Source organism: Schistocerca cancellata, chromosome 8, assembly GCF_023864275.1.
Source record: "Schistocerca cancellata isolate TAMUIC-IGC-003103 chromosome 8, iqSchCanc2.1, whole genome shotgun sequence".
NCBI lineage: Eukaryota > Metazoa > Arthropoda > Insecta > Orthoptera > Acrididae > Schistocerca > Schistocerca cancellata.
The window spans coordinates 17,104,736-17,206,778 of record NC_064633.1 but is presented as its reverse complement, the minus strand read 5'-3'; the positions used below and the strand labels follow the sequence as shown (position 1 = coordinate 17,206,778).

General features: G+C 45.0%; 1 protein-coding gene and 1 non-coding gene across 2 annotated transcripts; both read left to right on the top strand.

The window, feature by feature from the left end:
• The first annotated feature begins 43,282 nt into the window (after positions 1 to 43,282).
• LOC126094976 (uncharacterized) lies at positions 43,283 to 93,766 on the top strand. The gene is made up of 5 exons (XM_049909630.1): positions 43,283 to 43,353; positions 58,144 to 58,276; positions 73,187 to 73,350; positions 91,368 to 91,472; positions 93,619 to 93,766. Exons 1-5 carry the CDS (start codon positions 43,283 to 43,285, stop codon positions 93,749 to 93,751), a joined length of 606 nt encoding a protein of 201 aa, XP_049765587.1. The 3' UTR covers positions 93,752 to 93,766.
• Positions 88,718 to 88,792, top strand: Trnat-ugu (transfer RNA threonine (anticodon UGU)). Its single transcript has one exon. It is a non-coding gene; the product is annotated as a tRNA-Thr (tRNA).
• Positions 93,767 to 102,043: the final 8,277 nt, after the last annotated feature.

Below are 102,043 nucleotides of genomic sequence, written 5' to 3'. Positions count from 1 at the left end.
CTTGTCTTGAGTGTAGCATTGTACGGATATGAAATGTAAGTGATAAACAGTTCGGACAAGAAACTTCCTGGCAGATTAAAACGGTGTGGCGGACCGAGATTCGAACTCGGGGCCTTTGACTTTGCCCGCGAAAGGCAAAGGTCACGAGTTCGACTCTCGGTCCAGCACACAGTTTTAATCCGACAGGAAGTTTCGTATCAGCGCACGCTCCGCTGCAGAGTGAAATTCTCATTCTGGAAACATCCCCCAGGCTGTGGCTAAGCCATGTCTCCCCAGTATCCTTTCCTCCAGGAGTGCTAGTTCTGCAGGATTCGCAGAAGAGCTTCCGTGAATTTTGGAAGGTAGGGGACGAGGTACTGGCAGAACTGAAGCTGTGGGGAAGGGTCGTGAGTCGTGCTTGGGCAGCTCAGTTGGTAGAGCACTTGCCCGCGAACGGCAAAGGTCCAGAGTTCGAATCTCGGTCCGGCACACAGTTTTAATCTGCCAGGAAGTTTCATATCAGCGCACACTCCGCTGCAGAGTGAAAGTCTCATTCTGTTCAGACAAGAATAGAAAAGAATTTTTTGTAGTATTGCGCAAGAGAGCTTGAAATTAGATGAGTAGATCATTTAACTAATAAGAGGGTGCTGAAGTGAACTGGAGAGAAAATAAATTTGTGGAACAACTTGATCCATTTATAGGACACAGCCTGAGGCATCAAGGAATCGTCAGTTTGATAATGAAGCGAAGTATGGTGAGAGAAAAACTGACCAAGGCTTCACTAAAGCAAGCGGGTTCAAATTGGTGTAGGGTTCAGCAGTCCTGGAGGAATTATGATGTCTGCAGAGTACAGACTAACGTACAGACCTGCACCAGATCGGTCTACATACTGAACACAGCAACATCAACAATAACAACGCAATAAGAGAAGTTTTCAAGTGGTGCGAGTGTCACTCTCCTAGTCATATCGACAAAAATTGGACAAAGACCGTACGAATATACGTTGAAGCCCAACGGTACCGACCGGCCTTCGTGTCGTCCTGATCCCTTTGGCGCAGGAAATACCCTGTTCCCTGTCTCATGCAAAGCCTCTACTAACTGTTTTCTGGTTTCACTGTTCATATATTGATTTACTGCGATAAAAAAGGCTGGTCACCTCAGTACACATCTTGACTTTTCTGGGAAACCGCTCAAAAGCCACCCTCACAATAATCTCACCCACGTGCCAGAAAAATTATCGTTGCGCCGATTCTGCGACAACCCGTCCCATGAGCTAGTGTATTCTGTATTATGCGATTGATAAAATTATGAAAACATAACAATGCAGCAAGAAAATTTCAAACTTTATTTGAATCAAAACCATCCAAGATGGCAAGGGGTCAAGACCACGAGACAGACTTGTATCCTTGGAAACGACATCGGCGACTCATGTGAAATCTATAGGAATGGTGGAAGGAATTTACATTTTGAATTGGGTTTATAAGGAGCGAGAAGAATTTAACCTATTTTGTTTGAGCTCCATCAATTAAACTGGATGATCATTAACGCTAATACTAGTAAATTTACAGCAATACACGCATAGTAAAAATATGAAAGAACTGTGGCACTTAAGAAAATTTCACATAAACTACTAGCGGCCTATACGTGTATAATATAAGTAATAACAATAATAATAATAATAAAGGCCACGCGGGATTAGCCGAGAGGTCTCAGGCGCTGCAATCATGGACTGTGCGGCTGGTCCCGGCGGAGGTTCGAGTCCTCCCTCGGGCATGGGTGTGTGTGTTTGTCCTTAGGTCCAAACGGCTCTGAGCACTATGGAACTTAACATCTGAGGTCATCAGTCCCCTAGAACTTAGAACTACTTAAACCTAGCTAACCTAAGAACGAAACTTTCTGGAAGATTAAAACTGTGTGCCCGACCGAGACTCGAACTCGGCAGAAGTAAAGCTGTGAATACCGGGCGTGAGTCGTGCTTCAGTAGCTCTGTTGGTCACAGTTGGCCTTTGGCTGTGCTGCGGTGAGGACGCGCTGTTTGTGTTCCTGCCGCGGAGCGAGCGCTCGTGTTGTTTACATAGTACTCGGCCGTTTCGCGCGTGCCGTACTCAGCATATAGATCACTATGGCGCACCAATACAGAAAGTCGACGCTCAAATTTACGTTCCGCAACGAATTTGCACGGCCCAAAGCACTCGAAGTCGAACGATTTCTACGAGAAGAAGTTAAAATCCCGGCGAAAGACATTCTCGGCATTCACTTGTCCATTGTGAGTAGTATCGTATATGTCAAGATCATCAACGACGCAACATGTGAACGGATCCTTCGGGACACGAAACAGGGCCTCCGTTTCTGCCATGCTGATGACTGTGCACGTCGATTATTCTGGCATGGGACTTCGCACGATCAGAATTTTCGAACTTCCTTTCGAACTACCGGCGGAGGACGTCGTGACAGCGCTGCGCCCCTACGGCACGGTCCATGATCATATTGCGGAAAAATTGACGCAATTCCAGACATATCCTGTGCTGAACGGCGTCCGCCAGGTCCGAATAGAACTTAAAAGACATGTACCTTCATATCTAAATATCGGTGCCGTGCCATCGTCATCTACGATGGGCAACCGAAGACCTGCTCTGGTTGTGGGAAGGAGGGACACCTCAGATCAGAATGTATGCAACGTCGAATCACTCAACTGCCGCCGGCTGAAGCCGACCCGCCATCGCAGCCGACGCTGCTTCCTGTGACTTATGCAGCAGCCCTCACGACAGCTACCGCTTCACCACGACAGCCGACATCCACTGTTGGGTCGCGGCTCCATGCTCCAATACAGGGCGATGATGGCACTACCGTTCCACAAGCTACGGATTCAACTCCGATGCCGCCGCCCCCGTGGACGGATAACAACATACATGACGATAGCCTGGCCGTAGACTCGCTTATTGTGCCTACGGCTGCCTTTGTGCCGGAACGTCGTGAATCTTTGCCATCGTCTGACACAGAAAGACACACCAGGAAGCAACGCTCTCCGAAGCGACGGAAGCGGAGGCGTAGAGCAACTTCCGAACGGGATGCGACACAGCCTCCAAAGGATGACGATTCCACCTTCAATGACGACGCTACCACAGAGGCAGCCGCCATTTGCTGCAGTGTGGCACGATCGAACGAAACTGAGGACAAACCACATATATCTACAGTGGCAAAATCGGATGCTGAGATGCAGGACAGATGCTGCCCACCACCTTCTGGAGTGCAAGCACCCATGCCGTGTCCTGAGGAAGCTAGGGAGGCCGATCTTGCTTTCAGTTCCCCGACGTGGGCGGATGACCACGACGACAACGGAACCATGCAAGTTACGCCAACAGGGCCCACGGCACTGGCGCCGGCTCTCTAGAAAGGAGGTTTGGGGGGATGCGGAGGTGTCAATACAGTCAGAAGCGTCATGGGTAATTCCAGTCTTAATGGATAACTTAACATCTGCGGTTCGGCAACAAGCTTATCGTATCGCCACGCTTAACCTCAACACGATACGAACGGCAGTGAAAATCCAGTTGCTGCGTGAGATGCTTCGTTCTTCGGATGCCGACATTGCCCTGTTGCAAGAAGTATATATAGCGGCCCTCCCCGTTTTCTACGGTTATGTGACATATGTGTCACCGGCGGACCGGAATGGCAGCGGTACGGCAATACTAGTGCGCGACGGAATCGCCATCGAAGTAGTGACTTACCTTCCGTCAGGAAGGGGGCTGGCGATCACAGCACTGGGCACGCGCGTCATTAACATTTACGCTCCATCAGGAACTGACCAACGCCGCAAACGATCGCTGTTCTACTCGGAGGATATCGCCCCCCTCTTTATCAGCCGCTTCGAGCAACATATCTTCGGCGGCGATTTTAACTGTGTGCTCCACCCCAAAGACCAAGTCCCACATTTCTCTACTTGTCAAGAACTTCGGCTCCTGGTTCGAGATCTGCTTCTCACCGACTCGTGGGAGACGGTGACCGTCCGGGGCCGACATACCTTACCAGTCACTCCGCCAGTCGTCTAGACCGCATTTATGTCTCACGAGCTCTAGCACCGGGAGTATTGGACGCCGAACGTTGGCCGCTTGCCTTCTCCGATCATAGCGCTTTCATACGCACACTCACTCTACAACAGCAGCGGATATGGCGCAGCCGAGGACCCTGGAAGCTGAATGTGGCACATCTTCAAGCCCCGGAATGCCGTCAGATTATCGCCAACACATGGCTGGATTGCGAACGTCGTCTTCCCCGATACCCATCGACTCTAGCATGGTGGGTGGACTGTGCAAAACCAGCTTTTCGGCGTGTGCTAACACAATTCGGAAAAGATATCGCAGCTTGGCATCGTCACACATTGCACTTTTATTACACGATGCTTCGCGAACTCGACAGCCAACTACCATCTCCAAACCGACAAATGGAAAGCCGCCGAATTAAAGGTAAAATATTGTCTCTTACGAGGGAACGTTTGGAGGGGGTCGTAGTGCGATCGCGACGTCAAGACCGAGTGGAAGGAGAAAACCCGTCTATGCATCACATCTTGCTCGACAGCCGCCGAAGCCGACAGCAGCTGACCACGGACCTCGTATTGCCAGGTGGTAGGGTCGTAATGACTCAGGCGGCGGTTACAGAAGCCTTCGGAGATAACTATCGCCGGTTTTACGACGAAGTGAATACAGAGGACGAGGAAGCGGACGATCACGACATACTGCAGCATATGTCGTACACCCTTGACAATGCAGCAGCGGCGACGCTGTTAGGTGGGACTACACGAGACGACATCGAGGACGCGCTTAACAAGGGAGCACTCAACAAATCTCCCGGGCCAGACTGACAGCCGCTCGAGTTTTATCGTACTTTCCGCGATCTCATGATGCCCCGATGGATCATCATGTACCAAGAACTGATGACCCCCGGTTCCCACGTGCCACCTGCATTCGTGTAACGTCTCCTTATACCGATACACAAGCCTTCCAGAGGTCGGACGGTCGAGGACTACAGGCCAATTACAATGATCAACTCGGACTATAAAATCTTCGCCCGACTACTCGCCAGCCGCATAAAGAAGGTTCTGCCCCTACTCCTCTCAATGGAGCAAACGACACAGGGCGGAGTGACCAAAATGCAAACGGCAACCAGTGAATGCAGGGATTTAATAGCCATCGCCACATCCTGTCGCCTTCGAGCTGCTCTGATCTCCATTGATTTCGACCACGGCTTCGACAGAGTTCACCACAAGTTCCTTCTGTCCGTTATGGCCCGCATGGGCTTCCCGCCTGACTTTCTCGACATCTTTCAGCGCCGGCCAGTGTGGCCACGCGGTTAAAGGCGCTTCAGTCTGGAACCGCGCGACCGCTAAGGTCGCAGGTTCGAATCCTGCCTCGGGCATGGATGTGTGTGATGTCCTTAGGTTAGTTAGGTTTAAGTAGTTCTAAGTTCTAGGGGACAGATGACCTCAGATGTTAAGTCCCATAGTGCTCAGAGCCATTTGAACCATTTGAACATCTTTCAGCGCCTTTTCCGTGGAGCTGCATCCCGTGTACTGGTGAATGGACGGATTGCGGGTCCCTTTCCGATCCGACGGTCAGTTCGCCAAGGATGCCCACTCTCCATGATCCTATACGCGATCGCACTCGAACCACTTGTCGGAGGGTTGAAAAACAGGCTCTCGGGCATGTCATTGAGGGATCACACCTTTCACTGCAGGATATATGCTGATGACCTTCTATTACTTGTCCGATCTGGTGACGAGGTACGCTCGGTGATACAATGGATCAATCGCTATGGTTTGGCAGCGGGCAGCCTCATGAATGTGGCCAAGTCGGCAGCGATGCCCATTGGGAGAGGTCTACAGGAGGACGCTTTAGCCCCACTCCCACTAGTTAGCAAGATCCGGTTCTTGGGCATAACATTTACACAGAATGTGCGCCGCACGGCTGCCATGAACTATGCACGATTACTACAGGCAATACGCACAGAAGTTCGCCGGAACTTACTTCGACGGATGGACCTCTTACAGCATGTGGAATACCTCAACCTTCACGTGGCAACTAAGATGATCCACATGGCCCAGGTCCTAGCGATATCGACAGCGATGGCACACAGACTGCAAGCAGCGTTTGGATATTGCCTTACCGCCGGACACCTATTCAAAGTCCGCTACGAAACACTCACGCTCCCTCCGCTTGATGGCGGACTGGGACTTATAAATGTACGAGCGAGGGCTACAGCATTATACTTGTGCACAATGATGAAATTGTGGACCCACAAAGATGCTTCCCTTACGGGTCGTCTGTTAGAGGAATTGTTGCCGGCGTCTCTTCTGCCACCTGTCACGGTTGCGCACATTACACCCTCACTCTCGCACCTCTCGGCATTTATTCTTGAGTATAGTTACGTGCAGCCAGACCTTCCCAACACTCGCACTCCCAAGGCGAGAGACTTTTACAGACTGCTGCTAAGGTCCATCCCTCGCAATGTGATTGAGAGGAAGAGCCCTACGACCCTATGGCCTGCAGTGTGGAGAGCGGTCCAAAAGTCGTTCCTCCCCACGCGGGTACGAGCCGCGTGGTACCAGGTGGTGAACGGGAAGGTTGTAACACGACAAAGGCTGCACGCTATTGGGATGGCGGATTCCCCCCTTTGCCCACATTGCCACCTCGACGCTCATGTGTATCTATACTTCATCTATACACATTTTACAGTAGAACTGGAGCGATGCTGAGTCAATACAAAAAACAAAACGAATAGGGAAACCAGAAGAGGACAAGCCGAAGCAAATCAAGTAGTAACATACATAACAAAGAAAAACACTTATCAGAAAAATTAAATTAACCAACACCTTGCCGACGGAAAACAACATTCAACATGTTGGCGAAGAGGTCTCGATATCGAGGCATTCGCAAGCATGTCCAATTGCCAGTGATCATGTACTGCATGGAGTTTATGTGATCTTCCCCCTATCTTCTATAACATAATGAATCAAGTGTCCCAGCAACCACATAACGGTGTGGGTTTTCGATCATGGAAAGAAACTAGAATCTGGGTGCAATATGGTATCCGCAGTGTATGCAGTCTCAGAAGATCGAGTAAGGAAGGCCAGTTGTGTCCTGATCCAAGACCAGTTTGCCATATGACCTCCACAAATAAAGCGAAGTCGTATCGTATCTGTAGACGTAAAACGACTACATAAATCCGTGTCGCTAAACACAACAAGGAAAAGTAGCTCGTTCGTTGGAATCAAGTTATTTACCACCTTATACCACGAGGACCCGACGCGCATCGGCAAAATATTGAACCAAATTCTCGTCCAGGTTGTATGCGGCGATTCTCCTTCAACGGGGTTCGGGCAAGGGACTACTTCCATCGAGTCTTTAGGAGTTTCATTGTGAGGACAGGTCTCCAATAAGATGTCAGCCCCTAAATAGCTCACCGCAAGTTACAAGTCACGAGTGTGTTTTAACTTATAATTTATGCGACCATCGTCACATGAGGGTTCAAGACTAGCTGGACGGACACAGAGAAATAAATGAGACGGGAATGTGTGAGTTTCTTGAGTCAGCGTCAAAACAGTACGTTGCACATATAGCATCTGCGACTTCCTCCGTGTATCTGTCAGACACGCCCCCCCCCGCCCCCCGCCCCCCCCGCCCCCCCCCCCGCCCTCCCCCCCCCGAAAGGAACAAGGCTTCGTTATCACGTCATACCGTAAGTGAAATATATGTCACATCCATAAGAAACGACCAAACAATTGTAGTTTCTTCGCCATGATCGAGGGAAGCGGATAAACTTGGGCCACGTAATAAGCTTTGCATAAGACGTATGTATCCTGTATTCGGACTTTCTGGAGCATAGTAGAGAACGCCTTTCATGCTCTGGTATCGCTCCCTGAATTTCGCACTTCCAGTTGAGCCTCACCATTTTGAGTGGACAACGATCAATGATGATACCAAAAGACGTATGCCGATGCATCGCAGTAGCCCATGGACCAACCGCGGCACCAAAACCTCGCAAGGGAACAAGCTTGCATTTACCTTCATTAAGTTTTGCACCTGAACTCTAACAAAAATCATCGATTACAACCTTCAGTCGGGGTATTTCAGCAGGATCCCGAAGTAGAACCATCACGTCATCCGCGTATGCACGAACAGCTGTAGTCCTGCCGGAAAGCGTCCAACCCGTCAGCTGGGATTCTAGCATCCGAAGCAGGGGCTCAAGAGAAAACGCAAACAATGTCATGATCAGTGGGCTTCCTTGAGGCACTCCCCTTCGAATATTTATTGAGGAGCGTCAGTTGGCCATTAACAACCACCGAAGTCGAAATACCCGTAAACAGTTTTGAGAGCACTCGCCGTGTGTCAATAGTGAAACCAACTGCCTCCGGAATCCGAAGCAGAAAGTCGTGATTAACACAATCAAATGCCTTATCGAAGTCTAGAAAAGCAGGGGCACAAGGAACAGACGTTACAGCAGCAACGGAAACCACGTCAAGACACTCTACTATAGGGGTAAGAATGGTACGACCAGGTACGCAGCTTTGATGTTTTGCAACAATCGTCTCCATCAGAGCTGACATCCTACTGTTAACTGCCCTCACCACAGTCTTATAATCAACGTCTAACAAAGTAAGTGGGCGAAAGCTATCAGGGGCAGCCGGTCCAGTGCGTTTCGGGATTAAAACAATTTTTCCCACCTTGAATGAGGTCGGCACTACTCTAACCTGTAACACTTCATTCAAATGGGAGGCAAAGGCAGCACTCAACAACGGCCAAAAGTGCACGTAAAATTACTTGGGAAGTCCATCTAGACCCGGAGACTTTTGAGAAGGCGCTCCCACAATAAATTTGTAAACTTCCTCACGCTGAAAGGCAGCTAAGGGCGTTGCATTATGTTCAGGTGTAATCGTCGTATCCAAGATGCTGACAAGTGGGTCGTAAAAGTTTTCATTAGACTCATCGACGTCATAGATGTCTACATGGTACTGGTGTAAGATAAGCACTATATCAGCATGTGCCATTACAGTAAGTCCATCATTTGTCGTGAGAGAATGAATACAAGCGCGTCTGCGACGGGTCTGATGCTGAAGCAAATGATATAAGGATATCAGTTCTTTCGTCACCAATGAACGCGGCTTCGATCGGATTTTCAAACCTTCCATCTATAGTCTTTTCAAGGTCAACAATTTTGCCTTTACACGCCTAACATCCGTTATTCGTAGAGGGGAGTGTTCCGCAGCATCATAAAGTTCACGCAGGATTGAACAGTAATATTCGTAAGTTCTCCGAAAGTCTCGCTCTTCGCAGCATCATAAAGTTCACGCAGGATTGAACAGTAATATTCGTAAGTTCTCCGAAAGTCTCGCTCTTCGGTAGCACAAAAAAGCCTCAAAGTTTACCTGAGCCTCGGTTTTGCCAGCTGTGTCCACCAGTCAAGGATCACAGAGTACGCACCCACACGGCACGCATCACCTCATCGAGAGAGGGATCAGCTAGGTGAGCGACGTTTAACATCCACGGAGGGCGAAACAATTTGGCTGCCGTTAAAGATTGAGAGTGATCCGTAAAAGATCCTGCTACTAGAAGTCGCAGTAAAGTGGGTGAATTTAACTAACGTCGGGTATTTACATATCCAGACGTCTTTTAGGCGTAAGGAGTGGACCAATTCGTGTAATTCACGAGAGAAATTAAAATTAGGAGATTGATCTGCAGGACGCAATACACAGTTAAAGCCAGTCGCGGTGGCCGAGCGGTTTTAGGCGCTTCAGTCCGGAACCGCGCGACTGCTACTGTCGCAGGTTCGAATCCTGCCTCGGACATGGATGTGTGTGATGTCCTTAGGTCAGTTAGGTTTAAGTAGTCCTAAGTCCTAGGGGACTGATGACCTCAGATTTTAAGTCCCACAGTGCTCAGAGCCATTTACACTGTTAAAATCACCACCCAACAGAATAGCCGGAGGTCTCTTACGCAACAGGTAAACAATACCCTCTTTATAAAAACGCGAACGATTCACTGCGCGACCAGTGGCAGAAGGGGCATATAAAAGAACCAAGGTAAGATCAAAAAGTTGACAACCTATGCCTCTGACAGAATCCAACATTTTCACCTCAGCAACAGGAATGCCTTTGCGAAAGAATAATGCGGTCCCCGTAAAGATCATACGAAAACCAGGTAAGGAGAAATCACAAAATAACACCTCCTGTAAGAAGACTATGTTCGCACTTGAATCATATATTAACTGACGTAGCGAAGAAACTCGCAATTCAGATGCCACACGATTAACGAAGGAAACGAACGCATAGGCTTGGGTCATTGATCACAGTTGGACAGGGATCTACGCAACCTCCGAGTAGAATTAGGTAGACAGCTGAGAGTCAAGGTCCATTGTGGAATCCACAGAGGAATCATACATCGGAGGACCAGAAGCCCAGTCATCGCAAAATTATTTCTTAGATTTCTTATGTGCCACAGCACAGTCAGGTTGTATACGCTGTTTCTGTCGGGTGCGTGGAATGGCGACCTCTGCAGACGGAGGTGTGGGAGGCGTCATAGGCACAGCTTCCTGCCCATCAGAACCAGGATCATGTAATGCATTTCCAGTCACTAAGGCGGGAGCATTCTATGAAACTGCCAATGAAACATGTGATACTTGATCGGCAATTTTATTCTCCTCGGGAGTTGCTGTAGTAGGCAAATGCAGGGAACCGTCGGCGGTTGAAGACGAAGGAGCAGGAGGACATTGCATCGTCTCAGACTGTAACGGAGGACACAAAGACAAAGGGGGGGGGGGGGGAGACTCCGCTCCCTCTCCACACATAGGCAGATAGGCAGCTCAGAAGAAGCCACTTCGCTAGCAGGAGGAATGCTGGAGATAACTTCTTCGCCATTTACCGTACCACGGACGGGATGTACCGCAGCATCGAGAGGAGCAGAAGGCACAATCGATGCGGAGGAGTTTGACGCAGGATGCACACTAAATCCTCACCGTCACCATCCTGAGAGCGATGTCGCTTGTTGATCGCCATTATACACTACTGGCCATTAAAATTGCTACACCACTAAGATGACGTGCTACAGACGCAAAATTTAACCGACAGGAAGAAAATGCTGTGATACGCAAATGGTTAGCTTTTCAGAGCATTCACACAAGATTGGCGCCGGTGGCGACACTTACAACATGCAGACATGACGAAAGTTTCCAACCGATTTCTCATAAACAAACAGCAGTTGACCGGCGTTGCCTGGTGAAACGTTGTTGTGATGCCTTGTGTAAGGAGGAGAAATGCGTACCATCTCGTTTCCGACTTAAAAGTCGGATTGAGGCCTATCGCGATTGCGGTTTATCGTATCACGACATTGCTGCTCGCGTTGGTCGAGATCCAACGACTGTTAGCAGAATATGGACTAGGTGGGTTCAGCAGGGTAATACGGAACGCCGTGCTAAGTCCCAACGGCCTCGTATCAGTAAGCAGCCGCGATGACAGGCATCTTATCAGCATGGCTGTAACGGATCGTCTCGATCCCTGAGTCAACAGATGGGGACGTTTGCAAGACAACAACCATCTGCACGAACAGTTCTACGACGTCCGCAGCAGCATGGACTATCAGCTCGGAGACCGTGGCTGCGGTTACCCTTGACGCTACATCACAGACAGGAGCACCTGCGACCGTGTACTCGACGACGAACCTGGGTGCACGAATGGCAAAACGTCATTTTTTCGGATGAATCCAGATTCTGTTTACAGCATCATGATGATCGCATCCGTGTTTGGCGACATCGCGGTGAACGCACGTTGGAAGCGTGTATTCGTCATCGCCATACTGGCGTATCACCCGGCGTGGTGGTATGGGGTGCCATTGGTTACACGTCTCGGTCACCTCTTGTTCGCATTGACGGCACTTTGAACAGTGGACGTTACATTTCAGATGTGTTACGACCCGTGGCTCTACCCTTCATTCGATCATTGCGAAACCTTACATTTCAGCAGGATAATGCACGACCGCGTGTTGCAGGTCCTGAACAGGCCTTTCTGGATACAGAAAATGTTCGACTGCTGCCCTGGCTAGCACATTCTCCAGATTTCTCACCAACTGAAAACGTCTGCTCAATGGTGGACGAGCAACTGGCTCGTCACAATACACCCGTCACTTCTCTGTGGTATCATTTTGAAGCTTCATGCGCAGCTGTACCTGTACACGCCATCCAAGCTCTGTTTGACTCAATGCCCAGGCGTATCAAGGCCGTTATTACGGCCAGAGGTGGTTGTTCTGGGTACTGATTTCTCAGGATCTGTGCATCCAAATTGCGTGAAAACGTAATCACATATCAGTTCTAGTATAGTAGATTATCAGAACTGACTGTTTGTTCATTATAATAAGCAGAAATAGGCCCGACGGCGAGAGTGGAAGGAACAAGATGATCAAACCGTCAATTTGCGACGTGCACTAATGACGGTTTTAATACAAAAACCCTCCGCGGACAATTAGACCGAACGTGTCCACTTTCTTTAAAGCAGGTTCCCTCTTGACCAGTATACATGAAACAGACGCGGTAACCACTCACTTGTAAATGTGATGGAATATTGCGTTTTACATGAATTTCCACGGAACGAATTCCACTATAACACTGGAATCTGTCTTGAGTAGAACATCGTTCACGAAGGACGTTTTTCACGTTACCATATGGAACCAATATGTCCTTCAGAAAGTTGTCATCTACTTCCGGCTGGATTTGAACAGTCGAACATTGGTATATTCGATTTGAGCATCTGCGAGGGCCACCATACTAACGGAATTATCACGATACTTGAACGGGACTTGAGAACGATGTCGCGACAGTAATCTTTCACCCTGAAGGGGATCCATAAATTTCACGTAAAACACGTACTCGTCTGCATCAAAATAATTGGTGTGGACCTGATCAGAGTTCACGTGACATGTATCGACAAGCCACTCGTGGATTTCTAGAGTCCCGGGCTGCACGTGTCGCGGTGTTTTATCGAAAGTAAAGCTGGCAGTACCTTTTCGTGGAACACACGAGGAAACCATGATAGCCATAGCTGAGCGGCCGACGCCGCTGCAAGTAGACAGACACAGACAGATAGTAAGGCGGAGCGGAGGCGCAGGCGCTACGACTCACTTGGCAGTCAGAACAACACTAACGAGGAGAACTCCACACAAGCGATGCTGCGGCAAGTGAAATAAGCAAGAACCTCCCCACTCGGCGCTCGAAGCAGAACTGTGTCACGCCAATTTCATCCGTAAAAATGAAGTCGGGGCCGAATGTGCACCCAAAAAGACCCACATGGGGATGGAGAACAGTGTCTCATTAGCGTTGACCGATGAGAGTACGGAGCTGAAAGATGTGGAGGTCAGTACGCCCCTGCAACATTATACCTTCCAACAACATAATACGAGGGCAGTTCAATAAGTAATGCAACACATTTTTTTCTGAAACAGGGGTTGTTTTATTCAGCATTGAAATACACCAGGTTATTCCCCAATCTTTTAGCTACACAACACTATTTTTCAACGTAATCTCCATTCAATGCTACGGCCTTACGCCACCTTGAAATGAGGGCCTGTATGCCAGCACGGTACCATTCCACTGGTCGATGTCGGAGCCAACGTCGTACTGCATCAATAACTTCTTCATCATCCGCGTAGTGCCTCCCACGGATTGCGTCCTTCATTGGGCCAAACATATGGAAATCCGACGGTGCGAAATCGGGGCTGTAGGGTGCATGAGGAAGAATAGTCCACTGATCTTTTGTGAGCTCCTCTCGGGTGCGAAGACTTGTGTGAGGTCTTGCGTTGTCATGAAGAAGGAGAAGTTCGTTCAGATTTTTGTGCCTACGAACACGGTGAAGTCGTTTCTTCAATTTCTGAAGAGTAGCGCAATGCACTTGAGAGTTGATCGTTTGACCATGGGGAAGGACATCGAACAGAATAACCCCTTCAGCGTCCCAGAAGACTGTAACCATGACTTTAGCGGCTGAGGGTATGGCTTTAAACTTTTTCTTGGTAGGGGAGTGGGTGTGGCGCCACTCCATTGACTGCCGTTTTGTTTCAGGTTGGAAGTGATGAACCCATGTTTCATCGCCTGTAACAATCTTTGACAAGAAATTGTCACCCTCAGCCACATGACGAGCAAGCAATTCCGCACAGATAGTTCTCCTTTGCTCTTTATGGTGTTCGGTTAGACAACGAGGGACCCAGCGGGAACAAACCTTTGAATATCCCAACTGGTGAACAATTGTGACAGCACTACCAACAGAGATGTCAAGTTGAGCACTGAGTTGTTTGATAGTGATCCGTCGATCATCTCGAACGAGTGTGTTTGCACGCTCCGCAATTGCAGGAGTCACAGCTGTGCACGGCCGGCCCGCACGCGGGAGATCAGACAGTCTTGCTTGACCTTGCGGCGATGGTGACACACGCTTTGCCCAACGACTCACCGTGCTTTTGTCCACTGCCAGATCACCGTAGACATTCTGCAAGCGCCTATGAATATCTGATATGCCCTGATTTTCCGCCAAAAGAAACTCGATCACTGCCCGTTGTTTGCAACGCACATCCGTTACAGACGCCATTTTAACAGCTCCGTACAGCGCTGCCACCTGTCGGAAGTCAATGAAACTATACGAGACGAAGCGGGAATGTTTGAAAATATTCCCCAAGAAATTTCCGGTTTTTCAACCAAAATTGGCCGAGAAAAAAAATGTGTTGCATTACTTATTGAACTGCCCTCGTACTTGGACCAACAAAACGATTATGCATTTCAATGTTCCTGGATGCCTTCCGTGTTCTCATCTCTCGCCATATCATGGTTCGTGTAAGACTGTTAAGTAACGCATGGTATAGGATACTGTGATCCTCGCTTGTCGTGGTCAGACGTGGTCGGCCGGAATCAACGACAAGCATGCCTGCCTTTACGGTGCCATGCGGTCCAACGTGGGTCACTTCCGAATGCGCAATACAGGTGGTCATTGCACGATTCGACCAGCTGGCCAAATGAAACCCGCAATGAGGCCCCTCTGAAACTCTTTCAGGTGCTGATAACACCACCTCACACAAGTACGTGGAGACTCCGTGTCCTTCACAGCTATCACTCAAAATCTAATACTGTTTACGCCGCTTATATACGCTACCACGCTTGATAGTAGCGCTGGACATGAACAAGACTAATACACCATGCTTCAGAGAGAACATTGTCAACTGACAACAGTGTTATCTCTGACGCATGCGCACTAACTCCACAGCGAAAAGTCCTTTAGAAATCTTGAGGAAAGCTGAAAGGTTGTGAGTAAAAATATCGTAAAAATGTTTAGTGATATCCCCGATGCACTCGCGGATGATGATGGAATATTCAATCCGCCGGGAAAATGTCCGTCGGTGGTGTCTGTGTGTGTACGTGTGTGTGTGTGTGTGTGTGTGTGTGTGTGTGTGTGTGTACGAAATTACATTGATATCTGACCATATATTCTGGTTGTTTCACTTTTTTTCTCAGCCAGTGCAGTTTTACCCACTTTCTAAACATATTGTTACTGATAACAGTCTGTCTGGAATTAATATACTACAAACCATATAAGCTGTTAATTTCTGTTACAAATACCACAGTAGTATTAACAAAAAAGTTTAATCTTGATTTTCCACTGGCATTTTTAATGATCCAATATTTAGAAAGAAACCATTTGTACAATAACATACCGTCTGATGATGCGGAGGTCATGAAACATCTGGATAATGAAATTAAAAAAAATGAGGTTTTCAATAGCAGTCTGAACTCATTCTCATAATTATTTGTGGAAAGACGACTATTTTAAACCACTGGAAATCAAACTTTGATCAGAACTGACTTCATTAATGATGCTACTATTTCTAATTACAATGTAGAACGTAGAATCCGTAACGAGGTCAACCATCAAGTTTAGCAAACTTCATTTTTGTCTTAAGCGTAATTATTTTGCGTTCTAAGTTTCTTTACGGCGCGTTTCAGTATCGCCATCATCAGATAAATAACGAAGAGACACAAAAAATATACAATACCGTATCTACCTTGTAGAAACATACACATCCATGCCGTGTCTCAGCGTGCATTTAACCGCAAGGGAGTAAGAAACTGGAGACATTTACCACAAAGGATTTATCTGACATGAACAGTTACAGTATTACGTGAATAAGGTAAATTCTTCCGCCGTGGTCCTTTCTGCACCATTTCATTATTTTGGAATTAAGTTCTGTTTAAGCTCCACATAGTCGGCTGTAATTTTACCGACGGACACACGGATACACATGCAGATTTATTGATGAGGCTTCTGTGCTGAATGATTGTGCAGGCTCGGTGTTTTGTTCCGTGTGTGAATGGGTCGGAAATGTTTGTGCACCCAAAAGGAAACATTCATTTGTTTGTGACCGGCGAGCACTCAATGGTCACCTGTTTGTTTTTTCTGGAACAGTGAGCACTCGGAAAGCCTACGCTGTTTGCTTTACCGGTGCTGTGCTACGGTTTTGGCGTGTGTGTGTGTGTCCCAAACTTTCTGGTTACTGCCAATACGGGAGGGTGTGAATCTGGTTGTTTCCGGCTTAACTTTAAACGGCAGTATTTACAAAATCCACGATGACACGGAGTATAATTGTTATTCGCTTTGCGTTGTAAAGCTGTTTACAAAGATGGCCTTGAGTTTACTGGTGCCTAATGAAAAAAAAATGTGTGTGAAATCTTATGGAACTTAACTGCCAAGGTCATCAGTCCTTAAGCTTACACACTACTTAACCGGCCGGCCGAAGTGGCCGAGCGGTTCTAGGCGCTGCAGTCTGGAACCGCGTGATCGCTACGGTCGCAGGTTCGAATCCTGCCCCGGGCATGGATGTGCGTGATGTCCTTAGGTTAGTTAGGTTTAATTTGTTCTAAGTTCTATGGGACTGATGACCTCAGCAGTTAAGTCCCATAGTGCTCAGAGCCATTTTTTTGAACTACTTAACCTAAATTATCCTAAGGACAAGCACACACACCCATGCCCGAGGGAGGACTCGAACCTCCGCCTAATGAAAGCATCCTCCGCCACACACTGTAAGTTGGTTTGTGGATCACAGATATAGATGCCGATGGAGGTCGTTTTCGACTTGTTTAATGGTTCCAGTCAGGATAAAACAGTTAAATGTTTTTATCACATCAATGGTTCGTTTCAGTGTCTGTATCCTGATATGGATGTCGATGCACTTGATTTTTACAAGTGCGTTTCAGATAGATGGAATTAACTAGTGGTCTGTGCTTTGGGCAGACAGACTGAACAAGTGGTCTGCTTTGGGTTTCATTTTGTTACGAAGGAGGTATTGTGTGTCCATGTTATCCAAATGCGACAGTGAAGCGAAAATTGTAAGTACCTATACTGTTACTTAGAGATGATGCCAGTAAGTTGCACACAGGTTGTAATTATCTTTCTTTCTCTCTTTCTAATATACGGACAAGCGCAGCGCACACACACACACACACACACACACACACACACACACACACACACACAGAGAGAGAGAGAGAGAGAGAGAGAGAGAGAGAGAGAGAGAGAGAGAGATCAATAACGCTAAATGTATACTATAAAAAATGACACTGCATAAATCGTATGAGTAGGGATGGATAGTACCTTGAGAGTCAAAGAGCGCTATGTAATTTTTTCAGGATTCAGATACAAAGCTGCTGCCCATTACCAGCCTTACATGGGCAATAGATATACAGATTTAGTGTAAATGGGTTTTACTTCTTTAGATCGTCCTCACACTCCCATAGTATTTGTAATTATCAGTAATACATCTGTCCCATAGTGAAACGGCTTGGAGAGTGGGAGGTAAATTATTCAGTTATTACTACTTACTGTTATAGAAATGAAAGATCGTGTGGCATTGTCGGTCGGGAGGCCCATCCGGGGAAGTTTGGCCGCCGGGCTGCAAGTTGTAAGGAAGCAGATTTTGCACCTTACATGATGCTAAATCAGTACTAATACACCGAATAATAATTGATAATTTGCCCACCAGCAGGAGATAATGAACACAGAAAAGGAAGTTCTGTGTGTCACGTCAAACTAACGAGATATCCGCAGAGGCTGGAACACAGCCGGAACCCCTAAGGAAGGTGTTTATGTAATGTCAAACTAACAGGATGGCCGCGCCCGGACCCCTTTGTCGGCTGGCACTTCAGACCACCAAAGACGTTGGGAGAGGCTGGGCCATCACAACAAGAAGTCAGAAGGAGCTATACGCGAAAGAGAGAAAGACGAATTCGCGCCACAGTGGAAAATTTGCGGAAGACTGTGACGTAGACTTGGCCACTGTTTCAATGTTTCGATACAGTGTATCGATACGTGGAACTGTTTCAGTGTTTCGGAACGGCTGTGGTTCACTGTTTCGAAACAGCGGTGTTTCATTCCGCCCTTGTCTCGATCTCGAGCCAGACACAGAAACTGTATCGTTGTTTCAAAATAAGGCTGTTTCAGTCCACCTGTGCTTGGAACGGACTGATTGTATCGAAACAGTGATGTTTTATTCCGCTCTGTGTCGGACGAGATTCGGGCTCGGCACAGGTACTGAAACACGACATACCACTTCGTGAAACACTTTCAAGAGTGTCGAAATCTTTTTGACAAGCAATAGCATGAAGCTTAAGATGTCCGAAAATAAAGCTTCGTTTCTAGCTGACTGTCCTATTCCGAAATGGAGAAACATCTGCTTTGTAAACACTAACCAAACAATAAAACAACGCATACTATTCACATTCAAAATAATAAATATGTGAAAATCATTCAGTTAAATTACACTTTTTTATAACATATTCTTCTCTGTTCATGTACTGTAATCATATTAAGAAACGCAAGTAAGCCTACAACATTTTGAATAAAAAAGGCGTAGAGTGACAGTTATTAGACATATACATAAATTTGATGTAGGTATAATTGCAAGCATCTGTTTGACATATCACTGATAGTGTAATGGTGAACGGGAAGGACTAGGAAGCATGGTGAATGTATAGTAACGGTTCGAAACACCTTGAAAGACAAAATTTTTGTTATATTTTGTTATTTATTCGAATTATATGGCGTTATTTGTGAGTCTATAGTGACTGTGCCTATTATCCTCAATGATTCCCTTTGTGTGCATGGAAATTAGCAGGATGGGTATATTACCCATACTAATGGAATGTGGGAACCCCAGTAGCATTCCGTTGTTTCTGCAGTTTGCTCCCACCTCCAGTTCCGTTCGTGGTGGTTCCTCTGTCTTCAGCTATGGCTGTCCTCAGCCAATTGAAAAGTATGAAAGTCACACGACACGAAAGCAGTGCATTTGCTGCAGGAAATACGAAACTGTCAAGACGCCTAAGTGATAGTTTCATACTTTCTGCGACATGATTAGTGCTCTCGCACCTCATTTGTGTTTATATGGACATACTTATACAGTAGACATTCAAGGTGATAAAATGTGTAGGTTTATTAGATTACAAAACACAAATTGCTTCACTGTTTCGAAGCAGCGTATCGAAACATTACATTGTACTGTTTCATTTGTTTCGAAACAGTTACGTGTTTCAGTTTGCCCATCTCTACTGTGACGGGATTGGCGCAGAGCGCATAGAGACACATATTAAAAGTTTGGCGGCAACGGTAACCGCGGGAGAATTCTGCGTCGTGGTTGGGTACAAACGCGCACGGATACATGGTAGTCTGTGTCGCGATTGGCTGCTAACGCGCACGGATCCATGCGGCGAAGAACGGCCAGATTTGCAAAAACTCTGAAGGAGGACTCTGGGGACGGCTGTGGAGGAGAGAGCAGTCGCGGTGTCTGGCTGCCCTGCTTGGAGAGCGTGGAGAGAGGTAGGTTGGAGAAGTTACCGGCATTGAGTCCAGTGGTTACTCTCCAAGTATGAATAGTGTAGACTATACGACTCCACACACGTAGCATTATCTGTTCCTCTGAGGAGAGAAACAGATTTGTACTAACTTGTGGTGTTCATATGCAATCTGAAGTGTACCTTTGCTGCCGCGCACTTGAGTCGACCAACTACTCTTGGCATTAGTGCAAGAAGTAGCTTGAGTATTGACTAGTGACGGACTCCGTAATTGAACACTTACGTACAGGAGTTTACGGACACAAACCAAGTCCACGTTGGAAGTTAAAGCCAAGCTCGCTCACTGGAAAGACGGCATCACGATGTTGGCTGGGCCGATCGCCGTAATCATCACGGAGAATTACGGTGATATTAGCAATCGTCTGGCAAAGTAGGGCACTGTAATTCTAAATGAGTTCGTATTCCGCTAGCTCTTCGGCTGGCGCTCTCTGAGTCTGTGTCCGTTCAGGCAGAACTTCAATAGAGTCACTTGCGGGTTCAGTGTTGACTTAAGTAGTTAGGAAAAGCGGATGCATTGTGGCAATGATAGGCTAGTTAGGTTAGCGAGTGTACTGGATTGTCATGTTTGGCTAGAAATGTATTGGATTGTCATGTTAGGCTAGAAATATTGCTCATCCTGTTTTCTGAATAAATTTTAATTTGGTATCATATGCTAAGCATCGCATTATTGATTTCGTTGCTAGCAGTTACCATATTTTTGTTTAATAATTAGAGTGTAATGGTAATTTCGTTTTAAATGATACTGGGGGCATAACCGCGCGTTTATACAGAACCAACTTAAGTCAGATAGCAACTCATGGTCGACTAAGACTAGCAATAGATACTTTTCACTACATCGATAATTTTACAATAAACTCCCCGTACGTTGCCAAGTCTTATTTCAGGTGACGCCATCTTGGGCGACTTGCACGTCGGTGATGATGAGGACAACACAACGTCCAGTCCGCGAGCGGAGTAAATCCCCAACCCGCCGGGAATCGAACCCGAGCCCGCTGCATAGTAAGTGAACAAGTTACCACTCAGCTAAGCAGAAAGATGTCAGTAACACGTTATTAACTGTCAACCGGTCAATGACGATTTCAAAATATATACTGCCACTGTCACAACTTTATCATTTTCGTACTACTGCGTCCATATTTTTTGTTGCTTGCTGGAGTTTCTAATTCATCAATTAACGACATTTTCCCTGGATATTCGGGAATCCAGCCGGATGTTCGCGTCGTTCTCGCACGATATTTCAACAGCATGCCTCGCTGTCTTCTTCAGGTGCTACCTGAGACTGATCCTTGGGTCGATCGAGTCCAGTATTTATGCCTGGGAGGAGCTGGGCGTTCCCTAATCGGTCCGCGCCGGGTCGAGTGTTCCATCTGTGGTCCGCGCCCGCCAGACTCGGCTTCAATGGACCCCTCCAGTCGCAGATGTTCCGACTGCCGTCGGCGCCCGTTCTGGCCGTCCTCAACGGATGTGGTTATCATCTGAGGTGTGTCAGACCTGGTCTGAGATGTTGGGTACTCTATCTTCCGACTGTTACTATGATTTCCACTTCTGTTTCGTGCTGGGCGCTCCCTAATCGGTCCGCGCCGCGTCGTGTGTTCCGTCTGAGGTCCGCGCCCGCCAGACACGGCTACATTGTCTCTCTCTGGTCGCTGGTGTTCCCTCCGCCGTCCGCGCCCGGCCTGGCCGTCTTCTGAAGTCGAGTTCATGAACCGCGGACCGATTAGGGAGCGCCCAGCACGAAACAGAAGTGGAAATCATAGTAACAGTCAGGAGATAGAGTACCCAACCTCTCAGACCAGGTCTGACACACCTCAGATGATAACCACATCTGTTGAGGACGGCCAGAACGGGAGCCGACGGCAGTCGGAACATCTGCGACTGGAGGGGTCCATTGAAGCCGAGTCTGGCGGGCGCGGACCACAGATGGAACACTCGACCCGGCGCGGACCGATTAGGGAACGCCCAGCTCCTCCCAGGCATAAATACTGGACTCGATCGACCCAAGGATCAGTCTCAGGTAGCACCTGAAGAAGACAGCGAGGCACGCTGTTGAAATATCGTGCGAGAACGACGCGAACATCCGGCTGGATTCCCGAATATCCAAGATGTCAACAGATCGCCGGGAAAGCATGAAGAATTACGACATTTTCCCTGTTTCCTTTTACGAAGTTCTACTAGGTTATTGTCTATGTTGACAAAAGCACATCCAGTTTTATTTATTTGGGTGACGTATTTCGAACGTTGTATCGCAATGCGTTTGTATATTCATTGTCCGGCTACTTGGCTGAGTATCCTCTGTAACAAAAAACAGAGTGAATGGGTCAACGAAGAACCTAAATGGGTGTCATCGGACGTCCACCCCGAACAAATTCAACGGACAATATAGAACATAATGAGATAAAAAAAGTGGTAACGTACGCGCCTCCCATGCAGCGGGCCCAGGTTCAATTAACGGCCGGGTGGACTGGACTGGGTGTTGTGTTATCCTCATCATCATTTCGTCCTCATCACCGGCACGCATGTCGCCCAATGTGGCGTCGACTGAAATAAGACTTACTTGGCGGCAGAACTTCCCCGGATGGCGGGGTCTCTCGGCCGACAATGCCATACCATCATTTCATATTTTATTTATTTATTTATTTATTTATTTTTGTATCTCGAGGTGAAAGATCCAAGCCATCGTAACACTTCCCACAGGTGAGCCAAAACATTATGATATGTTACAGTTAATGACAGCTAGTGAAGCTGGGAGCACGTGCAGCAGTAAGGAACCTTTATAATTATTCTAACAACGGTGGAGAAATGCCGCTATAAGAGCGGCTTGACAAAGGGCAGTTTATTGCTGTTCGGCGCCTGGAAAAGAAACTAGGAAACGGAAAGCTGGTCGGCTGTTCGGAACCTCCTGTCGTGAACATTTTTGCCATATGGTTAAAGGTACGGCTGTTGATGATTTTAAAAATACCGGAAATCCTATATAGCGAGCAAAAGTATTGATATAAGGACGGAAAAAGTATCGCCGTACCGGCCCATAAAAATATCGGCTCCACACTGTAAATATACGGCCGGTTTTACAGCTGTGTATTTAAGTATTGATTTATTATTAGATATTCTGTACGTCACAAACTGGCAGGTTGCCTAGTCTCCTTAGAGCATTGTGAGAGAGCAGAATTGGCAGCTCTGCAGAAGACACGGACGTCGAACGTGGTCAGGTGATTGGGTGTCACTTGGGTCGAACGTCTGTACGTGAGATTTCCACACTCCCAGGCATCCTTAGGTCCACTGTTTCAGATGTGATAGTGAAGTGGAAACGTGAAGGGACACATACAGCACAAAAGCGTACATGCCGACCTCGTCTGTTGACTGACAGAGACCGCAGACAGTTGAAGAGGGTCGTAATGTGTAATAGGCAGAGATATATTCAGACCATCACACAGGAATTCCAAACTGCATCAGTATCTACTGCAAGTACTATGACAGTTAGGCGGGAGGTGAGAAAACTTGGATTTCATGGTCGAGCGGCTGCTCATAAGCTACACATCACGCCGGTAAATGCCAAACGACGCTACGCTTGGTGTAAGGAGCGTAAACATTGGACAATTGAACAGTGGAAAAACGTTGTGTGGAGTGACAAATCACGGTACACAATGTGCCAATCCGATGGCAGGCTGTGGGTATGGTGAATGGCCGGTGAACGTCATCTGCCAGCGTGTGTAGTGCCAACAGTAAAATTTGGAGGCGGTGGTGTTGTGGTGTGGTCGTGTTTTCCATGAAGGGGGCTTTCACCACTTGTTCTTTTGCGTGGTACCATCACGTCACAGGCCTACATTGATGTTTTAAGCACGTTCTTGCTTCCCACTTTTGAAGAGCAATTCGGTGATGGCGACTGCATCTTTCATCAAGATAGAGCATCTGTTCATAATACGCGGCCAGTGGCGGAGTGGGTACACGACAATAACATCCCTGTAATGGACTGGTCTGCCCAGAGTCCTGACCAGAATCCTATAGAACATCTTTGGAATATTTTGGAGCGCTGAATTCGTGCCAGGCCTCACCGACCGACATCGAAGAATGCGCTGCCACTCCCCAAGAAAACTTTGAGCACCTGACTGACAGTATGCCTGATAGAGAGGAAGCTGTCATCAAGACTAACGGTGTGCGAACACCATACTGAATTCCAGGATTACCGATGGAGGACGCCACGAACTTGTAAGTCATTTTCAGCCAGGTGTCCGGATACTTTTGATCACATAGTGTATACTTGCTTCACACAGATATAGACGAAGATTGGATGTTTTGAAAGCTCAGAAAGCTGAAAGACTCCTTCACACAGTGAAAGTGTAAATATGTTCCATTACAATTTTAAAAGAACAACTTCAAATACACTTCTGGAAATGGAAAAAAGAACACATTGACACCGGTGTGTCAGACCCACCATACTTGCTCCGGACACTGCGAGAGGGCTGTACAAGCAATGATCACACGCACGGCACAGCGGACACACCAGGAACCGCGGTGTTGGCCGTCGAATGGCGCTAGCTGCGCAGCATTTGTGCACCGCCGCCGTCAGTGTCAGCCAGTTTGCCGTGGCATACGGAGCTCCATCGCAGTCTTTAACACTGGTAGCATGCCGCGACAGCGTGGACGTGAACCGTATGTGCAGTTGACGGACTTTGAGCGAGGGCGTATAGTGGGCATGCGGGAGGCCGGGTGGACGTACCGCCGAATTGCTCAACACGTGGGGCGTGAGGTCTCCACAGTACATCGATGTTGTCGCCAGTGGTCGGCGGAAGGTGCACGTGCCCGTCGACCTGGGACCGGACCGCAGCGACGCACGGATGCACGCCAAGACCGTAGGATCCTACGCAGTGCCGTAGGGGACCGCACCGCCACTTCCCAGCAAATTAGGGACACTGTTGCTCCTGGGGTATCGGCGAGGACCATTCGCAACCGTCTCCATGAAGCTGGGCTACGGTCCCGCACACCGTTAGGGCGTCTTCCGCTCACGCCCCAACATCGTGCAGCCCGCCTCCAGTGGTGTCGCGACAGGCGTGAATGGAGGGACGAATGGAGACGTGTCGTCTTCAGCGATGAGAGTCGCTTCTGCCTTGGTGCCAATGATGGTCGTATGCGTGTTTGGCGCCGTGCAGGTGAGCGCCACAATCAGGACTGCATACGACCGAGGCACACAGGGCCAACACCCGGCATCATGGTGTGGGGAGCGATCTCCTACACTGGCCGTACACCACTGGTGATCGTCGAGGGGACACTGAATAGTGCACGGTACATCCAAACCGTCATCGAACCCATCGTTCTTCCATTCCTAGACCGGCAAGGGAACTTGCTGTTCCAACAGGACAATGCACGTCCGCATGTATCCCGTGCCACCCAACGTGCTCTAGAAGGTGTAAGTCAACTACCCTGGCCAGCAAGATCTCCGGATCTGTCCCCCATTGAGCATGTTTGGGACTGGATGAAGCGTCGTCTCACGCGGTCTGCACGTCCAGCACGAACGCTGGTCCAACTGAGGCGCCAGGTGGAAATGGCATGGCAAGCCGTTCCACAGGACTACATCCAGCATCTCTACGATCGTCTCCATGGGAGAATAGCAGCCTGCATTGCTGCGAAAGGTGGATATACACTGTACTAGTGCCGACATTGTGCATGCTCTGTTGCCTGTGTCTATGTGCCTGTGGTTCTGTCAGTGTGATCATGTAATGTATCTGACCCCAGGAATGTGTCAATAAAGTTTCCCCTTCCTGGGACAATGAATTCACGGTGTTCTTATTTCAATTTCCAGGAGTGTATGTACGGCAAATTGTGAAAAAATTTAATATAAATAAAAATATCGGCACCCGACATTGCCATTTTGATGTCGATATATCTGCGGAAAAAATATTGACGAGATATGTCGATATTTTTGGAAATATATATATATATATATACTTTTCTGGCTTTAAGTTGGCATCACTGGGATGAGCCCTGATCGGCTGATGTATCAACATTGTCTTGTTTACAACCTCAAAAATATATTTCAAGATGGCGAGGCCGCTTGAAACGTCCACATTAATTGAACAACGTTCTGTTATTCGTTTATTACTTGCCTGAAAGCGAGAAACCAGTGAAGACAGTAGAATGTCTGAAGTTCATGGTGGAGGTCTATGAATTGTGCAAATTTTTACAAGTGGGCAGAGCTGTTCAAAAATGGTAGCGACTCAGTGACTGACAAACACCGTTCTGGATGACCAGTTGCAGTTTCAGCTCCCTCACTTGAAAGTCGAATTGATGACATTATCCGTGCCGATTGCCGCATGACTGTGGAAATGATCGTTGATAAGGTTCAAGTTAGTACTGGTACAGTGCATAACATTGTATGTAACAAGCTGAAGTGTCTCAAAACATGTGCTAGATGGGTCTCAAAGGAGTTGACGCGGCTACACAAGAAAACAGGGACGTGAGTGTGCACAGAGCTAACGGAATGTTATGAAAGAGAAGGTCAGCAATTCCTCAATAAAATTTTAACATGTGATGGAACTTGAGTTCACTATTATGAACCAAAATCATAAAGACAAAGCATGGATTGAAAGCACACCAGTTCACCTGTCAACAAAAAATTCAAAACCCAAGCATCAGCAGGAAAAGTTATGATGACGGTATTTTGGGATGCTGAAGGTCCACTTTTTTGTGATTATCTCGAAGGTCAGCGTAAAATGAGCAGCCAACACTAGTCGGATTTGCTTTTAAACAAGGTGAAGCCAACCATGAGAGAGAGAGAGACGTCGTGGATCTCAGAGGAGAGGTGTCAAAATGTTCAAATGTGTGTGAGCTCCTAAGGGACCAAACTGCTGAAGTCATCGGTCCCTAGACTTACACACTACTTAAACTAACTTATGCTAAGAACGACACACATACCCATGCCCGAGGGAGATCTCGAACTTCCGGCGGGAGGAACCGCGCAGTCTGTCACATGACGCCTCGAACCTCGCGGCCACTCCGCGCGGCGGAGAGGTGTCATTCTCCAGCAAGACACCGCATTCCTCATGTTGCTCAACTAACCCGTGACAGAGACAAAATGGGCTGGGAAGTACTGCCTCATCTCCTTACAGTCCTGATTTAGCACCGAGTGATTTATTTCCTTTTGTTGCTGCACTGAAGAAGGCATTACGTGGGAAGAGGTTCCAGAACAACGAGTACGTGAAAAAGTTTGCAGGAAATTGGTTCAAACATCAAGATAAAGAGTTCTTTGCAGCCGGAATAAAAAAAAGCTTGTAGCCCTTTGGAACAAGTGCATAAATGTTCGATTATGTTGAAAACAGAAAAAGTATTGTTTTGTATAAATAATCGCGTTTTTCTTCAGGCCAATTTGTATTTTTTCATCTCTGACAACATCAAAATTTCGAGGAATATAAAATGGCGAATAAAGTATCAAACCTGAAGAATTTTCCAGTATGGGCCTAAATACTTGTATGTAAACAATGTAAACAAAGGATGACGAAAGTTCACAAACTGTCTTGGCCCAATATACGATGACGCGGAGGAACTTAAATATTTTGTAGTGTCTTGGGCCGACACAAATAGAAGGTAAGTAGGAATGTTTGAGTTTTGCTGCACTCGAGCAGGTATGTTCCACAAACTGAAACGAAATGCCCATATTGCAACAGCTATTGGCTAGGGCGTCAGGACATTTCGTGGTACTGATGAGCCACCACACCGAGTCCGGCTGTAATTAGCTGTATTCCTCGCACCGACTAGCCGCAGGGAACACCCAGCTTAATTGGGACCCTGCTGCGTGAGCACGACGGCTGAGTAGAGCGGACTGCATGATCACTGGGCTAATTCGCACACACCTACGGTCGAATGCTGTACGAGGCACGACAAGTGTAATGCGTGAAAATACAAGTACCTCGGACCTCTCGTGATTTGAAAATCGCACTGGTAGACGAATGTAGCAACGTGTCTACACATGCACTCAGTCCAACGATGAATGCCTCAAGCAGATTTAGCTTATGCATTGCTGGCCATGTTTGGCATATTAGTTCATGTTATCATGACATGGCTGCAGCAACAGACCTACCACTACAAGTGAGACACTTTTATTTTGTTCTTTTGTTTCGAATCTATTCACGATTGGGAATTACTGCTTTGAATTGTAAATAGGACAGGTATATTCTGAAAGCGATAAGAAGAGTGAGAAAATTCCTATTAGATTTAGCACTGAATAACTGCAGTATTAGCCGCTTACCTATCTCAAGTTTGTCGAGGATCTCTCGTGCGGCAAAGATCTCCTGTGATTGGAAAAGAACGTAGGAATCGAATTTCAATAAATTGCATACATCAAATGTGTACTCCTGCCTGCCTAGTAAGCAGGAAATCCGGGGTTCGAATCCAGGTCGGGCACAAATTTTCAACTCTTCCCGTTGATTTCTATCAACGTCCCGTATACAGCTGATATTTGTAATCCATTGAAATTCCATTCTTCACGGCTGTCACGATCCACCATGGTGTCTGTTCTTTTGGACATGTCCGAAAAAACAGACACCATACACATACGTAGAAATCGGATATGTAGAATTACAGACCAGTATTATCAATCTCTATCGGTTGGAGGATACTATAGCACACTGTAGCCGGTATCGTAAATCATCGCTCTAATGTGAGTAACATACAGCGTTATTGCTTAGTACCGCCAGGATTTCCAAAGTCAACTATATAAAAACTACGAGACTTACACACAATAGCAACTTATAGGACATATCTCCGAGTTTCTATTAATAATACGCACCATGATATAGTTGCAGAGCGCACCACCAAGGGTCTTGCGTGTCAGAACATGTAGATCAGGGGCGGGCAAACGTTGCACGCGGCTCATGAGCACACAGCGCTGCACGTGTGCTGCTCGCGTGCAATCGTCGAACGGGACAGTGCCGACAGCCTGCAGGTTGCGGCAGTGTAGTGCCAGGCTAAGCTGCGGACGTTGAAGCGAAGCGACCACTACGTAGTGAACGTTGTATTTCAATAACCGGAAAATGCAGAGTGAATCGAGGAAACGGAGAATTGGAGATTTGCTATCTTTTAAAAAGGGATGGGAGAATCATTTGTTCTCTGTGGAAAAACGTGAAAATTGGAAATGTATAATATGTGACAGTATTCTCGCTGGTGAGCGGAAGTTTAATATTGAACGCCATTATAATAAATTTCAGTATGTTGCCGTTCTTAGTGCAATAAAAGAGGAATTTCTCAAGCGATTTGGGGATATATCTTACTTATCCCAAGGTTTTGAATAGTTCTCGAGAGAATCTGGTTTCTGTAGATGATATTCATCTCAGTTTGTAAATGGAATTAATATATCTACAGTGTAATTCTCGTCTGAGAGACAAGTTCCTTTTGGCAAGGCGTGTAATAGATCTTTATCACGACTTTCCACAACAAGAGTTTCCTCGTCTCCATCGTGAAGTCATGAAAATAGTCAGTGTTGGGCTCGACATACTTTTGTGAGAGATTTTTTTCTGTTATGAAAATTAATAAGTCTTGGTTAAGAGCAAACATCAGTAATGAAAATTTACGTTTGTCTCTATGTAGAAATTTTGTTCCAGACATTAAACGTATTGTAAACTCCACCTGTGATAATTAAACAAAACGTATCGTAGGTAATAGGTACTCTTTCAAACCATGATTACTTTCAAACACTCCTACTAGCCTTATTCCTTCATTTAATAAAGCAGGCCAGGAAACAAAACGCATTACAGGGGAAGAAGCGGAGAGACGGTATGGTGGGGAGGGGTGAGAAGCGGGTGGCCAGCTTGCCCCTGTGTGCACGCAGAACACCTGTTAACTGCACACGTGCATGTGCACCGCACTAGAGATGGGGGATCCGCTCCTGAACTGATTCATAGAGTTGAATCTTTCAAAGGAGTGAACAATGAGTGATTCAGAAAAAAAGAAAGGTAGCTCCAAACGTTTCCCACGGCAGAGAGAGAGAGAGAGACGGAGCATATCAGCGGCGCCTCTGCTGGTCAGAGCACAGTGCACGCCACACAACACAGCCGGCGCAGGCCTCTGCCCTGCTTCTACCTTGGCTGCCTGCATTGTGCAGTGCCCCATTGGATTTTGTGTTTCACATATGCCGTGCCGTCTCTGTGCGTCCTCTGCCATGTGCAGTGTCTGGCGCAGCTTAACTTAGCATCGCACTCTGTCGGCGATCGTTTCAGTCGCACGTCCTGCCCTCTGGGCACTTGATGCGAGCAACAGGACAGAGAGCCACCTAACGGATAACATAGGAACTACTTGCAACAACCTGCTCGCAAAGGAACCGATTTGTTTCGGAGTGGGTGACTGGTGGCCGTTCACCGCTCCCCCCCCCCCCCCTCTCGGAACTCGCCCGCTCAACGCTCACCCCACCGTTCTCGACTCTAGCCAGAGTGTTGAGCAAAGCAACTCAGGTGTCACTCTGGTCTCTGCGGTCTTAGCTCACGCAGTAATACAGCTCGCGGCTCGACCTGCTTGATTCAGCGCTTCTGCATCGGAGTTCGTCTCTACTGGATATTATTCTTCGTAGTAATACCGCTATGTATATTACATTATTATGTTATGTATACGTCATTTTTTATTTTATTTTTATTTGTTTAAACTGATCAGATTAGGTTCCTGACGACTCCTCTTACTATAGGATTTTTATTATGGACACTCGAATTTACGCTTTAATTACGAGCGAACCGATAAACGTATCGCAAAATGTGATACACCAATATTTTACTTGTTTTATTCTGCGTAAGGCTATATGCAGCACTTTAGTCTTACAGTCAAATTTATATTTTTTTTCTTATTCTGGTACGGATTTTGCGATTTTAGGCGTCTTCAGAAGGAAACGTTCACTTTAAAAATATATGGCTTGCGATGTATTTGTACGAGATTAATGAAATTTTAATACATTATAGCCAAATATATTGTTAATGTAAATCTCAAGTTACAACATTTTCCGATCACCCAAAAAACCACGATAGTGCAAAATAATTCAATAATCAAAAACTGTCATATCGTGGAAATTTCAATAAACAATACAAAATTCTTACTCATTATCTGTGTTACTTCAAAATAGGATCAAATAGGATCAAAATACAGGTATAGTACTGGAATAAACCAAGTTTATAGGGCAATGTGCCTTCCATTTATTTTATATTGTGAATGAGTGGTGAGTCATGAAAAACAGATATTTCATTTCAGGGAGTGAACAGTTCTGATCCGATCTCTGAAAAGAACAGTTTTGCCCATCTCTACACTGCACACGTGCAGAATTCCTGCCCGCCCCTGATGTAGACAAATCATCTGCTCCGAATTATCACATAGAACTTTTTGTATACGACTTTGTACATAGTGGTAAGGAGAGGCGGGCTACTGAGTTGTGTAGCAGCCGTTGTCGTAGGGAATCTAAACAGGAGCAGAAATGACTAGCGGACATTTAACTTCAGTAAACAGAGGTTTACTTAACTTGTAGCTTCCTCCAGGGCGTTGCGAAGAAACTTTATAGAAGGGACAAATCGCAATAACGTCAGAAGAAGCAAACTAAACAGCGCCTTGCAGTGTGAGGCTCCCCTTAATCATGTTTGAGCAGACTGTCGACGGCTGACCAAGTCTGAAGACTGCTACTGAGACTGAGTGAGCTGTGCAGCTGCCGCTGGCCATCCTTCACTGGCTCAGCAGGCGCGCATCATTGGATCCAGCGGGTCCCCGCGCTACCGGTATTGGCGTCTGTCGGAAACGTGCGTCAAGGCGCTGGCAGGGGTGGTATTATCTCTGGTGCAACAGAATTGGTTCACACCTACAGAAAATGAACGCAACATACCGATTCCCAAAGCGATCTTCTCTCGCTGCGCCATCCCTGGCAACAGGGCAACGACATCAATCAATCACACGGAACTTACTGACGTTTACTGTGTCGCTAGCGGCGTACATACAGAGCAACTCTAATGCGAGTTAAAAATTTGCTCTATCCACTGATGCACATTTTTTTTATTTCCTCTGTAGTTGTAGTACAGCTATTTGTGAAACCACAGAGGTACTTGTGAATAACCCAATACACGTATAAACATGATGACAAGCATATCCAAACGAAAATGAATGCATGAAGCTACACGGTGCCTGAATGCTAATGTATTAGCTGTGCATTATAAACAGATAGTCACATATTCAAATATAGTACATTTGTACAGAAACTGATTAATTTTCGATTTAAAAAGTAATATGCATCGTTCTCTATCCTCAAGATTAGATCCTTGGAAGAGCCAAGCTGTTGTTGTTGTTGTGGTCTTCAGTCCTGAGATTGGTTTGATGCAGCTCTCCATGCCACTCTATCCTGTGCAAGCTTCATCACCTCCCAGTACCTACTGCAACCTACATCCTTCTGAATCTGTTTAGTGTATTCATCTCTTGGTCTCCCTCTACGATTTTTACCCTCCACGCTTCCCTCCAATACTAAATTGGTGATCCCTTGATGCCTCAGGGCATGTCCTACCAACCGATCCCTTCTTCTAGTCAAGTTGTGCCACAAATTTCTCTTCTACCCAATTCTATTCAATACCTCCTCATTAGTTAAGTGATCTACCCATCTAATCTTCAGCATTCTTCTGTAGCACCACATTTCGAAAGCTTCTATTCTCTTCTTGTCCAAACTATTTATCGTCCATGTTTCACTTCCATACATGGCTACACTCCATACAAATACTTTCAGAAATGACTTCCTGACACTTAAATCTATACTCGACGTTAACAAATTTCTCTTCTTCGGAAATGCTTTCCTTGCCATTGCCAATCTACATTTTATATCCTCTCTACTTCGACCATCATCAGTTATTTTGCTCCCCAAATAGCAAAACTCCTTTACTGCTATAAGTGTCTCATTTCCTAATCTAATTCCCTCAGCATCACCCGACTTAATTCGACTACATTCCATTATCCTCGTTTTGCTTTTTTTGATGTTCATCTTATATCCTCCTTTCAAGACACTGTCGATTCCGTTCAACTGCTCTTCCAAGTCCTTTGCTGCCTCAGATAGAATTACAATGTCATGGCGAACCTCAAAGTTTTGATTTCTTCTCCATGGATTTTAATACCTACTCTGAATTTTTCTTTTGTTTCCTTTACTGCTTGCTCAATATACAGATTGAATAACATCGGGGAGAGGCTACAACCCTGTCTTACTCCCTTCCCAACCACTGCTTCCCTTTTATGTCCCTCGACTCTTATAACTGCCATCTGGTTTCTGTACAAATTGTAAATAGCCTTTCGCTCCCTGTATTTTACCCCTGCCACCTTTAGAATTTGAAAGAGAGTATTCCAGTCAACATTGACAAAAGCTTTCTCTAAGTCTACAAATGCTAGAAACGTAGGTTTGCCTTTCCTTAATCTATTTTCTAAGATAAGTTGTAGGGTCAGTATTGCCTCACGTGTTCCAACATTTCTATGAAATCCAAACTGATCTTCCCCGAGGTCGGCTTCTACCAGGTTTTCCATTCGTCTGTAAAGAATTAGCGTTAGTATTTTGCATCCGTGACTTATTAAACTGATTGTTCGGTAATTTTCACATCTGTCAACACCTGCTTTCTTTGGGATTGGAATTATTATATTCTTCTTGATGTCTGAGGGTATTTCGCCTGTCTCATACATCTTGCTCACGAGATGGTAGAGTTTTGTCAGGACTAACTCTCCCAAGGCCGTCAGTAGTTCTAATGGAATGTTGTCTACTCCGGGGGCCTTGTTTCGACTCAGGTCTTTCAGTGCTCTGTCAAACTCTTCACGCAGTATCGTATCTCCCATTTCATCTACATCCTCTTCCATTTCCATAATATTATAGTCAGGTACGTCGCCCTTGTATAGACCCTCTATATACTCCTTCCACCTTTCTGCTTTCCCTTCTTTGCTTAGAACTGTGTTTCCATCTGAGCTCTTGATATTCGTACAAGTGGTTCTCTTTTCTCCAAAGGTCTCAAAGCCAAGCTATTATCAGGGAAATATTAGGCGAGCTAACAGCGAAGCAGGTATTGTATGATTTTTTTTATCTCGAGGATATTAATTACTTTGCCATGATAACATTATACATGTATTACCAGCAAGCTAAACAAACCCGTCTTATGTTTTCCACACCCACATCCCGACAATCAACATCTTTGGCTTCTTACTAAATTATAATATGGCGTTTGCCATGTATATATTTTTGTGTGATTCGTCAGTTATGTCTCTTTACGTCATCCAAAGCATAAGACTTTGTTAAAAACATAGGAATCTATAATCAACACGTTCTGAGTGCAGTACAGTATGTAAATACAGTAAAATTTCTGATAAACACAGTTACGACAGTGAACAAGTAAAAAACCGTAAGAAATTACAAGCAAACGCACAACCAGTGAGTATGATGGACTGTTATTAATTACAATTACCGTACAGTGACCAAAACAGCAGCAGCGCTAATGAGAAATGTATACGGTTACCAAATTCACTCAACGAAGAACTGCAGTTTTTCTGTATGCATCTCAGTTCCATGGATTTCAGTCATTTTTCTGGAAAAAATGTTCACCTTGGGCCTTTCATCGACGGTATTCAACAGCATACCATTTTCCTTTGCATGTAATACTGTCTTTCTCAATAATACTTCGTTCCAGTGGCAAAGATGTTTTCGCAGACAGGTGAGTCAGTGACGGGAGTATAGGCAGGGACCCAAAACAGATGCATTCAGAGCCTTACTTTTCTTTTCAAATACAGATAAACTATGTTTCAATGAAAGATCCGCTCCATGAAACAGAGACCTTTTCGGTGCCAGGTGGTTTGTGTGCAGCTGCGATACACCAGTAAAGTGTACTGGAAGGAGGAATAGAGCGTCTGGTAAGGTGAGTAACGAGTTGTCAACACACAATCAGATAGGAGTAATACAGGAATAGGTCTAATAATGAAAAAGAAAGAAGGAATGTGGATAAACTACTAAGAGCAGCATAGTCAGCGCATTACCGAAGGCAAGATAAACACTAAATCTACAACAAAAATTGTTCAAATGGCTCTGAGCACTATGGGACCTAACTTCTGAGGTCATCAATCCCCTAGAACTTAGAACTACTTAAACCTAACTAACCTAAGGACATAACACACATCCATGCCCGAGGCAGGATTCGAACCTGCGACCGTAGCTGTCGCGCGGTTCCAGACTGTAGCGCCTAGAACCGCTCGGCCACCCCGGCCGGACCGAAATCAACACATATTAACAGTAATACAGAGTCACGTGCCTACTAACTCTGCATATAAAGAAGAGATCGAAAGAATGTGCGATGTCACAAAACAAATTATTCAAATTGTTACGGCAGACGAAAATGTGATTGTGTTGGGAGATCGAAATCGATAGTAGGAAAAGGAAGAGCGGAGAAAATAATAGGAGAATATGGACTGGTGGAAAGGAATGAAAGGGAAATTATGCAATGGACATAATTTAATCACTGCAAACACTTGATTTAGGAATCTCGAGAACATGTTGTATTCTGTCACAGAAAGAATTCAGATTAATTATATAATTGTAAAGCAGAGATTTCGACTTGAAATTTTAAACTTCAAAAAATTTTCATGCCCGGAAATCGACTCTGACCATGATTTGTTTGTTTTAAACTACAGGTCGAAATCGTAGAAATTGCATAGAGGTAGGAAAATAAGGAGATGAGACCTGGATTAATTGAGGGAACCAGAGGCTGTTGGCGTTTCATAAAGGAAAAGGGAAAAGAATGCAATAGGAGACGAACGGGGTTGCTTTGAGAGATGAAATAGACAATGCAGCAGAGGATGAAATAATTAAGAAGGAAAAGACCAGCAGAAAACCTTGGATAATACACGAGACGTTGAATTTAATTCGCAACAGTCGAAAATGTAAAACTGTAGCGAATTAAGCTGTTAAAGGCAATTCTGACGTATAAACCGTGAGACTGACACAAAGTAAACAATGGGTGAACAGATATGGCTATAAGACAAGGGGCGAAGTTGCAGAAGTTCCGTGGCTAGTAGAATAACTGTATATAAGAGAATTAAATAGGCCCTAAGAAAAGGAAAAGAGAGAGAGAGAGAGAGAGAGAGAGAGAGAGAGAGAGACGCTGTTGTAGGAATATCAAGAGCTCGGACGAGAAGTCAGTGGTAAGTAAAGGGGAGAAAACTGAAAGGAGAAAGGGAAATGAACTTGAATAGAATGTTACAGAAAGGGAAGAAGAAGTAAATAAAGATGGGATAGGAGTTTCGATACTGGGAGAAGTATTGGCAAAGCATTGAAAGATTTAGGTCGAAATAAGGTCCCTGGAGGAGAAGACATTACTCAGAATTATTTAGACCCCTGGAAGAGTGGGCTGTCACAACACTGTCCCACCTGGTATTTCAAGATGTATGAGACAGACGAAATACCATCAGGCATCAACAAGAGAGTAACTGTTATAACTCAAAAATGGTTCAAATGGCTCTAAGCACTATGGGACTCAACTTCTGAGGTCATTAGTCCCCTAGAAATTAGATGTAGTTAAACCTAACTAACCTAAGGACAGCACACACGTCCATGCCCGAGGCAGGATTCGAACCTGCGACCGTAGCGGTCTCGCGGTTCCAGATTGCAGCGCCTAGAACCGGACGACCACTTCTGTTACAGCTCTAAAATTTCATAATTGATTGTTGTAAAATATTGATACGATTTATTTACAGGAAAATGGAAAAAGTGGTAGAAGTCGACATCGAGGTAGATCAGTTTGGTTTGCGGAGAACTGTAGGATCACGAGAGGCAATACTGACCCTACGATTTACATTACAAGTAAGGTTGAGAAAAGAAAAACGCTACATTTATAGCGTTTGCAGATTTAGAGGAAGCTTGTGACAATGTTCGCAACACACTCTTCGGCAGCCTGAGGGCAGCAGTTATAAAATACACCTAGCGAAACTTTACGCTGTGGCGCACCTGCTGCAGAGCGCCAGCGGCCTAATGACTGCCGGCCGCGTCTACACTGGAACTGCGGCACCGAGCGTAACATCAGAGGACGACGGCGGCGGCCGCGCCAACATATCAATCGTCGAGCCCAGATGCCATCGGTGTACGCCGATCTGGACTGTTTTCTGCTTCCGAGACCCAGCCATGAAGCCAGTCAGAAAGTTACAGTACTCCGCAACTGAATTGCTGTTGAAGTAAAAATGGTTCAAATGGCTCTCAGCACTATGGGACTTACCATCTGAGGTAATCAGTGCCCTAGAACTTAGAACTACAGGGCTATTACAAATGAATGAAGCGATTTCATAAATTCACTGTAGCTCCATTCATTGACATATGGTCACGACACACTACAGATACGTAGAAAAACTCATAAAGTTTTGTTCGGCTGAAGCCGCACTTCAGGTTTATGCCGCCAGAGCGCTCGAGAGCGCAGTTAGACCAAATGGCGACAGGAGCCGAGAAAGCGTATGTCGTGCAAATGCACTCACATCAGTCAGTCATAACAGTGCAACGACACGTCAGGACGAAGTTCAACAAAGATCCACCAACTGCTAACTCCATTCGGTGATGGTATGCGCAGTTTAAAGCTTCTGGATGCCTCTGTAAGGGGAAATCAACGGGTCGGCCTGCAGTGAGCGAAGAAACGGTTGACGCGTGCGGGCAAGTTTCACGCGTAGCCCGCGGAAGTCGACGAATAAAGCAAGCAGGGAACTAAACGTACCACAGCCGACGGTTTGGAAAATCTTACGGAAAAGGCTAAAGCAGAAGCCTTACCGTTTACAATTGCTACAAGCCCTGACACCCGATGACAAAGTCAAACGCTTTGTATTTTCGGCGCGGTTGCAACAGCTCATGGAAGAGGATGCGTTCAGTACGAAACTTGTTTTCAGTCATGAAGCAACATTTTTTCTTAATGGTGAAGTGAACAGACACAATGCGAATCTGGGCGGTAGAGAATCCTCACGCAATTCGTGCAGCAAATTCGCAATTAACCAAAAGTTAACGTGTTTTGTGCAATCTCACGGTTTAAAGTTTACGGCCCCTTTTTCTTCTGCGAAAAAAACGTTACAGGACACGTGTATCTGGACATGCTGGAAAATTGGCTCATGCCACAACTGGAGACCGACAGCGCCGACTTCATCTTTCAACAGGATGGTGCTCCACCGCACTTCCATCATGATGTTCGGCATTTCTTAAACAGGAGATAGGAAAATCGATAGATCGGGCGTGGTGGAGAACATGATCAGCAGTTCATGTCATGGCCTCCACGCTCTCCCGACTTAACCCCATGCGATTTCTTTCTGTGGGGTATGTGAAATATTCAGTTTTTAAACCTCCTCTACCAAGAAACGTGCCAGAACTGCGAGCTCGCATCAACGATGCTTTCGAACTCATTGATGGGGACATGCTGCGCCGAGTGTGGGAGGAACTTGATTATCGGCTTGATGTCTGCCGAATCACTAAAGGGGCACATATCGAACATTTGTGATTGCCTAAAATAACTTTTTGAGTTTTTGTATGTGTGTGCAAAGCATTGTGAAAATGTCTCAAATAATAAAGTTATTGTAGAGCTGTGAAATCGCTTCAATCATTTGTAATAACCCTGTACTTAAACCTAACTAACCTAACAAGGGAACCTCCCCATCGCACCCCCTCAGATTTAGTTACAAGTTGGCACAGTGGATAGGCCTTGAAAAAACTAAACACAGATCAATCGAGAAAACAGGAACTATGAAAAAAATAAGGAACTATGAAAAAAATAAGCAAATTATACAAACTAAGTAGTCTATGCGCAAGATATGCAACATCAAGAAGAAAGTGAGCTCAGGAGCGCCGTGGTCCCGTGGTTAGCGAGAGCAGCTGCGGAACGAGAGCTCCTTGGTTCAAGTCTTCCCTCGAGTGAAGAGTTCAATTTTTTATTTTCAGACAATTATTATCTGTCCGTCCGTCCGTCCGGTGCGAGGTAACTGCGCCGTAGTATGGGGACGCTACACCTAAACAAACATCGAAAGGTAGAAGAATCTTTTTACCCATTCGCCAAGTGTACAAGTTAGGTGGGTCGACAACATATTCCTGTCATGTGACGCACATGCCGTCACCAGTGTCGTATAGAATATATCAGACGTGTTTTCCTGTGGAGGAATCGGTTGACCTATGACCTTGCGATCAAATGTTTTCGGTTCCCATTGGAGAGGCACGTCCTTTCGTCTACTAATCGCACGGTTTTGCGGTGCGGTCGCAAAACACAGACCATATACTTATTACAGTGAACAGAGACGTCAATGAACGAACGGACAGATCATAACTTTGCGAAAATAAAGAAAACAAACTTTTTCACTCGAGGGAAGACTTGAACCAAGGACCTCTCGTTTTGTAGCTACTCACGCTAACCACGGGACCACGGCGCGCCGAAACTCACACTCTCCTTGATGTTGCCTATTTTGCCCATGGACTACTCAGTTTGTATATTTTGCTTGTTTTTTTCGTAGTTCCACACAACTTCTTCCTGTTTTCTCGATTGATCTGTGTTTAGTTTTTCAAGGCCTGTCCACTGTGCCAACTTATAACTAAATCTGAGGGGGGTTGCGATGGGGAGGTTCCCTTGTAAGGACATCATACACATCTACGCCCGAGGCAGGATTCGAACATGCGACAGTAGGGGACGCGCTGTTCCAGACTGAAGCGGCTAGAACCGATCGGCTACAACGGCCGGCGAAATGGAGCACAAAAATTGGTGGAGGAGTTTCTATTTTCTTGTAGCAAAAGTGCTGATGAAGACTATAAAATGCAGTCTGGCAACAGCAACAGAAACATTTCTTAAACGTGAATTTTTTTAACAGCGAATATAAATTCAAGCCTTAGGAATTTTTTCTTAATGTATTTGTCGGGAGTGTAGACACGATCAGAAGTGAAACGTTGGCGATATAAAATTGGTACGAGAAGAGAATATAAGCTTATGAAATGTGAAGCTACAGAAAAATGTTAACGATTAGATGGGTAAATAGCAAAATTAATGAAGAGGATCTGAATCGGATTTGGGAAAAAATATTTTATGGCACACCCTGATTAAAAGGTAGGTCACATCCTGAGGTGTAAGGCAATCGTCACTTTGGTAACTGAAGAAAGTGTGAGTGCTGAAAATTGTGGAGGAAGTCCAGGACTTAACTAAGGTTGATATGTTCTAAGAGGTGGGAACTGTATCAGTTATGAAGGGACGAGGAGTTCTGCGCAGGATAGACTAGGGTGGAGAGCTGCATCAGACTTGTCTTTGTACTGAACACCGCAGTAACAATACGAGAGATGAAGTTTCCCCTAAGCAATGGCACTGATTCCATTACAGTGCTTTAATTTCATATTATTACATAAGCTGGAAAATTAAAATAGTACTAAATCGTACAGAAAAAATTAAAATAACAAAATTTTTACCATGAGAAATTTAAAATAACTGCTTCTTGACATGACACGTAAAGTAACATTTTGATGCGAGTAAGGTAATCACATGTATCTGACAAAGGGCTTAAGCTTCGAACTGCTCGTGATAAAATATGTAGCTTTAGAGATAAATATAAGACTAGTTTCAAATTTTTTGCATTTTTACAGCCTGAGAATTTCATGGAATTCCACGGCTGAGCCAAAACGTCTGCTGCCAGCATACATTTGTTCAGAATAGACACCATTTGTTGACTGGCGTCTGAGATGAGGTTGTCACAGGAGATACAAATAAAATTGGAAAAGAGTGAACATGGTTTTAGCTTAGTGTGTAAATCATTATTCATAATTGCTCAAGTAGTCTATAGAACGTAATTAACAACTGTGCTATAAGCTTCTGCATTCACTCAGTTATATGAGGATAGAATCGAGTTGTACCTGATAATCAGTTGTTTTATCCAGTATATTTTATTTAACCCTGATAAACTCTTAATTACCCACAGTGTGGTGGTACTTTATGTTATGGCTTTTATATATTATGGAAAGTTGAAATTAATGTTATTTTGCTGCTTCACAACTGGAAAATTGAAACTTCCTGGCAGATTTAAACTGTGTGCCCGACTGAGACTCGAACTCGGGACCTTTGCCTTTCGGGGGCAAGTGCTTTACCATCTGAGCTACCGAAGCACGACTCACGCCCGGTCTCATAGCTCTACTTCTGCCAGTATCTCAGAAGTAGATAGATACTGGCAGAAGTAGAGCTGTGAGACCGGGCGTGAGTCGTGCTTCGGTAGCTCAGATGGTAAAGCACTTGCCCGCGAAAGCAAAGGTCCCGAGTTCGAGTCTCGGTCAGGCACACAGTTTAAATCCGCCAGGAAGTTTCATATCAGCGCACACTCCGCTGCAGAGTGAATATCTCATTCTGGAAACTGGAAAATTATTTACGTCAGTGACTCAGTTGCGACGCTTCTCGCAGTTAATTTGCCCGACACGCTGTTTTTATAATAAAAGACGCTACCACGTACATGCCTTAATTTGCTAATAAAGTTTGAGAGTATGAGGGCTTTAAATCTTTAGACCAATGTTGTTGTTTTTGTGGTCTTCAGTCCTGAGATTGGTTTGATGCAGCTCTGCATGCTACTTGACCTACATCTTCTGAATATGTTTAGTGTATTCATCTCTTGGTCTCCCTCTACGATTTTTACCCTCCACGCTTCCCTCCAATACTAAATTGGTGATCCCTCGATGTCTCAGAGCATGTCCTACCAGCCGATCCCTTCTTCTAGTCAAGTTGTGCCACAAACTCCTCTTCTACCCAATCCTACTCACTACCTCCTCATTAGCTATGTGATCTACCCATCTAATCTTCAGCATTCTTCTGTAGCACCACATTTCGAAAGCTTCTATTCTCTTCTTGGCCAAACTATTTATCGTCCATATTTCACTTCCATACATGGCTACACTCCATACAAATACTTTCAGAAACGACTTCCTGACACTTAAATCTATACTCGATGTTAACAAATTTCTCTTCTTCAGAAACGCTTTCCTTGCCATTGCCAGTCTACATTTTATATCCTCTCTACTTCGACCATCATCAGTTATTTTTCTCCCCAAATAGCAAAACTCCTTTACTGCTATAAGTGTCTCATTTCCTAATCTAATTCCCTCAGCATCACCCGACTTAATTCGACTACATTCCATTATCCTCGTTTTGCTTTTGTTGATGTTCATCTTATATCCTCCTCCTGTCCATTCCGTTCAACTGCTCTTCCAAGTCCTTTGCTGTCTCTGAGAGAATTACAATGTCATCGGCGAACCTCAAAGTTTTTATTTCTTCTCCATGGATTTTAATACCTAATCCGAATTTTTCTTTTGTTTCCTTCACTGCTTGCTCAATATAAATATTGAATAACATCGGGGAGAGGCTACAACCCTGTCTCACTCCCTTCCCAACCACTGCTTCCCTTTCATGTCCCTCAACTCTTATAACTGCCATCTGGTTTCTGTACAAATTGTAAATAGCCTTTCGCTCCCAGTCTTTGTCATTTTTCTGAGAAGAGATAATATTTATATTTTTGAAAGTTCATATAATAACATATTTCGCTATAACGTCAGTTTTGGTATACTAGTGTTTGCGATGTTATTTAATATCATTTTATCACGGTATGCGGCGTACCGCCACAAAAGTTATCTAGATAAATAGAAATAATTATTTTTCGTCCTGTAAAATGGATCTTATGCCTGCTGATTCGTCGCACAGTACTCTTAATTCTTCTTTAAAAAGTTTCAAACATGTAGCTACTTTTAAAAAGAATTTTTACTCAAATACTTCACAGCCCGATGCTCTGGACTAAGAGATTCCACTTACGCCATGCCTTGTTATACTGAAACCTGAGCTGACATGGTGGAGTTAACCAGAGTCGATAGTTCATGGGATGATACTGGTACTGAGCAATAGCAAGTCGGTATGACCGTAAATTCAACACCCTGGAAGACAAGAGTTGGGGAAGAAGAACAAAACTCCCGAGCAGTAAGATTCAAGAGATCATTCGCGATTCTTCTAGAGGCACCATTTAAAGGGCGTTCTCTAGTGATGTGTGTACAGGGAAGGATCCCTCTGGGAGGAAAGATTTTTTGATGTCAGCTAGACAACCATATAGTGAAGCATACAGATGGTCATTCTGAAGTTCGTTCTGAGGATTCTTTCGGGAGATTTTCATTCGAGATCATGCTAAGTGATTCGGACTGAGTACGTTCTGGTGGTATGTAATTCTGATTTCTACTCAGTTTTCAGACTTTGAGTCTGATTCCTGCTTCATCCTGATGTCAACTGCCACTCTGACGTCCTTAGTTTCCAAGTAGTGACAGATTTAATATCCGTACTCAAGAGCATTCTACTTTCTTCCAACCACCTGACCTCCAGCCTGCACTCATAACTCGGATGCCACATCTTCAGTTTAATTACTGCAGACGCTAACTATGAATGAACGAGCATTAGAAGCCACCGAGTGGGCGCCCCAGCCAGGACTGTGGGGCTGCATCGACCACTGGTTGGTTGTTTCACCTGGAGAGGTTAGGGAGGAAGTGACGAACTAGAAACACGTTAAACTGCTCTGAGCGTTGCCCACGAAGCCATGGCTACACGAGCAATCAGAGAGAAAAAATCTGGCGGCTTTCAATCAACGGCCACGTGACACCACAACGCCTTCTCTTGACATCCACACTGACATAACGCCAGCCAACCAAAACTTTATGTACCACTGATTCCGTCGCATGGTGAGATAAAATGATTAACCGTTGCCCCTCATATGCCAACTTAGCTAGTTGCGTTTACACCCATTCGGTTGGGCCTTCTTTACTACTACTGTTCTCACTTTGTGTTACACTGTTGAGAGTAGTACAGCATTCCCTACAGACATAGTGGCCAGCCCGCCATGGTAAACCAACAAATCGAGGAACTTGTTTCATGGTGAGGACATCGCGTCCAAGGGCGATAGTTCCTTTCTACCATTCTGTCACGTCTCGACACCGGCTCACTTGACTGCACTGATTCCGTACGACCGACTAGCACGTACACACCACTTGGCTGTCGTGACATATGGTGGCCGTAAAGTGCCACGTGTGCACGTGGTACCAGGTGTACACCATCTGCAGCGCTCTCAAGCGATCTGCGCGCTCTCTTAAGGGAATATTGCAGAGGAAAACAAAGGGAATTTTCAGGAAGAATGGAATTCCTCATTTTAAATAAGAAAATGCGGCAGGAGACTAAGAGATGAGCAGCTGCATGAAAAGCAACTCATATGGTAATAGCAGTCGTATACATTAATTACTCGCCACTCAGTCTGGCAGAAACATCGAGAACATTCCCAAAGTCGAAGACAGACATGATTGACACCATGGTGATAGGCTGTGATAGTATAGAACCGCGCGGGAAACATGCGAAGACTTCAACCACGATAATGTCTGTTTGCAAGCAATGAACAGTTGATAGACAGACACCGATCTGCATGCAGAAAGTAAGGAATTTGTGACGGCGATACAACATCAGGCCATTGCGACGCAGAACTACAGCAAATATGTCCTGAAAGATCAAGGAATAGATGACAGCTAAGGTAAGTGTGGGGATCGAAGGGAGATCATATCATACATTACATCCGGATATAAAACTTCCGTTAACGAACGACTTCTCTCCGTATTGCGAGTACGATAGTATCACTGTTGTAGAAAGGAAAATTTTAAATTTATTGAACTGCAACATGATATCAATATATTGTAATAGAACTGACATAACAGTGATTAATAAAGCTACTGTCACCTTCCTTATAGACAACCCTGAAACCCAAAATCCACGGCTTATAAACTACCTGCAATCGGAAGATGACCACATATAGTGAAGTGGCATATGAGATTAACGCCATGTGGCTACAGAGGTCTGTTGTCACCGTCCCTTTAGTAACATCGGACATCGATGTTTTTTGAAAACGGACTGTCAAAAGCCTTCTTCTCCTTCGTTATCTTTTCCCGTACGCTACGCGGACGGCATTTGTGATGCGGGTTTCGCATTGTTAGTGAATGTAGTGGCCGTATGCCGTTCCTGGCGTCACCAATCCCAGTGGGGCGGACTGAATGTTAGTCTAAGGTGTATCTGAGGCGGGACAAGGGTAGCAGCCTGGCATTCAACTAGTCGGATGTGGGAAACCACGTAAAACCCACATCCAGACTGACCAGTCCACCAGCCTTCGTCGTAAATACGCAAGGCGGATTGGAGCCGGATAAGGCTAGCCTCTCAGAATCCCTGCATTTGAGTGCTAACGCTTGAGGCTACGCAGTCAGACTGACTGTCAGTAGGTAACAGGTATCCTGAAACAGCAGCCTTCGCTCTGTTGGACACTGTAAAAGGCAGGTGTACTGAACACGTGCAGAACAGTTCGTAGCTTCTTCGAGAATGTAATTGATTTGGCGAGTGCTTTTTATTTAAACCGCCGTCATCGCATCGATAGCATGTAAAAATGAATGAACTAACACACTGAAGATCCAAAGAAACTGGTACACCTGCCTAATATCGTGTAGGGCCCCGCGAGCACGCAGAAGCGCCGCAACACGACGTGGCATGGACTCGACTATTGTCCGAAGTAGTGCTGGAGGGAACCGACACCATGAATCCTGCACGGCTGTCCATAAATCCATAAGAGTACGAGGGGATGGAGATCTCGTCTGAACAACACGTTGATAGGCATCCCATATAAGCTCAATGACGTTCATGTCTGGGGAGTTTGGTGGCCAGCGAAAGTGTTTAAACTCAGAATAGTGTTCCTGGAGCTACTCTGTATCAATTCTGGACGTGTGGGGTGTCGCACTGTCCTGCTGCAGTTGCCCAACTCCGTCGGAATGTACGATGTACATGAATGGATGCAGGCGATCAGAGTCCAACTGCACACGCCCACACCATTACAGAGCCTCCACCAGCTTGAACAGTCCCCTGAAGGATTCATGAGGTTGTCTCCATAGCCGTACACATCCATCCGCTCGATACAATTTGAAACGAGACTCATCCGACCAGGCAACATGTTTCCAGTCATCAGCAGTCCAATTTCGGTGTTGACGGGTCAGGCGAGGCGTAAAGCTTTGTGTCATACAGTAATGAAGGGTATACGAGTGGGCCTTCGGTACCGAAAGCCCATATCGATGATGTTTCGTTGAATGGTTCACACGCTGACTCTTATTGATGGCCCAGCATTGAAATCTGCTACAATATCCGGTAGGCATGCACTTCTGTCACGTCGAACGATTCTCTTCTGCCGTTGTTGGTCCCGATGTTGCACGATCTTTTTCCGGCCGCAGCGATGTTGGAGACTTGATGTTTTACCGGATTCCTGATAGTCACGGTACATTCGTGAAATGGTCGTAAGGAAAAATTCTTACTTCATCGCTGTCTCGGAGATGCTGTGCCCCATCGCTCGTGCACCGAGTGTAGTACTATGTTCAAACTCACTTAAACCTTGTTAACCTGCCATTGTAGCAGCAGTAACCAATCTAACAACTGCGCCAGACATTTGTTGTCTTAGATAGGCGTTGCCGACGGGCCGGTCGTTGTGACTGAGCGGTTGTAGGATCTTCAGTCTGGAACCGCGCGGCCGCTACGGTCGCAGGTTCGAATCCAGCCTGGGGTATCGATGTGTGTGATGTCCTTAGGTTAGTCAGGCTTAAGTAGTTCTAAGTTCTAGGGGACTGATGACCTCAGATGTTAAGTCCCATAGTGCTCAGAGCCATTTGAACCATTTGCCGACCGCAGCGCCGTGTTCTGCCTGTTTACGTATCTCTGTATTTAAATGCACATGCCTATACCATGTAATGTCCCCACAGAAAATACCCTCTACCACGCACCAATTAATCATTTTCAATCAAACCATCCACATTCATTCACTTTGGAAAAGTTATCTGATCTGATTTTCTCGTAATATATGCGGCGACAGCACGACGACGCCAAAGTATTTTCTAGTGCGTTTATTCTTTGAAATAACAGAGATGCATATATGCATTCTCCATGGTTGTTAAGAGTGGTAACTAGAGCAGCTTCTGGAGTATCTGTTGAGGGATTGACGTGTTTCTGAGAGATCGTGTTTCTTCTCGCTAAAGCGAGCCAATTAACATTTGTGCCGCTAGCGGTTTGTTTGAGGAGAAAGAGACTGTAAAAGGAAACTAATTAAGGCGTGGAATCACCGGAGATCTGGATATATAATGGAGATGGATTTAATACACAATTTCCTCCATAAATAAGGTTTGTGACTTTTTTGTTCTGGAGTGAATGAACGAATGAGTTTTTTCTGAGTCATTTGATCATCACGTTGGCCCTGTAATTAGTGGGGAAGTTTGAGCTGTGTCGAAGAGAGCCTGCAATCACTGAGTCTGTGTTAAATCGTCCAAAAAGGCTTCGTACACATCTGGAATTCGCAATCTTTCGTAAAAGGAACAAATTGTCCAAACGATTGATTCTCCCGACTGACTGCAGTGTTTAACAGTAATAATAAATGTAAAGATCTCTGACAGCAAGCCAGCCGCTGATTACCAAGACAAAGGACTCCACCAAAGATCCTATTTGGCTGATTTCACGTAATGAAATATTATATTAAAAACTGTACATAGATAAAGGAGAGAAAGAGAGGGAGCGAATGGAAATAGAGATAATACTAATAATCCTCCATTAGTCTAATTTTTCGCCTGTCTTATCACGGATCAGCCAAGAACGGGGAGGGCCTTACTTTACTGTATAGATTTACGTGTGAAGGTAAAGGGATCTTAAAGGCAACAGATACACGTCTATACAGACAAGACATTACACAGAGATAGCGGCTAGCTGCATTCATCATCTATTCTTAGATAAAGAGACGGCAACTTATTATCCGAACATTTCAAAATGTTAAAACCAGTTTCTTTGGCGCTGCAGTGTAAACAACAAGAATGACAGCGAGTATCAAGACGTAATAATACTGTAGTTTCACGGCGTTAGCAATGGATAAAATGTTCTTCACCTTTCAGTGACGTCAAGTGATTAAAATGCCATGACCTCACAGCGAAGTACACCTTGGCCATTGTTGACAGCCTAGTGGTACGCCTTATGTATTGTAGCTGCCAGAAGACCACGAGAAATTGACAGGTCACACTAGTTGCCTTGCCCAACATACATCGTGAAACCTCGCCTTCGGCCGGTACCAGGCGGGAAGTCAATATGTGAAAGGAAAGGTACCTACTGACGTCATTAACTGAGTCATGTGTTATCGACTGCTTGACTGTATTTAAATGCACAGCTACATAAGTATTAAATCTGTGTGAAGTAGTAACTCGCTCCTTGCCTGATATGGTCGCTCCAGTTCGTAAGACCTGTAGTATCATATACTGTGAAGCACACCACGAGAGGCGTATATCCAGTTGGACCCTAGCTGCCGACTGTGACGTCATTGGTACCCGCGGTATCGCCGTGTAGCTTATGGGCATACGTCGACTCTGGGTTCTTGTGCCCTCTCCAACCTCGCGATTCTCTGAATCCCATGCCGTGCAGAGCTTTAGACCGCGGTCTCTGTGTCGGCGATTTTATTTAATTGACTACAGTAATCAGATTGTCCCTTGAGCAATTAGCGTGAGCCGCCACAAAAGTATCGTCAAATTAGACCCGGTGACATTTTTCTAGAGCATGTTCAGCTAGACAAGTCGTTCGGAGTAGCGGAGACGATGAAACATCTTATGCTCCTTGCTGTGTTGTTCTACAGAGCGCACTGTTTGTCCGACGTAAGACTGGCCGCACTTGAAGGATATATTGTAAACCCTGAGTGGAGTCCGAGAGAGCACCGGAGGCCTAGAGGAAGACCACCAGACAGATGGGACAAAGACATCAAGAAGATCGCTGGTAACACCTGGCAGAGAACTGCCCAAGACCGTCTCACTTGGAGAAGACTGCTGAAAGCGTACCTGAATCCACAACTCGAAGAGGCCACATCATTTAATGATTGAATTGGCTGATGATGATGATGATGATGAGTGTGCTGATACATGCCGCATCTTTAACTGATCTTGCTAGTTTTACTGTTAAGGCCTAGATATTGACTTGATTTTGTGTCTTTTCACTAGACGTTTTACCTTAAGTGACCCGTGACCACAGAAAGTCAAAATTGTGAACTTCTGTTGTTGCTCTTTGGAGGTAGTGTTATGTGATGCCTGCCTTGTGGCCGAGCGGTTCTAAGCGCTTCAGTCCGAAACCGCACTTTTGCTACTGTCGCAGGTTCGAATCCTGCCTCGGGCATGGATGTGTGTGATGTCCTTAGGTTAGGTTTAAATAGTTCTAAGTCTAGGGGACTGATGACCTCAGATGTTAAATCCCATAGTGCTTAGAGCCCTTTCAACCATTTCTTATGTGACTGTTATGTAAGGTCACTTCATAACTGATATTCGTTCTAATGGTTGTTTCTGAAGACATTGCATGGGTGGTTTAGCTAATGTTGTAGGTTATCGGCGTCTGATGTCGTTCGTGCACATTATACCAATATCTTAATCACAGAGCGCTTCTGTGTCGAGCGATCGCCAATGGCATGAAAGTAGAGGTCGGCGTGCGCAGGTTTTATGTAAATACTGTGGGCCCAAAGCACCCTCTCACTTTGTGGCGCGCGAGGATGTCGAGGAAGAGTAAGGGGTCGTTGTTTTCTGCTTCCATAGTGAAGCGCGTGTTATTGTTAATGCTACTGAAATGTTCCAGGAACTCATCAAGTTTTCGCGCCCATGGTGCATTCGTCATTTCGTCCCACGGACAAAGTTACATTTTAAGTTAAATTGGATAGTGCGAAGGCGGTCAGAAGAATACTCCAGTGCTTTCAGTGCGTCTGCTATTCGCATCGATTCGCTTCATACGCACTCTGCTGGTTTCCAAAGAAGCAGATGCTTCCAGAGCTAACATGCTCCGGTGGCTTGTCGCGTCTTTCGACGAAACGTGCGTCACCTACCTCGCACGAGTTTGGAACTTCCGGCGGCAAAACGCAATTTGGCTACTTGGCCGCCTATTTTCGGTTGTGTGGCGCTGAATTCTGTTTTGCTCGGACCTATCTGAGGCCCAATTCCGTACGGTGAGGTGGCGGACTCTGGCTACAGCCTGCTCCATGGTGCTTCATACATGTTAGTGAGCTAGATACATGCTCTTACACAGCCGGCTGGTGTGGCCCAGCGGTTCTAGGCGCTTCAGTCTGGAACCACGCGACCGCTACGGTGCAGGTTCGAATCCTGCCTCGGGCATAGATGTGTGTTGATGTTCTTAGGTTAGTTAGGTTTAAGTAGTTCTAAGTTCTAGGGAACTGATGGCCTCAGATATTGAGTCTCACAGTGCTCAGAGCCAGTTTTGAACATGCTGTTACACCAAGCAACACTTTTCATGCGAGTCTGAGTACATTCATACAGGGTGTTTCAAAAATGACCGGTATATTTGAAACGGCAATAAAAACTAAATGAGCAGCGATAGAAATACACCGTTTGTTGCAATATGCTTGGGACAACAGTACATTTTCAGACAGACAAACTTTCGAAATTACAGTAGTTACAATTTTCAACAACAGATGGCGCTGCGGTCTGGGAAACTCTATAGTACGATATTTTCCACATATCCACCATGCGTAGCAATAATATGGCGTAGTCTCTGAATAAAATTACCCGAAACCTTTGACAACGTGTCTGGCGGAATGGCTTCACATGCAGATGAGATGTACTGCTTCAGCTGTTCAATTGTTTCTGGATTCTGGCGGTACATCTGGTCTTTCAAGTGTCCCCACAGAAAGAAGTCACAGGAGTTCATGTCTGGCAAATAGGGAGGCCAATCCACGCCGCCTCCTGTATGTTTCGGATAGCCCAAAGCAATCACACGATCATCGAAATATTCATTCAGGAAATTAAAGACGTCGGCCGTGCGATGTGGCCGGGCACCATCTTGCATAAACCACGAGGTGTTCGCAGTGTCGTCTAAGGCAGTTTGTACCGCCACAAATTCACGAAGAATGTCCAGATAGCGTGATGCAGTAATCGTTTCGGATCTGAAAAATGAGCCAATGATTCCTTTGGAAGAAATGGCGGCCCAGACCAGTACTTTTTGAGGATGCAGGGACGATGGGACTGCAACATGGGGCTTTTCGGTTCCCCATATGCGCCGTTCTATTTATTGACGAAGCCGTCCAGGTAAAAATAAGTTTCGTCAGTAAACCAAATGCTGCCCACATGCATATCGCCGTCATCAATCCTGTGCACTATATCGTTAGCGAATGTCTCTCGTGCAGCAATGGTAGCGGCGCTGAGGGGTTGCCGCGTTTGAATTTTGTATGGATAAAGGTGTAAACTCTGGCGCATGAGACGATACGTGGACGTTGGCGTCATTTGGACCGCAGCTGCAACACGGCGAACGGAAACCCGAGGCCGCTGTCGGATCACCTGCTGCACTAGCTGCGCGTTGCCCTCTGTGGTTGCCGTACGCGGTCGCCCTACCTTTCCAGCACGTTCATCCGTCACGTTCCCAGTCCGTTGAAATTTTTCAAACAGATCCTTTATTGTCTCGCTTTTCGGTCCTTTGGTTACATTAAACCTCCGTTGAAAACTTCGTCTTGTTGCAACAACACTGTGTTCTAGGCGGTGGAATTCCAACACCAGAAAAATCCTCAGTTCTAAGGAATAAACCATGTTGTCTACAGCACACTTGCACATTGTGAACAGCACACGCTTACAGCAGAAAGACGACGTACAGAGTGGCGCACCCACAGACTGCGTTGTCTTCTATATCTTTCACATCACTTGCAGCGCCATCTGTTGTTGAAAATTGTAACTACTGTAATTTCGAAAGTTTGTCTGCCTGAAAATGTACTGTTGTCCCAAGCATATTGCAACAAACGGTGTATTTCTATCGCTGCTCGTTTAGTTTTTATTGCCGTTTCAAATATACCGGTCATTTTTGAAACACCCTTTACAAAGCGCATTTGTTTATTGAGGCGTGGTTCGACAGTGTTGTTGTTCAAATTCGGACGAATCTTGCCTTCCTTTTTGACCAGTTCAGGATCGTGTTTGCACGTAGATAGCGAGACACAATCGTACTCTTTTATCTGTGAGCTTTCACGCAATTTAGGCTCTCTCACATTCAATGACACGTGAGCAAACTGTTTTAGTGAAGCTATTTATCTGTATACTGTAGAAACCTAAAATATTATGCCCATTTTTGTTATCCCTTGCATCGCTTGTAGTCGCCCATGTAAAGCTGCTTATTACGTACCTCAAATAGTGAACATCAGACTGAATTTGCTGCAGTATCCGGTTTCGTCTCCTTATTTTGTTGGAACTCCCTTTCTTCGTCGTTGGAATCACGTATCTTTGCATGTTCACGACCAGAACCGATCATATCTTGACTCCTTGTCCCTTTTAACGGCTCTGTTGTTTAAACAAGCAGTGCAATCGCTTCGTATCGCCATATATTAGTCTCATATTTTACGTTATATTTCAGCTTTCCGGTAGATATTTGTGTCGCAGTCTGCTGATGAATGCAGTTCCACAGGCACTCTACCTTCAGATCAGTTCTTTTAATAAGTTCGTCGAAAATCACTCTAATTCAGAGGTTAATATTTTAGGAGACCTAATCTCGGATTCAGAAACGATACACCGAAGGTGGTAGATGGGTTTTGCTATTTGTCAGCAAAATAATTGATCACGGCCGAAGAAGCCAGGATATAAAATGTAGACCGTAAATGACAAGAAAAGCGTTTCTGTAGAACAGAAATTTCTTAAAATCTAATACAGATTTAAGATTTAGTGTGGTGTCACCGCCAGACACCACACTTGCTAGGTGGTAGCCTTTAAATCGGCCGCGGTCCGTTAGTATACGTCGGACCTGCGTGTCGCCACTATCAGTGATTGCAGACCGAGCGCCGCCACACGGCAGGTCTAGAGACACTTCCTAGCACTCGCCCCAGTTGTACAGCCGACTTTGCTAGCGATGGTTCACTGACAAAATACACTCTTATTTGCCGAGACGATAGTTAACATAGCCTTCAGCTACGGCATTTGCTACGACCTAGCAAGACGCCATTACCAGTTACTATTGATGCTGTAAAACATGTACCGTCAAGAGCGATGTTCCCCATTTATGGATTAAAGTTAAGTATTCCACAGCTACGTCCTTATTTGCTAGTCTCATTAGCTTGACCTGTTCCAGACCTCACGCCAGCCTGCGTGAGCTAAAACGCGTGCCTTTCGGCTTCCTCTCATAGTGGGTTGGCGCTCTTGCCAATCCACAACATTTAGGAAGCCTGGCGTGTACCTATGTATGGTAGTGGACATGGATAATAAACAGTTTAGACAAAAAGACAATAGAGAATTTTGAAATGTCGTGCTACTGAAGAATGCTGAAAATTACATGGGTAGATAATGTAACAAACGAGGGGTTACTGAATTTAACTGGGGAGACAAGAAATTTGTGGCGTAACTTGACTAAGAGAACGGATCAGTTGATAGGACACTTTCTGAGACATCGAGGGGTCACCAATTTATTATTGGAGCGATGGGACGTGGGGAGGGAGGGAGGGTGAGATCGTAGAAGGAGGCCAAGGATGAATAGAGCAAGCAGATCAGAAGGATGTAGGTTGCAGTGGTTATCGAGAGATGAAGAGAATTTTACAGGATAGAGTAGCATAGAGAGCTGTAGTCTTCAGTCTTCGCACTGAAGACCAATAGTAACAACTGAAGTGTTGGCAGAAGTGCCAACACCTTGTAGTTAGAGGAGGCCGAAAGGCACGAGTTAAGCTCACGCAGACTGGCGTGAGGTCTGGAACATTACAAGGTTATTAATATAGCAAATAAAGTACGTCGTTGAAATAATACTTAACTTTATTCCATAATTGGAGAACATAGGTAATGATTATACATAAGTGCAATCTCCATCAATTGGTAATGGCGCCTTGCTAGGTCGTAGCAACAGACGTAGCTGAAGGCTATGCTAACTATCGTCTCGGCAAATGAGAGCGTATTTGTCAGTGAACCATTGCTCGCTAAGTCGGCTATACAACTGGAGCGAGTGCTAGTACGTCTCTCTAGACCTGCCGTGTGGCGGCGCTCGGTCTGCCATCACTGACAGTGGCGACACGCGGGTCCGTCGTATACTAGCGGACCGCGGCCAATTTAAAAGCTACCACCTAGCAAGTGTGGTGTCTGGCGGTGACACCACAACAACAACAACTGTCTCAGATTGCATTGCTAATTCAGATCCCACAAATGGCATTCACATAGGATTGCACAAGTGTTTGCTTAAAGGGCGAACCTCTTTTCACTAGGAATCAATTAGTTTTGCATATATCGCTCCCAATATTGACGCATCTGTTTCCTTCTCAAAAACATGAACAAGTGTAACGTTGCGCTTGAAAAAGTTTAGTCGTTCTTGGTGTGTATCTTTGACTCTGATTGCATTACCACATGAGCCTTCCATGAAAATTAGCTGAAAAATCAGTTACTAATGATTCAGGATTCTAGTTAAAGGCATCTGTTAGCTTCACGCTTTGCCCAAAGAGAATGGTAAGTGCAAGCCTGCCATCGTTCGCCACTGTCTCTCGCACAGATACAGGAATCTGTGGTGAATGTTGATTTTTTTTGTAAAATCTTTACCAGCCAACATAGGAAATAGGGAAATAGATAACTAGTTTCGACCGTATGCAGTCATCTTCGGATCTGAAATGTATTGGACTGAAGTCTTACAAGACAGGAATTGCATTCATCATTAATGGTATTTAGAGAATGTTTTAGCAAAATTATTGAACAGTACGTACCACAATACAAAAAGCTGTGACTAAGATTAGAGGACAGTTTTTCAATTGGCTGTTAACAACGCAAGAGAATGTCAACTGTAAAGTGTATCGACTACATTTGCTGTCGAAAAATGACGTAAAACTGACGCAGAAGCATCATAATGTGGGCCTATATATGTCACAAATGACAAAATAATAGCCTAAAGTTACAAGAAAACATTGCATTTAAGGTGTACTTTCGAACTCGTGATTGTGACAAGAGTATATACTAAGTAAAGACAAGCGGTGTAGTCGTGCCTGAAAGCGCCATACAATATAGTCATATTGTCAAGTGCCAGCGACAGTTAACTGGTTGTAACAGACTGATCGGCGTTAAATGCTCAGGCTAAAAAAGCGCCAGAAGTAGGCAGCACATAGACATCGCCTTTTTGTATTGTGGCACGCACTGTTCAATAATTTCGTTAAAATCTTTCGTAAATACCACTAATATTGATGCAAGTCCCGTCTTGCAACCCGTTATTTCAATATCTCTCAGCTCTGAAGATGATCGGAAACGGTCGAAACTACACATTGGAAGCGTGTATTCGTCTTCGCCATACTGGCGTATCACCAGGCGTGATGGTATGGGGTGCCATTGGTTACACGTCTCGGTCACCTCTTGTACGCAATGACGGCACTTTGAACAGTGGACGTTACATTTCCGATGTGTTACGACCCGTGGCTCTACCCTTCATTCGATCCCTGCGAAACCCTACATTTCAGCAGGATAATGCACGACGGCATGTTGCAGGTCCTGTACTGGCCTTTCTGGATAGAGAAAATGTTCGACTGCTGCCCTGGCCAGCACATTCTCCAGATCTCTCACCAACTGGAAACGTCTGGTCAATGGTGGCCGAGCAACTGGCCAGCCACAATAAGCCAGTCACTACTCTTGATGAACTGTGGTATCGTGTTGAAGCTGCATGGGCAGCTGTACCTGTACTCGCCTCCCAAGCTCTTAAAATGGTGCAAATGGCTTTGAGCAGTATGGGACTTAACTTCCGAGGTCATCAGTCCCTTAGAACTTAGAACTACTTAAACCTAACTAACCTGAGGACATCACACACATCCATTCCAGAGGCAGGATTCAAACCTGCGACCGTAGCGGTCACGCGGTTCCAGACTGTAGCGCCTAGAACCGCTCGGCCACTCCGTCCGGCATCCAAGACCTGTTTGACTCAATGCCCATACGTATCAAGGCCGTTATTACGGCCAGAGGTGATTGTTCTGGGTACTGATTTCTCAGGATCTATGCACCCAAATTGCGTGAAAATGTAATCACATGTCAGTTCTAGTATAATATAACTGTCCAGTGAATATCCGTTTATCATCTGCATTTCTTCTTGGTGTAGCAATTTTAATGGCCCATAGTGTAAGTGAAGACATGCAGTGTTGTTGTGCCTGGAAGCGCGATACAATGTAGTCATATTGTCAGGTGCTAGTGACAGTCAGAATTTCCATTAGCTGGTTGTAAACAGACTGACCGGCATTAAGGCGTCAGGCTCACAGGTGAAGAAAGCGCCAGAAGTAGGCAGCACTTAAACATCGCGTTTTGTATTGTGGTTGTTCAATAATTCCGTTAAAATCTTTCGTCAATAACACTAATATTGATGCAAGTCCTGTCTTGCAACCCGTCATTTCAATATCTCTCAGCTCTCAAGATGATCGGAAACGGTCGAAACTAGTTATCCCTTTTACTACACTCCTGGAAATGGAAAAAAGAACACATTGACACCGGTGTGTCAGACCCACCATACTTGCTCCGGACACTGCGAGAGGGCTGTACAAGCAATGATCACACGCACGGCACAGCGGACACACCAGGAACCGCGGTGTTGGCCGTCGAATGGCGCTAGCTGCGCAGCATTTGTGCACCGCTGCCGTCAGTATCAGCCAGTTTGCCGTGGCATACGGAGCTCCATCGCAGTCTTTAACACTGTTAGCATGCCGCGACAGCGTGGACGTGAACCGTATGTGCAGTTGACGGACTTTGAGCGAGGGCGTATAGTGGGCATGCGGGAGGCCGGGTGGACGTACCGCCGAATTGCTCAACACGTGGGGCGTGAGGTCTGCACAGTACATCGATGTTGTCGCCAGTGGTCGGCGGAAGGTGCACGTGCCCGTCGACCTGGGACCGGACCGCAGCGACGCACGGATGCACGCCAAGACCGTAGGACCCTACGCAGTGCCGTAGGGGACCGCACCGCCACTTCCCAGCAAATTAGGGACACTGTTGCTCCTGGGGTATCGGCGAGGACCATTCGCAACCGTCTCCATGAAGCTGGGCTACGGTCCCGCACACCGTTAGGCCGTCTTCCGCTCTCGCCCCAACATCGTGCAGCCCACCTCCAGTGGTGTCGCGACAGGCGTGAATGGAGGGACGAATGGAGACGTGTCGTCTTCAGCGATGAGAGTCGCTTCTGCCTTGGTGCCAATGATGGTCGTATGCGTGTTTGGCGCCGTGCAGGTGAGCGCCACAATCAGGACTGCATACGACCGAGGCACACAGGGCCAACACCCGGCATCATGGTGTGGGGAGCGATCTCCTACACTAGCCGTACACCACTGGTGATCGTCGAGGGGACACTGAATAGTGCACGGTACATCCAAACCGTCATCGAACCCATCGTTCTACCATTCCTAGACCGGCAAGGGAACTTGCTGTTCCAACAGGACAATGCACGTCCGCATGTATCCCGTGCCACACAACGTGCTCTAGAAGGTGTAAGTCAACTACCCTGGCCAGCAAGATCTCCGGATCTGTCCCCCATTGAGCATGTTTGGGACTGGATGAAGCGTCGTCTCACGCGGTCTGCACGTCCAGCAAGAACGCTGGTCCAACTGAGGCGCCAGGTGGAAATGGCATGGCAAGCCGTTCCACAGGACTACATCCAGCATCTCTACGATCGTCTCCATGGGAGAATAGCAGCCTGCATTGCTGCGAAAGGTGGATATACACTGTACTAGTGCCGACATTGTGCATGCTCTGTTGCCTGTTTCTATGTGCCTGTGGTTCTGTCAGTGTGATCATGTGATGTATCTGACCCCAGGAATGTGTCAATAAAGTTTCCCCTTCCTGGGACAATGAATTCACGGTGTTCTTATTTCAATTTCCAGGAGTGTATATGGGAGCTTAGGCAGCAAATATTTTACTAAAAAAAAGTCAGCATTAATTGAAATAACGGATCTCTGTCTCTGCACTGACAGTGTTAGGAACTACAGTGGAATCTTCCTTCGAGGAGTACGCTCTCGTTTCATGCGAAACGCTTCGCACGGCCCTTGCGGTCGGCCCGGAATGCGAGTAATAGCGGGAACTGTCTGGACCCAGCCGGCGCCCTCGTGAAAGACGCGGGCGCTAAAACGCCGCGACAAACAAGCGGCAGACGCACGTAGCGAGCGCAGAGTGGAGCACGCAGCAGGAACCGGCGAGCGGGCGGCGGCGACCCGGCTGTGCGTCGGCAGGAGTGCGAGGGAGGCGGTGGGCGGAATGGGGGGCGCCAGCGGCGGCGCGCCGGCGGCCTCCGTCGTGCTGCTGGTGCTGCTGGTGGTGGCTGCGGGGGTGGCTGCGGGGGCGGAGCCGCGAGCCGCGCGCGTCAAGCGCAAACTCGTCTTCCTCGAGGGCACCACCTTCTGGGTGAGTTGTCCGGCCAGCTCTCTCTCCTCACCAGCTGGAACGACAGCCACAAGAGGCGATGGCGTAATGTTCTGTCTGTAACCTCGAAAAAAATAAACCGCCGAACATGAATCTTCTTGACGGTGTCAGTCCTGCTCCACAGATTTACACATCAATGTGACGATTTTTTCCCAACAGCGGGTGACTAGGTGGAGGCCGTGCTGTTAGAAGCTACGTTTTTCAGGAAACGTTCCACCTCGAGAGATTCTGGAAATGTCTCCTACGCAAGGGTCTTCTGATAAGAGTAAAGAGGAGATGAGTCAAACTTTGATTGGCATCTGGGGCGATAAAGTGGAGCACGAACAACCCCTTGAACAGCTTCCCCCGACACATCGTCTTTACAACCTCTTGTAACCTCGTGAGGACAAAAATGGTTCCAATGGCTCTGAGCACTATGGGACTTAACTTCTGAGATCATCAGTCCCCGAGAACTTAGGACTACTTAAACCTAACTAACCTAAGGACATCACACACATCCATGTCCGAGGCAGGATTCGAAACTACGACTGTAGCAGTCGCGCGGTTCCAGACTGTAGCGCCTAGAACGCTCGGCCTCGTGAGGACATTTTGGCAGTTTGTTCCTGCAGCGGTTGCTCTTTACGACCTTATCTTGTTGGTAGCACACCATTGCAGTTCGACAAAACCATTCAACATCACTTTGGCGGATGATCTCTCGCTTGTTGCATTTCTCGGCGGTGGTGATTAAACGTACACAGATAAGCCAAAACATTGTGATCCCTGCCCACCGCGGCGCTGCATGCTGTCAGGTTGCACTGCGGACACGGAATGCGGTAACACGGACCGAGGATCGCCCCAGTGGAGATATGGGCGGCAAATGGGGTAATCCATTGACATAAGCGACTTTGATAAAGGGAATATCATTATTTCGCAGAGCCTGGGAACGAGTACACCCAAAACGGCGAAGCTGGTCGAATGTCCACGTGCTACTGTCGTGAGCATCTACGGAAAGAGGTAGGACAGTGGAACTACGATTAGGCGCTAAATGGTTGGACGTCCAAAACCCTTCACAGAACGCGGGGTCGGACGCTTATTTGCTCTGCAAAGTAGATTAGATTGTGATCTGTGCCATCTCTGCCGAAACAGCACAATACTGGTATACCTACAAGTGTGTCAAAGCATACCGTTCATCGTTCATTGCTGAACATGGAGCTCTGCAGAAGATCATGCCTACGTGTTGTAATGGTACTTGAATTACGTAACCATTACGGCACCTCACCTCAACCTCTCGATACCAGCAACATTCTACTTTGTTTCTTTAAAGTAATTAACATATTTCTGAGACAACATTCAGATTTGATTTCATTAATGTAGAGGTCCTTTAATACAGCGATATGTTTATGTTGTTGTTGTTGTGGTCTTCAGTCCTGAGACTGGTTTGATGCAGCTCTCCATGCTACCCTATCCTGTGCAAGCTTCTTCATCTCCCAGTACCTACTGCAACTACATCCTTCTGAATCTGCTTAGTGTATTCATCTCTTCGTCTCCCTCTACGATTTTTACTCTCCACGCTGTCCTCCAACACTAAATTGGTGATCCCTCTACGTCTCAGAACATGTCCTACCAACCGACCCCTTCTTTTTGTCAAGTTGTGCCACATACACCTCTTCTCCCCAATTCCATCCAATACTTCATCATTAGTAATGTGACCTACCCATCTAACCTTCAGCATTCTTCTGTAGCACCACATTTCGAAAGCTTCTATTATCTTCTTGTCCAAACTATATATCGTTCATGTTTCACTTCCATACATGGCTACACTCCATACAAATACTTTCAGAAACGACTTCCTGACACTTAAATCTATGCTCGATGTTAACAAATTTCTCTTCTTCACAAACGCTTTCCTTGCCATTGCCAGTCTACATTTTATATCTTCTCTACTTCGACCATCATCAGTTATTTTGCTCCCCAAATAGCAAAACTCTTTTAGTACTTTAAGTGTATCATTTCCTAATATAATTCCCTCAGCATCACCTGACTTATTTCGACCACATTCCATTATCCTCGTTTTGCTTTTGTTGATGTTCATCTTATATCCTCCTTTCAAGACACTGTCCATTCCGTTCAACTGCTCTTCCAAGTCCTTTGCTGCCTCAGATAGAATTACAATGTCATGGCGAGCCTTTTCTTTTGTTTCCTTTACTGCTTGCTCAATACACAGATTGAATAACATCGGGGAGAGGCTACAATCCTGTCTGACTCCCTTCCCAACCACTGCTTTCCCTTCATGTCCCTCGACTCTTATAACTGCCATCTGGTTTCTGTACAAATTGTAAATAGCCTTTCGCTCCCTGTATTTTACCCCTGCCACCTTTAGAATTTGAAAGAGAGTATTGCAGTCAACATTGACAAAAGCTTTCTCTAAGTCTACAAATGCTACAAACGTAGGTTTGCCTTTCCTTAATCTTTCTTCTAAGATAAGTCGTAAGGTCAGTATTGCTCACGTCTTCCAACATTTCTACGGAATCCAAACTGATCTTCCCCGAGGTCGGCTTCTACCAGTTTTTGCATTCGTCTGTAAATAATTCGCGTTAGTGTTTTGCAGCTGTGACTTATTAAACTGATAGTTCGGTAATTTTCACATCTGTCAACACCTGCTTTCTTTGGGATTGGAATTATTGTATTCTTCTTGAAGTCTGGGGGTATTTCGCTTGTCTCATACATCTTGCTCAACAGATGGTATAGTTTTGTCAGGACTGGCTTTCCCAAGGCCGTCAGTAATTCTAATGGAATGTTGTCTACTCCCGGGGCCTTGTTTCGACTTAGGTCTTTCAGTGCTTTGTCAAACTCTTCACGCAGTATCGTATCTCCCATTTCATCTTCATCTACATCCTCTTCCATTTCCATAATATTGTCCTCAAGTACATCGCCCTTGTATAGACCCTCTATATACTCCTTCCACCTTTCTGCTTTCCCTTCTTTGCTTAGAACTGGGTTTCCATCTGAGCTCTTGATATTCATACAAGTGGTTCTCTTTTCTCCAAAGGTCTCTTTAATTTTCCCATGAATGGTTTATGAAACACATCTATAAAACTTTTGAATATCGCAGAATAAGACCTAGGCCTCTTTGCATCCGAGCTTGGAATCATCACCACCTTGATTTTCGACGATTGAGCCATGAGTTCACAACGAGACCAGCGTGGGAAACAGGAAAAGATGGGTGCCTAGTTTATCCATTATTTCGTGAAATGACTTTATTAACTGTGCTCTAATGACACCTGCCACATAATGTAACATTGTTGTTGCCTGAAAATGCGATATTTAACAGCGTGAGCAACACAAAAAAACTCATAATTAATTTTTGACCTTTGATGTGGTAGGGTTGTTAGAGTGTTCACATGTTGACTCAGCGACGCGGTCATTTATGATTCCATTTGGCACGGAAACGCAAACGTCTCCGCTCTTGGCGTGAATCACATTTCTCCTACACTAGGGTGATGGTCTTCTCCACATGGTCATCGAGGTGAATGGCGGCTCGAAACGTACAGAGGGCCGCGGATGTGGACTGGTGGGACCATTATTGTACTAAGGCAGATATTCTCCTGCGCTTGCCTCGGACCTGTGGTAGTAATCGACAGCACGCTGAGAGTTGCGAACCACCTGCATCCCTTCACGCTTGATGTCTTCCCCGACGGCAATGTCATCTTTCAGCAGTTTAACTGTCCGTGTCTCGGAGCCAGAACCGTGCTACAGTGGTTTGAGGAGCATTGTAGTGAACTCACGTTGATGTCTCAGCGACAAAATTCGCCTGAGGTGAATCCTATGGAACCCACATGGGTCGTTATCGGGCGCCATCAATGCGTTCGCAAATTATATGACCTGTACGTATGCGTCTAATGCCACATACCTCCACAAAGCTACCAACAAACTGTCGGATCCCTGATACGCGGAATCAGTGATGTATTTGGTTTCAAAACGTACAAACAAGCTACTAAAGCCGACCGGAGTGGCAGAGCGGTTCTAGGCGCTACAGTCTGGAACCGCGCGACCGCTACGGTCGCAGGTTCGAATCCTGCCTCGGGCATGGATGTGTGTGATGTCCTTAGGTTAGTTAGGTTTAAGTAGTTCTAAGTTCTAGGGGAGTGATGACTACAGCAGTTAAGTCCCGTAGTGTTCAGAGCCATTTAAACCAAGCTACTAAGCAGATAGTCGTAATGTATTGGCTTCATCAGTGTAGTTCCGTTATTTGCTTCGATCCTTTGCCTCGAGAGGCTTCGTGGTGCACGCTCATCCTTGGCGATTAGGAGACTGAGGAAGTCATATGGATTGTCCTGACATGGCTGCAACATTTCCGCAGCTGCCTCTTTTCGGGGGGATTTTGCTGATAACCTCTGCACTAAGTGCCCTTAAACTCCGCTCGCTGCATTGTTGAATGCTTGTGAACAGTTGCAGAACGCAAGATTGTGGCGACTTTTTCAACTGAAAAAGTTGTGCAAGATGCTAAAATATGATCCGTGGTTAATTTCCCCTTACTCCACTTTCGTCTCTTGAAGCACTAGGATTTTCACTTAGCTTCACTGTTCATCAAACAGAGGTAGTGTGCGATTTCATTCTTCGTCAATCGGACTTACTTGACAACTGCGTCATCAGGTGGTGCACTATTGCTACACGCTCCCTCCGAGGAGAACACGGCAAGAACCATAGAGCGATTTGCCAGAAACTTTGCTCTGTGGAAGAGGGGTCAAATGAAGCGAACATGTTTTATTTTTTTTATTTTATTTTCTGATACCTAAGGGACCAAACTTCTGAGGTCATCGGTCGAAGCGAACGTGTGTCTCGGCTTGCATGTAGAAACGTTTCTGAGAAAACGACGGTCAGAATTTCCCGATTAACTACTTTTAGCAAGTAAAGAAACCAGCCAAAGCAGTGGCACTGTGATCAGCGTCGTGGTTTCACGCTCCTGCGCGCTGTGTTTGAAACCAATTTATTATTTTAATTTTTGTTTTTAGTTTCTGTGCCCGTGTCCGTAGTGCATTGCTAAACGAATGTTTTTCTTTTCATATTCAAATAACGTTGTCCTTATTTGTATTTATGAATGGTGAATGATTTAAGAGAAAAATGAAAAAAGAAAAAAACAATAAATGAATGGAAAACTTGACTGAAATTCATTTCGGTGAAATTTCTGTAGTGGATCTTGATTTTTAATCAGTTGTGAGCTCCAGTTTTCGAAAAATGATCCGTTACGCGTCGTTCGCCGCGAAGTTACTACCAGCCCATGAAACCTTGAGAAATGTTAACGACGCTTTTTCTCCAGTGAGCTTCTTACGGAGAAATGTCGCTTTGACAAACCTACCTTTGCAAGATGCTCGTGGTGTTCGGAATTTCTATCTTTCGAACGTTTCTACGATCGGTATCATCGAAGTAAATGCACCAGATCTTCCTGAAGATCACACAGCAGAATAAAACGTAAGAATCGAAATAAGAACGAAATATAAGAATATGAGGATTTAAAAAGATTGTAACCCCTAAATATACCACACGCACATATGTTATATAATAATCGGGTGAAACCCAGTTGTAATTTTAAGATTAATATAACGCCCTTGTATGCCTTACCTTGATAAGAAACATTCGTATAGTAACCTTTTACGGACATAAAATAAAATAAAAACATGAAGCGGGTTTCAAACACGAGACACAAAAGTGGTAGGGCGCGAGGCCGAGCTCATAGCATGCTAAAAGGCATCTGAATTACGTCGAAAACATTGACGGTTCTTTTCTCAAAAACGGTCGAGTATCTACAGATAAGTTGAGACGCGTTTTCGCTGATTTTGACTCCTCTTCCAGTGAGTGAAGTTTCTAGGAAATCGGGTTATGGAACTTGTCGTGTTCCCCTCGTACTGGTCTTTGCCAATAGCCTGCGCCATTTTGTTTTGGCTTCACTGGTGGCGTCCCATGTTATAGTGGCGTGGGGATATCAGAGTGCGCCGAGGCTGTAGACATGCACTTACAAACAAGCAAGTAATTAAGTACTTTTTTACGAATTGATAATTAAAACAATATGGCTACTCCTAGTACGTATTTGCTACTCTCAACCTCATAATATTAATGCTACGTACAAAAAGACCACCCACCTTAACCATTTGCCATACTGCACCAAGCCAGATTCTTCTTCTGGTAGGAAAACTTTCTTCATCATCTCTGCCTAATACTTCAGTTCCCAATTAATCTTACATTTAGCTTTTGAAATTTACCTCTGACACCACACCTCAAGAGATCCCCATTTCTAATTTTCCCATGCTAAAGCAAATTATACTTCTGTGCTATGCTGCAGACTTAAAACTGCAGATTATTTATTTTATTAGAATTTGGCTGTCTCCACACAGCCATTCATCCCGCTAACACAGTAATTTTTCTATCAAATATTGTGCTATAAATTATATAATTCACAAATCCTCAGTTCGATAAGGATGTAGAATGAAATTAGTCGTCCATCGACTGTACAAAGGAATCATTAAAGCATTCGCCACTAATGATTTACCAAAGCCACAGAAAATTTTAATTCGCAAGTCTGAACGGGAATTTAACTCAGATACTATTAAATGAGAGTCAGCTGTCTCGATCACTGGGGCCTCTCTGTTCCAGTTTTCTGAGCATCGTCATAACTCAATATCTCACACCAGTAGTGGTTTCTGGCCATCAAATTTTTTATCGTATCTTGAATTCTTCTTACAAGGGAACATCCCCATCGCACTCCCCTCAGATTTAGTTATAAGTTGGCACAATGGATAGGCCTTGAAAAACTAAACACAGATCAATCGAGAAAACAGGAAGAAGTTGTGTGGAACTATGAAAAAATAAGCAAAATATACAAACTGGGTCGTCCATGCGTAAGATAAGCAATATTAAGGGTACTGTGAAGAGAGGAGCGACGTGGTCCCGTGGTTGGCGTGAACAGCTGCGGAACGAGAGGTCCTTGGTTCAAATCTGCCCTCCACTGAAAATTTTGCTTTCTTTATTTTCGCAAAGTTATGATCTGTCCGTTCGTTCATTGACGTCTCTGTTCACTGTAATAAGTCTAGTGTGTGTTTTGCGACCGCACAGCAAAACCATGTGATTAGTTGACGAAAGGACGTGCCTCTCCAATGGGAACCGAAAACATTTGATAGCAAGGTCATAGGTCAACCGATTCCTCCACAGGAAAACACGTCTGATATTTTGTATACGACACTGGTGACAGCATGTGCGTCACATGACAGGAATATGTTGTCGACCCACCTAACTAGTACACTTGGCGAATGGGTGAAAAGATTCTTCTACCTTGCCCGATTTAGGTTTTCTTGTGGATGTAATAATCACTCCAAAAAAAGTGATGAAAACATAAGAGTTTTTCACATAAACTGAAAATAAAAAGTTAAAATTTTCGGTCGAGGGTAGATTTGAACCAAGGACCTCTCGTTCTGCAGCTGTTCAACACTAACCATGGGACCACAGAGCTCCTCGACTCACATTGCCCTTAATATTGCCTATCTTACGCATGGACGACCCAGTTTGTATATTTTGCTTATTTTTTCATAGTTCCACACAACTTCTTCCTGTTTTCTCTATCGATCTGTGTTCAGTTTTTCAAGGCCTATCCACTGTGCCAACTTATAACTAAATCTGAGGGGGGTGCGATGGGGATGTTCCCTTGTTAGTTACTCCCTAGAATGCTTAGACTGTATTTAAACTCTGTCCACAGGCTCCGTAGGTCTCATCGATACCGACCGACCACCGTGTCACCTTCTGCCAAAGGCGTCATAGGATGTGGTATGGAAGGAGCGTGGACGCAGCACACCGCTCTCCAGGCCGTCGTCAGTTTTCGTGACCTGGAGAGCTATTACCTGACCATGGGTCTTCTCAGTTGGCCTCACGAATCTGACTGCAGCCCGTTCGAGTCCTCCCACCAACGAGACTCGAACGCGGTCCTTCACTCGGCAGTAAACCGCGCTGACCACTCAGCTGCAAAATCGGACTTAGATTCTATTTACATCTTTTGAAAACTGTAACGACTTCATACTTTATTTTCCTTTCTGCCTTAGTTCTGTACACCTACATTGGTCCGGCTGCCAGTTCAGTTCTCCACGTAGACTATTACCTCTGGATTTGGTAATTAATATATTGTTTGGGTTTTAATAACTTTTTGCCACAACATATCTGAAATGCTCCTAATTTGCCCCTTTTTCGGTCTTGTGTTATCATACAGAAACACGAGTATACATCAATCGAAATATGACATATTCGACTTCTTTTGAATAAAAATTACTGAAGATGCACAAGCACAGCGGAGATTTAGCTTCCTAAAGTTCGCAACGTTATATGTTCTGAAATGACGTTTTTCACTATTTACCTTCTCATTCAGTCGTAGTTTATGTACCTGGAATGTCATTCGTAGACTGTAAATGATTTTGTAGAGATATCACGTCCGTATGGGAGGAAACCCATCACAACACTGCGTGTGCTTCACATGAGCCAATATGTATCAGACATATATGTGCTACTGCTAGGATGTTATAAAGCGTTAATGGTAAGTGCAGCAGAAAAATCTTCTGTGGCAAGTTTTTGTTTAGAAAATCCAACGAAATGCAAATTGTGAATTACCTATGTATAGAGTTCCGTTTTCACTTATGGAAAACAGCCTGCATTAAATATGGTTGATATCAAGATGGCTGTATTCTAGGTGGTGATCAACGGTTTAGCTCCTATGTCGGTTAATGATAACGTCAAGAAGCAACTCCGATAGCAGACGGTGTCTCTGACCGCACTTGAAGTAGTCGTGTGAACGTGGTACAGAATAAGTCCATTTCAGTCAATATGGCAGTGGGGAGATCTTTTAGACAAGCTGCAGCTCTTCAGAGTCAGAATTTGCCTCTAGTCCAGAAATACTGACACACGCTGCTTTTCGAATTTATATAGGACGGGGAGAAAATTATGTCGATGCCAGATACCATCGTGCAGCTTACGCCAGACTGCGCGAAAAGTGGATGAAAGCGGAAGAGTTATTATGGTACAAAACGGTGCTATTAAGAGCCCGTTGTAACAAACCGGAGAAATATTTGAGTACACGGTGTTTTATCCGGAAAGAGGAGAGTATCTCAGTGACTGTAAGGGTTAAGAGCATTCGGGCATCAGCACAAAAGAGATTTCTGACGTCCGCATGCGTCAGTATGTCGGTCACGATCCGCGGTGGTGCTCACTTTGTTAGCGAAGTTCGTTAGGCCCCTGTGCCCGTGTGTAGTCTCCCTCGCAGCTCCCCCCCCCCGCCCCTCCCCCCATCACTCTCTCACTCTCTCTCTCTCCCTCCCTCTCTCTCTCTCTCTCTCTCCCTCTCTCTCTCCCTCTCTCTCTCTCTCTCTCTCCGTATGTGTGCGTGTGCGGGAGTGTATTCACGAATGTCTGCATTAGTCATTTGCCACAATGAGCTGCTCATACAGGTTGCTTGTTTTTGGAATTTGCGACGATAGGTGCTAATTAGAGTTGAGCCAATACGAAGCACGGAGCAACTAGCTGAGACGACAAGGAGCTAATAGGAACTGGGGCGCGGCTGATGTCACAGATTTTCGTACGTACGTACTGACGTCAGACAGTGTCTCGTAAATAAAACGTACTTACGTAGGACATAGCAATGTTGCTTCACTCTTAACTTGCTGTAAACTGGAAACAGGATTCCGACGGAATGAAAATGCGTTAGTGATACGGAAAGGAGAATATGCAACTAGACGTGCTTTTCCTCAATTCATTAGAGGGTTTTTCACGGAAGAACATACTGTATTTCACTATTTATTTACTTTTGCGACCTGTATTGCGAATTATTAGCTCGTTGTTTAGCATAACTGACAAAGATTTTCTCGGCGTTCATGGTACAAACGTGAACATCAAATAATTTAGCCACCAGAGCAGTTAATTGTTCCTGTTGAATATACAGAATAATACACCATGATCATAAATAAATGACAAATCGGTTTAACAAAGATGGACTCGGTTATCATACCAGTGATCAGTACATTATTACTGTAACAAGAAGCAAAAAAGTTTTCTTTTAATGAAAAGTAGCCCACAAGGAAACCAAAATAAATAAAGATGCTTTAATTAGTGTTCAATTTATTTTACTTGACAACATTGGACGTTTCGTACCCAGCTAGGCATCGTTCTTTAAGTATTTTATACAAATAACACTGCAATGAATACCTAATTCGTCTTTTTTAAACAGACGAATGTCTGAGAGTATTACTCCTGAAATATTAAATTGTTTAATGCAGCTTCAAATAACGGATACTTCCTAATAAATAACTTATTTATCAAAATATGAACCGTCTGATGCTCTCTGATGCTAGCAAGAAAGAAGGATGGAAGGCAGATTAGGGTTTAACGTCCCGTCGATAGCGAAGTCATTAGAGACCTAGCATGAGCTTGCATTGCGAAAGAATGGAAAAAGAAATCGACCGTCGCCTTTTTAAAAGAGTCATCCCGGCATTTGCCTTAAGTGAATTTGGGAAATCACGACAAACGTAATTTGAATGGCCGGTCGAGAACTTCAAACGTTGTCCTGCTGAACACAAGTCCAGTGTGGTAAGCACTGCGACACCTTTTTCGGTCCCTATGCTCGCCATGGAAGAAAAAGTAAAGAGTCGTGTCGCATTGTTTAGCCGGAAACTTCAGAAACATTTCTCTCTTTGCTCATACTGAGACCTCGCCATCGCGATATGCAGGTATCGGTGTAGATATCTTATGTGTATCAGTTTACTGTAGGTGACGAGTGTGCTAGCCGTTGTGGACGAGCCGTTCTAGTCGGGAACCGAGCTGCTGCTGCGGTCGCAGTTTCGAATCCTGCCTCGGGCAAGGATGTGTAAGATGTCCTTAGGTTAGAGAGGTTTAAGTAGTTCTAGGGGACTGATGACCTCAGATGTTAAGTGCCACAGTGCTCAGAGCCATTTGAACCATTTTTTTGTGACGAGTGTAGAGTTTTGTTTGTGTCGTTGAAGACGAAGGGAAACATCGAATATCAGTAGCGACATATAGCCTGCTCCTCTGGAACAATAACAACGTTTCAATCCATGTTCGACGCAAAGATCGCCATCTCTACAATTCAGTTAATAAGGTACCCTTTTGGTTCAACCCACATTTTATTTTTTTATTGTACAGTTTTACAATTTTGTACCACGCCTGTAGACATCGTGTAGCATTCAGTGAGTAAGCCTACTGCGGACCGCAGACAGTCAGGAGTAAGATTTCAGTTCCTACGCTCGCTGAAGGAGCCGATGGACCACATGGCGCTGCCAGTGGACGCTGGTGTGAGGCGATTTGGCCACACATGAGAACGCCCGTTATGTCAGCAGAGAGAGAGAGAAAACAGAGTCATTCTGGCGTGAAGCAAGTTATCTTGTTTAATAAATTCGCTTTATCCAGTACGGATATTAGGAGAATCCTACATGTCATAAATACTTTCTTGCAACAATATTATAACGCCAGAAATCTTTCATCTTAATAAATAAATGAATATTGTTTAAGCTGACGAAAATGTACGAACGGTTATGAAATATAAAGAGTGCAAGTACGAGACACAGGTTGTGCGCCATAATAGTCAATTGCTAATAGGATGTCTTCCAATCTAGTTCTGTCGTAAGACCCTGCTATCAGGAAATTGTTAGATTTCAGTTAATAATTACCAACTGTGTCGGTATTACCAGTTTATGGTGTTTAGTAAATAAATGCAGGGCTATTACAAATGATTGAAGTGATTTCATAAATTCACTGTAGCTCCATTCATTGACATATGGTCACGACACACTACAGATACGTAGAAAACTCATCAAGTTTTGATCGGCTGAAGCCGCACTTCAGGTTTCTGCCGCCAGAGCGCTCGAGAGCGCAGTTAGACAAAATGGCGACAGGAGCCGAGAAAGCGTATGTCGTGCTTGAAATGCACTCACATCAGTCAATCATAACAGTGCAACGACACTTCTGGACGAAGTTCAACAAAGATCCATCAACTGCTAACTCCATTCGGCGATGGTATGCGCAGTTTAAAGCTTCTGGATGCTTCTGGATGCCTCTGTAAGGGGAAATCAACGGGTCGGCCTGCAGTGAGCGAAGAAACGGTTGAACGCGTGCGGGCAAGTTCCACGCGTAGCCCGCGGAAAATTGGCTCATGCCACAACTGGAGACCGACAGTGCCGACTTCATCTTTCAACAGGATGGTGCTCCACCGCACTTCCATCATGATGTTCGGCATTTCTTAAACAGGAGATTGGAAAACCGATGGATCGGTCGTGGTGGAGATGATGATCAGCAATTCATGTCATGGCCTCCACGCTCTCCCGACTTAACCCCATGCGATTTCTTTCTGTGGGGTTATGTGAAAGATTCAGTGTTTAAACCTCCTCTACCAAGAAACGTGCCAGAACTGCGAGCTCGCATCAACGATGCTTTCGAACTCATTGATGGGGACATGCTGCGCCGAGTGTGGGAGGAACTTGATTATCGGCTTGATGTCTGCCGAATCACTAAAGGGCCACATATCGAACATTTGTGAATGCCTAAAAAAACTTTTTGAGTTTTTGTATGTGTGTGCAAAGCATTGTGAAAATATCTCAAATAATAAAGTTATTGTAGAGCTGTGAAATCGCTTCAATCATTTGTAATAACCCTGTACATTATAATGATATCCATTATGAACGGGCCGGCCGCGTTGGCCGTGCGATTCTAGGCGCTCCAGTCCGGAGCCGAGCTGCTGCTACGGTCGCAGGTTCGAATCCTGCCTCGGGCATGGGTGTGTGTGATGTCCTTAGGTTAGTTAGGTTTAAGTAGTTCTAAGTTCTAGGGAACTGATGACCACAGCAGTTGAGTCCCATAGTGCTCAGAGCCATTATGAACGTTATTCCGAACAATATAGATTCCCGATTGATCACTTAGAATCACAGGAAGTAAAACTGTACTTTACACCGACCCCGACTCGCTGACACTGCTTTTGCGAGGGACATAAACTTTGAGAACTTCTCGGCAAAACAAGTAGAAAGAATTCTAGACGACGACACACTAAAATAGTTCAAAGATGGGTTGTCCTAATCTCCGCAAAACTCGGATGGAAATGCACTGCCAGTAATACTGTACTATTTTCTATGGACTCACTGGCTGAACGGAGACATTTCTGGAGGTTTAGTTCATGTGGGAGATTATTGTGAGTTTTATCTTTAAAATTACTGGCCTGCTGCAGGGATATCGACACATCTCACACTAATTTCATCTCTGTACACACTCCCATTCTTTTCAGGAGCAACTTTAAATCACGCATCCTACTCAGTCCACAGAATACGTGTGACATCTTCTCATCGGATAAACAGTAGCCCCTCTTCAGGCGTAGGTTTACAAAAGTAAAGCAAAACAAGAACTCTTAGAAAATAGACACAGATGAGCTAATGACGCGAGGAAAAGATGCAAGTAGCTCTGCTGTGTGTGTGTGTGTGTGTGTGTGTGTGTGTGTGTGTGTGTGTGTTTGTGTGTGCGCGCATATATATGACCTAATGGATTTTACGTTAAAATTTAAGTCCCCTTTCTCCGATTGAATTAGTGTGGTAAGCTACGACATGAAAGGTGCCAAAACTGTGCCAATTAAAAGACTCGCATCAGACCGTTGAGCAACGCGCAATTATAATTATTACATTTATAAGGTCTACAACTTTGCATCCACTGTTTTTTCTCGATGTTTGGGGTTTCATTGTAAAAAATTACAAACATTTACGATTCAGAGCATGGCTATCATTAGCCACTACTTTCTTCCATCTTTCGGGCAGCATACGAATCCCGCGGCGGAAGAAGTGAACGTCTTTTGAGGGGATCCATGAATCGATCTGCTTTTGCACATGTCCATATAAACGAAAGTTCTGGTCAGCCGTGCCGTGTGCCATTGATCGAAAAAGGTGGTAAGTAGAGGGAGCAGTGTTTGGAGATTACGGCGGGTGGGGTAGGACTTCCCATTTAGACGTTTCCAAGTATGTTTTGCCTGGTTTTGCGACGTGGAGACGAGCACTGTCATGCTGAAAAATCATCTTTTAATGTGTATTACTGTACTCTGGTAGTTTGTCTTTCAGTGCTCGGCTCAAACGCAGCAGCTGTATTCGATATGATCTCCTGTGATTCTGTCCGCCGGTTTCGGTAGCTTCGAAAACCTTCTCTCCTCCATCGCCATGCAGGTGTTCCACATCAAAATCACCGTTCTTGAAGTTTTTAAATCATTCTCTGCACGTTCGTTCACTACAGATCTTACCCCGCATTTTGAGCTTCAGCCGCAGACGACTTCGTATTAAAGCAGAAAATTAAAACTTCCCGCCAGTGACGAGAACTGGGCTCGTAAGTTGACATATTCACTCGGGAACAAATTTATAATGCAATTACAAATCGACTAATATTTTGACGGCGTTATGTTCACAAATAACAGAAATTATTGTATGACATGATTTACCATCTGCATCATAACTTGCCGCTACTGCCATCTGTTGAAAAACGGAGGCAGCGACGTTGTAGACCTAGTGTTATGTTTCTGTATACTTAAATTACTGAAAATAATCTTAACTAATGATTAAACTTTAATGAAAACACCGAAACAGGCTTGGTAATATTGGAATATCAGCTTGGTATCGTCCGGGCAAGGTGTCGAAGGATATCATTTTCCACTGCTGTTAGTGCATATTTTTCCACTGTAACATGTCTGACTGTTTTCAAAAGTTTCTTGCGCATGTGATTCTCATTCAATAGCCTTGTGCTTCAGACTTTGTTATGTTCTACTTTTCACACTAAGAATATTTAAGCACTATTTTCGTAAAATATATTACAAAGAGATGTAGATTTGTTACATAATTTTCTTTATCTCTGCAGGTGCGACTGAACATCAAGAAAGACATACTGCCTTACACCAATCTCTTCGCCTTCGCTTACGGATTCAGAGTCAACTATCCACTGCCTACAGGCGCGAAAGACTTCCCGTTTAAACGAATATTCCGAAGAGACGTCTACGGAGATCTGGAACACCTTATTTCGCAGTAAGTAATAATATTTCTTTGTCACGTTTCATCGTTTACTCTACGGCGAAAATGAGCCTGAAGCATTTACTTGTAGCTGTTGACAGGTTGTACATGAGATACCTTTTGAGAAACGGAAATGATCGTGCGGCTTGTTACGATGTTTTGAATAGCTGATTTGAAAAGGCATTGTTGTAATAGTTCTCATACTTGCCTCTTTACTTCTTAAAAACTACCATTACACCCTAATTCTCGTTTTCAGCGTCTTTATCGAACTTCTCAATAACTCTGGGTTCATACCCCATTGGAATGAAAGTCAACTTCCATATAGGTAACAAAATAACGCATGACGGACGATACAAGGATGAAATAAAATGCAGATTAGCGTAGGCAAAGAGGGCATTCTTGGCCAACAAAAGTGTTGTAGTATTAAACATCCGCCTTAATCCAAGGAAGAAATTTGGAACTCAACACTGTATGCTAGTGAATCATTCACTGTGGGCAGACCGGTAAAGATGAGAATCGGCGCATTTGAGGATTGATGCTGTAGAAGGGTGTTGAAAATTAGGTGTACCAATAAGATAAGGAATGAGGAGGCTATTCTCAGAATGGCCAAGGAAAGGAACATTTGGAAAACACTGACTAGAAGAATCGACAGGATGATAGGAGATGTGTTAAGACATCAGATGATAACTTCCACTGTACTGGATGGAGCTGGTGGAGTTAAAAACTGTAGAAGAAGACTGAGACTGCAATAAATTCAAGAAATACTTCAGCACAAAGGGTCCAGAAGCTACCCCGAGATGAAGGGAGTGGCACAACAGAGAAAACAGTGGCGGGTCGCATCGAATCCGTCAGAAGGCAGATGAAAAAAAAAAAAAAATGCTTCGTCGCTAGAGTTTCAAGGCAGAGGCGTTGCTGCATACACTGTCAACTTTTGAAATGCGAAGTCTAATAAGTGTTTTGTGTCGAAAGGAAACGACCCAGCTGCAATTCATCGACGCCTGGTCGCAGATTACAGAGCGAGTGTAATATTGCGAAAACAGGTACGGTTTTGGTGTTAAAAATTTGATGAAGGCACAACAGGTGTGCGAGACGTACAACAGTGAGAGGAGTCAAACGCATCCAACACAGATGACAGCGTGAGCAGTGTCTAAGTATTCATTCAAGGCGATCGTCGCATTTATTTGAGGCAGATTCCTCACGAACTCATCACCTCCATTGGCAGTGTAATGGATATCGCGCACAACACGTTGTACTGCCACAGGTCGTTGGTAAATCGGAATGAAGCAAAGGGAATATGGCTGCCCCTCCAGCACTTATCGAGTTATCAGGGGAAGGGTGTTCCATTTCTCCACCGCATCGACTCCCAAAAATAGCGGTATTCCGGAAGAAAGTTGTATACACCATCTTTTGCGGCACCAGGGTGTGTTGCTGGTTGAGTCTCAGTGCATGCTGCCTCTTATTGTATTACATTGGAAAGACTGCAGAAGGCGATTTAGAGGAAGCTACAAGGATTGTTTTAGACAGGTGTCGTTTTGCTGCACGACTACATGCGACCGCATACGACTTCGGTTACGTGTGTTTTGGTCCGGTGTTTCTACGTCAACATCTACACGGTTACTCTGTAATTCACACTAAAGTGCCTGGCAGAAGGTTCATTGAACCATTTTCATGCTACTTCTCTACCAATCCACTCTCGAATGGCGCATGGGAAAAAGGAACATCTAAATCTTTCCGTTCGAAGTCTGACGTCTCCTATTTTATTATGATGATCATTTCTCCCTACGGAGGTGGGTGTCAACAAAATATTTTCGCATTCGGAAGAGAAAGTTGGTGATTGAAATTTCATAAATAGATCTCGCCGCAAAGAAAAACGCCTTTGTTTCAGTGACTGCCACCCCAACTCGCGTATCATATCACTGACACTCTCACCCTTATTGCGCGAAAACACGAAACGAGATGCTCTTCTTTACATTTTTTTCGATGCCCTCCGTCAGTCCTAATTGGTAAGGATCCCACACCGCGCAGCAATATTCCAGCAGAGGACGGACAAGTGTAATGTAGGCTGTCTCTTAAGTGGGTTTGTCGCATCTTCTAAGTGTTCTTCCCTACAATATTATCTATGTGGTCTTTCCATTTTAAGTTGCTCGTAATTGTAATTGTAATTCCTAGGTATTTAGTCGAATTGACAGCCCTTAGATTTGTGGAATTTATCGTATATCAAAATTTATCGGATTTCATTTAGTGCCCATGTGGATGACCTCGCACTTTTCTTTGTTTAGTGCCAATTGCCACTTTTCGCACCATACAGAAATTCTCTCTAGATCATTTTGTAATTGGAATTCATCGTCTGATGATTTTCCTAGACGGTAAATTACAGGGTCATCTGCAAACAATCTAAGGGTGTTGCTCAGATTATCACCTAGATCATTTATGTAAATCAGGAACAGCAGAGGGCCTATGACACTACCTTGCGGAACGCTAGATACCACTTCTGTTCTACTCGATGATTTACCGTCTATCACTACGAACTGTGACCTCTCTGAGAGGAAATCACGAATCCAGTTACACAACTGAGACGATACTCCATATGCATGCAATTTGATTAATAGTCGCTTGTGAGGAACGCTACCAAAAGTCTTCTGGAAATCTAGGAATATGGAATCGATCTGAGATCCCTTGTCGACAGCACTCATTACTTCGTGGGAATCTGGAACACCCTCCGTAGGAAGTCTGAATTCCGCACCAAGTGATTTTCATCTGTTCGGACCTTACAGACGCATCAGACAGTCTGCCACTCCAGAACAGATGCGAACGTCCAGAAGGCTCTTCTTAAGCTGTTTCTAGACCTGGTCTCTGGTTTCTTTGATGCCGGTATCGACAGATTGGTTTAACTATGGAACAAATGATACGACAACCATCGTCACTACGTGGAAAACAACTGTGTACCAGCGCTTTAGTAACTTTGGAATCTGTTTGTTTCCTGAATATTTCTCGCAGAAGACTTGTTACCTTGCCTTTTGAGCTACCAACGTATCTTGTGTTTTTGAATTTTGTTTCCTGATTAATTTTTGCATCAGCGACGAACATCTTATCAAGTATCAAGCCGCGTTGCTTATTAAAATTTTACTTTCAGCCTGCGTCGTGTGAACAACTGCCCTCCACGGACGGAAGAGTGTAGTTATCACTTGTCACAACAACTTTAAGCTATAGATGAGGTCACTCTCTTCCGTAAGAAAGTTTGTGTTGCTAGCCCTCTCTCTCCTCTCTCCCTTATTGATGGGAACGCACAATACCCCCACAATGTGAATATTTGGGAAAACCTTTTAATAAGAGGTGTTTTGAAAAGAATTACTTCATTTTAATGTTTTATCTATTTCATATTTAAAGTTTGCACACGGCGTACTATAAAAATCTTGACGTTTAGTTTACAGAAGCAAGTGTGGTATGATTATAAGCTCACATCACAAAAATCAAGCAGTGATTCCTTTGAATAGTACCACGAGGTAAGACGAATGGAGAGTGTAGAGCGATGGTGGCTGAGATAGTATTTTTCTGGTTTATATTTCTCTTCTTATGTATTCCTTCTCCGAAGAGTGGAAGAATATTGACTGGTGAGGACTGCACCTACTTTTGCATATTCCATTGACCATCTGTCCACAGTAGCCGGATAACAGTTTGCCTATTCCAGCCATGTCTCCAGTGTTAGCTTCACCTGACCAGCCTAGAAACTGCTCTACCTCTATCGAATTTATAATCTGGGCTGTTTTCTTACATTCAGTGCAAACGACAAGGGCATTTGTTGACAGTGAACTGAAATTCAACTGGACGTAATAGCGAGTGGCAGATTCTTAGTATGTGGTCGGGAATGGCCAATAATAATTATGTATGTGAATGTTCGCTGTTGTATCACATTTAAATAGAGGTGTCCAATGTACTGTAGCTTAACATTGTATTCGTATCTGACGGCTATTGGAGATGTCGCCTCTTCTTTAGATAAAATTAACACCAAGCGCAAACAGTTTCACTGCAAATGAAATAATTAACTAATCTCTAAAGGATTGAACTTGATTTTAAATAATCAATTGCTTTTGTATTTGTCCTGCTTTGTGGGAACGCGGTTCACTCCTTTAACTTATATAAACGCATTGTGAGTGAAGCAACGGTAATTTGCGTTCCCGTGTATCTCGTGGATTCTGTATAAGGTAAGGTACTGCAGCTAACACACTATTTCTTTGCAAAGATTACTAACTGTTGCCTAGCACATTATGTAATTCTGCTTTTTAGGTCAATGTGGTATCTACATTATTGTAGCTGTCTTACTGAAAAGTGATAATATTTGTGGCGGTACTGACACACATGCGATTTCGTGAAGTCACAAAGGCTAACAGGTCACGGGTTGCAGCTTACTCACCATGTTTCTTATAACGTTGTATATCAATTGCGCAGTGCTATAGCTAGTGCGAAATCCATCAAGAAATTCAATCCAATACCAATGAATCGTTTTCCTCATGTGAAGATCAATCTCTGCAAGCGTTCAGATCTTTACAGAGTTAAATTAAATAAATATTTTTGTAAATTGGATTATTCGACCAGTGATAATACGACTCTACAAACAGGTGAAAACTTTCATCGTTTATTTAAAACTGGTCATCTCAAAGCGCCGTTTTTCTTTTTGCTACGTAAAATTTGTACACGTTCTCACTAAGGTTGCTTTCATCATCATCATCATCATCATCATCATCATCATCATCATTTAAGACTGATTATGCCTTTCAGCGTTCAGTCTGGAGCACAGCCCCCCTTATACAGTTCCTCCATGATCCCCTATTCAGTGCTAACATTGATGCCTCTTCTGATGTTAAACCTATTACTTGAAAATCATTCTTAACCGAATCCAGGTACCTTCTCCTCGGTCTGCCCCGACTCCTCCTACCCTCTACTGCTGAATCCATGAGTCTCTTGGGTAACCTTGCTTCTCCCATGCGTGTAACATGACCCCACCATCTAAGACTGTTCGCCCTGACTGCTACATCTATAGAGTTCATTCCCAGTTTTTCTTTGACTTCCTCATTGTGGACACCCTCCTGCCATTGTTCCCATCTACTAGTACCTGCAATCATCCTAGCTACTTTCATATCCGTAACCTCAGCCTTGTTGATAAGGTAACCTGAATCCACCCAGCTTTCGCTCCCATACAACAAAGTTGGTCGAAAGATTGAACGGTGCACAGATAACTTAGTCTTGGTACTGACTTCCTTCTTGCAGAAGAGAGTAGATCGTAGCTGAGCGCTCACTACATTAGCTTTGCTACACCTCGCTTCCAGTTCTTTCACTATGTTGCCATCCTGTGAGAATATGCATCCTAAGTACTTGAAACCGTCCACCTGTCCTAACTTTGTTCCTCCTATTTGGCACTCAATCCGTTTATATTTCTTTCCCACTGACATTACTTTCGTTTTGGAGATGCTAATCTTCATACCATAGTCCTTACATTTCTGATCTAGCTCTGAAATATTACTTTGCAAACTTTCAATCGAATCTGCCATCACAACTAAGTCATCCGCATATGCAAGACTGCTTATTTTGTGTTCACTTATCTTAATCTCACCCAGCCAGTCTATTGTTTTCAACATATGATCCATGAATAATATGAACAACTGTGGAGACAGGTTGCAGCCTTGTCTTACCCCTGAAACTACTCTGAACCATGATCTCAATTTACCGTTAACTCTAACTGCTGCCTGACTATCCATGTAAAGACATTTAATTGCTTGCAAAAGTTTGCAGTTTGCCTCGTATTCCATAATCTTGTAGAACAGACAATAACTTCCTCCTAGGAACCCGGTCATATGCCTTTTCTAGATCTATAAAGCATAGATACAATTCCCTGTTCCACTCATAACACTTCTCCATTATTTGCCGTAAGCTAAAGATCTGGTCCTGACAACCTCTAAGAGGCCTAAACCCACACTGATTTTCATCCAATTGGTCCTCAACTAATACTCGCACTTTCCTTTCAACAATACCTGAGAAGATTTTACCCACAACGCTGATTAAAGAGATACCTCTGTAGTTGTTACAATCTTTTCTGTTTCTATGTTTAAAGATTGGTGTGATTACTGCTTTTGTCCAGTCTGATGGAACCTGTCCCGACTCCCAGGCCATTTCAATTATCCTGTGTAGCCATTTAAGACCTGACATTCCACTGTATTTGATGAGTTCCGACTTAATTTCATCCACCCCAGCCGCTTTATTGCACTGCAATCTATTGACCATTTTTTTCACTTCCTCAAATGTGATCCTATTTCCATCATCATTCCTATCCCATTCTACCTCGAAATGTGAAACATTACTGATCGCATTTTCACCTACATTGAGCAACTCTTCAAAATATTCCCTCCATCTTCCCAAGGCATCCACAGGATTCACCAGCAGTTTTCCTGACCTGTCCAAAATACTTGTCATTTCCTTCTTACCTCTCTTTCGAAGACTGCTAATTACACTCCAGAATGGTTTTCCAGCAGCTTGACCCATAGTCTCCAACCTGTTTCCAAAGTCTTCCCACGATTTCTTCTTGGATGCTGCAATTATCTGTTTGGCTTTGTTTCTTTCTTCAACATAACTTTCTCTGTCTACCTGGGTTCTGGTATGTAGCCATTTTTGATACGCCTTCTTTTTCCTTTTACAGGCTGCCTTGACTGTATCATTCCACCAAGCTGTTTGCTTCTTCCTACTTTTACCCTACTTTTACACACTACTGTTCCAAGACATTCTTTAGCCACTTCTAGTACTGTGTCCCTGTACCTTGTCCATTCCTTTTCCAATGACTGTAATTGGCTACATTCAACTAACTGGTACCTTTCTGAGATCGCTGTTATGTACTTGTGCCTGATTTCCTTATCCTGAAGTTTCTCCACTCTTATCCTCCTACATATGGAGCTGACCTCCTGCACTTTCGGCCTCACAATCCCAATTTCACTGCAGATTAAATAATGATCAGTGTCATCAAAGAATCCCCTGAATAGACGTGTGTCCCTCACAGCCTTCCTGAATTCCTGATCTGTTATTATATAGTCAATGACAGATCTGGTTCCCCTGCCTTCCCAAGTATACCGGTGAATGTTCTTATGTTTAAAAAAGGAGTTTGTGATTACTAAGCCCATACTGGCACAGAAATCCAAGAGTTGTTTCCCGTTCCTGTTGGCCTCCATATCCTCTCCAAATTTACCCATAACCTTTTCATACCCTTCTGTTCGATTTCCAATCCTGGCGTTAAAATCACCCATGAGCAGAACACTGTCCTTGTCCTTTACTGTAACAACTACATCACTGAGTGCCTCATAAAAACTATCCATCTTATCTTGATCTGTCCCTTCACAATGCGAATATACCGACACAATCCTAATTTTCTTGCTAGACACTGTCAAATCTATCCACATCAGTCGTTCGTTTACATACCTTATTGCAACTACGCTGGGTTCCATTTATTTCCTGATGTAAAGCCCTATATCCCATTGTGCTATTCCTGCTTTGACTCCTGACAGGTAGACCTTGTATTCTCCCACTTCCTCTTCTTTCTCACCCCTTACCCGAATGTCACTAACAGCTAAAACGTCCAGCCCCATCTTACTTGCAGCCTCTGCCAGCTCTACCTTCTTCCCAGAGTAGCCCCCATTGATATTAATAGCTCCCCATCTCATTACCATTTGTTTGCCAAGTCGTCTCTTAGGAGTTCCTGGTTTGTCAGTTAGAGGTGGGACTCCGTCACCTCCAAAGGTCCGAGGCATTTTGCTCTGATTGTTGCCAGCATCATATTTAAAGTACCAGGGAAGCAGGTTGCTAGCCTTACTTGCCCCAAGTCCCATTGGGTTTTACCCCTAACGACTGAGGGACTAACCGGTGGATTTGGTAGTCTTTGCCGTATGAGTACAAAGGTGACCACGACTCAGAATATGTCCGAGATGCCCAGCCTTATTCCAAAGTAATTGGTATCCCGACTGTCGGGACCACTTACTTGGCCAGTCATACGTTGCCCGTGGTTCATGAACTAGGACATGACTACAGGAACCCACACCATGAACCACACTACATGGTGTGGGTTGCTTTCAACTAAAAAATTTCACCCGTGGTTCACCGCAGAAAAAAGCTCTCCCGCCTAAGTTTATCCCATACAAATAACGCCCCATATCTCTTTCCAGTTGGTCTCAGTCCAGCATACAACTCGCAAATTGCGCGCTGATGCAGTGTAATGCCGCTCAACACTCGTTTGGGACGATAGGCTCTCAGATTGGCTATCGAGATTTAGATTTTCCTCGATGATCTTAAACCGACTACGGTGAGTTCCCGAAAGGTTCATTTCCCGAGTGTTTGCTTCGCCTCTAATGACTTCAGCGTGGACAGTCTTGTATATGACTGTGTATATAGCAGTGTATGTGTATGTAGCAGTAAGATGAGGTGGGCTTCAGAGTGGTACGGGAGCTGCTGACTTTGGAAAGGTGGACAGGAACAGAAATGATTACCGAACAAGTTAACACAGTAAACAAAAGGTTTAGTTAACTTGTATCTCTCTAAGTGTACTAAGACTTATTAAACCTAGAACACTAACGTTCGTAATTATTACGACTGCCAATTCTTCATTGTTGCTCGAAAAGCGCGGGAAGGTCACAAGCGCTTCCATCTCGTCAGTACCTTCCCAGCTTTAGAGACTGATTGATGTGCTTATGATTGCCAAGAAGAAACTCCGCGCACTGGTTAGAAAACAGTGACAGCTTTTCTGAAAGTCGTCATTTTTACGATCGTTTGTAACTTCGTTTCATCTTATAAGGTCAATAATGCTCGCAATATGGATTTATGACTAATTTTATGCTTGATCCAGGCTTTGTTTACTGAGATAATAATACGAGAATTTATAAACTCAGTCTATTACTATCTCGTATTTAATTTCAGATGTCAGACTTGCTACAGGCAAATGACTCAAACCTGAGAGATAAAATAAGGAAATTACTTCATGAGCTGGAGCAAGAGGAGAATGACAGCAACATTTACGACTCGAAAAGCGAAGATGATAACGTTGAAGATGATGATATTGACCCTACAGATGGCGAGGGGGAAGAACGCCAAATTAAAATCGTTGGTAGAGACCCTCCAAATTCTGGTGAAAAAGGGGGCGATTCTCTGTTGCGATCAAAAAAGCGACCCAGGAATGTTTCTTCATTTTCCTCGTCAACACTTTCACCCGTCATTTCAAATTCAGGTAAAAGTGTTTCTTCATCTTTCGATGGCAATGACTGCATCATTCGGCTTCGAACAGGGTAGGAATGGACGTCGCTGGCTCCTAAAAAAATACACAGCGCGTTCACCTCAAAGGGATATTATTCACAATATTCAATCCCATATCAATGGCGCTAGGAATGCCGCTTCGCCGTTAGACATATTTTCTCTATTTTTCACAGATGGCATGTTACAATTAATAGTAAATCACACGAACAAGGAGGTAATGAGGATCAAAACATCAAAATCCAAAGAGAACTCAGAGTACAACTTCCAATTAAGAATTAAAAGCTATAATTGGTACCCGTATCTTGACAGCAGCTTTGATTTGACAGCAATTTATGTAACCCTAGATATAAAGCAGCCATGAGTTCCGAGCGATTTGAGTTTTTATTTTCTTGTCTGAGGTTTGATGATAAGTTTACTCGTGAGGAACGAAAGCAGTCCGGTCCATTTGCAGCTGTCAGGGAATTATGGGATGAATTTGTTATCAACTGCCGTAACCATTACAGACCAGGCTCATTCATTACAGTGGACGAACAACTCCTTGCTTTTCGATGTAGATATTAGTTTCGCATGTTCATAGCCAACAAGCCCGCTAAATATGAGATTAAAATTGTCAGGGCGTGTGAAGCAGAAACAAAATCCACTCCTGGAAATTGAAATAAGAACACCGTGAATTCATTGTCCCAGGAAGGGGAAACTTTATTGACACATTCCTGGGGTCAGATACATCACATGATCACACTGACAGAACCACAGGCACATAGACACAGGCAACAGAGCATGCACAATGTCGGCACTAGTACAGTGTATATCCACCTTTCGCAGCAATGCAGGCTGCTATTCTCCCATGGAGACGATCGTAGAGATGCTGGATGTAGTCCTGTGGAACGGCTTGCCATGCCATTTCCACCTGGCGCCTCAGTTGGATCAGCGTTCGTGCTGGACGTGCAGACCGCGTGAGACGACGCTTCATCCAGTCCCAAACATGCTCAATGGGGGACAGATCCGGAGATCTTGCTGGCCAGGGTAGTTGACTTACACCTTCTAGAGCACGTTGGGTGGCACGGGATACATGCGGACGTGCATTGTCCTGTTGGAACAGCAAGTTCCCTTGCCGGTCTAGGAATGGTAGAACGATGGGTTCGATGATGGTTTGGATGTACCGTGCACTATTCAGTGTCCCCTCGACGATCACCAGTGGTGTACGGCCAGTGTCGGAGATCGCTCCCCACACCATGATGCCGGGTGTTGGCCCTGTGTGCCTCGGTCGTATGCAGTCCTGATTGTGGCGCTCACCTGCACGGAGCCAAACACGCATACGACCATCATTGGCACCAAGGCAGAAGCGACTCTCATCGCTGAAGACGACACGTCTCCATTCGTCCCTCCATTCACGCCTGTCGCGACATCACTGGAGGCGGGCTGCACGATGTTGGGGCGTAACGGTGTGCGGGACCGTAGCCCAGCTTCATGGAGACGGTTGCGAATGGTCCTCGCCGATACCCCAGGAGCAACAGTGTCCCTAATTTGCTGGGAAGTGGCGGTGCGGTCCCCTACGGCACTGCGTAGGATCCTACGGTCTTGGCGTGCATCCGTGCGTCGCTGCGGTCCGGTCCCAGGTCGACGGGCACGTGCACCTTCCGCCGACCACTGGCGACAACATCGATGTACTGTGGAGACCTCACGCCCCACGTGTTGAGCAATTCGGCGGTACGTCCACCCGGCCTCCCGCATGCCCACTATACGCCCTCGCTCAAAGTCCGTCACCTGCACATACGGTTCACGTCCACGCTGTCGCGGCCTGCTGCCAGTGTTAAAGAATGCGATGGAGCTCCGTATGCCACGGCAAACTGGCTGACACTGACGGCGGCGGTGCACAAATGCTGCGCAGCTAGCGCCATTCGACGGCCAACACCGCGGTTCCTGGTGTGTCCGCTGTGCCGTGCGTGTGATCATTGCTTGTACAGCCCTCTCGCAGTGTCCGGAGCAAGTATGGTGGGTCTGACACACCGGTGTCAATGTGTTCTTTTTTCCATTTCCAGGAGTGTATATGGTTGATGCTTCTCCATATCTCGGCAAAGTCACAGATACTAACGGCCCGCCATATGGAGAATACTATGTAAAGGAGATCTATAAAATAGAGAGAGAGAGAGAGAGAGAGAGAGAGAGAGAGAGAGAGAGAGAGAGACAGAGAGAATCTAACCGAAATGTTACACTTGATAAGTGGCTCACATCTAGTAAGTTATCCGACGATCTGCTAAATGAGAACATCACTCTCGTTGGTACTTTGAGACACAATAAGCAAGAAATACCTCCAGAACTACAGGGTTATTACAAATGATTGAAGCGATTTCACAGCTCTACAATAACTTTATTATTTGAGATATTTTCACAATGCTTTGCACACACATACAAAAACTCAAAAAGTTTTTTTAGGCATTCACAACTGTTCGATATGTGCCCCTTTAGTGATTCGGCAGACATCAAGCCGATAATCAAGTTCCTCCCACACTCGGCGCAGCATGTCCCCCTCAATGAGTTCGAAAGCATCGTTGATGCGAGCTCGCAGTTCTGGCACGTTTCTTGGTAGAGGAGGTTTAAACACTGAATCTTTCACATAACCTCACAGAAAGAAATCGCATGGGGTTAACTCGGGAGAGCGTGGAGGCCATGACATGAATTGCTGATCATGATCTCCACAACGACCGATCTATCGGTTTTCCAATCTCCTGTTTAAGAAATGCCGAAAATCATGATGGAAGTGCGGTGGAGCACCATCCTGTCGGTCTCCAGTTGTGGCATGAGCCAATTTTCCAGCATGTCCAGATACACGTGAAACGTTTTTTTCGCGGAAGAAAAAGAGGCTGTAAACTTTAAACCGTGAGATTGCACAAAACATGTTAACTTTTGGTGAATTGAGAAGTTGCTGCACGAATGCGTGAGGATTCTCTACCGCCCAGATTCGCACATTGTGTCTGTTCACTTCACCATTAAGAAAAAATGTTACTTCATCACTGAAAACAAGTTTCGCATTGCACGCATCCTCTTCCATGAGCTGTTGCAACTGCGCCGAAAATTCAAAGCGTTTCTCAGGGCTTGTAGCAATTGTAAACGGTACGGCTTCTGCTTTAGCCTTTTCCGTAAGATTTTCCAAACCGTCGGCTGTGGTACGTTTAGCTCCCTGCTTGCTTTATTCGTCGACTTCCGCGGGCTACGCGTGAAACTTTCCCGCACGCGGTCAACCGTTTCTTCGCTCACTGCAGGCCGACCCGTTGATTTCCCCTTACAGAGGCATCCAGAAGCTTTAAACTGCGCATACCATCGCCGAATGGAGTTAGCAGTTGGTGGATCTTTGTTGAACTTCGTCCTGAAGTATCGTTGCACTGTTCTGACTGACTGATGTGAGTGCATTTCAAGCACGACATACACTTTCTCGGCTCCTGTCGCCATTTTGTCTCACTGCGCTCTCGAGCGCTCTGGCGGCACAAACCTGAAGTGCGGCTTCAGCCGAACAAAACTTTATGAGTTTTTCTACGTATCTGTAGTGTGTCGCGACCATATGTCAATGAATGGAGCTACAGTGAATTTATGAAATCGCTTCAATCATTTGTAATAGCCCTGTACGTACAACCAAGAAGAGAGAGATAGGAACATTAATGTTCATCTGTGACTCTTGTCTCATATAAACCTAATCCAAATAAAATAGTCCTTCTGTTTCGACAATGCACGACCAAGCTGAAATAGATGAAGTAACTAAGAAACCTAAGGTGATTCATTGCTACAACGGCACAAAAGGTCGTTGATTCTTTAGACCAGATGTCACGCAACATTTCTTGCAGCCGGAAGACTAAACGCTGGCTTTTGTCTGTGTTTTACGGAATTTTGAAAATTAAGTGTGTTAATATGTGAATAATCCACGTTCACAACACCGCCCGTGAAAAGGAGGATGTCCCAAACAGGAAACACATCCTAATACGACTGAGTGAAGAGCTACTCTCATCATGGATGCAAAGCAAGCTACACATACCAAGAATATCAAATGACTTGCGTCTCACTATACAGTCTGTTCTTGGAATCGAACCCCATCGTGAGAACATTGGTGGAAATATTGGAGCATCATCTGCCCCGAGGAGAATTATCTGCCACATATGTCCGTCGAGAAACAGAAGAATGAGAGCCTTTTGTGCAAGGCATTTTGTAAAGAGCATCGAGCGCAATTATGCACTAATTGTTAGAAATAAATGTTCTCATTGTTGTCAAAAACTATTGTTTCTGTGGTTATCAGCTGTTGCCTGTATTGTTTATTAGTGACAATTAATTAATAATAAAATGTGTTACCAAATTTTGCTTACTTTTTCTTTGTTGTTGTTGTGGTCTTCAGTCCAGAGACTTGGTTTGATACTGCTCTCCATGCCACTCTATCCTGTGCAAGCTTCTTCATCTCCCAGTACCTACTGAAACTACATCCTTCTGAATCTGCTTACTGTATTCATCTCTTGGTCTCCCTCCTACGATTTTTACCCTCTGTGGTGCCCTCTAATACTAAACTGGTGGTCCCTTAATGCCTCAGAACATGTCCTACCAATCGATCCCTTCTCCTAGTCAAGTTGTGCCACAAATTTCTCTTCTCCCCAATTCTATTCAATACCTCCTCATTAGTTATGCGGTCTACCCATCTAATCTTCACCATTCTTCTGTAGCACCCATTTCGAAATCTTCCATTCTCTTCTTGTCTAAACTATTCGTCGTCCATGTTTCACTTCCATACATGGCTACACTCCACACAATACTTTCAGAAAGACTTCCAGGCATTTAAATCTATACTCGATGTTAACAAATTTCTCTTCTTCAGAACCTCTTTCCTTGCCATTGCCAGTCTGCATTTTATATCTTTTCTACTTCGACCGCCATCAGTTATTTTGCTCCCCAAACAGTAAAACTAATTTACTACTTTAAGTGTCTCATTTCGTAATCTAATTCCCTCAGCATCACCCGATTTAATTCGACTACATTCCATTATCCTCGTTTTGCTTTTGTTGATGTTCATCTTATATCCTCCTTTCAAGACACTGTCCATTCCGTTCAACTGCTCTTCCAGGTCCTTTGCTGTCTCTGACAGAATTACAATGTCATCGGCGAGCCTGAAAGTTTTTATTTCTTCTCCATGGATTTTAATTCCTAGTCCAAATTTTTCTTTTGTTTCCTTAACTGCTTGCTCAATATACAGATTGATTAGCATCGGGGATAGGCTACAACCCTGTCTCACTCCCTTCCCATCCACTGCTTCCCTTTCATGCCCCTCGACTCTTGTAACTGTCATCAGGTTTTTGTAGCAATTGTAAATAGCCTTTCGCTCCCTATATTTTACCCCTGCCTCCTTCAGAATTTGAAAGAAAGTATTACAGTCAACATTGCCAAAAGCTTACTCTAAGTCCACAAATGCTAGATACTTTTTCTATGAATGAAATGATAATTAAATTGACACCCTAGCTGCAAGCAGGCGTTGATATACATGGGAGACGCTCTATCCATCTGAGCCACCGCGGGCACAGAGGATAGTGCGTCTGCAGGGACTTATCCCTTGCACGCTCCCCGTGAGATCCACATTCCCCACATGTCCACAACACTACATTCGTAGTGCGCCTAATAGATGTTTGCCCATCATACTCATTACTCGTGGCAGATTAATCTACCAAGTCCCGTACGAGTTCGGGCATAGCGTGTGCGTTCGCACAAGAAGGTCAAAGACCGGGAACCGAAACTTTTAACTATATATGACGGTAGTATCTGTTCCCGAAAGAACAGTTACCGTCGATGACCATGCAGCTTTACTAGAAATGAAATGATAATTAAATTGACACCCTAGCTGCAAGCAGGCGTTGATATACTTCCTTGGGGACATGTCGAAAATGTGTGCCCTGACCGGGACTCGAACCAGGGATCTCCTGCTTACATGGCAGACGCTCTAGCCATCTGAGCCACCGCGGACACAGAGGATAGTGCGTCTGCAGACGCACTACGAATGTAGTGTTGTGGACATGTTGGGAATGTGGATCTCACGGGGGGTGTGCAAGGGATAAGTCCCTGCAGACGCACACTCCTCTGTGCCCGCGGTGGCTCAGATGGATAGAGCGTCTGCCATGTAAGCGGGAGATCCCGGGTTCGAGTCCCGGTCGGGGCACACATTTTCGACATGTCCCCAAGGAAGTATATCAACGCCTGCTTGCAGCTAGGGTGTCAATTTAATTATCATTTCATTTCTAGTAAAGCTGCATGGTCATCGACGGTAACTGTTCTTTCGGGAACAGATACTACCGTCATATATACTTTTTCTATGTCTTAAAAATTGCGAACGTTTGTGACATTAGATAACTGAAGGACATTTGTGTTCTAATGTTGAAATATTGCAGTAAGAAACAGAATCCAGCTTATACAGTAGCGACAAAGATGAGTCTCTCTGAACTAAAGCACAAACGATGGTGTCAGGCACTGACTAGGCGGCGTCCGCGTAGTGCCGCGTAGCAGAGAGACCCCAAGTCTGGGTGGGCTGTGTGCTGCTGCCGGCCGTGCTACATTGCGGCGGCTGAGGGCGCTTATGATATGGAGCCACTGCAGGTGTGGCTCAGCAGGAGAGCACCATTGGGTCCGCCAGATGCCACACGACCGCTACTTGCGTCTCACGGAAATTTGCAATTCTGTTGGCAACGTTACGACGCCTGTGGGGTGGTAGCGATATGTGATACCCCATACAAGATGTTGAACCATATTCTTCTTTCACTCCCAAGCTTCTCTCTCTTAGCAACTATGGCAGCTCTATTTCCATTTGAACTGTAACTGCACTGAGCCTATTTAAGCATTCTTCAAAGATAAATGTTTTTAATTGATGTGTGTGTGTGTGTGTGTGTGTGTGTGTGTGTGTGTGTGTGTGTGGATTGTTGGGGGGTGACTGTAGAGGATGACCTAGGCATCAGTACAATAAGCAGTTTGAAGTGGATGTAGGTTTCAGTAGTTACTCAGGGATGAAGTGTCTAGCACAGTATAAACTAATATGGAGAGATGCATCAAGCCAGTCTCCCGACTGGAGACCACGACAACAACAACAGCGTGTTGGACGGTCCCCGTTGCCACACCAACAAATCGGGCAGCTTAATTCGCGGTGTGATTACAGACACGTCAAAACACGTTGGTTCACTCATGCCTTTCTGTCACGTCTCTAGATCGACCCGTCCACGGCGTCGATTCCATACAACTGACTGGCACTTCACTGCCATGATTAACTTCTTATGACTGTCTGGTACCAATTTTACAGCAATTGTTGTAGTTGCGGTCTTGAGTCGAAGCCTGGATTGATGCATTTCTCCGTATAAAACAACTGTATCGCCCTGAACCGCCGAGTGCGTTTTTTAAAACAGATGATCTTTACTTTTGCACTTGCTTGAGGTAGCACTGATCGCTTCACCTGCAGCATTTGGGGCGTCTGAGGAAGGAAGCGGATGAAACATCTCAGACGCTTATACAAACTATAGCACAGAATAAGTAGACAGATGTACAGAGTTAGAACAGGGCTTCACAACATACGTGCTCGCGGAGCAAGCTGTGAGCAGCAAGGCGCGAGCACGGAGCAGCGCGAGCACGCTACCCCCACTACCGGACCAGAACGGAGAGTGGGGAGAGTCACGTGGGGCACACAAAAGCTGCCGCCAGTCAATGTAAATCCGCGGCCACCTGCAGGGATATCACTAACGAATTATTACTGCGACAAATGAAACAAATAAAGGAGAATGTACACATGCCACATAATTTTATTAGCTTAGTGTATGCCTCTACATTCGCATTAATTTGTGAAATGTTACACAATAAAAGGTGTCACTGAAGTGTGGGATTCTCGGTTATCTTGTACTTTTTGCCCTTTACAATTGCGTCTATGTTCGGAGAAACTGGTCTTGTGCGTTTTAGGCGCAGCGTGCAGTTTAAATTTCGATCAGACAATGCGTTTCTCAGGCGCGTCTTGTTACATTTCATTGCAGAGAACAGTTGTTCACAAACATACGTGGAACCGAACATTGACATTATTGTAGCCGCCAGTTTGTGCAAACGAGGAAATCTATCCTGAGGGAAGTGTCTGTAGAATTCCAAAATGTTTTTCTTGTTCTGAAATTTGTCTCTGTATTCTCTGTCACACTGCAGGTCAATAATTTCTTGTTGCAGCTCAGTACGAATCTCTTAAATATTCGCTGAATATGGAGAGGAGAACAGATCAAAATCACTGTCTAGTGCCGTCAGATCTTGAAAGCGCTGAGCAACTAAACTATGTGAAGAACGTTCACAGTCTTTGTGAACATCTTGCGTGGATGATAATTTAGGAAAATGAGCTAGGTTTCCTGTTTCCAGCTGACTCACCCAAAGTGTCAATTTCATTTTAAAAGCTCGTATTCGATCTATGAAATAAGTAATTAGCAGATCTTTACCTTGTTGTAAAATGTTCAAAGCATTCAGATGGCTAGTTAAATCTGCTAAGAACGCGAGATCACATTCAAACGTGCGCGCGCATTTCCCCTCCCTCCCTTCCCTCCCTACTCCGCGACCTTGAACCTGCTCGCGAGCACGTGCCTGAGCTGACGCGAGTACTCGCGCTCAAAACCGGCCAGTTGTTAAGCCCTGAGTTAGAAGCTAGTGCTGCAGCCGGATCAATATTTTCTCTGTCAGTACTGCTCAGGAAAACACCGTTTTCTGAGATGATACTTGTGTTCCCACAGACACGGTCTGGACGGCCGCGCATGCGTGCTGCGAGCCATCTGTGAAGCGGCGAGCCTCGAGAAGCCACGGGGTCTCGTGCAGAAGCTGCTGCACCGGATATTCAGGTGAGCATCGACTACAAACACACTTGAACACAGTTCCAGCTCACTTCATCTTCAAATACGTAGTACAAAGATTAATTATAGATTGGTAGAAGGTGTACGAGAAACCGAAACATCTATAAAAGGTAGGAAGCGATATAAATAAAATATCCACGACTCATTTCTGTAAGACCATGACACTGTCCTTTTCCCAGTAACCATAATTAAGCTGTCGTCAGTTAGAATATCGTGACCTCTTGACACTGGGTCCAACGGGTGTGTTAATGTGTTTCTGAAATAATGCCCGACAGAATGCCCCTGTTGAAGCCCACCGCTGCCAATGGTCGTTTTCTCAGCACCATGAGCACCATGAACGGAAGCTGACCACTCGGTAACGTACAGGAGTAATACACTACCGGCTATTAAAATTGCTACACCAAGAAGAAATGCAGATGATAAACGGGTATTCATTGGACCAATATATTATACTAGAACTGACATGTGATTACATTTTCAAGTAATTTGAGTGCATAGATCCTGAGAAATCAGTACCCAGAACAACCAACTCTAGCCGTAATAACGACCTTCATACGCCTGGGCATTGAGTCAAACAGAGCTTGGATGGCGTGTACAGGTACAGTTGCCCATGCAGCTTCAACACGATACCACAGTTCATCAAGAGTAGTCACTCGCGTATTGTGACGAGCCAGTTGCTCGGCCACCATTGACCAGACGTTTTCAATTGGTGAGAGATCTGGTGAATGTGCTGACCAGGGCAGCAGTCGAACATTTTCTGTATACAGAAAAGCCCGTACTGGACCTGCAAAATGCGGTCGTGCATTATCCTGCTGAAATGTAGGGTTTCGCAGGGATCGAATGAAGGGTAGAGCCACGGGTCGTAACACATCTGAAATGTAACGTCCACTGTTCAAAGTGCCGTCAATGCGAACAAGAGGTGACCGAGACGTGTAACCAATGGCACCCCATACCATCACGCCGGGTGATACGCCAGTAGGGCGATGACGAATACACGCTTCCAATGTGCGTTCACCGCGGTGTCGCCAAACACGGATGCGACCATCATGATGCTGTAAACAGAACCTGGATTCATCCGAAAAAATGACGTTTTGCCATTCGTGCACCCAGGTTCGTCGTTGAGTACACCATCGCAGTCGCTCCTGTCTGTGATGCAGCGTCAAGGGTAACCGCAACAATGGTCTCCGAGTTGATAGTCCTTGCTGCTGCAAACGTCGTCGAACTGTTCGTGCAGATGGTTGTTCTCTTCCAAACGTCCCCATCTGTTGATTCAGGAATCGAGGCGTGGCTGCACGATCCGCTACAGCCATGCGGATAAGATGCCTGTCATCTCGACTGCTAGTGATACGAGGCCGTTGGGATCCAGCATGGCGTTCCGTATTACCCTCCTGAACCCACCGATTCCATATTCTGCTAACAGTCATTGGATATCGACCAACGCGAGCAGTAATGTCGCGATACGATACACCGCAATCACGATAGGCTACAATCCGGAAACAAGTCACACACGGGGCATCACAACAACGTTTCAACAGGTAACGCCGGTCAACTGCTGTTTATGTATGAGAAATCGGTTGGAAACTTTCCTCATGTCAGCACGTTGTAGGTGTGGCCACCGGCGCCAACCTTGTGTGAATGCTCTGAAAAGCTAATCATTTTCATATCACAGCATCTTCTTTGTGTCGGTTAAATTTCGCGTCTGTAGCACGTCATCTTAGTGGTGTAGCAATTTTAATGGGCAGTAGTGTATAAAGTACAGGTGTTTTCTACATCAAAGAGGTAAATTCTGCAGGAGGTCATTAATTACGTTCAGTGGTAGTGTATCTTTTAGTTAACTTACAAGAATATCGTAGCGTTATAGGCACTGATTGAGCCATCTTAAGAAAATTTGCCTGAGAGACTGAATTACAGTTTGTTAGCTGCGGTCTGCGATCTGATTCCCTCCAATTAATATTTACCTATGTTAGTCAGTCCCTGGACGGAATCGATAGCATATACGGGGCTTGGCCTGAAAATAAAACATATTTGAATCTATGTGCCTCACTTTGGCTGCAAGTGAGTGAATCCTTAGGTTGATGTAGCAACTAACTCTGCAGGATGAGAACTGCGACCGCGGCTCTGTTTTATGCTCCAGTGTACCAGCAGACGAGGCCGGACACCTGCAGCCGTACCACGTGCTGGAGGGGGGCTGTGAGCGCCTGCACGAGTCCTGCCCCCTGTCGCTGCTCCACATGACCGTCATGGTCGAGCCCGACGATGACATCTGACGTGGAAACGCTTTTCATCTGGAATGTGTGTCTACGTATGTTTGGTCATACAATAAAAGGGGTCTCACTGACAACCGCATTGAAAACTTCTTTATTTCATTTCATTTATTCTTTACACTTTTACAATTTTTGGACATGAACATGTGAATGTAGAGCAGAAAATGACCGATGACACAGGAATGCCACATACTCCGATGTCGAACGCGCAAGCCCATTATGATGAAACAACAGAAACACTAGGTACCGGGACAAAAGGAGATCTACTATGATGTACGATATATTCATAATTCGAAGTAGCAATATAAGTTTAAAATTTCTGACTTAATATACTTAGTGACCAACTGTCAATGATTGTATTTGGTGACCACCATATCATAATAGTATAAGTAGGAAATGATCTTCGGAGAGTAATATACAAATAATGATTTATTTAAATTATTATGCACTATTATACAAATCTACAGGGCGTAATGGGTATAAGTGCAGATGTTACATCAGTATTTTCGTCATTTGCAGACTAATTATTACAGCTATTACAAGCTGTCCTTTTTTAGGTTGGTTAATACCTCCAGGTTCATGTGTTAAAGCGAAACCATTAATGCTTCTTTTCCCCTGAGTAGCAGGTCAGTTTGAAACGTCCACTTTGAAAAATTTAGTATTACTGTGCTGGTAAACCTCTTACATTATTTGATTTTCAAACAGCTGAGCAAAACTGAACGTACTCAGACATTTTTCTCTTTACTTATTCTGATCATCACTAAACTGACACACAGTATTTTTAGCGCAACGCAGTCTGACTTTCAATAATCCCCACAAAAGAATGACCCTGACTAACAATAGCCTATACCTTTAATGAATCACTTATCTCACAAAAATCTTCGTTACTCGAACTACTGCAATACAGCGAGCGCCAATACTGCCAGCTAAATAAAAGATTCTAACTACTGAAGGCACAAACTACTGATAGGCATAGTTAGCAAATGAAAGATTTTGATAGAGAACAAACATTGTATTTACCTTAATAGTGTTCAAAAGTCATCATATATCAATTCATGACATCCATATTTACAAATTTCCTTTTTCTGGCGGACACACGTCCACAGATCGTCCGTTCTCAAAACTCTGGCATCTCTCTCTCCACATCACCGCTGCTGGCCGCTCACCTCCAACTGCGCAACGCTAAGCACTGTTCACATACAACTGCCCAACACTACACAAGCGAATATTCCAACAATGAGTCCAACCAGCCAAACACTGCCCACAGGGCAGTCTGCGATTTTCATACAGAGCACTACGAGACGTTACCAACATGAAAACCTAAACAGCCTACTTATAAGTTGTTCAAGTGCGGAGGCATGGAAGCAAAACTGTTACTCTATACTGACAGATGTAGTGGACTTAGTGGCGCGCAGTTATTGCTCGGCAGAAAATATCAGGTCTTAAAATTTGTGACGTGTTTGTGGGGAAACCGTTCGACACAGAGAAGAAACAATGAACACGCTGATGTGTGTACATACTAAGGTCCCACATATAAAATTAGCTGCACTTATATCTGTTACACCATGTATAAAGCGTAATAACCCATATCGAGTAATAAGTCAAGGACAGTGACATTTTCTAAGGAGGCATTGATTTACAGTTTCTAAATAGCTAAGGGGCAGACAATAGGAAAAAATAAGTAAACTGTTTATTATTTCAAAAGTAATCGCCATAACTGTCACTACGTTTATGCTACTGCGAGACAAGACGGTCTTTGCCGGCAAGGAAGAATGTTTGCATTGGCCGAAGGGATCTTAATTCTACCCAGGCGACCACCTCTTCGTCTTAAGCGGATCAACAGTCGCGAATGTCTGTCTTCAGGGCTCCAAAAATAAGGTAGTTGCACGGGGAGAGATCGGGGCTGTATGGACATGTGTAAGGGCTTCCCAGCGAAACTTCTGCAGTGCAGTTAAAACAACCTTGGCAACATGTTGGCGGTCCTGGGTACAGTCATGGTTCCGTAGGAAAACATTTTTCCATGAAGGCATTGACAGTCATGTCTCACTGTGAGATGCATGTACGAGTATTAACAGTTACGGCCATAATTTTTGAAATAATAATAAGTTTACTTGCTTTATTCCATCTGTCTCGTGTTCAATTGCCTGCCCCTTATGTTTGAAAAATCATGGGTCGAACATAAGCTGTATATCATTTTACTACCTACAAGTATAATCAGTTTCAGTCAGACAATACTCTCTCCTCTGATATGAAACAACATCAATTACAGGACATATGTCAGATCAAGACAACTTGTATCTGAATCAATATTAAAGATTAACAGCACAAAAATCATAACACACATAAAAGTATCCAACTCATACATAAGGTTATGGGTTACTGGGACGAACCACGTGGACAGACTCGAGTCAGGGTCTGTGTCAAAGTCATTGAGATAGTAGATGATGCTACACTAATTTTTTTAAATAAGGAAGCATTTGTCAGGAATGAGAATTTTAAGAGCTGTCGGAATATATTTGCCAACAGCTTATGTTTCTGGTCGAGATTGGTGGTACTGCATAGAAAAATAATACGCAATCACCTCTGATGTCTGCGTTGTGTACTTCATCTTATGACGTTACATGACATTGTGTGTTTATAGCACCCATATAGAAATTGAAAAGGGACTACTTGGTATGCTCCTAGCTGCCTCTTCTCATTGCACAAGAGATCACTGGGGTTACTGAGAGAGTGTATAAATCTTATTCACCGTGGTAGTTGTTATTGGGTTAAGTTATTATTATTACGTGAATGTTATTTATGTTAGTTAAATAATTGAATATCCATTCCTTACTATTAGCTCATTATATTGAAGAACTCAGTTACGGGCGCCCAATAGTCTGTATTACATCGACCCTAAAGAATGTGACGTCCTGTATGTACGGTACAAAAAGAAAGAACTGAAATGTAAGAACATATTTTGACAAGGTTAAAGCTATATAAAACACACAGTTTTCCCCTGACATAGAGAAATAAAGATCAGGTTCAAAAATGGCTCTGAGCACCATGGGACTTAACATCTCAGGCCATCAGTCCCGTAGAACTTAGAGCTGCTTAAACCTAACTAACCTAAGGACATCGCACACATCCATGCTCGAGGCGGGATTCGAACCTGCGACCGTAGTGGTCGCGCGGTTCCAGACTGAAGCGCCTAGAACCGCTCGGCCACCATCGGCCGGCAAAGATCAGGCGACAGAGAGGAAGAAAGAGGAAACATTACAGACAGCAATAAGGCAGTTCCTACAATCGGTTTAGCTCTTCACGCCTTAGGGTCACATTACAGAAGACGATATGTCGAATGCTCCAGACAGGCAACCACTACTTAAGACAGAAATTATCCGCTTATAAATAGCAGCAGAATTCTAACAATAGTCATACAGTATCAGCGAAACTGCAGAAGATTTGTAGGGCAATTCAGAAAGCAATGGACAGTTTTTCCAAACCCATGATTGACAGATGACGGTATTGGAAATATTTTATTTTTTACACATTTCATACAAGCACAGCAGACGTAGTGTTAGTTTGGTTATTTACGTGCGCCATCGATCATTATTGTTACCTCACAAGAGTGAGTATTATATTTAAAATGCTTTTTGTGAGTGAAAAATATGGCAGAGGTCTCACCATTTACATTATTATTGTCTTAAGCCACCTTTCTGCAAATACACGCAGTGATTTCTACCTATGTTCAATGTCTATGCCTCCCAGACACACATACACGCACATACACACATACACACACACACACACACACACACACACACGCCATATTATTACACACTCAAAAATTATAATATGATGCAGAAGGAATATTATATGATGTAGAAGGAGTTGTTGGTATATATTATTTAGAATTGTATTTGAAATTAAATGCCGGCTGTTGTGGCCGAGCGGTTCTAGGCGCTTCAGTCTGGAACCGCGCGACCGCTACGGTCACAGGCTCGAATCCTGCCTCGGGCATGGATGTGTGTGATGTCCTTAGGTTAGTTAGGTTTAAGTAGTTCTAAGTTCTAGAGGACTGGCAGAGCAGCTTGCCAAATGGTTCACACCTTTCTATGCCACACAAGAGAACAATACTGCAAACCATTTCTGATTACAATATGCTGTGCCAGAACCGACAAGATCAGGGTAAGCTTGTAAATAGTAAATCTAAGAATGACTCAGAATTCATGAAGTGTAGTCGATGGTTCTCTGCAGCTTCAAGTAGAACTGTTTAGTAAATCTTCTAGTTTTCAGCGTCGGCAGGTGAAAATGCATAGCTCAGCTACGTAAAAATGTGGCAGTTGGCGAAAAAACAAAATAATTCTTAGCAGAATGCTGAAATTTAGGAAATGCTTTTAAAATTTGCAACAGTATCACAAGAGCTACCTACACGTCAAGAGAAGACGTGGCTTCTAAATCGTCGATATGCACGGCGCTGCGGTAGTGAAATCGTAAAACCTGTTGAGGTCCGTCACAGAATGGTACTGCAACAGGTGTGTTAGTGCAGCAGGAACTATAAAAATGTCGTTAGCTCTGTGGCGGACGACCGTCCACTGTTACAGACCAGGTGAACACAGTGGGGGTCGGAGGGAGTGGGTGGGTAGGGGGCAGGGGGAGGCATAGATTTGGAGTGCAGCTATAACGTCAACTTCCGAGAACAAGGGTTTTCCAGCTTCGTTACAACATCGTCCCTTAATGCCTGTTCATCTATTGCTAGCATGCAGCTAGAGAAATTTAACGTCTTTTTTATGCGTTTTTCTTCTCGAGCCAGTGCGATAACTGATGTTCAGGTTAATGCAACACTAAAATTTGCTTAGGAGGGAACACATTTCCTGTTCAGAGGTAAAATACACTGTCAGCAAGTGGCTACAATATATGCATCGCATCCGTCCTAAAAGCTCTCAGGCGCGTTTTCTCTGGTATTTCGGCAGATATTTAAAATTTCGCTTCTGTCGTGTGTAATTCGACTCTCCAAAAAATGGTTCAAATGGCTCTGAGCACTATGGGACTTAACAGCTGTGGTCATCAGTCCCCTAGAACTTAGAACTACTTAAACCTAACTAACCTAAGGACATCACACACATCCATGCCCGAGGCAGGATTCGAACCTGCGACCGTAGCAGTCGCACGGTTCCGGACTGCGCGCCTAGAACCGCGAGACCACCGCGGCCGGCTAATTCGACTCTCCCCCAACAAATACTGCTCTTCACGGCTTTAAGCGGCGGCCAGAGTCGACGGAAAGGGTCAGTTTGTTTCTCGTTACAAACATAATTATTTTTAAATCGGAATTTTACGTGTCCATTCGTTGGAACGCACCGTAATTAGTCTAATGCGATATAGGTTTTATCGGTATTTATTAACAGAAACACCGAGATGATGAAGAGGTCCCATACTCCGAGGAGCGTAGGGAACGATGCGAGAGACCAGCACCGTCGTACTAGGCAAGGTCTAGTGGAGGTGGTTTGCCATTGCCTTCTTCCGACCGTAATAGAGATGAGTGATGATGAAGATGACGACACAACAACACCCAGTCATCTCGAGGCAAGGAAAATCCCTGACCTCGCAGGGAATCGAACCCGGTACCCCGTGCGCGGGAAGCGGGAACGCTACCGCAAGACCACGACCTGCAGACAAAACACGAAAAGTAACCAGTATTCCAACAGAGACTCGCAGCAGTGCTGCTCAGTCGTTGCTGCAGTACTGGTTATCTTCGTAGTTTAATGTTAACAGAGAACAAAGGTGAACAGGGTTCATTGTTGGAGCTGTGTTGCTACTTACAGGTTCACAAGCACGCCGGGGCCTGCTCCACTTGAAATCCGCGTACGGTTCACCAGTTCGAAGAGGACACAAATATTAGCTACATAAGAGAATCTGCTTTTTTGCGTTATGTAGTATACGTTCTCTGTGAATGCACTTTGTTTCATTATGTGACGATGCCTGAGACACAGAGGGATGTACCCCAGCTTCCCGCCGAGACCTCGGTCAGCCAGGGCTGCTTGCTGTGACGTCACAGTGGAGACACCTAGCTGCCGTGTCTAAGTAGTACGCTTTCCGTGTGCGCGTAGAGATGTACACTCGTGCTCATAAATTAAGGATAATTGCACAATGTCATGCGACACAATGTGGTGCCACACAAAACTGGCGCTAATAGCATAGGCACATAGGGAGCACACACGGCACAGATCTGTAAGTCCACGATATTGGTGATAAGTTGAGAAAACAGTCCCGAAACACATGTGCTGCAAATTGCCACTGTTTCCTGCGCATGCACCCCGACAGCACAACAGGTTGGCATGCTCTGGATCAGGTGGTCGAGCAGCTGCTGCAGTATAGCCTCCTATTCTTCCACCAGTGCCTGTCGGAGTTCGTGAAGTGTCATAGGGGTTTGAAGACGTGCAGCGATACGTCGACCGAGAGCATCCCAGACGTGCTCGATGGGGTTTAGGTCTGGAGAACAGTAAGGCCACTCCATTCGCCTGATATCTTCTGTTTCAAGGTACTTCTCCGCGATGGAAGCTCGGTGGGACCGTGCGTTATCATCCAACAGGAGGAAGGTGGAACCCACTGCACCCCTCAAAAGGCGGACATACTGGTGCAAAATGACGTCCCGATACACCTGTCCTGTTACAGTTCCTCTGTCACAGACGTGCAGGGGTGTACGTGCACCAATCATTATCCCACCCCACACCATCAAACCACGACCTCCATACAGCTCCTTTCAGGGACATTAAGGGGTTGGTATCTGGTTCCTGGTTCATGCCAGATGAAAACCCGGCGAGAATCACTGTTCAGACTATAGTTGGACACGTCCATGGACATAACCTGGGATCACTGTTCCAATGACTATGTCCTGTCTTCTTGACACCAGGCTTTATGGGCTCTCCTGTGACCAGGGGTCAGTGGAATGCACCTTGCAGGTCTTTGGATGAATAAACCATGTCTGTTCGGTCGTCTGTGGACTGTGTGTCTGGAGACAACTTTTCCAGTGGCTGCGGTAAGGTCCCGAGCGAGGGTACCTGCAGTACTCCGTGGCCGTCTGCGGGCACTGATGGTGAGATATCGGTCTTCTTGTGGTGTTGTACACATTGGACGTCCCGTGCTGTAGCGCCTGGACACGTTTCCTCTCTACTGGGAGCGTTGCCATGATCTTGAGATCTCACTTTGTGGCGCACGGAGGGTGCGTGCCACGACTTGCTGTGTCTGATCAGCCTCCAGTCGTCCTAGTATTCTACCCCTCATAACGTCATCAATATGTGTTCTTAAGGCCATTTTCAACACACAGTCAACATTAGCACGTCTGAAAACGTCTGCACACTTACTCGCTGCACCGTACTCTGACATGCACCAACACACCTCTGCTACGTGGACTGCTGCCAGCGCCACTGTGCGACGACCGCAGGTCAAATGCACCGCTCGGTCATACCCCGAGGTGATTTAAACCCGCAAACCGCCCACCAGAGCGTTGTTTCACCATGCATCAGCAGTATCCTTAATTTATGAGCATGAGTGTAGTTCGTGTTGCGAGTTGTAGTTTTCTACTGAAAACTGAATTGCTGTTGAAGTAAAAATGGTTCAAGTGGCTCTGAACACTATGGGACTTACCATCTGAGGTCATCAGTCTCCTAGATCTTAGAACTAATTAAACCTAACCAACCTAAGGACATTACACACATCCATGCCTGAGGGAGGATTCGAGCCTGCGACCGAAGCGCCTAGAACCGCTCGCCTACACCGGCCGGCTGTTGAAGTAAACGACAGTAGAAAAATCACTGTGCTGCCACTCATTGCAACAACATGGACCATAAAACACAGGATGTTACGTTACATAGTTCCCCAGAAATAATGAATTTATTCCAGTTTAACTTCGTGATTAACAGACAAATAAGATGAAGTCTATAGGAAACATTGACGCTGATGCTAATGGCAATGTCACTTCTCACAGAGTGTAGAGTGAAATATAAGACTGTCTCCGGACTTGTCTTCAACGTGGTATGTAATTGACTAAAGTAGAATTGACTTCAGTGATGCATCCCGTTTCGAACTGAAGCTTTATGACCAGCGAAGACGTGTCTGGAGACGCACCGGACGGCGTGGCGGTGGGACAACTATGTGACTGGCCCGAGTACCAGGAGTGATGGTCTGGGGTGCCAATTCATTTCACAGCAGGACCCTTTCGGTTGCCATCCGTGTCATCCTTACAGCACAGCGGTACGTCGACGTCATTCTACGCCCTATTTTGTCCCCATTTCAGCAATGAAGCTCGCAGGCGGCGAT

What these genes read in the sequence shown, in the direction of transcription:
- LOC126094976 (XM_049909630.1), top strand. Translation starts at nt 43,283, where the DNA reads ATGAATGAACGAGCATTAGAAGCCACCGAGTGGGCGCCCCAGCCAGGA. An exon ending in TGGGGCTGCATCGACCACTG is followed by an intron (nt 43,354 to 58,143) that starts GTTGGTTGTTTC and finishes GGGGGGCGCCAG; the next exon opens with CGGCGGCGCGCCGGCGGCCT. An exon ending in CTGCTGCACCGGATATTCAG is followed by an intron (nt 91,473 to 93,618) that starts GTGAGCATCGAC and finishes TTTATGCTCCAG; the next exon opens with TGTACCAGCAGACGAGGCCG.